Below are 144179 nucleotides of genomic sequence, written 5' to 3' on the forward strand. Positions count from 1 at the left end.
CTTTTGAGTCAAGCCACGGGCCTAGTCACCGACCAGTGCTGTGGCAGGAATGGGGCCACCAGATACAGTCCTGGTGATCCCCTCCTCTCTCCCTCTCCCTCCCCCCCCCCCTCATGCATGCATGCATTCCTAGTACACACCTCGTTGTGTGCAAAGAACTCAAGTCTTTCAGAAACTGTGAGAAGGAAGCCCAAACCCTAAATCTGGGTCAGGACCTGGTGACTCTACCTGCCATTATGGCATTTAGCAAATTAGGAGAAATGCCATTGCGTGAAGACCTCGCCGTGGCTGAAAGCAGAGGTGGGAATGTGTAATGTGATTCAGAAAAGGGTGAAGGGCCCTGAGGTTGTGGCCAGGGATGGTGGAGAGATTGGATTCAGCACACAAACCCATCAAATCTGCACTTTCCAAAGCAAGATGTCCACCGAAACACAGCTAAGCCTTTGACATTTGCGCTGCTCTGAATTTTGTGAGGCAGTTCTCCAACTGAACCACGTATACAAAGATGCATACACTGGGGGGAAGCGTGCATAAAAATGTAAACATTAGTGAAAATAATATACAGAAATGCGTTATGGCAGGGAAGATTGCTTGCAAAGCAAGTCAAAAGTGCATATAAAAATGTGATTATTAGGAATAATTCGTACTAAAACCAATGAATTTTCAAGAGGTATTTTAAAAAAAAGAAAGAAAGAAAATCAGCAAATAGCTGCAAAATGTGGAGAACTGAATTTAAGGCTGGAAAAATGAGAAAGTGAGTGAACTGAAATCCAAGAAGGCAGATCCTTCCATCCCTAGTTTTGGCCTTTAGGTGTTCTGATCGAATTGTTAAGACAAGTGCCGCTGAAGGGCCAAAGAGCAGGAGGACAGCCAAAGGGACTCTCTTTTTCTCAAAATCCAGGAAGACGCAGTGGGAAGGTGCCCGTGCTGGATGACTCAATAGGCCATTCTAGGCTAATAATAATAATTTATTATTTATACCCCGCCCATCTGGCTGGGTTTCCCCAGCTACTCTGGGCGGCTCCCAACAAGAACACCAATGACAATAATAAAAAAGCAACAACATTTTTACTCCTTCCATCCTGTGTAGGTTAGAACAATCCAGCAGGTGCGTGACAAAAATATTATACACCAGATACTGTCCAAAATCATTCCACTCCTTTTAAAAAGTTCATATTTCATTGGCCAGTTCTTCAGTTTCTGCAGATATATCTCCATTAATCTCCATTTAAGCACATGCTTAAAGCACCTTCAATGAAAGAGTGCACACACACAAAATGAGATTTTTTTATATTTAAAAAAATGTGATTTATTATTATTATTTTTAAAAAGAAAAGTCTTGAGCAGTCATCATGGGGAATATCAGAACTTTGTTAGATTTTTTTACACTCCACACTTTCCCCCTGTCTTCCATTCTCTTTTCAATTACTTATCCCCACTTAAACCAGGGGGACATCCTACTAACGCAGATGGAAATAATGCGAGGACATCAGGTCCTGTCATGTGCTACAATTAATCTATGCTTCATTGTTATTTTTAAATTTTTTATTTTATACGGTTAACTATTGTTCTGACTTTGAATTGCACCTGGGGGATCCATCACCTTCTCTGTGCTTAGGGCCTCTAAAGGTCTCCATGCGGCCCTGGTAGGCGCCCATATGAAACTTAACATAGGACTGCAGCAAAGAGTCTTAAACAGAGGGTGAATTGTTTTGCCTTTGGAGGCTCGGCTGAGCATTCATTGACTATAACGAGGGCAGCAAAGTTCTTTTCTAGCCGAGACGGCATTATCCCCTCATGTAAAAACATCAGGGAAAGAAACCTCAGCCAAGCAGATACAATTCAGTTGATGTTGTGTGAGCAGGGGTTTCTGCCTATTATGGGAATGTTTCAGGATAGAGCTTTTGCCATTTCGCCTTTGCCAGTAAGGCCATTTTAGCAAGTGGTTTCTCTGGGAACATCTGCAAACTTGTATCTGTGTTCAGGCTTGAACCTTATACAGTGGTACCTCGGGTTACAGATGCTTCAGGTTACAGACGCTTCAGGTTACAGACTCCTCTAACCCAGAAATAGTACCTCGGGTTAAGAACTTTGCTTCAGGATGAGAACAGATATCGCACAACGGCAGCGGGAGACCCACCTCAGGTTAAGAACAGTTTCAGGTCAAGAACGGACCTCCAGAATGAATTAGGTTCTTAACCCGAGGTACCACTGTATGAGCAACTGGAGGTTTAGCACTCAGCTCAGCTTAAATGAATGTGAAAAATAACTTTAAACATGGCAGATCAGACAAACTTTAGGGGTTATATCCAATTTCGCCCTGCCTACTCAGAGTAGACCCACTGAAACCAATTGTGATGACTGACATTATCTCATACCCTCCAACATTTCTCTGACGAAAATAGGGACGTCCTATGGAAAAGCAGGACATTCTGGAACCAATTCAGAAACTGGGACGGCTTCTGTAAATGTGGGACTCTCCCTGGAAAATAGGGACATTTGAGGGGGTCTGAATTTGCATGTGTCTGCTCTAAGGTCCACAGGTTTCACTTTTGCTGGTCCTTATATCTTGCCTGAGTATACTGAATGTGTGTGTCATTCTAAATTACCAGCTATGACTCACCGCACATGGAGGTGCATCTTAGTGGACGGGTACTCATTTTGCTTGTTTGTTTTAAATATTAAAGGGGCTTTCAGGGCGAGGGAGATGAGATGGTTCTGATTGTGTGCCAATGGTGACCACAAAACAGTGGGGCTGGCATTTGAATAATAGAACATATGTCCCAATTACAGCTCAGGCCATGGCAATTTTGTATCCGTTCTGGCCCAACGACACCAAAACGCCCAAAGTGGATGACGGAAGCTCCCCGGAGATCAAGCTGTCCTTCCCATTCATCTTCTTCGGAGTCCCATATCGAACCATTTTTGTAAGTACAGGGCTGGGGCTGCGGAAGCCGCCGGACCCTATTATTCATTTTCCCCGCCATTAACGTCTGCATTTTAAACACAGCTTCCCTCCAGCATTTCAGGCCAGAGGAAGATTTATGGGATCCCTCCTGACAAGTTCTTAGATTTCATGAACTGATAGGTTTTATGATTAAGAAAGTCAGAGGTATATTTAATGGGCTAATGTTCGTGGGGCAGGGATATAAAAGGCAATAAATTGCCTTTTGCAGGTGATTAAACACCAGAGAGACGCGAGGGCCTTGACACGTCGGACATTATTCCTGTTGCATGACACGCAACAAGCGTATGGAGGGAGCAACTGCAGGAAAATGAAGATTATTTATTTTGTTCCAGCTTCGGGGATTTTAATTTTTTTTTTTTTTGCATCTTTATTTGTTTTGTTTGTTTGTTTAGCAGACGAGCTGTTCGGCTGACTTAATCTCTCATGGTGGTGCTTGAAAAGACTAAAAAAAATTACCTCTTTAGTGCAGGATCAAGGGGTGAGCAAATACATGGGCAAAATGTGCAGAATGAGACCTCAGCTGTCTTACGCTGAGTCAGACCACTGGCCCATCCAACCCAGGATTCTGTACTCTGACCAGCAAGGAACTCTCCAAGGTCTCAGACAAAGGACCTTTTCCACCTTCTGGTTCCTTCTGGCTCCCCATCTCTCTAGTTTCCTAGAGATCCTCAACCCGTAGTTAGATGTGGTGTAGTCCCAAGGAGGCTCCAACAGTGAAGCAGAATTGTGCGGTGAAGCTCTTGATGGATGTTACCACTTGAGAAAGTGATGTGGGCAGAGGTAAATGTCTGGTTCAGGGCCATCTTACCCATAGGTGCTAGGGGTGTGGGGCACCCGGGCCCCGGGCTCTCAGGGGCTCCAGGCCGAGAGTCCGGGGCCGAGATTTGGAGTCCGGGGATTTAGAAGAGCCGACAGCCGCTGCCGAGCGAAGTAGAGCCCATCAGAGCACCACAGTTTTTCTGCTATGGGCGAGCGAGGAGCTGAGGCAGCCAGCCAACTCCACCCTCCTGCGCACCTGGGATTGGTGGGCCGTTGAGAGGCCTGCCCAGCGCACGCTGCTCACACAAGGCACCCGGCTTCTCTCAGCTGCCACCGCCACCGCCTCGGGCTTGACTGTTGTTGTGCTGGGCTCTGCTTGCCCATCCCAGGTGCCCAGCCCCGGCCTTGCTCTGCTGCTGCCGCCGCTGCCTCAAGCTCCTCTGTTGATGCTGAGGCAGCCGGTTAGCCATGTGCACCTCGCTGACCTGCCCTAAACAAAGGTCAACAACTTTGGGGTTCCCCCCCTAAAAAAAGGTTGACAACTCTGGGCAACCTGGGAGGGGGGAGCCGGGCAGATCTTTGCACCCTGGCACCGTGTATGCTTAAGATGGCCCTGGTCTGGTTGTTTCCCCATGGGGAACTAACATCTAACGGAGCAGAAGACTGCAGGAGATGTGCAGGATAGGGCTGACTACGCACCATACATTGGAAGCATACGACTTCCCCAGAAGATAATTCCCACAAATCTCTTTAGACCAGTCTGCTTTGGTAAGTATTCTGTGAAAAGGTGGTCATGATGAGAATGCAGAGTATGGAAATTTCCAGAGGGGTGGGGGGTCACCTCTGGGTTTCATTTTCTGTGGGTTTTTGAACCTCAGTTCTATCCCAGCCTCAGGGTGAGATGAAGGCCACAGAGGAGCCTAGAAATATAGCCCTATTTACAACCCATAATTGCATAGCCCAGCCTCTGCCACCGGCTCAACCTACGCAAGCATAATTTTAAGCTGACATTTCTGCCTCTCGCTGCCAAGCCTTCCACTGGCTTAAATCAAACCATTCCGCTTTCCCTCGCAGGTCAACAACAATGGCGTCGTTTCCTTTAATGTGCTGGTCAGCCAGTTCACGCCAGAGTCTTTTCCCCTGGCTGACGGGCGGGCTTTTATCGCTCCTTTCTGGGCAGACGTCCACAACGGCATCCGAGGGGAAATCTATTACCGGGAGAGCACGGATCCTGATCTTCTCAAGAAGGTCTCCAAAGATATCCGGAAGTATTTCAAGAACCTGCCATCGTTCAACGCTGTGTCCATTTTTGTTGCTACTTGGGAAGAGGTCACCTTCTACGGAGGCAGCAGCACAACCCCGGTAAGGGTGGAACATTGACGGGATGGGATGTACTAAAACCAAGTTTAGAATTATTTCACAGTGGAAGAACTTAAGAAGCTGCTTCATGCTGTGTCATGCTGAGTCATCTCACTCTGTACTGTCTACATTAACTGGTAGGGTTTCTCCAGGGTTTCAGGCAGGAGTCTATCCCAGCCCTTCCCCAGAGATGCCAGGGATTGAACCTGGCACCTTCTGTATGCCTACCACTATTTTGTCCAAGTGCATGTTCTGAGTAGGAGCCAACACTAAACTCCCAAAAGGAAGCCACTTCTGTATAGCAGTAAGTACAAAATCTGCACATACCTGGTTATGTTTACTGATCTTACCTATGGGGAGCAGGAGTTTGTTGCATGATTGTACAGTAGGAATCGTGTGGGGGAGGTAGAGGGGGCCGTGGCCCCAGGCTCACATATTTGAGAGGACACAATCAAGTGCCTCCATGACAGGCACAGAGCCCTGGCAGCTGAGATGCAGCGACAGGCAGGTTGGTCTAGCTGGCAGGTGGATGGAGGCAGCAGGCGATGAGCCTCTTGCAGGTAGGTTCCATTCACCCTCTCTGTGGGCTCTGTTTGTGCCCCCTGGCACACGCCCCTACCTCAGCTGCCTAGTCCAGGGGGGCACAATACTTGTCCCGCCCCAGGCGCTGGCAACCCATGCTACACCACTGGTAGGAATTCACGTTGTCTTCTCAGGACTTGCACATGACGTATATATACTTGGAAAACCTGTATGTGAGAGCATTGGAAGTGATGGAACCATACATGGGTTTCATGTGCTAAACTGTAAAGCAGTAATTGAATGCATAGCTGATAGTAAAGCTACAAGAGCACCCAGTTTGTGGCAAGAATTCTGCAGCAGAGGCAAGCCCCTTCTAGGCCAGAGACAGGGAACCTGTGGTTCTCCAGAGATGGTTGGACTCCAACTCACATCAGCCCCCGTCAACATGGCCAGTGATCTGGGACAATGAGAATCGGTCCAACAACATCTGCAGAACCACTAGTTCTCCCACCTCTGTTTCAGTGCTTGGCATGTGGCGATTAATCTCATCACAATGTGCTGGGCCCTGGAAGTGTTACAAAGTCCAAAGTGGATCCATTTCGGATCTGCCTTGCATCCCGAACATCTGAAATGCATCGATGGTGTGTGCTTAAAATCCATGGTTTAAAAAGATGTCTGTAAGCAGAATTCAGTGGCAATTCCATTTGAAGTCCATTTTGAAAGGTCGCCGAGTGTTTGAAATGTCGATATCTTCCCTTGATTTCTTCCCGGGACGGTGTTGTGTCCACAAGTTACTGGATGAGGCTCAGTGACACCAAGTTGGGGCATGAGTTTACCACGTCTGCTTGCTGTTTCTAGAGCTCTTTAGGCTATTAATTCTGTGCTTTTCCTTCTTCACAAGCCAGTTTCCAGATGCTCTGCTTAAGTTACTGCAACAGTCTGGAGCCCAGCTTCTCAGCTTTGCTCATTTCCAGCCCATTAGCATTTTCACTTAGTGTGTCCCTGCTTTTAACAACTTGATAGTGGGTCTCTCTATTGAAGAGAGGCTTCATCTAAATTGTAGGCTCCAGGGTGGGAAAAGGGTAGGTGCTGTTGTCAGGGGCAGTACCTGAATGAAAATGCTGTTTGACCTTGTAAGCCCAGCCAGTCTCTCGAGTCGCCAACTGGTCCCCAGTGGATATTTAATGGAACCAAGAGAGATCTTCCAGATACAGTATATAAATGAAGGTGTATATATCTATAGATATACATGTGTGTGTATAGCCCACCTTCGGTGTCCCCTCTGCCACAATAAATTAATCTTTGGCTGCCATCCATCATCTTAAAGCTTGCCTTTTGGGAGAAGAAAATAGCCCCCCTCCCCATTAAAAAAAATGTTTTGGCCCAAGCGACTGATCTGATTTCCAGAACTTTATGGCTTTTAAATGTAAGTAAGCACAGATGGAATTTCTCCTCTGTGATGTTAATCGGAGCAGGCGGGGAAGGAGGGCCATTTCAGAAATGAAGGTTGCTTGCTTGTGTGTCCAAAAGAATCTAACCGCCGCACAAAAATCCCAACAGGGTTCTTAAAAGCATAGAAGGGAAAAAATGAAAGAGAGCCATTTGCAACGCTATCACAATAAAAATCAAGCTCCAGTCAAAGAGGGGATTGATCGCAGTTGGCTGCAATGCTCATTCATTGATTGCAGCTAATGCTGATATTATCAGGGGAGGGGGCACTGTTCCCCAGTCGCTAGTGCAGAGACCAGAACTACCCACGCATCTTACAGATGTTGAATATCTAATAAAGGTGGCATCATTGAATGGTGTGTTTATGGGTTGTATCCACTTAGCTTCAACTCAGAGTAGACCCACTGACATTAATAGATGTAAATTAGTCACGTCTATTAATGTCAATGGGTCTACTCTGAATATAACTAGGATTGGATTTGATTTTCTTTCCGCTTTGTGTTTGCTTTTGGTTGGTGTATTTATTTATTTTTGTATTTGACTATTTTAAAGATTCAAATGATGCAGAGGGCATAGTCGATTGGCAGTGTGTGTGTGTGTGTGTGTGTGTGTGTGTGTGTGAGAGAGAGAGAGAGAGAGAGAGAGAGAGAGAGAGAGAGAGAGAGAGATTTGGTTCAGTACTCAAACCTTGATAAAAGTGTCATGGGTGCCAGCACAAAATGGCTGCCATGGGCAACAAAAAAGGGGGGAATGCACTCTGTAACAGTAAGTTCCATCACAAAAAAGCACAAGTGAAAGGAATCTTGTTCTGCTGCCCTTATTGTACAGTGGTACCTCAGGTTACAAACGCTTTGGGTTACAAACTCCACAAACCCGGAAGTAGGTGTCCCGGGCTGCAAACTTTGCCCTGGGATACAAACACAATTCCTCTTCCAGGCCCATGGTAGGCCTATGTAGGGAATGCGTGCCTCGGATTAAGAACGCTTCGGGTTAAGAACGGACTTCTGGAATGAATTAAGTTCGTAACCCAAGGTACCACTGTATCTTATGATGAACAGCATAACAGCAGCTCATTTAGAGATCATATGAATGATTATATCATTTCAGTCTGCTGAATCATTAGTCCATCTCGGTCCAGTATTGGACCATCAACCTATCTAGCCCAGAGGCGGCTGACCTATGTCCCTCTTGATGATATTGGATTTCAACTCCCATCATCTTTGCCTAGTGTCATGCTGACTGGGGATGGTGGGAGTCCAACATTATTTGGAGGGCCACAGATTAGCCATACCTGATCTAGTTCATTTTTGTGCCTTGATGAGGTAATGGGCTGGATGAGGGCCAATAACTTGAAACTCAATCCACACCAGACAGAGGGTAGTTACTTTGAGTGGGCTGCTTACCTGCCCAGGTGAATGGTGTGTCAACCTGTTCTGGAGAAGATTGCATTCACTGTAAAGGTTCTTAGTTTGGAATTCTCAGTGATCCCTCTGTGTCATTAGACACACAAGTGGCCTCTCTAGTTTGGGATGCCTTCTACTAGCTTGGGCTAATACACCAGCTAGGATCCCACCTTGCCTCCAGGATCTGTGCCCTAGTGATCTTCTGTTTAGATCGTCACACTGTGTTGCATCTGGGGCTACCTTTGAAAACAGCCTGGAAAAGTCAGTCAAGGATACGGCTGTCAGATTCCTAAATGGGACATGTTGTGTTGCAAACATATCACACCAGCACGTTGCCATCTTCACTGGCCCACAGTCCAAATCAAAGGACTGGTGTTGACCTTTAAGGGCCTTCATGGCTTGGGACAATATTTGAAGGGTCTCTTCCTCTTCTCCCATGTACCTACAAAGACCTTGAGGTCTTTGTCAGAAAGCCTTGTACAGGTTCCATCACTAGATGGGGAGTTGTGGGTGGCTGGTGCAGAGCATTCTGTTTGATGAAGGTTCCCCAGTTGCAGAAGGCCCTCCTCACAGAGGACCATCTGCTGCTTCCTCTAATGTCCTTTTGGAAGCCACTAAAGACCTTTCAAGGTGGCGCTGTGGGTTAAACCACAGAGCCTAGGACATGCCGATCAGAAGGTCGGCGATTCGAATCCCCGCAACAGTGTGAGCTCCCGTTGCTTGGTCCCTGCTCCTGCCAACCCAGCAGTTTGAAAGCACATCAAAGTGCAAGTAGATAAATAGGTACCGCTCTGGCGGGAAGGTAAACGGCGTTTCTGTGTGCTGCTCTTTTTCGCCAGAAGCGGCTTAGTCATGCTGGCCACATGACCCGGAAGCTGTATGCCGGCTCCCTCGGCCAATAAAGCGAGATGAGCACCGCAACCCCAGAGTCGGCCACAACTGGACCTAATGGTCAGGGGTCCCTTTAAGGACCTTTCAAACCCCCACCCATCTTTCAAATCTTGTGACCTTTTCTATCTGTTCTAGCTCTTATGTTCTATTCTCCACTCTTTGATCCCAATAGTAATTTTGACTCTGATTTTTATGTCGCATTACATTTGATTGCACTACTGTGGGTTTTAAGATATATATATATATATATATATATATATATATATATAGGCATTTATCTCATAAGCCACTTATTTTATGTTGTTGAGTGGAAAACACAAATATAATGCAAATATTGTGTGCTTGCTACTGTGATTAGCAAAGCATCTTTTTTATGAACGTGGCAAAATGTTTTGGCAGCTGATGAAAGTGGGAGGCAAAACATTTTCCCACACTAATAAAAAAAAATACTCTACTTTGTTAATCTCAGTAATTTATATACTATATTAGTGATTAACTGAATACTAAAATAGACCCAGAGCAAGCATGCATGAGGTGCTGTTTGATGCTTCTGTAGCCGCCTATAGTGAATAAATAAATAAATATAGGAGGGATTGAACCTGGGACCATCTACATACATAACAAACATACATATTGTTATTTGTATGCTGCCTTTCCACAGTTAAAACCATGCTCAAGGCAGCTTACAACATGAAAAAAAACACATACAGGCATTCCCCCAGTTATGAACGTTTTATTTGCATGTGACTGCTTTTATGCAGGTTACCATGAAATAAATAAATTGATTGAAATGCTGTGCCTTCCCTTGCTCAGGGCTGCTGCCCAGAAGTTGCTCTTGGTCACTCACTTGTTGTGATGTGAGGGATTGGAGAAGGCTTGGAGGAGCAGCCCCAAGTGAAGGAAGGTCCGCCCTGGTGGCACATGTGTGTCTGAGTCTCTCTCTCTCTCTCTCTCTCTCTCTCTCTCTCTCTCTCTCTCTCTCCCTCCCTCCCTCCCTCCCTCCCTCCCTCCCTGCTCTCCCTATTAAAATGAGGTGCTCCCTGCTTTATGCTATTTCAGTTATGTGCATGGAGCCCAGAACATAAACCCCACCTAAGTGGGAGGATGCCTGTAACTATAACATAACAAAAGTAATTATAAACAATAAATAAAACAAAAAAATACACAACTGAAAGGAACTATTTCCATAGAAATCACAAGTTCTAAAATAAAGATATAAAAAACTAACAGCAACAATGCCCTGCCCCAACAACACCCCCTGTAAACAATACTCCAGCACAAGAGTCTGTTTTGTGAACTCAGCTTTTGTAGCTGGAGTCAGTCCAGGCCCTCCCGTCCCAGGCCAGGTGGGAAAAGGCCTACAAGGCAGGGAGCAGGTCTTCCAGGACTCACTGCCAAGATGGTCTCTGGTCTCTTCAGCAGCCTCAGCTTTTGCATTCAATGCATGTCCTCTACCATTGAGCTCTGGTCAGGTGTTTGACCAAATACACCTTTCAGCCATTTTTCAAACCTGATCAACTTACATGATACCCAAATGAAGCATTATGAGATGCCCCCACTAAGCAGGGCCACGGTTTTGTTTCCCAGGGGGGACAGATGTTGTTGTTTTGTTTGTTTCCCCTGCTGTCTCCACTGGGAAACTGTGGCTGTGCTCTGAAACAACAGACTCAAATCAGCTGCAACCAAAGGGCATGCTCCTTTGTGCTTCTTTGCCTTTCCTGAAACGACCTTTACCAATCTCATTCTCACTCAATTCAAAACGTCTGGAGGAGGCAGCAAGGTTGAGGAAGCATGGATTGTTTTGGGGAGAGGGAATTGCATTTGCAGCGCAGTGCAATTTGTTTTGAACGGCACCATCCTTCACACAAAACGGCTAGGAAAAGACACTGAAGATTTACTTACAGAATATAAAAGAATGTGGGCACTTAAGGCAGGGGAGGAGGGTGACATTCATCCCTTTCAATGGAACTTGTAGCAACATTGCCTTTCCCCCAGTGTCAAATGGTTTTGGTTTGTACCCTTGCAGAATGGTGTTCTGAAAAAAACCTCATAAGCATTCTGGTGACTCTATTGTGCAATAGAATTCACAATCTGTTGCGCAATGAGTTTCCGCTAGTGCAACTGCTGCATTGGATTCTTCTGTTGCTCAACATGAATACTCATGTGCAAGAGCCCTTGTGCTGGCGCGCAGAAAATGCTGGATGCATCCCCTAGTAAGCAAAGTATTCCAACAAAGTCCAACAGTGGGCTAAAGGCTGTTATGTTTCCGGGGCCAGATCATCCTTCCCAGGCTCTGCACTTTCTTTGAGACGTGGAAGATCTTAAAAGGGGCAGGGCATTGGTTTGCAGCCCAGAACTCCACCTCCTCCTCCTTTCTGACAGTTCCCTCTACAATTGTTGTCTGTGTTGACAATGTGGTCTCTGCCACAGGGGAAATTGGTTCCTTGGGCAGGGAAGATGCTGGCCTGGGGTATAGACACTGGAGGTCCCTGTTCAGAAGTCCCTGACTCAAGAGTCACTGAGCTGATGAGAGCCAATGTGGTGTAGTGGTTAAGAGTGGTAGACTCGTAATCTGGTGAACCAGGTTTGATTCCCCGCTCCTCCACATGCAGCTACTGGGTGACCTTGGGCTAGTCACACTTCTCTGAAGTCTCTCAGCCCCACTCACCTCACAGAGTGTTTGTTGTGGGGGAGGAAGGGAAAGGAGAATGTTAGCCGCTTTGAGACTCCTTAGGGTAGTGATAAAGTGGGATATCAAATCCAAACTCTTCTTCTTCTTCTTCTCAAGCTGTGGTTCAGGCCTGGATATGGTGCTGGGGCTTGGGTTGGTTTCTTCCTTCAGTGCTACTGCCTGACAGAGCCAAACGGCCCCTCCCAGCTGGAGCCCAGGCTGCTGAAAATGAGGAAGATCCATTGTCCAGTTGGCTGGCTGGAGTCAGCCCCAGGATCTGAGGGTACCTCACTGCACGATGTTGTACCCTTGATGTTCAGTGACTCACCCCAGCTGCACAGAGATGCAAAGCTTCCCAGTTTGAGCCCTGGCAACGCTTGACAGCTCCAAGCACAAGGTCTGGAGCTAATAAACTGGAAGCAGAGCGCAGCTGAGTTTTCCCTGCGGTGTTCCAGCCTGGGGAACGGAAGGGAATGTTGTGGGTCTGCTGAGTGGAAAAGGTGGGATATATCAATAAATGAGATCAGTAATATAAATTGAACATGATCCAGCTGAAGTTCATTGCAACTAAGCCTGCAATTTCATTGTACACAGGTTGTACATTGACAATAAAGGTATTATTTTTATTTTTATTATTATGATGCATAGTTATTGGGGAATAAGCCCTGCTGGTCACCACATCTTACACCATGCATTGAAAGCACCTTCCATCCCCAAAACCAACTGTAGTTGGTTAAGGGCGCTGGGAAATACAGTTCTGCAAGAGGTAGACTATAGTTCCAAGGATTCTTTGAGAGACATCATGTGCTTTAAATGTATAGTGTCAATGTGACTGTGAAATTGGGCGGGGGGGGGGACTTTGTTCAGCTGCAAACATGTCATCCCTGGTCCAGATCTCACCTTTGTCCCAACACATCTTCTGAAGGACATTGAAGGATGGTGTCTCTTTTTTAAAAAATAAAGGGGGTGGGGGAGGAAAACTCTCTCTTTTTTAGTGCTTACCTTATCATACCGGAAAGTGGTTGGACAAACATCAGTGTATGTATTGATTGGGCTGAAAACATCATCATCATCAACTGATGGGCTGTAAAAGCCAGACACCCAACTCATTCTCCACCTTTCCACCCAAAAATACAAGCCAAGGGAAATGGCTTCATAAGTTAAGAGGAGCATTTGGTTCACTACTGTGGGTTTTAGATTTATTGGGCCAAATTGGTTCTTGGTTTAATCATTCCATTAAAGTCAGGGGAATTAAGGATGCCGGCCGGAGGGAGGAGAGAGCTGGTCCGCTGGGCCCACTTTTATGGTGGTTGAAATAGGAGGTTCTATAAAACACATGTCATGGAGGGGCCATAAAAGGAGAAGTTACACACTGCCAAAATTGCTTTGAAATTGGGCCTCTTCCAGGCACTGGGCAGTATCCCGACCCGATGTAAATTGGAATCTCATGCATTTAATTCTCCGAAGCGGAGCTATTTTAACTCTGGTTGAGCATGCAGCTCTGAGCGGCTGCCGTTTGATGTATCATCTGCTGGACTATTTTAATATTCTGTGATTTCGTATTTTGAACTTCCAATTGCATGAGGAGACTTTAAAGCAGCTTTAACAGGCATTGATTCGTTAGCCTGACCACTCTGCATCCCTGTGAGACAAGTCCCAGGGGGACAGATCCAGACAGCTATGCTTACTGCCACCACCTTTTAACTTGCACATTATGGACAGCCCAGTCTTGTGTTTTTTTAGCATACTACTGGGGCAAACCACATAGACTATCAATGGGCTTATTGCAGTTGAAGCATTTCCGTGCCTATCTAATATAGCAATTGTTGAAACTTCTCAAACTTAAATTGCATACCCTCCAATGAAAATAGGGACGTCCTATTCTATTATTATTATTATTATTATTATTGGCACATTCAGGCCAGACCAGCCTCTCCTGGTTGTGGATTTGAAATCTATTCACTATTAGATTAATTTCCAGGCCCTTTTCTTTTCTTTCCCAAGTAGGAAGGTCTTCTAAACTTAAATAAACAAACAAATCAATGGCCAACATATTCTGTTGCCTAGGTTTTGGTGCAAAATCCTGTTTACTGTTCTACAAAAGCCAGGGTTTGCATTATTATACTATCTGAATAGGGAAGGTAACCAAATAAGATAACGCTTGTATGGATAAAAATGTGATGGTGGGAAGGCTGATACCAGAAGTTCCAGAACAAAGTTTTAGTCGTGTTTTTCAGTGCTTATTCTAACACTGCCATCTATAGGATGTACAAAGTACAAAATGGGTAAATTAAGATATTTTTGTTGGAGCAACATCTGTTGAGGTTGAATCAACAGCGGAACGAAAATTCAGTGTGTGCATTGGGGGGGGGGAGCAGACTAATTCTTTGCTCTGCTCTGTCTTGCTTACAAAATGTCAAGATAATATCCCAATTTAAATGTTTTCAGTACTAAATGTTTTCAGCCAACTAAAGGTGCTGTTGGGCTTTTAGGGACCAGAAAAGAAAATATTGAAATTTGGTGTGCTTAAGAAGTTGCGCCCTAATTTCATAAATTAAAAAGTTGCACTTATTTGTTTTGGTTTTTTTTAATTGTTTGGAGAAATTATTCAAACTCGAAGGAAAAGCTTGGCCAAAGAGAAACATTTATCTCACTGTCTAAAACAAGCATTTGTGCTTCAAACAGGTGAACACCTTCCAGGCTCTCCTGGTCTCAGATGGAACATCCTCATTTGCCATCTTCAACTATGAGGAAATCAACTGGACCACAGGGACTGCAAGTGGAGGAGACCCTCTGACAGGCCTTGGTGGTGTGATGGCTCAGGTAGGAACTTGAGTTTCTCTCCATAGGCTGTCTTCTCCAGTGACCATTTTGGTGCCTGGCATCCATGAGGAAAAAGCAGGCAGCTCTGTGGGTGTAGAGAACAGTATCTAACACACCCCCCCAAAAAAAGGTCCCAAGTTCCAGAAAGGGGTCGTGTTGCCTGTTTCTCCACCTGTAGCATCCGAGTTGAGAAGGGACATGTTCCTGTCCTCCTCCCCTTCAAGGCCCAGAGGCTATGTTCAGCCTGAGGAAACTGGAGGCAGGGTCCATTTTGAAAAGTGGGCCTGTGCCTTGCCCTGAGGCAAAGATCTTAGTGATAGATATGGCACTGTGGAGTTGGGGAGAAGTAAAGGAGTTGGAGGAAGAGCTGAATCCATCCATCTGTCCGTCCGTCCATCCATTCCTCTATGGCTCATCAAACCTGGTGGTCCTGTGGCTAGTAGCAATAGGAATCACAATAGGAATAGAATGGCAGAGTCACTACTCACAGTTCAGAGTGTGGTTCAAATAAACAGACCGAGCCAAACCACTGCTCCATTTAGGTCAATATTGTTCATGCTGGCTGGAAGCAGCTCTCCAGGGCTTCAAGCAGGGGATATTCCCAGCCCTACCTGCAGATGATGGCGATTGAACCTAGGACCTTCTGCACAAAAACAGCTGCTGTTCCATTGAGCCATGGCCTTTTCCTGTAAGTTCAGTGTTTGCTTCAGCACAGAGACAAAAATGCTTCTGAATACCAGTTGTTGGAAGCCACAGAAGAAGAGAGATTCCTGCGTTTGGTTCCTGCTCGAGAGTTTCCCACGGGCATCTGATTGGCTGCTGTGAGAACAGGATGCTAGACTAGATGGACCATTGTTGGCCTGATCCAGTGGGTTCGTCTTATGTTCTTATTCCAGAGGATTGTTGCAGCAAAAACAGAAGTCTTGTAGCACTAAAAGATTAACGAATTTGTTCCACCATAAGCTGTATGATAGATGCTAGAAGATGAAGCCCACTTCATCGAAGGCATATCATGGGCCACCACTTTCATGAATAGTCGCTGTGTTTATTTCCCCACTTAAGCTCTCCTTGAATTGCAAGATACTCTACTTTTATTGCACTTGCCATTTTCCACTGCATTTTGCAATTTCCCCCACTCGGTGCCCAAGTGTGTGTGTATCACACATGCTTATGCATACGCTTGTCAACTGAAGATAACCGCGCAGCTGACAAAGTGTACCTTCACAAAAGGTTGCACCTGCCTTCCCCGCTGCATTGCTTTCTGGGTGTTTTGGATCAGGACTCGTCATCACTACTGATGGGAGTGTTGGGATACTGCTGGGGAGATGGGGGCATCAGGCAGGCCCCCAGCTGGCTCCAGCCACCGGCCGGCAGCCGGACGATCACGATCACCGGTCTCCCTTAGAACAGCATTGGTCAGCAACACGAGCCTCAGATACGTTTAGAGACCCGTGCACGCTCTGTCAGCAGAGTGTGTACCGTATTTTTCGGCCCATAGGACGCACTGGCCCATAGGACGCACCTAGTTTTTTGGGGGGGAAATAAAGGAATTTTCCCCCTTTATTCCCCCCCCAAACCAGGTCAGGGAACAGCGGGATGGTGGCGCTGCGCCTCCCCGCTGTTCCCCGAGCTTGTGGAGCTGCCCGATGTCTGCCCGAAGCGCGGGGCGCTCTGCTTCAGCGCTCCCCACGCTCCGTGCAGCAGGCTGCTATACGCAGCCTAGGGAGCCCTACGGGACCTCCCGCAGGGCTCCCCAGGCTGCGGATAGCTTCCCGAAGTGCGGGGTGTTCTGCTTCAGGGCACCCCGCGCTTCAGCAAGCAGGCTGCTGTCCGCACCCTGGGGAGCCCTGCGGGACCTCCCACAGGGCTCCCCAGGCTAAGGATAGCTTCCCGAAGCGTGGGGCGCTCTGCTTCAGGGCGCCCCGCGCTCCGGGCAGCAGGCTGCTATCCGCAGCTTAGGGAGTCCTGCGGGAACTCCCGCGGGCTCCCCAGGTTTGCTGATAGCTTCCTGAACCCTGGAGAAAGAGAGGGGTCGGTGCGCACCGACCCCTCTCGCTCTCCAAGCTTCAGCGAAAGCCTGCATTCGCCCCATAGGACGCACACAGATTTCCCCTTCATTTTTGGAGGGGGAAAAGTGCGTCCTATAGGGCGAAAAATACGGTAAATCTTCTCACAGCAGAAGAGGCGGACAGAGAAATGTGTAAGCGTAATGTACAGCATTTTATTCAGCACAGTTCAGCAGCAAAGGAAAACATGTCTGCTTCCCTTCGTCTCCAGCAAAACAGCAGTAACACAAAAGATATATACAAACAGAAGTTCCCAGCAGACTGTGCTGGAAATGTAAACAGGCATGTGACACACAATAGTCATGCCTGTCCCTTTTAAAGTGGAACGGAACTATATCCTAACAGGGAGTTCCATCAATCAGTTCATCTATCTCTTGATGACGGCCAGTGACCAATATTCAGAAGGAAACTTTGTGCAGATGTCCAAAATAAGTACAACGCCCCCCCCCCCAGAAAACCACAGCAATAAAATTACTAATAACTGCATCATACAATAGAATGCCGGGCACAGAAAACATAGTTGTAACACTGCTGATATTAACCCTGGTGAGTTTTATGTGCAACACTTAGTTACCCTGGAAAACAGGGGTGTGCTGTGATCTAAAAGGAACAAAATAGCATAAAATGCAGCTGCAGTAGAGGCTGGATCTGCTGCCTGAGGCAACCACCTCACCTTGCCTCATGGGTGGGCCAACCATGGCTGCGGCATTTTACTCATTCCCTGACCCCCTCTCCCCTATGTATTGTAGGCTGGCTTCAACGGTGGAAATAGCACCAACTTTTTCAGCATACCTGGTTCCAGAACCCCAGATATAGCCAACATAGAAGACACAACCAACGTCAATGTGCCGGGCCGCTGGGTGTTCAGAATCGATGGGAGGGAAATTGACCCAGCCAATGGGTGCAGTTTTAGAGGTAAGCAATAATTTTTTGAAAATCCCACTTTGTGTTGTTTCCAACTTTTGATCCAGGCAGCAAAATACGATACGATACAATATCTTTATTGTCATTGTCCCATACAGAACAACGAAATTGAAAAATCTACATAAGACATTCAAAAACCAACAAGCCTGTTATCCCAGCTATCCCAACCTGGTTAGCCCCCTAAAAACCCTGATACCTCATTTTTAAATACAATATACTCCTATAGAGACTCCTTATACTGCGTTTAAAACCAAAATCACATTTGGGTAGAAACTGTTTCTCAGACTAGTCTTAGTCTTTATAAACCTGTATCTTCTTCCAGAAGGCAGAAGCTGAAAGAGACTACACTGTTGACTACACTGACCGTCAGTGTTTTGGGCAGTGTTTTGCAGCAATGAATACCTCCTGTGGCAGGCAGCCTCTGCAACCTGGCAATGTTTGACATATGCGTTCAAAACTCACAATGCATATTAAATATTTGTTTATTATATTTATTTATTTATTCTTTCTTTCTTTTTTGTTCAAATAATGAAAATCAAAGCAACTTACAAAAAAAGGACACAGAACACATTAAAAACCTAGGGTAAAAAAACAACCCCAAATACACAAATCTATAGAAGATAGATAGATAGATAGATAGATAGATGATAGATAGATAGATAGATAGATATCAAGTTCAAGTTTTATTGCGGCAAAAGCCAGTGACACTAAGCACCACAAGATCAAACAAAAAGAAATCAACAACAACATCAGAAAAGGGGGGGGGGGGAGGATTACACAAGGGAACTTCGCAGTGTGCCATTCAACAGAGGAGATTTACGCTTCCTGATTACTAAAGTGCAAAATTTGGCCACCTCATATGATATTGAGCTTGAGGAATCTTCCAGAAAGTATTTTCGTAGAATTTCGGGGGAGGATTCCAGATAATGTTGTAAGGGTATAAATTTTGATAAAAGCGGCAAAATAAGTTGAACTCGTTCTTCACTATAAAATTCGCAAAATAGAAGGATGTGTGTGACAGATTCTACCTTATTAGACATACAGGGGCAGAGACGCGCATGCATTGGTACCCGCGTGAATTTGCCGTACAGCATAGATATAGATAGATGATAGATAGATAGATGATAGATGATAGAGATCCAATGACACTTCACCCTGCTAAGAGAAATTTAAGATCCAATGGAGTTATTGAGTATCAATGTTTCTTCCTAGTGCTCAAAAACTCATCCCTCAGCCAGTAAAGCGAGATGAGCGCTGCAACCCCAGAGTCGGTCACGACTGGACCTAATGGTCAGGGGTCCCTTTACCTTTACCTAACTGGGGTTGTCATCACATTTCATCCTAAACTGAGAAATTTAAAGTAAATTCCTACTCAGGCAGAATACCCACGGAATTACAAGGGGAGCTGAAAGGTTCTGTGAAATTGCTTGGAGGAATTTCTTGCATCCCTGTGGTGACCCTCCTGAAGGAATTATAGGAACTGTAGTTTGAAGGGATGGCAGGGAGAGCAATAAGCTATGAGAGCGTGGTAGTGAATTGTCATAATTTGTTAATATTTGTTCATTCTCGCTGGTAATGTTGATGTTAATTAGCGCAGAGTACCTTACAGTCATTATCTTAACCTGTCTGATAATAAAGGACAAATGCAGTGGAGACCGCTAAGAGCCTCCTACATTAAAAAAATTGATCTCATTTAATGCTAGTAGGTTGCATTGTTCTCTCACTTCCTTTCTTATCTCTGGTAGTAGCAATTAATGGGAAACACGAGCCAGGTCAGTCTTTTTGAAGTGAAAGCAGCAATGAATCCCAGGGCACTTCCCTTTATAGCAGCGGTGGAGAACCTGTAGTCTTCCAGATATGGCTGGGCTCACATCATAGAATCATAGAACTGTAGCGTTGGAAGGGACTACAAGGGTCATTTAGTCCAACCCCCTGCAATCTTTTTTGCCCAACATATTGCTCGAACCCACGACCCTGAGAATAAGAGTCTCTTGTTCGACTGTCTGAGCATCCTTGAGCGTTGGGCAAGCTGGCTGGAGCCAATGGGAGCTGCAGTCTAACAACAGCCAGAGGGCCACAGATGAGCCGTGAACATCAACAGAGGCATCCACAGAGCATCAGTTTTTATATTAGTTTCTGTGGAGGGTTTTATTGTTTAAGAGTTCATTGGATGGGCTTTATGAGCTTGTGTTTCTGTGTTTTATTTTGCTTTTACCATGTAGGTTGGCTCTGTGCTTTGAAGCAGTCTATAAAAATTGTTTTATTAAAAAAAACAAACACGGCTGTCTAGATGTTGTTGGGCTACCACTCCCCAACATCTCGTGACCTTTGGGCATAATGCCTAAGAAAAACGAAAGGACCACAGTTTCCTCATCAGTAGAGGATGGTCGATTTGGGCAAGTGGGCAATCTCTGCTTGGTCTCAGCCAGCTCCCACCCTCCTGGGACAATCCCAGGCTGTCATCTTCCTTCTCCTTAATCTCAGTGTTGCCCTTGTAGAACCCAGCAGGAAGGAGGAGGATGGGGACAAAACTAGAATCAGTTGGCTCTTCCTGATATTGCCTCTGGCTCCACCTACAGGTGGCCTCCTGGCCTTGCACCCTACCAGTCCCAACAAACACCAATCACCACTGTTCCCCATCCATTCTTTATCTGCCCCAGCATGTCCTGAGACACTGAGGCTTTCTCACAATTTGCAGCTAACAGAGAAAATGTGCAGATTGTGCTCACGTAATTTGCAACTAACAGATGAATCAAAACAACAAGAACCACACCACAAGGCCGCCGCCGCTTCATTACTACTTTTCTATTAAGTTATGGTCCTCTTGTGCTAGATTTTTAAAATACCAGCACTGATAGGGATCCTATTAACCTTATCTTTACAAACACAACATGCTAGCTGATAACAAGCGAGCCCTTCCTGCACACTCTGTTGGAAATGCCATCGCCTTGAAAAGATGCTATGGCTGATCAAACATTTCCCCGGCTCCTGAATTATGTATCTCAGATGCGTTAACAGGCCTCCCTGCATAATGTGTGTGTGAGCATCAGTATAAACAGGACGAAAACTCTCTCTGCCACCCCACAGGGACTTGAGTGCAGGGAGATTATAGCATTAGTGGTTTAGGAATTTAAAAGAGCATATATCCTTTCTCTGCCACAGGTTTGAGAATATTCTTTCTCTGCCACCTGTCTGCACACTGCAGGGAACAGAACATGCGTCTGTCCATCTGGCCATGTTGGATCGGGGAGCCCAAGGGCTGACCCACAGACAGGAAGCTGAGCTGGGAAGCCTGTCCAAAGCTCAGGGGCAGGAGTGGGTTGGGATGAGGATGAAGGCAAGCCAACAGATGGGGAAACTGGCAGGCATGGAAGCATGGAGGGAGGGAGATAAAAGAGGAACAGGCAGGTTGATAGGCAGAGATACCTAAAGCAAAGCTAGTGAGCCCTATACCAGAGTCTGGATGGTGCCCAGGCAATGACCCAAGCTCAATATGGTGGAAATGACAAGGGAACTTCAGCTGCAGACACACTTTATTCTAGACTTAATGGAGGCTGAGTACTGGTTTTAGCTATTGCAGACCATACACAACCTACAACTATTGCATATTTCTTTGCCCCTGAAAAGCTGGTTGTGGCATTTGCTCTCCCGAGTGTGTGATATCATGCTGGGTCATAAGGAAAGGGTTAAATGAGTGTGAAGTGATTGGCCAGTAGGAACCCAAGGGGAGGAGTTGGAGTTAGAGTTGGAGTTGTTGGGGAGTCAGTCAGGTGTTAGAGAAGAGAGAGGGAAGATAAGTCTGTGGGTTGGGCTAGTTTGATGTGAGAGAGTGAGAGAATCTGTTAAGAGGAGTCAGATAGACAGTTGGGGTAATCAGTTAGAAGTTATTAGGAAGGTATAGGCCGGTAAAGAAACTAAGATTAAGAAACTGACAAGAAAAATTATCTGATAATGCTTATAAAATAAACTTGTTTATTTGGTTTAATGTTAACAACTGTCTGGACTCTGTGTGTACCCGAGAGAAACGGGTTGGTGGCAGCGGGGAAGCGATCACAGTGGTGGCACAGGGATCAATAGACCGTCAAACGTCCGGGGGCCCTGTGTGATCGCCACACTGATTTCATTCTGAAAATTGATTCAGCATTACCCCACAGTGTGTTCATGTGAAAACAGATGTGGGAAGAGAGTGTATCCACGCCTGCCCAGTGACGTTCAGCAGGGAGGTGGCCTTTCCCAAAATTACAATTGCCACTCTCTTCTTCATTCACCTGGGACATGTGCCAGGAGGAAAAGGCTTGGGTAACCTAATCAAAGGGAGGGTTTTCCAACCCGAATCAAGTAACCTGCGGACAGCAGAATCTAGAATCCCAAGACCACACCCCTCACCAGTTGTGCCTCCTCTTTGGCCTGTCTAGAATTATTTATTTCATTTGATTTCATTTCATTCAGTTTACATCCCAGCCTTCCTCCCAGAGGAACCCAGGGCAGCAACGTGTCTTTGAACTCTGATAGTATTTCTTACTTGTTTGGATGGCAAACAGAGAGGTGTGTGGGTATGTGTGGAAACTGGCCTACTGTGCAAAGGTAAAATTCAACTTCATTGCTCCGCCCACCACTAGCATATCTCCCCCAGAGGTTTGTCTGGAAGTAAATGTAGCCCTCAGGCTGAAAAACATCTCCCACCCCTGATGTAAGGAATTCAAAATTTTGTATTATAGATAAGCACACACACACAGTGGTTTATTTTCTGTAATGCCGTGTCTATCATGAAGTATTGTTGCTTCGAAATTATGCTGCTTGATGTTTAATTACTGCTAATTCATATTGGAGGAAAATGAGCCTAACTAAGCAATTGCAAATTAATGCCCCTTGAGTTGCAAACATAACTCACCCAATTGTTACTAGAATTCAGTTACAGCAGCGCTGGCGTATTTGAGATGTAATTCACGCTGCACGGATGTAGTAATTTGTTGGTGCCAGAAGACTTTGTCGGAGCTTAATTGTGGTCAATGCACTGCGATTTGAACATGTTGAGTTTTCGTCTTCTCGTGCCATGAACGTAGAAGTGTCACCTACTAAATTCAAGCAGCTTTTGCAATTCAGGATTGCTATCATTTGAAGCGTGTGTGTGTGTTTAAAATTGATTTACTCAGAGTAAAACATCGTTGCATCCAGATCTTTGCTACAAAATGGGCTGATTCTTTTTCTTGTTCTTATTCTTATTCTTTTAGGCCAGTTTCTCCGTCAAGGAGAGATATTCTGGGAAAGCGCAAACTGCTCCATCAAATGTCGTTGCCTGGATTTCAACAATGAGATATTTTGCCAGGAGGTGTCTTGCGGCCCCTACGAACTCTGTGAGCCAAAGGATAAGTTCTACCAGTGTGTGCCAGTGGAAAGCAGCACTTGTGTGGTCTTCGGGGACCCTCACTACCACACTTTCGATGGCTTCCTCTTCCATTTCCAGGGTTCTTGCTCCTACCTCCTAGCCAGGCAGTGTTGGCCAGGATCCATCCTCCCTTTCTTTAGCGTGGAAGCCAAGAATGAGAATCGAGGTGGCTCTTCTGTTTCCTGGCTAAAGGACATCTCTGTTGAGGTTTATTCGCACAAGATAGTCATCCCCAAAGGCAGCTTTGGGAAAATTATGGTGAGAGTCAAGTCTTTCATTATGGGGAGAAACTTCAATTAAGGGCCCTTGATTCATTTAAAATTAGGGACCAGCGAATACGTCAATTTTGGTTTCGCTCAATTTCTCACTTTTCCAGTCTTAAGGATCAGCTCTCCACATTTCCACTTCTTTTTGTGATTTATTTGTTTTAAGTCACAAAAATTCATCAGCATTTTAGAGTGAATTTCTCCCAATGCACACTTCTTTGCAAAGCTGCTGCTGCTGCTTCTTTGAATTTATATACTGCCCTATACCCGGAGGTCTCAGGGCAGTTCACAGAAAAGTTTAGCTTAATATAATGCATTTTTACACAATATTTTCACTAATACGTGCTATTTTATGCACACTTTACTCAGTCATATGCATTGTGTGCATATTACTTGGCTGAAGAAATGTTTTGCCAAATTTGGAGATGTGTAAATTTCAAAGGATGGTTGTGTTTCTGTTCACACATTGTTTTGGAAAGAGCAAATTACGCCACTTCATCTTCAAAAGAGAACTGTATTGAATTTCTCCTCCAACCCCATTTAAAACTAGAGCTAGACTGAAAAAATGGGATATTTTCACAAACATTTTTGGCAGCAAAAATCAACCACCACCACCGCCCTTTTGGCAATTTTTCAGGGACTGCAAAGTTAGGATAGTGCTTCCCGAGCTGTTGCGCTCAGCCTCAGAGAAGTTGTCATGTATTCAGCTCTGATTGGCTACATAATGCCATGACACCACTACATTTGACCCTCCGTTGGCTGGGAATTTACCAGGAAGAAGTTTGAGAAGGAAAAATGGCACTGGAATAAGAATGCTGGTGGTGCTGGTTGTAGTGGTGTCAGTCAGCCAGTTGGAGAGGGAGGTGGATGTTTAAATAATATCAGGGTTGTTTGGAGAAATATTTCATTTGTAAAGCAGCAAAACCTGTATAACAATACATAAAATATTAGCTCAGAATCCACTTAACACTGTTCCTTGCAGGCTTCTGTCATTAATACTGGGGTTATCCTTTCTAGGTTTTTATTCTGACGTTAAAACGGCATTTCATGTGGTTTTCAGTTCATCTGGAGAAGTGTGTGTAGCTACTGTCTGAACGCTCCTTTCAGACAGGGGTGGTCAACTGATGGCCTTTGGGCTAGATAAAGCTGAAGGAGCCTTTTTCCTAGCTCCCAGTGGACCTCGCACCCAAAGTTTTTAAAGTTCTTCAGAAATACACTGTTACATCTTCCTTCACACTTCAATGTCACCCCTTTTATACACAAGATGTAAATGGACCTCATCCTATGTACTGCTATGCTTGAGCGTATATGCTGTATTACAGTCTTTCTGGCTGGATGGTACCAACTCAGTTATGAAGCAGAACACCTCCAGGTTATGGTTTGGAGAACAAAGCATTGTCACCACCCCAAGGTCATTCCTGCCTTTAGGATAGCGGGATCCAAAACTGAACTTTCTGATTGAATTCCAGATTGCAGCATTCCCCCCCCTCACATCTGGATAGCGTCTCTGTGCAGTGCTTAATAAATTTGAGGGGCTCTGTGACTCATAATGTTGGATTGCATCAAATGTAGCCCTATGTAAGCTTCCCATGAGTAGCAGGATTTCCCCTTGTGCAATAGGACTTTTCTCGCTCCCCACCCCCCACTGTGTGCCCCCTAAACCTATTTGGGGTTCCCCCAACTCTTCAGAGCGGATCTGAGAAGGGGGTGGGTGGGTGCAGTGGAAGGGGGAGGGGAAATCCTGTTGCACAAGCAGAGATCCTTGTGGTGGCAGGATGGTTCCTTAGCACTGCATTGAATGCAAGCCATTATTATTAAATAATAATGGTCAGGTTAGCAGAAGGTTTGTTATAAAATAGTAAATAAATACTTTTTGGACACTCCTCTCCCCCCCTCCCCGCTCCCTCTCCCTATGTCCCCTCCTCTCTGTTTTTATATATTTCTAATAAAAGAAAACAAACAGTGTTTTGTATTTTGTACCCATCCTGCAGATAGATGACTTGGTTATGTCTCTACCCGTTTTCCTGGAACTGGGGGCCATAAAAATCTACCAGAGTGGTTTGTCGACAGCGGTAGAAACAGACTTTGGCCTCTTAGTGACCTATGATGGAGACCATTATGCTGCTATTTCTGTCCCAGGCTCCTACATCAATGCCACATGTGGCCTCTGCGGGAACTACAACAAGAACCCCGAGGACGATGTGCTGCGCTCGGATGGGAAAATGGCCACATCGGTGCTGGATCTGGGGGAAAGCTGGCGGGTCTATCACCCTGAATGGAAGTGCTCCCCAGGCTGCTTAGACAACTGCAGCCTTTGTGATGCAGCAACCGAGTCCCTCTATTTTGGCCCCGAGCACTGTGGCTTTATCAACAAAACTGGAGGTCCTCTCTGGGAATGTGGCGCCATCGTTGACCCTACGGCTTTTGTCCACAGCTGTGTTTACGACCTGTGTAGCATCCGAGATAACGGCACTGGAGGGCTCTGCCAAGCCATTCAGGCTTATGCCTTGGTTTGCCAAGCCCTTGGCATCCCCATCGGAGAGTGGAGAGCACAGACAGGATGCGGTAAGTGGGCGTACAATGGAGCTTCAGAAAGATGCATACTTCCAAGAGTAAACAAGGTGGGAACAGGGCCCATGCTTGGACTACAACTCCCATCATCTCAAGGAATGGGTAGATTTGTTGATTTCCATTTCTCTCAGTTCCTTGTTTTCCCAGTCTTCAGTTCAGTTCTCCACATCTCGTCAATTTGGGATTTACCGTATTTTTCGTCCCATAGGACGCTCCGTCCCATAGGACGCACCTAGTTTTTTTGGGGGGGAATAAAGGGGGGGAAATTCCTTTATTTCCCCCTCAAAACCAGGTCAGGGAACAGCGGGATGGCGGCGCTGCGCCTCCCCGCTGTCCCCCAAGCTTGTGGGGCTGGCCGATGTCTGCCCGAAGCGCGGGGTGCTCTGCTTCAGCACGCCCCGCGCTCCATGCAGCAGGCTGCTATCCGCAGCCTAGGGAGCCCTGCGGGAACTCCCACGGACTTCCCAGGCTTGCTGATAGCTTCCTGAAGCCTGGAGAGCGAGAGGGGTCGGTGCGCACCGACCCCTCTCACTCTCCAAGCTTCAGCGAAAGCCTGTATTTGCCCCATAGGATGCACACAGATTTCCCGCAGGGCTCCCCAGGCTGCGGATATCTGCCCGGCGCGAGGGGCGCTCTGCTTCAGCACGCCCCGCGCTCCGTGCAGCAGGCTGCTATCCGCAGCCTAGGGAGCCCTGCGGGAACTCCCGCGGACTACCCAGGCTTGTTGATAGCTTCCTGAAGCCTGGAGAGTGAGAGGGGTCGGTACGCACCGACCCCTCTCGCTCTCCAAGCTTCAGCGAAAGCCTGTATTTGCCCCATAGGACGCACACAGATTTCCCCTTCATTTTTGGAGGGGAAAAAGTGCGTCCTATAGGGCGAAAAATACGGTATTTATTTTTGTAAAAAGATGAAGAAGCAGGGCCACTGGTGCAAAACAAGGATTGTCCCCGACTAAGTCCTACTCATCATAGGTAAAGGGACCCCTGACCATTAGGTCCAGTTGTGGCCAACTCTGGGGTTGCGGCGCTCATCTTGCTTTATTGGCCGAGGGAGCCGGCATACAGCTTCCGGGTCATGTGGCCAGCATGACTAAGCTGCTTCTGGCGAACCAGAGCAGCGCATGGAAACGCCGTTTACCCTCCCGCCAGAGTGGTACCTATTTATCTACTTGCACTTTGACGTACTTTCGAACTGCTAGGTTGGCAGGAGCAGGGACCAAACAATGGGAGCTCACCCCATCGCAGGGATTCGAACCGCCAACCTTCTGATCGGCAAGTCCTAGGCTCTGTGGTTTAACCCACAGCACCACCCGCATCCCTTATAGACCCACTGAAATTAATGGACCTAAGCTAGTCATGTCCATTAACTTTGATGAGTCTTCTTAGAGTAGCATTGGGTACAAACCCACATTTAACAACATAAGAACATTGGACAATCCATGCTAGATCAGGCCAATGGTCCACTTATTCTACCTTCTTGTTCTCAAGGTGACCAACCCAGGGTTTCCCAAACTTGGGTCTCCAGCTGTTTTTGGACAACAAGTCCCATCATCCCTGACCACTGGTCCTGCTAGCTAGGGATGATGGGAGTTGTAGTCCAAAACCAGCTGGAAACCCAAGTTTGGGAAACCCTAGACTGACCAGATGCTTGTGGGAAGCCTGCAAGGGGGACATGAGTGAAACAGCACTCTGCCCACCTACGAGCCCAAGTTAATTCAAAGGCAGAAAGCCTCCAACAGTGAAGGCAGACAGCAATAATAATAATAATAATAATAATAATAATAATAATAATAATTTATTTGTACCCCCACTCTGGTTTCCCCAGCCACTCTGGGTGGCTTCCACAAAGACCAAAAATACACTAAGATGTCACACATTAAAAACTTCCCTGAACAGGGCTGCCTTCAGATGTCTTCTGAATGTCAGGTAGTTGTTTATCTCTTTGACATCTGGTGGGAGGGCGTTCCACAGGGCGGGTGCCACTACCGAGAAGGCCCTCTGCCTGGTTCCCTGTAGCTTTGCTTCTCGCAATGAGGGAACCGCCAGAAGCCCCTCGGCGCTGGACCTCAGCATCTGGGCAGAACGATGGGGGTGGAGACGCTCCTTCAGATATACTGGATTGAGGCCGTTTAGGGCTTTAAAGGTCAGAATTAAATTGTGCTTGGAAACATACTAGGAGCCAATGTAGGTCTTTCAAGACCGGTGTTATATGGTTTCGGCGGCCGCCCCCAGTCACCAGTCTAGCTGCCGCATTCTGGATTGGTTGTAGTTTCCGGTTCACCTTCAAAGGTAGTCCCACATAGAGCACATTATTGCTAGCCATCTCCTCCATGAATTTGTCTAACCCTTTTGTAAAGCCCACAAAGGTCGTGGCCATCTCTGCCTCCTGTGGGAGTGAGTTCCACAGATTTCACTCTACCCTTCTTTGTCCCCAATCAGCATCGCTGTGTTTTTGGAGAAACACTGACAGGCTGACAAGAGAATTGGAGTCTTCCACCATTCTCTGTCATGCATGTTAACACCGAACTGATCTAGTGTCCTCGATGCACATTTAGATTTCCTCACTTAAGACATTTCCATATTGCTTCGTTATTCACCCTTCCAAGCAGCACACATTGTAACAATCCGCTGCTCAACAAGGCTCTTAACGGCATACACAGGAAAAGGAGAGGCGAGGACAGAGCAAGTGGCTGTGCCACAGAGCAGTTACTTGTACCCAGGCTTGAGGGCGAGGAATGTAAGGTTAACTTTGGATTCCCTTTCTGAGAAGAGCTGTGGTTTCAGCAGCCTTCAAGAAACGTTGATGGGAGCACTGGGGGGAAAGGGGGGAAAAAGCTTTCCACCCAAACACTGAATGAGCTTAACACAGAAGATCCAAGAGGGGCTGGGATTCAAGTAAGCTTTGTTGCCATGAAAGCTGATTCAGCCCTCTCCCTGCTTACAGTCCAAGGAAAGACAAAGGGACACTTGAAGTAACTAAGGAGCAGCGAGCAAAGGACAAGCAGAAGCGAAACCACTCTAGCTTGTTCTTTGCTCCCTGGGTGGAATTCAATGCTGGGTCGGTGGAAGGAATTTAAGTGCCCGCGTTGAATTCGAGTGAGAGACACGGCGGGATTTACGGCTGACATTTGGGGCTTGGATAAATTGGGGGCATCTGTACTGGCTTGCCTCTCTCCCTCTCTCTCTCGCTTGTCACCTGTATCATTCAGCCGACTTCATCTTGATTTGCACCCGCCCAACTCAGAAAAAGAAAAGGAACTGTGAACATAGGAAGCTGCCTTATACTGAGTCAGACCATTGATGCATCTAGCTAAATATAGCCTGCACTGACTGGCAGCAGCTCTCCAGGGTTTCAGGCAGGGTCTACTCTGAGTTGGACTAGCACTGATACGTGTCTCAGGTATAACCATCTGCTAGCTTAAGAGAGCCTTATTAAAGCTGGTGCCTTCCAGATGTGATGATGATTAATGTCATTTATGAATCGCTTCCCATGAGCCATTCCAAAGTGATCAACAATATAATCAATACACATAGTATGATCATAGAACCATGGAATTGCAGAGTTGGAAGGGACTTCAAAGGTCACCCAGCCCGACCCCCTGCATGAATAACACAGCTTTCACATTTAAGAAAAAACATTTAGAAACAATGATAAAACACGTGCCCTTTTTTCAGCCAGAGCTCACTGGAACTCATTTCCGGCACCTCTCAGCCGGACGCCTTTGCCATTCTAAGAGAATAATAACAATAATAATTTTTATTTATACCCCGCCCTCCCCAGCTAAGGCTGGGCTCAGGGCAGCTAACAAGCAATAATAAAAACAAGTTGAATGAATACAACATAAAAACAAGATTAAAATACAACATTAAAATATTGAAACATTGAAATATTAAAATGCAGCCTCATCACAGGAGGAGAAAGGAAAAAGGAAAAAGAAAGAGGGGGAGGGAATCAACCAACAAGGGAGGCATTCACGGTGCATTCTGGCACCCTTTTTTCTAGAAAAATAGTACTGATTAAAACACAATTAAATATGTAAACACAATTCAAAACAACAGCAGCAATTCATTTTAAATCCCATACAAGTACAAACTGGGGATATAGTTCTCCACTTGGAAGGCTTGCTGAAAGGGGAACTCCTTCACCAGGCAACAGAAAGGCAATAGAGGAGTGCTTGTGTGGCAGGGAGTTCCTAAGGCTGCCACACTGTCAGCCCAATTTTGACATAACACAGAACGAGACTCTTAAGAGGATGCAATGATCGGTTGCGTTATTAGACCATCTGTTTTCAACCACAGCTCCCATCAGCCCCAGACAGCACAACCCCAGAAGCTATCATGGAGGATAAAGCTAGGAATGGCTACCGGCCATAAAGGTTATGTTCCATCTCCACTGTCAGAGGCAGTGAGCCTCTGAATGCCAGTCACTGGGACTCACAAGTGGGGACAGTGGTGTTGTGCTCAGGTTTTGCTTGTGGTCTTTGCATGGGCATCTGGTTGTTGGACTAGATGGGCCATTGGCCTCTGATCCAGCAGGGCTCTTCTTATGTTCTTAAGCTGAATGACAGCCTGTGTGGTGTAGTGGTTAGAGTGTTGGGCTCCAGCCTGGGAAACCAGGGTTCCAATCCCCACTCAGCCATGAAGCTCACCAGGCCAGTCACTCACTCTCAACCTAATCTACCTTGCAGGATTGTTGTGTAGAAGAAGAGGAACCATGCGTGCCACCTGTGAGCTCTTTGGAGAAAAAGGTGGACTATGAATGGCTAAATCAATAAATGTCCCTTATCTGCTTCTTCCAGCTGCTGCTGTGCAGTGTCCAGAGTCCAGCCACTACTCTGTGTGTACCAGCAGCTGCCCGGCCACCTGCTCAGACCTCACTGCCCCCTTGACCTGCACTTCTCCTTGCACCGAGGGCTGTGACTGCAACGAGGGCTACGTCCTCAGCACAGACCTGTGCGTCCCGATCCACCAATGCGGCTGCGATGTGGACGGCCAGTACCACGCCATCGGAGAGTCGTTCTGGGCCTCGGTGGACTGCACGGTGCAGTGTTGGTGCGAGGACGGAGGGGAGGTCACCTGCTTCAACACCTCCTGCCAAGAAGGAGAGGTCTGTGCCGTGGAAAATGGCTACCAGGGCTGCTATCCCAAGAGGGAGACGTTGTGTCTGGTCTCCCAGGATCAGGTGCTGCAGACCTTTGATGGCGTCACGTTCGCTTACCCCCCAGACAACTCCTACACGCTGGTCAAAACCTGCCCGGACAGACCCAGCTTCCTGGAAGTGGACATCAGCAAAAAGAAACCGGAATCAAGTCCAGACTGGCTTCGGAGCCTGATCATCCATATTGCCAGCCAGGAAGTCAAAATTGGAGGCGTAGACAACTCTGAAATCAAGGTACTGGCTTGTATCAATGCTCAGTAAATTCTGCTGGTGGAAGGTCTTCCAGTGAACTTCAGAGCTGAGTGGGGATTTGAACCCTGATCTCCCAGGGTCCTACTCTGAGTCCCCCTGTCCTCCACTTATGTGCCCCCTAAATGCAGTCTGGGGGTTTCCCCACCTCCCATATTTAAGTCCCTGATCTTGGAGACTTAAAGGGGAAACATGGGGAGATGTGGAAAAAACTTTGCTGGTCTCTTCCTGGTTCACTTTTAAGCCTCGGAGTAAGTACAATGGATTTTGACAGGTAGGCAGCTGTGCCCACTTGTCAAACGTGGCCCGCAAGGCTGATCCTGATAATTATAATATAATAATAATAAAATTTTATTTATATCCCCCCCCCCCAGCCAAAGCTGGGGCTCAGAGCGGCTAACAACAGTAAAAATGCCACAGTTTACATAAAATCATAGTCAATTAATTGAAATACATTAATTGAAATACAAAATCAATTCAGAATCAAATTAATGGCAACCATTGGGCTAGAGTTCTATGAGGATTACAGAAAGAGAGAGGGGGCCAGTCTGTGCCTTGGCCAAAGGCCTGGTGGAACAGCTCTGTCTTGCAGGCCCTGCGGAAAGATGTCAAGACCCTCAGGGCCCTAGTCGCTTGTGACAGAGCGTTCCACCAGATTGGGGCCACGGCCAAAAAAGCCCTGGCTCTGGTTGAGGCCAGCCTAACCTCCCTGTGGCCCGGGATCTCCAAGATGTTTTTATTTGAAGACCGTAAGTTTCTCTGTGGGGCATACCAGGAGAGGCGGTCCCGTAGGTACGAGGGTCCTAGGCTGTATAGGGCTTTAAAGGTTAAAACCAGCACCTTAAACCTGACCCTGTACTCCACCAGGAGCCAGTGCAGCTGGTATAGCACCAGGTGAACGTGATCCCGTGGTGAGGACCCCGTAAGGAGTCTCGCCGCAGAACTCTGCACCCACTGGAGCTTCTGGGTCAGTCTCAAGGGCAGCCCCACGTAGAGTGAGTTACAATAATCAAGCCTGGATCGGGCACATGGAGCCCAAAAGTTTCCCTGCTCTTGGCCTGGACAGATCCACAGCCCGACATAGCAGAGCAAAGAGTTCTGGTGGAACTGACTATAACATTCATTGTGTACTGCAAATATGTGATTGTTTGCTAATATCCACTCAGATGCTGAGCCAGTGGTTAAGATGCAGGTCTTCTAAGCCAGCAAAACAATGCTTAGCAATAATAACAAGTGTGTTCATACTGAGCGTGTCATCTGCCCCCCTGTCCTGGCTGCCTGGTGAACACAAGAGTTGGTTCTTTTCTTAATCCTGCCAAGACAGAGGATCATCTGTGATAGGAAATGCAGAGTGTCTCATTAGCTACACCCGCCGCTGACATTCTCCCCCAGATACGCATTTTATCAGGCAGTGTTAACACTAATGACGGAAGACACAAAATGAGTTTACATGAGTGATCAAACAACCTCAGCTTGACGCTGTGCTGCTCACAGTTAAAATAATTGTGTGACTCTTAAAAAGACAGATATAGAGAGAGGGAAGGAGGGAGAGAGATGATGTTATCTGCATGAGCGAAATTTACATGCAGCTTTAAAAATATATAAGTAGCAGAAAGTTTAGGCAACTTTGACTATGGTTAAAATTTGAGTTATATAGATAAACGGTATGAGATGGAGAAGAAAATGTTGTTGGTGGACTCCACGGAGGGGAGGAGGGAGGTCGGAGAATTCAGATAATTCAATATTTAATTTTTGTATTTTATGTTTGAATGTCAAATCATAAATATAAAATATGAAATTTTAGGCAACTTCAGTCAGGACTGTAGGAAGAGAGTGAGGAGCCCCCCCCCCCCCAACTATGGAACTCACTTCCACATGAATATTCACTTCCACATGAAGCAGCGACGGCCACCAACCTGAATGGCTTTGAAAGATTATTGGACAAATTCATGAAGGATAAAGGCTGTCAGTGGCTACTAGCCACAATGGCTACGCTCTGCCACCACGGCTGGAAGCATCAATGCTTCTGAATACCAGTTACTGGAAACTGAAGGAGAAGGGGTAGCCTTATCCTTAGTGAATTTGTCTTTTCCATCCAAGTTTGTAGGCATAACTGCCTCCTGTGTGAGCAAATTCCATAGTTTAACTATGTGCCGTGTGAAGAAGTTCTGAATCTTCTAACACTCAACATCACTAGATGTTCCCAGGTTTTAGTATCCTAAGAGACGGAGACAAACATATCGCCACACAATCCTATTCACCTCTATCATGTCCCTGCCCCAGACTCACCTTTATCCCCCAAACTAAAAAGCCTGAAACTAGTAACTTTTCCTCCTTGGGGAGTTCCTGTATCCCTTTGATCGTTCTGACTGCCCTTTTCTAAACTTTTTCCAGCTCTACAATACCCTTTTCGAGGCGAGCTGATGAGAACTGTATATACAATAACCCAAGTTGCGGTCACACCATAGAGATATTATGAGTTTTATTTTCAACCCCCTCCCTAAATTTTGCAGGCTTCCAGATCCCTGCAGAAACCTGGCAGACTTTCTTGGCTGAGCAAGATGGATTTAACTGTCCCAGGCAGTAGTGCCTCTGCCCCATTGGCTTGAACACTGGGAAACTCCTCTCCACATCCTAGGCTCATGCGCATAGGCAACACTGCCACCTGGTGGAAGGATGTGTGCTTTAGCAAGCGTTCACGCTGGACAATTTATTTAAAGCAGTTTTCAGCACAAACAGCACCTTCGAACCCGCCTCACACGATTAGCTTGCATGTATGAGCACTGCTAATGTGTGATAGGAAGCAGAGGAGAGACATTATAAAAACAAATTCACCTTTTCGTCAATCTGGCGGTGACATTTTGTGATGACATTTTGCTGTAAAAACTGATTTTGCAAACCCGCGCTTAGTAGTCAGACTCCATCCCTGCTTCATTCCACCCCCCACCCCCTGTTCATCCCAACAAATGCATGTTTACATACTGGATGTCTGCATCTGCAGATCAATGTGTCTCACACACACCTCTGTCAGATCAAGCGTCTCTGACCTGCATACTGTGATCATCTCAGATTTGTTTGTTTTAAAATATCAGGGGTGCGAGTGCCTAGAATGGTTTGCTCTGCAACAACCACAGGAGCAAATCACTTCCCAAAAATTAGATACAGGGGTCAGCACACTTTTTCAACAGGGGGCCGGTCCACTGTCCCTCAGACCTTGTGGGGGGCCGGACTATATTTTGGGGGGGAAAATAAAAATGAACGAACTCCTATGCCCCACAAATAACCCAGAGATGCATTTTAAATAAAAGCACACATTCTACTCATGTAAAAACACCAGGCAGGCCCCACAAATAACCCAGAGATGCATTTTAAAGAAAAGCACACATTCTACTCATGTGAAAACATGCTGATTCCCGGACCGCCCGCGAGCCGGATTTAGAAGGCGATTGGGCCAGATCCAGCCCCAGGGCTTTACTTTGCCTACCCATGAATTAGAGAGTTGGACAGATCATTTGCAGAACTCCTTGTGATTTCTTTGCATCAAAGAGTCTTTACAGATCTCCGTATTACTGCACCAATGCCACATCTTTGGGACTAGGCCATTTCAAGGACAGTCCATATAGCTACTAGCCATGATGGCTATAAGAAACCTCCATGTCCAAAGGTAGTCTACCACTCAGCAAAGCCAGTGGTCCATGGGCCAGCATTGTCATTCAGCTACCCACATCCCAAACCTACTGCTGAACCCCTTAGAAGAAGAGAATAGCTTGGGCAGACACAGCCAGCCCTGTTCTTCCTTGCCCAAGGACTTTCCAATGCACATTTCAACAGTTTTGAAGAGAAGAAAGGGAGGGAAAGGCCAGGAATCAATTAAGCCAAGAGGCTTAAATATAGGAGTAGGGATTTTGATGGAACATGGGGACACAAGAAGATACCTTACACTGAGTTAGACCATTGGTTCATCTAGTCCAGTATTGTCTGCTCTGGCTGGCAGCAGCTCTCCAGGGTTTCAGACAGGAGTCCTCTCTCAGACCTACCTGGACATGTCAGGGATTGAACCCGGGTTCCTCTGCATGCAAAGAGGTGCTCTGCTACTGAGCTACAACAGAAAACCCAATTGCCGTTTGCTCCAAATGGGTGCTAAAGAGTGGTTTTCCCCAGAGGAAAGCAGCAGAACAAGAGGAAATGTGGATAAGCCTTTGTTGGCTCCGCTTGTCCTTGGCTCTGGCGCCACCTACTGTTGGCCTCCCTGCTTTTCACCCTCCCATTTCCAATGGACACTAGACACCATTGGCTCATCTCATCAAATTTCCTCTTCATTCATTTATTTGTCCCTGTCCCCCCTTTTTGCAGGTGAATGGATATGAAATGGAGCTTCCATATTTCCATCCTTCTGGCCAACTGGAAATCTACCGCAGCAAAAACGGGACCGTGGTTGAGTCCGAAGGGCTCATACATATCCTGTACTTGGACTCTGGCATGCTGGAGATACGCCTCTCAACTATCTATTTCAACTGCACCGGGGGCCTCTGTGGCTTTTTCAACGGGAACAGCAGCGACGAATTCTGTTTCCCTAACAGGAAGTGCACGGACAACCTGGCGGTTTTTCTGGACAGCTGGACAACCTTCAATGAGATTTGCAACGGGGAGTGCGGCGACCTTCTCAAGGCCTGCAACAACGATTCGGAGCTCCTGAAGGACTACCGGAGCCGGTCGAAATGTGGCATCATCAACGATCCCACCAACAGCTCCTTCCTGGAGTGCCACTCAGTGGTGAATGTCTCTGCTTACTATCGGACCTGCCTCTTCCGCCTGTGCCAGAGTGGGGGGAACCAGTCAGAGCTCTGTGACTCAGTAGCCCGGTATGCCAGCGCCTGCAAGAATGCAGAAGTGGACGTCGGTCCGTGGAGGAGCTTTGACTTTTGCCGTAAGTCAGTGCATGCGCCTTTTTGTCAAAGGTGTGGCCATTTGAGCAGACCTCCACAAGTCCCTTAAAACCTGGGTTCCATTTTTTAAAAAATAAATTACCAGTCCTCCTGGATTATTTATTTTATACAGGTTAAGATCCAGAGAGATCATTATAGGGATCTAAGGAGCTTGCCTTGTGTGCTCAAAAGCTTATATGCAGTCCTTTGAGTCCTGCCGTTCATTGTGTACCTTATATCCGCAAAGGCTCAGTGTATTGTACAGTGGTACCTCGGGTTACAGATGCTTCAGAATACAGACGCTTCAGGTTACAGATGCTTCAGGTTACAGACTCTGCTAACCCAGAAATAGTACCTCAGGTTAAGAACTTTGCTTCAGGATGAGAACAGAAATCACGTGGCGGCAGTGTGGCAGCAGCAGGAGGCCCCATTAGCTAAAGTGGTACCTCAGGTTAAGAACAGTTTCAGGTTAAGAACGGACCTCCAGAACGAATTAAGTTCTTAACCCGAGGTACCACTGTATTGTATTTATTTATTTCTCATCCTTCACCCTAAGGCCCCCAGGGCAGGTTGCAACATTAAAACACAATATTAAAAACAATTTAAAACAACTTACAATAATAAAAAATAAAGCGGGTCCTCAAAGTATACACCTCAAGTGTCAAAAGCTTGGAGCATCATTCTCCAGAAACTGTATAATGAAAGTGCCAGGTGTGCGTTTCTGGGGACAGAGTTCTGCAGCTTAGGGGCCACCACAGAGAAGACCCTCTCCTGGGTCACCACCACCTGAGCTTCTGAGGGCACCAAGAAGGCTCCCTCTGCCAGTTTCAGCACGCAAGAGAGTGTAGAAAAGGAGGGTGGTTTTTCAGATATTTGGGGCCTGAGTCATTTAGGACTTTAAACAACAAATGTGAGTACCTTGAATTGGCCCAGAAATGAATTGGCAACCAGTTTTAAAACAGGGTTTATATGAGATGTAGGTGGAAACCCAGCCAGGAATTTGACTGCTGCATTTTGAGCTAACTGGAATTTCCCAGTCGTCTTCAGGGATAGCTCCACGTAGAGCACATCATAATAATCCAACTTTGAAGGTTCCAGTGCATGGAATATAGTGATCGCTAACAGAAATGGGTCGTAGCTGGAGAACCAGCTGGAGCTTAAAAAAAAAAGGCCCTTCTAGCCACTGAGGCCTCTTGAGCCTCCAGCCATAGTGTTGAATCCAGGAGCACCCCCACAGTGCAAACCTGCTCCTTTCAGGGGAGTCCAACCCCACCCAGGGAAGGCTGCCTCTCCACCTCCCAGACATGAGAACCTGGGACCCATAACAGGATTCAGGTATGTCACACACATACTTGCAAAAGACACCCCCAAATCCCACCCATCCTAATGCATTTCACTCATCTATGTAAAATATAGATTAAAACAGTGTTGCAAAAGCATTACCTTTGTGCCTGGGGTGTTTTCTCTCTCTCTCTCTCTTTCCAGTTGCTTTTTGCCTCTAGATGCACTTTCTTAATTAAGTAATTTTCATAGAATGCGTTCTAGGAGACATCAGGAGTTTTATTGCGCCGTGTTCTTGAATTGCAGTAGGGATCCCGACTTAAGCTGTAACAACAGAGGCTAATTTGAATGAGCGAGACGGTTGTGGGGGGGGGGGAGTTGTTTAGCTATGGTAATATTCTTGCTGACAGTGGTATTATTATCATAATCTAAAGGCAGATGTAGGAAGTTCACACTGCGGAAGCTCAAGAAGGCTTAGGCGAGTTGGTGCAAATGGAAGGACGTGGAATTTGAGATTTGGCAGGCGATGAGCTTTCACACAAACTCGGAAGTCTGTGAATATTTTAAGGGTGCAGTCATACATAATGCTAAACTATGGTTTGTTTTAACTAAGCTTTTTTTTAAAACAACAACAACAGCCCACAAATCATCTTATGAACTTGAAACCAGAGTTAAAAGAAGTCACAGTTCGGGAACTGCTTTGCATTGTGATTTGTTGCCAGGGTCATGGTTTGTTGCCAGAGCTGGGTTTGGACACTCAGACCACACTTTGGCTAAACAAAAAACCAGTTAGCATTTTGTACAAAATAGGCTACTGAGCGGCCCTTTACTGAAGCACAGAGTTCTAACCAATGCTATTCCTGCTCAGAGTAGACTCACTGAAGTGAATGGACAGGACTAAGGACCCTTTTAATCATAGTATGTAAAAGGGGGTTTCAGAAAGCTAGTTTCCTCTCTAGAAATCACCTACATAAGAAGAGTTCTCCTGGATCAGACCAGGTCTCCATCTAGTCCAGCCCTCTCCTTCTCATGGTGGCCAATAGATGCCTCCAGGAAGCCCTAAAGCAGGGCTTAAAGGCAACAGACCTAGTTCATTCCCAACATTTGTGGGTCTGCTGATATTCAGCACCCAAGTGGATAAAGCTGAACCAGTAAGAAGGGCCACAGGTTCCTGATAGTTAAACTATGGAACGCATTCGCAGAAGAGGCAGTGATGGCCATGAACTTGGATGACTTTAAAGGGGGATTTGACAACTTCATGGAGGAGAAGGCTATCAATGACTACTAGTCATCATACCATGCTCTGCCTCCACGGTCAGAAGGAGTAATGCTTCTGAACACCAGCTGCTGGAAACCTCAGAAGGGGAGATAGCATTTAACAGCATGTTGATATGCAGGAAAAAGAGGGGAAGAAATAACAGGGTAAACAGGAAGGAAACTCCATCTAGCCCAAGACTGTGTAATGTAGCACAGTGCTGAAAGGATACTAAACAAGGCAATGCAACACAATGACAATTTGAATGACAATAATTGACAAATGAAACTAATAAAGCAGCTTGAATAAGAATAAAACCATGCAGTAACATTGCAAGGCTTTGCATTGTCTCTTCCCTAATAAAACTCCCTCCGGAGGATTTAGCTGAGAGCATCCTAGGCTATCCCGACTTCCCTCGTGTTTCTCAATTGCTGAACATTACAGCATCAAGTTCAAGAGCAATTCGTAGCTACCAATCTAGTGCAGAGGATGAAGGACCCTTCCTCCTGACACACACAAAGCAGGAAGGAAGAAAGTGAAGAGAATCAGACCTCTTAGAGGTATACTGGCTCTGAACATGGCAGTCCCTGTTTAAGCTAATAACCACTGATGGGCAAATGAATGGAGGAGAAATCTAGCTCCCTTTTAAAGCCTTCTAAACTGGTGGCCACCCCATCATGGGGCAGTGAGTTCCAAAGGTTAAGTATGTCTTGTTTTAAACTAGTGTTTCCTTTTGCCTGTCCTAAATCAGTTTCATTGTATGATCCTGATTATAACCCCCAACCCCACCCAGCCATGGGGGGGAACTGTTCATGGAACCATAGAATTGTAGAGTTCGAAGGGACTCCCTGCAATGCGGGAATCACGCCTAAAGAACGCCTGACAGGTGGCCATCCAGATTGCCATGGAGAGAGGCTTGTGCATGCACCTTTCTTGCTTAGTTTGAAAATGGGAATGTGCATGACACATCCAGGGCATTTATACTACAAAGCACTTTAGCAAACAATTGATCAACCCTGATCGCTAGGACTGTATAGAGGAGGGGCTGGGCAAAACTGAGCCCAGAGCGATTGGCATTAGTTAGACCTGACAGCCCATATCCTTCTGCTCAAAAAAGGAGAGAGGGATGAATAGCCCTGGTCTGGAGCCTGTGATTATGAGCTCCTAGAGAAGCAGAATGGTTTTAAACCTCACCCTGATATCTTTGACAGTGGCAGACCGGAGTGTGCTCAGCTTGTTGAATTTTTAAGCCTGTGGACTTTTTGTTTATGTTTTTCGGGAATTAACCTTGGCTGCATGCATTTCCAGGCTTCTGTTCAAAAGCGTAAGGACTAGAATGTAGCTTTCCCCCTAATTTAAACAGCAATTTGGGATTCTAAAGACATTGACACCTATGCTCAGTACAGGATTTCATTGCAGATAGGTGCAAAACACACAGTCCTGCCTAGACCTGGACTAGACTAAGGGTTTGTCCAAACTTACCTTTCTTCTGCTCTTTCCAGGCTCTGTGTCTGAACATCTATCTTCATTTAATTTCCCCCCCAGAGCTTTCCTTGCAAAAACCTGCTCTTTAAAGTTCAATTGGAGCAAACAAACAAACCTGAATTGATGTTTGCTCCGATTGTGCACTGAGTGGCGGGTTTTCACAGGAAAAGCTCCGGGACGAAAACAGAAATGCTCAGACAAGGAACTTTTAAGCATGGACCTGTGACCAGAAAGAGGGGCAAAAGGTAAGAGTGGGTAAGCCCTTAGGTGTGGAAGCCAGGAAGGTAATTCAGGATCGGAACTAACTCCTATCTCCTGAGTTTTTCATTGCTTTTCTACCCTGAGCCATGCTACAATGTCGAGGCAGATGTCGCAGCCAGATCGCCCTCACATTAAGAGCCACTATTTGAACGATGGTCTTGGTCATTTGATGGTCCTTTTTATCCATTGTTGTTGTTTTTTAATTGTATATATTGCTTGTTTTATGTTGCTATGGCCGTTGGCTAATGCAAATAAAGTTTATCTATCATGTCGAGGCACAGCATGGCAGGACTTCAAGAGAAAGTGGCTGGCTGCCAGCTAAACTTGTGCTTCCCCCTTTTTTGTCTTGCTCCAGCTCTCACCTGCCCGGAGAACAGCCACTTTGAGGAGTGCATGACCTGTTCGGAGTCCTGCGAAAGCTTAGGGATGGGTCCCATCTGCCTGGACACCTGCACGGAGGGCTGTCAATGTGACGATGGTTTTGCCCTCCAAGGCACCCACTGCATTCCCAGGACCGAGTGCGGCTGCAGCTTTGAAGGCCACCAGCTCTCCACCAACCAGTCCTTCTGGATGGACATTGACTGCCAGTATTTCTGCTACTGCAACGGCTCCGACAACAGTGTGCACTGCGAGAACATTCCCTGCAAAGAAGATGAGTACTGCATGGAGGAGAGCGGCCTTTATTACTGCCAGGCTCGCACCGACGCCTCCTGCATCGTCTCCGGCTACGGCCATTACTTGACCTTTGATGGGTTTGCTTTCGATTTTCAGAGCAGCTGCCCCCTGGTCCTCTGCACCACCATCTCCCGGCAGAGGTCAGAGAGGTTGGAAACCTTCCCCGAGTTTACGGTCACTGCCAAGAATGAGGATCGGGACCCTTCCCTGGCCTTGTGGGTGAAGCAGGTGGAAGTGGAGGTCTTCAGTTACAACATCATCATCCACCGGGCCTACAAGCACACCGTGCTGGTGAGTTAACGCAGCGACACTGAATCGATTTATTACAGTCTGTCGACCAGAATTGAGAAAGCATGCAATACATACAAATGTCAGAACAAAACAGATGGAAAAGTAGAACATAGAAACCACAACAATCTCAGGTTAGCCCCTGAAGAGGGCCCTTCCAGTTTTAGGTGGTGAGTTTTTCTCTTGTTCTCACTGCTACTGATACAAATTCAGCCACTGTCAGTGAAACATTTGGGTTTTCACTTCCATTAGATATTGAACTGGGGTCACATTGTACCTGAGAGCCAAGCAGCTCTCCATTTATGATGAGGAGATGACAAATGCTTCAAGGGGTTGAGGACATTGGGCAAGGGAGCAGAAAGAGAATAGGTGGGTGGAGATGCAAATCCATGGCTAATTCTTCTGGGGAGCAAAGGACAGGACTGCCTTTGAGGGACTGGCATCCTCTAGCACAGTGGTTTTCAACCTGTGGGTCGCCAGATGTTGTTGGACTACAACTCCCATCATCCCTGAGCTCTGGCCTTGCTAGCCAAGGGTGATGGGAGTTGTAGTTCAACAACATCTGGGGACCCACAGGTTGAGAAAGGCTGCTCTAGCAACTCCTGAAAGATGACTATCAACTCCTGTCCTCCTGTCTCTGAGGAGCAGTAATGCTTGCCCACCCAGTCCAGCATCCCAGCACTAGCAAACCTACATTTATGGGGCCCTGAAGCTTGAACTGTTATGGGGGCCCCTTCATAACCAGCAACGAGGTCTGGGTAGCCACTGCTATCTTCTTCAATGGATGTCAAAGTAGATAAAGTGAATCAAAATTTCCTATGGCTTATAGTTTGGGGGATGAAAATTAGAGAAATGTTATATACATGCATGATGCATCATAGAATGATGAAATTGGGTCTACAAGACCCAATTTTTTAAGCAATGCAGATTAAAGTCACTTCTGGAGCCCCTCTGGGATTAGTGTCCCTGAAGCTTAAATTTTGTCATTTTCATAGTAAATCTATCATGGATCCCTTCAAATGGCATTCAGAGGCATACTGCCTCCAACAGTGGAGAGAGAACCTTGTTGTTATGCCTAGTAGTCATTGATGGCCTTTATTTTCAGTATATAACTTTGCAGTGACTGCAAACCAGAAAGAGCTAGATATGTTTAAGTGTTGTGGAAACCAATAGGGCTTAAATGCACTGTTAAATATTGTTTCCTTTGCATATTGGGTTGTGAAGGGTAGCTTTGTGTATTTATTTTTTTCCTGCACAGTTGAAGGAGGAAAACACTGTCATGGATGAAACTCTTCTGTCACTGTTTTTACATGTCTGGGCTCAGTCCTCCCGGGAGCAGAATGTTGTTGGCTTGTTCTCTTTTAAATAGCAGAGAATCCACAGAAGTGTTAAACAGGAATCCCAAAGGACTGAAATGAAAATTTGAATTCAACCTCTTTTAGTATCGTGGTCAGGCTGAAGTTGGCTATTCAGTGACTCTCAGTCACAGAGTCAGCTGGAAACAGTTGTTTCATGCCTGAGGCAGGAAATATAAATGTTGCTCTACGTGATGGTAAAAAGATAACAATAAGATAAATATTTGGCAACGTTCTGCCCCCTAACGGCATCCAGAATTTGCTGCCTAAGATGGACTAATTCAGCTTGCCTACCAGTAGGGCTGGCACTGCTCAGTAATGGGACATTACAATGTCTCCATAGAGACAAGTCCCTATCATGGCCTTGGCCTCAGATGATAGATAAGGCTATTTGATTGGTTGAATTTATATCCCACCTTTTCCTCCAAGGAACTCAATGTGGTGTACATGGTTTGCTCCCTTCACATTTAATCCCCCAATAATCCTGGGAGGTAGGCTAGGCTAAGGAGCAGTGATTGGCCCAAGGTTACCCAGAGAGCTTTAGGGCCGAGTGAAGATTTGAACCTTGGTGTCCCAGGTTTTAGTCCAATGATAACCAGTCTGGAGCTGCTATACCACTGGCTTAGGAACACAACCAAGTTGCAGATACCAAACCTGAGGCTGACGGCCACAAACCTGCAAACCTAAACTGGTAACTCCCCCAAGGAGTCAAGGCTGCCCAAAGGACGAGGGAGCAGAATAGGCAAGAAGCCACAGAAGGAAGAAGCAGCCCCCACCCTCTGGTCAAGGGCTTGTCCCTTTAAGGGGTCACACTCCCCAGGCAGGGTGGGTGGACCTTGGGAAGGAGTGAACTAGAGAGAGGCTCTTATAAGGCCTCAATCAATGCCCGACTTTCACTGGAGAAAGTTGTGTGCTTGGAGCTAGCCAAGGTGCTGAAACCCCGGCTGCCAGTCCTCGTGGATTCTTGCTGAGAAGAGGTCAGAACCATCCCACATGAGATGGCTGCCCATAGCTCCCTCTCCATCTGTACATGAACACATGATCTGTTGGGTTTTTGTGAGTCAAAAGTGGGTGGAGGTTACTCAGACCAAATATTTGGCATGTGTACTGTTACAGTTGCAGACTGTAAATATTGGTGCACCATAACCACCCCATTTGTCAGATGACCTGGAGGGTTTATTATGAACCCATAGGCACACTCCACCTTGATTTCAATGGGTTTCAGTGAACCCAACTTTGAGCTGGATTGTGGCCTGTGTGTTTCACTATTATAAACTAGTGTGTGGTGCTTCTCTCCTGCTCAATAGATGTGCCCCTTTTCACACAATTTTTCATGGCACTGGTGTTCTATTCTCTTTCTTCCAAGGAGCTCAGAGCAGAATTTTAACTTGATGACAACCCCATGAGCAAGTTGGACAGAAAAATGGTGACTAGCCCAAAGCTACACAACCATTTCCACAACTTGAGTGAAGACCGGGTTTTCTGCATCAGGCATCTTTCTTTGAAACCCACCTCCCAAAGCTAGTTATTTATTTATTTTGCAAGATTTATATACCACTTGATTGTAGTAAAATCTTAAAGTGGTTTACAAAATGTATTAGGTAATAAAATTACCAGTAAACAAAAACAAGAAAACAGTTTCAAAACAACAATTTAGAATGTTCAAAAAAGAGATTAAAATCAATGATAAGCTAAACATTGGATTAAAACAAGTCAACATTCTATGCATCTAGAGAGGCTAGCCTAAGCAAAAATGTTTTTAGTGGGTGCCAAAAAGGGAAGGGAAGGGAAGGTGCTTGCCTCGTGTCAATAGGCAGGGATTTCCAAAGTGTGGGTGCTGCCACATTAAATGGTTCTTTGCTTACAAATGCAGAATGAGAATGGTGTGACGCCAGTTGCCTTAGTGTCTAGCTAATTTCACTGCATCTCTTTGCAGATCAACAATGAGCGCCTTTACCTGCCCTTGAAGCTTGGACAAGGGAAAGTGAACATCTTTGCCTTTGGTTTCCACATTGTCGTGGAGACCGACTTTGGGTTGAAGGTTGTCTATGACTGGAAAACCTTCCTCTCCGTCACCGTCCCGCGGAGCCTTCAGAACAACACGTACGGCCTCTGTGGGCGATATAACAGCAACCCTGACGACGACCTCCAGACCTCCGGTGGCTTTGCCGTCTCTAGCATCAACGAGTTTGGCCACAGTTGGGCCAAGAGGGACCCCTTTTGCCAGGTTGGCTGTGGCGACAGGTGCCCTGCCTGCCGTAAGGTGGAAGGCTTCTGGAAGCCCCAGCAGCTGTGCAGCCTGATCCCCAGCAAGAGCGGCGTCTTCTCCAGGTGCCACAGCAAAGTCAACCCCACCTTCTTCTACAAGAACTGCCTGTTTGACACCTGCATCGATGGTGGCGCAGTGCAAACTGCTTGCAGCTGGCTGCAGAACTACGCCAGCACCTGCCAGACCCAGGGGATTGCTGTAACCGGCTGGAGAAACTTCACCTTGTGCTGTGAGCTGAGATTGTTTTAATCTCTGTCGTTGTTCATGAAAACTGTCCTTTTGTTCCATCTCCAGTAGCTCCACTGATGTTTAACTGGGATATTTCTGGGTTGCTGTTGTTTTTAAGGGAGTACTTTCTTCTTAAAGTAAATTTGGGGAGGCGATTGTAGCTCAGGGATAGAGCACGCATTTTGCACACAGAAGGTCCCAGTTTATTATCTGTTTCTTGCATTCACACCCCACCTTCCTCTCCAAGGAGCTCAAGCTGGTATACCTGGTTCTGCTCCTCCTCAATTAATCTCACAACAACCCTGTGGGATATTTTAGGTTGAGAGGCAGTGACTGGCTCAAGGTCACTCACTGAGCTTCATGGCTGACTGGGAATTTGCACCCTGGTCTCCTAGGTCCTAGTCTGACACTCTAACCACACTGACTCCAGCTGAAAGGACCAAGTCAGCAGGTGATGGGAATGATTCTCTGTCTGAAGCCCTGGAGACCCAGTGCCTATCAGAGTAGAGCACCCTAGTGTAGGGAGAAACAGTATGACGTGATAATAAGGCAGCTTCTTAAGTTACTATGTCTAAAAGCAACCTGACTAGGACTAGGCCTGGTTCTTAGTAAGCAAGTGTCTAGATTTCGAGTCTCAACACCACACTTAGGTCTAATTTCCTTTCCTGTTCTAACAGCTTCAAAAATAGCTGGCTGTGTGTTGTTAGACATAGCTCCTGCTAATCTATGGCCCTTGAGATGTCCCAACTTACACGGCCAATGGTCAGCAACGAAGAGAGTTGTAGTCCAGCAAAATCTGAAGAGGAAGAGGTTCCTCACTTCATGCTAAAAGGAAGGGGTGGGCCAGTAAAAACAGAGATAGAAATGATTTGTCATTGGGAACAACAGCAGAGAAGAGTCTTGTTGGCCAGGCAAGTCAGAAATCTTGACATGGAAGAGCCAGTGTGGTGTAGTGGCTAAGAGCTGTAGACTCATAATCTGGTGAACCGGGTTCGCTTCCCCACTCCTCCACATGCAGATGCTGGGTGACCTTGGGCTAGTCACACATCTCTGAAGTCTCTCAGCCTCACTCACCTCACAGAGTGTTTGTTGTGGGGGAGGAAGGGAAAGGAGAATGTTGGCCGCTTTGAGACTCCTTCAGGTAGTGATAAAGCGGGATATCAAATCCAAACTCTTCTTCTTCTTATAGGGGGTCAAAATCTAGGCTCTAGTTGGTAGGCTTCCTGGCTAGTCTATCTGACACTCGCCTCCTCACTGGCCAAAGCTTGGTGTTGTACAGGGGCCGAGTCCCCACTTTAAGCAAAGGGAATGATGGATTTGTCAATTTCGGGTTCTTGCTATTACTCATATTTCCCATCTTAATAATAATTATAATAATTTTATTATTTATACCCCACCCATCTGGCTGGGTTGCCCCAGCCACTCTGGGCAGCTTCCAACACATATAAAAACATAAATTCAGTTCCCCACATTTCTACATCCATTTTTGAAAATTCATCCACTTTTCAGTGCACATTTTCCTATTGTTTTCACAAAGCAGTTTCCCCTAGCGCCGTACAATTTTGTCCTCTGTCCTCGCTAAGTTGACCCTCCTAGCTGATGCATGTTTGTGTATATTACTAGGCTGGGGACATGCACGGCAAGGTTCGGATAAATGCAAATGTCAAAGGATGACTGTGCTTTGATTCACATATCGCTCTGCAAAAGCTGAACTGGGCAGGTCTGCCTTTAAATGCGAGCTGAATCAGATATCTCCCCTCATCCCTAATGACACCTCTCAGGCCTCGGATTTCACAAGGGCTGTGAGCTTGAGCATTGGCAGGGGGATTCTTATTTTAAATGCACAAAGCTGGCTGGCGAGGCTTTTGCCCTGGGTGCTGAAGAGTCAGCCGCTTGGCACTGTTCCACAGTTCATCAGTATGGCTGGCCTGTAGCAACCATCCTTCTTCCCAGTTCCAGGTCACTTTGTGGTCCACTTTGCAACAGCAGATTCAGTGTTATTAACTGCTCAGGGAGACATCTGAAATCTCAACAGCTCTGCCTCTGACCTCCCTCTCAGTTTTCTTTGCCTCATTTAATGATTGCTCTTTAAATGGAGAGCATGTTGTTGTTGTGGTTGTTGTTTTTAATCTTTGCGAGACCCTCTGAGGTACGCAGAAGCGGAGCTCGGCTTGTATCAAAGATGGAGAACAGTTTCACGATGCTGAGGTTTGCAGGAAGGAGACAGTGAGTGAATTGCTAGGAAAGGGAAGAAAGAAAGAAAGAGAGAGAGAGAGAGAGAGAGAGAGAGAGAGAGAGAGAGAGAGCGCTTCTCTGTGCCAAGGTTTCCCAGAGAGAGGCAGAGACTCCGATTAGGGCACCTAATGACAAAATGGAAAGTATTGGATAAAAATGACACAGATAAGAGGAGACAGCGGAAAAGAATAGCTCAACAAATGCCTCAACATGAAAGAGATGTGTACCAGAGTCATGGAAGATTATCTCTCATGTCACCGGCTTCATAAAGGAAATGCAGCCACAAGAGGATGAATTATGGGTTGCTCCCTAAATCTGACAGATATTTAAGCACTCAGCACAAAAGCTCACTTTGACTTTGGCAATTCCTTGGATTCATTGCTGCAAACCTGCTGTGGCATCTCCTAGCAGCCTGCCCTTGATCTGGCTGCTGTAAAAGTTGAAGCTGTTGTCCTTGTATTGTCTGGAGTGCCATGTGGGACAAATTTGCCCCAGAAATTAGCTCACCAACAGGGGAGAGCCCATAAGCTGTGCATGCAAAAGGTCCCAGTTTCAGTCTTTAGCACAGGGATGGGAAACCTCAGGCCTTGGAGCCATGTCCAGCCCTCCAAGCCTCTGTCTGGCCCTCAGGGATCTTCCCAGGCCACAGCCTCTCCCCTGTCAGGTATCCTACTGCTTCTGCTTTGCAGAACCTTGAGTATTTTTGCCTGGCTGCAGCGTGTCCTTGAATTCTGATAATACAGTCTGCACCTGTATCACAATTGTTTTTAGATGTTTAACCATTTGTGTGTTTGTTGCCCCTGGGAAGGAAGAGTGGGACATAAATTTAATAAGCAATAGCGACAAATAATAATGAAAATGTGATGATGCTGAAAGTTATAAAATTAGAAGGAAAGCAAGCAAGCAAACAAATAAATAAATGATACTAACATGTGCTTCATTGGATATTCATTGGAGGATAGAGAGGGGTGTATTTAGTAACAGGTCTGCTGTACAAAGGTAAAAAAACAAAAATACGTTAATTGCTCCATTCAGTTTTGCATCTGGCCCTGCAGGGTGAAATGGGTCACTCCTGATTGCACCCCCTCAAAAAAATGCACCTGGGGCAACGCGCGCCCCCCCAGCCCCCCATGCTATGCCACTGGTCAGATGTGTAGCTTCATACACTCACTTTGCTTTTGAAGCACTATCTAAATAATAAATGCATTTGACTCATCCAAAAAAGAACTGGGCCTTTGTGAGTATTCCAATCCAACATTTACAAAGCACTTGCTGTCATTGTGGTCCTTGCTCCAAGGCCTAGAAACTTTACTTGTAGCAGGGAGGAGAAACAGTCTTCTCAGTGTGAGTTGCATGCAGAGTGCCATTGTCTCTGCCAGGGATGCTGGGTCTTGTTTGTGGTCCTTGACAGGAAAAGACATATCCCTGGGATCTGGGAGCACCAAAAACCACCACCTCTGCCGTTCACTGTTCCAAGGTAAGCTTCTGGGGGATCTTGGAACAGAGGGAGACAGATGTGGCTCATTGGACTGAGCCAAGCACAGTCTGACTAATTGTAATGAGAAATGCTAAACTTTTCCAGACATGACCTGCTTGTTTCGAACCTGTTGTGCTACAGAGTAGGCCCACTGAAGTTACTAGACATGACTAATGTAGGATCATTAATTTTGGTGGGTCTGCTCTCAATAGAACTTAGTTGGCTACAACCAACAGTGCAGTAGCAAATTCAAAAGTGCTGGGTCCCTTAGTAATAGTCACAGCCACACTCCTCCTAAGATTACACAACCATCTAAGATTATACAATAATAATAATTTGAGATGCACTGCAATGATCAATGCAGAGATCTCTGTGTTGCCTTTCAGCCAGACGTATTTTCTGTGCACGCACATGGGCAAATGATTTGGAGTGCTCCGCACCATTCTCTTAAAACTGAAGCACCTTGTGTTTTCAGAGTTCCTAAATGCTTTGCTTTGGAGCATCCCGTGGCTAAAAAGCTCTCCTTTCATGTTGACTGTGTTGCTCTAGGATGTTGGAGACAGGGACCCTACGGCAGAAATAGTAATGAATTTTAAACCCACTGCAACCTCATCACTGAATACAAACCTACATAAGGAAGGACAGTCAGCTGCAGCATTCTACCAGATTGTCCCCTGCCAATGTACCCCCTACACCAGGTGTCCCATGCCTTCACCAAGGTGGAAGGGGAGTCAGGTACCCCCACCCTGGTTAGAAGGGAAGAATTGTTAAACAAGCAAAGGTATTTTTCTTGCACATCCAAACCCCGTTCTGGAAAGATGTAGGTTAAATCTCTAGTCCCAGTGGCAGTTGTTCTTCATTTGTCAAATGCAAATGTTATTAGTTTATACATGCGAGTGAAAGAGTACGTATTTGTTCTAAGGAGGCTTGTCTCTGTGGTCAATAGGATTACAATGTACCGTTCAATTACGCTCCTCATAAATGAAGATGCAAAACTCCTCCAGCAGGCAGACCGTTTGGCAAATCAATTGAAAAGTCATTTTCATCACTAATAAGATTTAAAAATTAAATTTGGATCATTTTCTATTCACAAATTGATGGCCTAAATCAGCTCTGCGCCTGAAATTCAAGGACCTGAATGCAGCTGTTAGATGGGGAGAGGAGGAGAAGCAGAGGACTTGTGGATGTTCACCATTCTGCCCTTTCATCTTTTGAATGTTTGTAGTAGCTTGGCTTTTCAGACTCTCATAGGGTGGATACAGTTGTTTTTCAGAGGCACAGAAAGGTGCTCTAGAAGAGCAGGGAGGTCAACAGTAGGTGGCGCCAGAGCCACTGGCAGGCACAACCAACTTATTCTAGTTTCATCCCCATCCTTCTTCTTGCTGAGTTCTTCAAGGAGAACACCAAGGCTAGATCGTTATTCATTTCATTTCATGGGCAAAGCCTGCCGGATTAGGCCAACGGCCCATCTAGTCCAGCATCCTGTTCTCATAGAGGCCACCCAGATGCCACATGGAAACCCTCATGCAGGACTTAGGCACAAGAGCACTTGCTCCTCCTGTGGTTTCCAGCAATTTGCACTCAAAAGCATTACTGCCTCTGAATATGGAGGCAGAGCACAGCCGTCATGGCTAGTAGCCATGTATTGCTTTCTCCTCTGTGAATTTGTCTAATCCTCTTCCAAGCTGGTGGCCATCAATGCCTCCTGTGGAAGCAATTCTCAAGCGGGAGGCAGCTGCCCATCAGCATCAACGCCTGAACTGGATGTAAGTAGGAAATCAGGCAGGTCGGAGCAGGTGGAGGGCAGACTAAAGCTGGTAGGGTAGTGTGCCGTGCACTGTAATGGACCAGCCTCCACTTTGGTTGTATCTGGTGCACACACACACACACACATTTTTAATCCTCCTGTCATTTCTGATCAAAGTTTTGATGCACTACCAAAAAATAACCCCACCCCACTTAGGTCAGAGGCTATAAGGAACTGGTTTTGCTTTTCAACCTGGAGTGGGGGGACAGCCAAGTGTCTAACCTCCCCCCCCCCCCCACGGCCTGCTGTTACCCACCTTTTTGTGTCAGGTTGACAATAGCAGAGGAAGCAAACTGCGCCCTCAAAGGACTTGATCTGGCCTCAAGACTGCCATTTGCTGACTCCTGTGTTGGTCAGTGGAGCTGAAGAAAGGTGTTTGCACAATGTGAGCCTTGGTGTCTCTGTTGTACTGGTTTCCAGTGGCAGAGGAAGGGGTGGGGATGCGGTCCGCCACAGGTGCCATCTCTCAGGGGGGTGACAAGAAGGCACCCCGTGGGGGGCTCACCCCGCCGCCCCCAGGCGCGGCAGCACGAGCCACTGTCATTGTACTGCCACAGCCGCGTGCGGCAGATCCGGAGGATCCCTCTGCCACGAGCGGAGGACCGTGCTGCCGCCTCTGCAGCTGTGAGTGGAGGGTCCCTCCGCTGCCACTGCAGCTGCAAGCATAGGATCCCACCGCCGTCTGTACGGTGCTCGAGCAGCGCTGGCGGTATCGTCGCCGCTGCGTATGCATCGTACATAGCAGCGCCATGCATGCACTGCACATAGCGGTGGCGTGCATGCGCTGTTCGGGCGGTTTGCCCCACCCCTGTGGGCAGTTCGCCCCACCCAACACCCCGCACTGGGTGCTTTTCCTTCGCCCCTACTGGTTTCAGAACTCTGAATAATATACTGTCTCTCTTCAGATCTCCAGATTTTCTTGTGTTCAGAATAGAGCCTTCTTCATTACAGTTCCCATTTAGGTATTAGGTGGCTGCTCCATGTCAGGACTGCCTCTCCTCAGTACAGAAGCTCAGACAAAAAGCCTACCCAGGCCAACTCTCTGTTCTCACAGGGGTCCACCTAATAATAATAATAATAATAATAATAATAATAATAATAATAATAATAATAATAATAGTGGCTTACCTCCAGGCCCCACAGAACCTTTGCTCAACTCATCTGTGCCTGTTATCAGGCTATGCTTGCGTCTCATTCTTGTCGTTTGACCATAAAGTGTCTGGAGCCAACGTGCCACGTAGATCTCCTCCCCTTTTCCTGTCTCTCAATAAGTATTGTCTTCATTTGTTGGAGAGGGGGAAAAGGAAGCACTCCTTTTGGCTTAGTCTTTTCCTTGGTGGCAACTGCAGCACTGAATTTTAGAGGGACCATGAGGAAGATGGTGGCAATTCCCCCCCATATTTCAGGTTCCTTGTTGGGGGCAAGAGTGCTGAGCAAGGGGGGTGGGCCCGCTGCTTCTCCCACTTGGTTTCAAGGACAGAGGCAATGCATCTCTGGGAATTACAAAGAGCCAGTGTGTTGTAGTGGTTAAGAGCGGTAGATTCGTAATCTGGGGAACCGGGTTCGCGTCTCCACTCCTTCACATGCAGCTGCTGGGTGACCTTGGGCTAGTCACACTTCTTTGAAGTCTCTCAGCCTCACTCACCTCACAGAGTGTTTGTTGTGGGGGAGGAAGGGAAAGGAGAATGTTAGCTGCTTTGAGACTCCTTCGGGTAGTGATAAAGCGGGATATCAAATCCAAACTCTTCTTCTTCTTCTCGGGCCCTTGGTCATACTCGGCCTTCTGGTGTGCATGCGCTCCCAAAGACAAGAGGGGAACATTGAAGTTTGACCATCAGGCAGGGGTGTGTTGCCGTGTTAAGAAGCTTTTCCTCTTTTTTCCCAGCGGTCAGCTGCCCTCCCAACAGTCACTATGAGAGTTGTGTGAGTGTGTGCCAGCCCCGCTGCGCTGCCATCCGGCTGAAAAGTGACTGCAACCATTATTGCGTCGAAGGATGCCAGTGTGATGCAGGCTACGTCCTCAACGGCAAGAGCTGCATCCTACCTCACAACTGTGGCTGCTATTCTGACGGCAAATATTACGAGGTAAGGCACCAATTCCAAAATGGCGGCTCCCAGGGCTTCTCAATTGTTTTGTGAGCATCTTCTTAGTCATAAGAATATAAGGAGGCTTCTAGTCACGTTGGTTATGATCTGCCTTCACAGTTGGAAGCACAGGAGCCAACTCTTAGAGGCTGAGGAGTCTACAGCCCCCCAATAAAATATTTGAGGGGGCTGGGGCCCCCAACGCTGATGGACTTTGCCATTGAAATGGGGCCTGTGCATTGTGTCATGTGATCGATTATGCAGGGCAGGGTTTATTTGGGCTCTCCACAATATTTTGTTCAAGTTGGCACCCCTTGCATGTTTCCCACAGGCAGATCTGGTTGGCCCCTATGAGAACAGCATGCTGAACCAGATGGGCCATTGGACTCAACCAGCAGGCTCTTCTTTATGTTCTCAGGTTAAAATTTAGGAATAGTGGCGTGTTTCACAATAACTTTCTTATCCTACAAATATTTTCTTTGAAGTATGTTGTCTTGATTTCGATGGGCTTAAGAGTGCTATTCCCTACCCTAGTTCTGTATCTGATGAAAGCGAGCAATAGGGATCGGCTCTTTTTGAAAATATGGTGGAGAAAAGCACCCTGCAAAGTGTCTTTCCTTCAAATAACCCCAGGGTCAGGATTATCAAATACCCCCAGGGATCTGCCAATGTGGTGGTGGTGGGGATGCTACTTATCTGAATGGGGAGCAAGTTTATCGCTTTCTTTTTACCTTGCCTGGCATCGTCTATGTTTTGGTGGACTCAGATAAGCTCCCTTTTAAAGGCAAAACTCATCTTAGAAGTTCAAACTACTTTTAAATTGAAATTATGAGTGTTTGCTTGCATGGTTGTTGTTTAAAAAAAACAATTAAAAATGAATATATGTATTATATTCTTTCTGTGACTTGGATGAATTTTCCATGAGGATCAGGCTTAAAATATCCAAAGGGGATATCAGAATGAAGCGAGATCCTGCTCAAAAGCTCCTTTGCATTCATCAAGATTCATTTTTAAAACATGTGCCAGCAAATCTGAAGCACAGCTTTCATGGTTCATGTTGCTTTAAGGAGGAATGGGGGGGGGGAGGACCTCTCTGTTTTAACGCGGGCTCTGATGCTTCCATGCTGTCATAAGTGTTGCATAAAAACGAGGGTTTCTTCAAGGAGCTCTCCTCATCTATATTCTTCCAAGCAGCAGCAACAATGACAAAAAAAATAAAAAAAATAAAAACCAGCTGTAGAATTTGAAATCGCACACTGCAAATTATGGTGTTTTTCTACCCTAAGTTGCCTGTGGGATTGGATTGTAAATGGTTTCCAAATGAGAAGAAACCAGAGGATGGAGATGGAATGCTCTCTATCTGCCGTCGTTGCGTCTGACAATGTCTCTGCCTTAATAGCTTGATTTTGGGGGATGTAAACACAATGCCCTTGGGAACTCGCTCGCGCTCCTTCAGAAGGGTGAAATTTCCTCGTAGATAATTTGCGGGTGCTGCAGGCAGCTGTATCTCTCTCTCTGTCTCTCTCTGCTATGCTAGTTTGCATTGCTGTCAGCTTTCGGTCTCCTTCTCCATTACCTTACAGCGTGATCCTGAAATAATGAACAACGGTGGTGCATTTAGTGGCATAGTTCTGTGCGTTATGTAATATTAATCAGTTTAATCCACACAATGGAATGACAAATTCCCTGTAATGAGGCTGAGCTTCCAGACTTGCTTTTGCATGGTGGGGTGCGGGGGAATACGGCAAAATTAAACTTTAATTTGATGACCTCATTTGCATGAACCGAGAGGGAGATCCTTCCCTGTTGCTTATGCCAGTGTGACTACTGAATCCCAAGGATTTACTCCTAGTTTATATCAGTGAAAGATATAAATTCAGGAGAAAAGAAATTTTTATGCTTTGAATTCACTGATCTGAAATAATAAATGGGTGAGACAGGAGCACAGAGACCAGAATGGAGCCTTCTTGTTTTGTTTTGGGGATAATGAATAAATGTGTAGCATTTCAGTGATGCCCATAGTTCCAGCTTGTGACAACCCTCGTTTTTTAATACTAGTCCTGATAAATCACTATCCCTGTTTGTCTCTATTTTTGCTGTGTGCTGATGCCTTGTAAAGATTTTGGCAGTGTGAGTTGCTAGAGTTGTTGCCAGTCTTCAGAGCTGAGCTTCCAACTCAAGTTACATCTCTAGGTCAGAAGCAGGTTCTTCTTGCATCTAGCGCACATGCTTAGAAATGTATGTTCATTGGCAGTCTGTCGTGTGATAAGAGCACATGATTTGTATGAGGACTCAAGCCCTGCCTTGAAGAATTGAAATTCTGGAGAACCACAAAACTTGAAAGATCATGTTGTTGTTGTTGTTGTTGTTTAATCATTCAGTCGTGTCCGACTCTTTGTGACCCCATGGACCAGAGCACGCCAGGCACTTCTGTCTTCCACTGCCTCCCACAGTTTGGTCAAACTCATGCTGGTAGCTTTGAGAACACTGTCCAACCATCTCGTACTCTGTCATCCCCTTCTCCTTGTGCCCTCCATCTTTCCCAACATCAGGGTCTTTTCCAGGGAGTCTTCTCTTCTCATGAGGTGGCCAAAGTATTGGCGCCTCAGCTTCACGATCTCTCCTTCTAGTGAGCACTCAGGGCTGATTTCCTTAAGAATGGAGAGGTTTGATCTTCTTGCAGTCCATGGGACTCTCAAGAGTCTCCTCCAGCACCATAATTCAAAAGCATCAATTCTTCAGCCTTCTTTATGGTCCAGCTCTTACTTCCATATATCACATAGAATCATAGAATTGTAGAGTCATAAAGAAACCCTGGGGGTCATCTCTAGTCTAAGCTCCTGCAATGCAGGAATGTCAACTGAAGCATCTCTGACAGATGGCCACCCAACCTCTACTCAAAAACCTCCAAAGAAGGAGAGATCAGCACCTCTTGTAGGAGTCTGCTCCGCTGTCAAACAGCTCTTACCACCAGAAAGTTCTTGCAGATGTTTCATCAGAATCTCACTTCTTCTAACTTGAATCCATCATCTCGGGTCCAAGTTACAAGAAAAGAGATTCCAACATCAGGATAATTACATTCTGATCCACACATTAGTCTAAGGATGCATTCAGATGTGGGGAATAATATTTTAGTTTTCCTGATTATTATGCTAGCAGTTCTAGCTCATTTTTAATGTTCCTTTCCCACTGCAGTACCTGTTGCTTTATGGAACTGTGGCTTTTTGACCGATATACTGGCAAGCTGTGCTAAATTTCATTCACACCAGTGGGCGAGCTGCAGCAAAACAATGATTGTTATTGAACAACATCACTACTCCCCCAGCCTTTCTGCACATGCCTTCTGCTCCTCCATGATTCCCCCATGAAAAGAGCAAGGAAGAACTGTATGCCTGTATATCACCCCAGATTTCCTCACTCTGCTCCTGTGATTTTCCAGCGCAAAGGGTCTGCAAATTGACTTATTTTCTGAATCAAATAACATGGCAGTGAGTGCTAAACACGTTACGTTCCTTCAGTTTTCCAAAAGTGACTATTATGTCACTTGAAAGCCCATATATAATACAAAAATTAAGAGGCAGGGTAATTCTGGGGGAATGGAATAAATCATTATGTGAATGTAACCTAAAAGGTGCAGATCCAATCAGTTTGTATCCAAATTCCTAGAAACTGAACTACTCAAGCAACCCTATATGTCTCCCGTGAAATGTTGAAGGGTATAGATAATTTGTTATGGAATTATTTTGATGTTCAAAAGCACCCTTTACCTTTTCTTTCAAAGTCATAACTGCAACCCTTTCGCAAGGTCTGTTGTATTGCCGGTTCGGACGGCAGGATGGCTGCCATGAATAATGGCTCGTGTAGCCAGCTTTGCCTCTCCACTTTCTAGCAGTTACTTTCTTTTACAATGTGGCTACCACAGCCCCTTATCAACTGAGAAGCAAGCTCATGCGCTCAATTATTCTATAAATCTAATAACAAGAGGGGTGGAATGTAATGTGTGCTCCTCTGCAAAAGTACACATCGGTGGTCAACAGGATATTTGTTGAGCTCTGTTTGGAATGAGGAGTGAAGCGAGGTTGCTGTGGAAACTGTAACTTTGAATTTCCTTGCTTTTACGAGCGATAAAGGTGTCAGCGAGTAGTATTGGTTTGCAATTTTTCACACCCCTTTTTGGGCGGCCAGAATTAAGCCCTCAAGTCAGGTTGTGTGTAAAAACAGAAGGGGAGGAAGGCAAGCAGCACTGGAAAGCTTGCTGACCTTGCAGTGCTTTGGCCGACTTATAGGGAAGTGATCTAGAGTCTCCTTTCATTCATTTGCCCTTGTCTGTTGGAAGCAGTGCTTTTTTCTGGCACTACTCAATGGTACGTTCCCTGCACTCTCATGGTCCCTTCCAACTCTACAATTCTACTATTCCTTCCCCCATTACCCATGCCCAGTTCCTAAGAAAAAGGCTGATTAGGTGGAAAGGCAACTGTCAATGCTTTTATTCCAGACTGTCACTACAGTGGTACCTCGGGTTACATACACTTCAGGTTACAGACTCCACTAACCCAGAAATAGTACCTTGGGTTAAGAACTTTGCTTCAGGATGAGGACAGAAATCGTGCTCTGGCAGCCCGGCGTCAGCAGGAGGCCCCATTAGCTAAAGTGGTGCTTCAGGTTAAGAACAGTTTCAGGTTAAGAACGGACCTCCAGAATGAATTAAGTACTTATCCCGAGGTACCACTGTATTTTCAGGTGGGATTCAGTCACATGCTGGCAAATTCAAGTTGTCAAACTAAAGCTGATTCTCTTGTGCAACAAACCTGGCTGCTTCCTCCCAAAATTGGACTTTATGAAATAAGGAAAGTGTCGAGAAAATGCACTAGAAAGTGGGGCATAAACAATTTCTTGATACAATGTCATCTAACCTGCCCGCAAATGAATCGGAATGAAAACTCAGTAGATAACCAGTGTTGTCTAACCTACCTGCAAACTTTGGACATACAAATTGGGATGAATGGTGAATAAACAGCAACCTTTTCCCACAGTTAACGATAGTTCAGGAATTGTGTTCGGCAGGCTCACACATGTATGTATGCCACTTGATTATTCAGCCATTGATAGCTCTCAATTGATTGTGAACTATTTCCACCCTACAACTCTTGTTTCACTCAAATGTAACACCATACTATGGTTTGGCATTGTGTGTGCGAACAGAGCCTCATGTTCAGCCATTTCTTTCTTCCATTGCATAACACAACTTCTTCACTTACTGTTGGGTTCTCAGCAAACCATGGCCTGCCCTTAAACCAGGATACAAAACCTTATTTATTTCCTTGATTGGGATCCTGGTTTGAGGGCAAACTGTACTTTGAATAAACCATAGTTTGCTGTGTTCAGACACAATGGCAAAGGTGGAGAAGGAAGCAGGAATGCACAAGCACAAGGCTCTACTCATGCATGTAAGCCCAAACCATAGTTTGGTGTTACAACTGAGCAAATCATCACCCACTGCTATGATCACCAGTTGATGAACATGCATCTGTGAATGAGGCTGACAGATGAATCCAGATGTGCACTTAATATAATGAAAGTCCCAAGTTTTTCTTTTGTATGTATGACTGTTGCTCTTTGCCAAGCCTACTAGTGCACACTTTAAGGATTTTCTGGCCATGTTTAGGAGCACACACAGGCATCACATCACAGATAGGCAGCCATTCTCCAGGAAACGACCCTTTGGGATGCCTGCATGTACTCTGGGGAGAAGCACACAGACAAAATCCACAGGTTTCAGTGTGATAAATGCCTAAAGTCCCTGCCAGTGGGTTTTCAGCCACCCGCAGATCAGTTGACAACATGCAGGTTGTCTGTTTAAATAGGTACTACATGACTGCCCTCTCCTGGTTGCAAGAAACACTCTATATCAATCAGCACAAGAGACTGCAGAGCCCTGTTCTGTTGAAAATGTCTAGAAACCAAACCAAACCAAAGTAAGTTTTAGGGTCAGGCCACGATCTGCTTGAAGAGATGATGATGGTCTTTGTTTCTAAAGAGAAGTATTTATATATTGCCCTCTCCCGGAACACCAAGGTAGTATACAAATGAGTGGCTACTCAAGGGACATTTTTAGGCAACTGCTCAAGTGTACTGGCATAAAAGGGTATTCAGGAGATTCTTGAAAGCCCATAGTAAGGATACCTGCCAAATACAGATTTGGAAGAGTGTTTCGCAGGATGGAAATAGCAACACTAAATGCTCAGCTCCTAGTGGAGGCCAGTGTGGTGTAGTGGTTAAGAGCGGTGGACTCGTAATCTGGTGAACCGGGTTCGCTTCCCTGCTCCTCCACATGCAGCTGCTGGGTGACCTTGGGCTAGTCATGCTTCTCTGAAGTCTCTCAGCCCCACTCACCTCACAGAGTGTTTGTTGTGGGAGAGGAAGGGAAAGGAGATTGCTAGCTGCTTTGAGACTGCTTAGGGTAGTGGTAAAGCGGGATATCAAATCCAAACTCTTCTTCTTCTTCTTCTTCTTGGGCCTCTATAATACAGCAGACAACAGCACTTCTCCAGATTCCCTCAGTGTTCGGGGTGGGATATAGGGCTCTGTGAGTTCTTAAAGTACCCTGGACCTAGTAGTAGTAACAACAACAAAAATACCGTAATTCTTGTTTTGTAGCCAGCATTGCTCAGTATGAATGGGATCCATTTCTCACATTGCTTTTTCTGACCAGGGAGCATCATTTCTTTTTCTCAATCCAGGTATATCACATCAAACAGCTGAAACCTGGTAGGGGTCTTAAGACACACAATTGTCCGAATGTGGAAAAAAAACAATTTCATTTGATTCTTTTTAAAATGTATCTCTCACTTTCTCTTCAAAAGAAATCCAAGCAACTAACAATGTGGGTATAATTAAAACAATCTGGACCATCACAACACTAAACAAAATTGGCGCAACAGCAAACAATAAAGCACTGAAGCAAACCTGCACAACCCCATCAAAGCAGTAAGCAAAGAAATGAAATCAATATGAAGACACAATCTCATCAACAGCAACAAGAAGGACATTCAGAAATGGCAGTCAGCCACCACTAAAAGCCTCCCAGAAGAGCCAGATCGTATCTAGGAGGCTGACAGACAAGGGCTGTGTACACACTATTCATTTAAAGCGCACTCTCTTCCTCAAAGAATCCTGGGAACTGTAGCTTATCCCCCCCCCCCACAGAGCTACAATTCCCAGTACCCTTAACAAACTCTAATCCCCAGAACTCCTTGAGGGAGTGGAAATGTGCTTTAAATGATGGGAGCCAGCATGCTTTCCTGGGTACAGTGTTCTGTAGGGTTGGTAACATGACCAAAATGGTATCACTCCTCAGACCCACCTGTCAGGGAGAGGCAAAAGGGAAAAGATGAAAGGACAGAAACCAGCAGTTATAGAGAGCCTAAAGAGATTATCAGCAGCTTGTCGTCTGACAGTCAGTCTGACGTAGAGGGGGAGGAGGAGGAGCCTGGGACAAGTCATGCTGTACACAGAGGAAGTAAGGGGAGGAGTTTTCGCAGACTTGCATGTTGGGTGCGGAAAAGGAGGAAGTAACATTAGAGGGAGCAACTGCGCACAAGGGGAAGGAGGTTAATGGAAATGCTGGAGATGTACGTTTGAACTTTGTCAAATAGATCAATTGTTTGGAACTGGCTGGGAGCCCGGAGTCTTATCTATGGCCAGCTGGACAGCACTAAGCCTCTGACACCACCCACCCCACTTGTTAGCCAGCAGGCACAGAACAGGACCCAGAACCTCAGGTGTTGAAAAAAGTGCATGTACTTTGGATTCTTGTTTTTGATTTGGGCATTCATTGTGACCACATATATACCCTTTTTGGGGCCTTCACTGTGGGCCTTCATGTTATTGCTTTTCATGTTTCATGTTTCGTTCACGTTATTGCTTCCTTCTCTTTCTTGCTCATTTCCTGCAGCCCAAGCAGCTCTTCTGGAGCAGCGACTGCACCCGCCGCTGCCGCTGTTTCCGCCGCAACCTCATCCAGTGCGACCCGCGGCAGTGCAAGTCGGACGAGGAGTGCGCCCTCCGGAATGGAGTTCGTGGCTGCTTCAGCAAGAAGAGTTCCTACTGCATTGCGGCAGGTGGAGGGGTGTTCCGCACGTTTGATGGTGCCTTCCTCCGCTTCCCTGCCAACTGTGCCTTTGTCCTCTCCACAATCTGCCAGAAACTCCCTGATGTCTCCTTCCAGCTCATCATCAATTTTGATAAGTGGTCGTCCCCAAACCTGACAGTCATCTCACCTGTTTACTTCTATATCAATGAAGAACAGATTCTTATCAGCGATCGTAATACTGTCAAGGTACAATACTGACTCATTTAGAATGCTAGACCGTAAGAGCCTGCTGGGTGAAACCAGTGGCCCATAGACCCAGCATCCTGTTCTCATAGTGGCCAACTAGATGCCCACAAGCTGGACCTGAGCACAAGAGTGCTCTCCCCTTCTGGTGGTTTCCAGCAACTGGTATTCAGATGCATTCTGCATCTAACAGTGGAAGCAGAACAAGAGCCATCAGGGGCAAGCAATTTAATCCATAGGTAGCTGGTGGTCCCCTAGGAACTGTCTAAATCCCAAGACTCCAGTAATGATACACAGCATCATATTCCAGGTAGTAAGCAAACCCATGGGGGCAGGGGGTGTTCAGTCAAGAGTTTATGTACAAATGGGGCTCTTGACACATCCAAGTAGATTCCTGGATGTGTAGAGAAGTTACACACCAGCAAGGATCAGATGGTGCTTCAGTAGCAATTTGGAGTTCAGCAAGGTTCTAAATAAGCTGCACTTCATTCCAGGTGGCTACCTTAACCCCCACCAATGAAAGACCCTGTATTTAAAGGGGCCGTGCTTGATTCAGTAGGCTCTGGCAGTGTTGTGAAGATGGAGGCTCAACTGCAATTTCTGGAGTGGACTGTTTGGGATATGAGAGTGAAGACAACAGGCTCCAGGGAAAGTGGGATGGTTTGAGCTGAGACTGAATCCTTGCTCCAATCTGTCACTTTCTTGAAGTCCATGGTCTCACCCTTTAGGTACAGAAAATCTGATCCTGGTGTTATGACCTACTTAGGCTAATATTAGGTGCTTGTATTGACTGTTAACTAGGACCAGGACCTGAACCTGTAGCCTCTGAAATTGAAAGCCCCTCTAGCACTATCTGAAGAGTTGACTTTCCTTGCTAACAGAAAATCCCAATCTTTTTTCGTGAAAGTTTCTGGTTGGGAATTTGGAACATTGAATTCTGAAATTCAGATTTATTCATTCCAAAATTCAGCTAAACCAATCAGCTTAATTTGATGTCTTCATTGTGTAAGATGACTGGCATCAAGTTCTCACACGCAATTGGAACATAGGAGTTTAAACCTTCCAAAATGAGTCTTACAATTTTTCATATGATCTTGTCCATTTTTATAAGTTAGCCAGAAAAGAGAGAAAGATGCATCAATGTAGCATGAAATATTGCTTGATTTCTTGATCAGGTGAATGGGACACAGGTGAACGTCCCCTTTGTGACTGGTTTGTCAACCAAAATCTACAGCATAGAGGGCTTCCTGGTCATTGATACCAGCCCAGATATCCAGATCCATTACAATGGCTTCAACGTCATCAAAATCGCCATCAGTGAGCGTCTGCAGAATAAAGTATGTGGCCTTTGCGGGAATTTCAACGGGGATCGCACAGATGATTATGTCACCTTACGAGGGAAGCCGGTGGTGAGCAGTGTGTTCCTGGCCCAGAGCTGGAAGACGAATGGCATGCAGAAGAGGTACATGGAGTGATGCAGGGGGGCTGGGGAAAGGGCTGTACATTCCAGCCAGGCAAAAGCAATTGAGGGCAGGGCAAGACAAAAGCAATTGAGAAGGATGTGGAGCAGCACCAATAAAAGACATGGCCTGAGGAGAAGAGGTGTGGTTTAGAGATGGGATGGGATTCGGAGGCAGTGTTTTACAGTGGCTCTGTTCCTTCCTGGAGAGGTGAACCCAGAAGGTGGTGCTGGGGGACTCCTGTTGGCCTGAGGGGGTCCTCAGGGTTCTGATCTGTCCCCCATGCTATTTAACAAAAACCACTAGGAGAGGTTGTTGGGGTTCGGTGCCACCAGTATGCTGATGACACTCAGGACTCAGCTATACAGCTACAAAGAAAACGTTTTAAGTGTGTTATAAAGTGCAATATACAAATGTGACACTAGGTGGCGACAGTGAGCTATGGCAAAGTCAATGTATTATTTTTTTTTAAAAAAACTTTTTTTAAAAAGCATTTTCACAACGTTTTTTCTATGTGTGTAGTTTCCACCTCAGTTCTATTTCTCCTTTCCACCTAGAGCCAAGGAAGCTGTCTCGGTTCTAAACCAGCGTCTGTCATCAGTAATGGACTGGATGAGGGTGAACAAATTGAAGTTTAATCCAGGCAAGATAGAGGTGCTCTTGGTCAGTCGGAAGGCAGAACAGGGAATAGGGATTCAGCCTGTACTGGATGGGGTAACACTTCCCCTGAAGACACAGGTTCACAGTTTAGGCATGGTCCTAGACTCAGCCCTGAACATGAATGGCCAGGAGTGCATTTGCACAGTGAAAGCTAGTGCACCAGCTGCACCCATTCCTTGAGATGTCTGATTTGGCCACAGTGGCACATCCCATGTGGATTGCTGTAACACACACTACGTGCTCAAAAACTTCAACTGCCTCAAAGAGCCAGATTGTTGACCTGACCTGATCATAGGGAGCATAGACTCCCTTGCTAGAGGAACTGCACAGGCTACTGGTGGTCTGTTTCCAGGCACAACTCAAACCGCTAGTTATCACCTATAAATCCCTACATGGCTTAGGTTCGAGCTGTCTGAAAGACTGTATTCCCTCATACAACCCTGCTCAGGTTTTGAGATCTTCAGGGGATTCCCTTCTCTTGGTATCAGCACCCTCACAGGTGTGCTTGGTGGGGATGCAGGGGATCACCTTCTCAGTAGCTGCTCCCAGATTTTGGAGCACCCTCCCTAGAGAAGCTAGACTGGCTCCTTCTTGCTGTCCTTCTGCCAGCAGGCAAATACATTACTGTTCCGACAGGCCTTGGGGAATCGACTGCTTTTAAATGAAGAGCTGGTGCTTATTGTAATTATTGCAGTGTTCTAAACAGATTTTAGATATGTATATAGTTTAGATACTATCAGTGTTTAATTGTTTTTAATGATAGTTTTTTCTATGTTTTTAGCAATTAATTCTTGTTTTTATTTGTAAGCTGTCTTGAGTCCCATCAGGGGAAAAGACAGGGTAACAACAACAACAACAACAATAATAATTTATTATTTATACCCCACCCATCTGGCTGGGCTTCCCCGGCCACTCTGGGAGGCTTCCAAAAACATTTTAAAATACTGTAATACATCAAACATTAAAAGCTTCCCGAAACAGGGCTGCCTTCAGATGTCTTCTAAAAGTCTGGTAGTTGTTGTTCTCTTTGACATCTGGTGGGAGGGCATTCCACAGAGCGGGTGCCACTACCAAGAAGGCCCTCTGCCTGGTTCCCTGTAACTTGGCTTCTCGCAGTGAGGGAACCGCCAGAAAGCCCTTGGTGCTGGACCTCAGTGTCCGGGTAGAACGATGGGGGTGGAGACGCTCCTTCAGATATACTGGACCGAGGCCGTTTAGGGCTTTAAAGGTCAGCACCAACACTTTGAATTGTGCTCGGAAACATACTGGGAGCCAATGTAGGTCTTTTAAGACCGGTGTTATATGGTCTCGGTGGCCGCTCCCAGTCACCAGTCTAGCAGCCGCATTCTGGATGAATTGCAGTTTCCGGGTCACCTTCAAAGGTAGCCCCATGTAGAGCACATTGCAGTAGTCCAAGCGGGAGATAACCAGAGTATGCACCACTCTGGCGAGACAGTCTGTGGGCAGATAGGGTCTCAGGCTGCGTACCAGATGGAACTGGTAAACAGCTGCCCTGGACAGAGATTTGACCTGCGCCTCCATGGACAGCTGTGAGTCCAAAATGACTCCCAGGCTGCGCACCTGGTCCTTCAGGAGCATAGTTACCCCATTCAGGACCAGGGAATCCTCCACACTCGCCCGCCTCCTGTCCCCCAAAAACAGTACTACTACTACTACTATTACTACAATAAAAGATTCCTGGCGGGCTGCATTCAGTCCCCTGGGGCCCTTAGGTTCCCCACTCTCGCTCTAGGTGAAGGAAAGGACAAATACTCATTTCCTGAGCCTGCTGCAAAAGCCGGGACAAGAGTTTGGAGACTGCAGAATCCCAATTTGCACTTGTCTCTTTATATATTATATAAAAACAAGTAGACTTTTAGATATTTCTGGTTGCAGTAAAAATCTTAAAAGGCCTGGACAAAGTCTATTTAATGAAGGATAAGACAGGGTCTCTTTCAGGGGCCAGGAGATGCAGCTTCTGCATGCAACACGCATTCATGTGCCAGAGCTGAGTCATAAGCAAGTGGGAGCTAGGAATCATGCCAGGAGTCAGAGGTGAGGAGGCCAAGTCAGGGAACAAGCCTCAGCCAGCAGAAACTATTACTGCTCAAGCGAAGTCCAAGCCCACGTAGGAAGCCTTTTTATAGTCCCTCCTGTTGAGAAAAGCCAATGGCCAGCCTGGGTGAGTGGAGCCACTCTCTTGCATGAAGACTACTCACTGCCTAGAAATATGTTCCATACTAGTGCCTCACTGCACACAGACATGGTTTCCTGATACAGCTTCCACCACTGTGCTCTTCCCCATGCTTCTTGTACACCTTTCCACATCTTCAGTATTCTGCAGTCTTTTGTGGTTTTTGTGATTCCAGCTGCAATGAGCTTCAATACGCTCAGTACGCTGCCACCTGTGACAACGTGCAGATCCAGGTCCTGCAGAGCGACAGCTACTGCCTCAAGCTTACTGACATGAAAGGCTTCTTTCAGCCTTGTTACGGGCTGCTGGACCCAATGCCCTTCTATGAATCCTGCTTTCTCGACGGCTGCTACAACCAGAAGAAGTACCAGCTCTGTGGCTCTCTGGCAGCCTATGGGGAGGCCTGCCGCTCCTTTGGAATTCTCAGCACAGAATGGATTGAGAAGGAAAATTGCTGTAAGCGAGCTAGGATTAGTTCCATCTTCCTACTGAGAAATTCTCAAACTTTGTCACAGTGGGCTTCCCTAAGTCAATAAAATAGCCATTCAAGGGCACATTTGGCATGTTAGATCCTGCTGTTGACCAGCTACGTTATTGCAGATTTATCGGGAGCACAATAAAGGGCTATCTAGGCAACACTTTCAGCATGTAACAGCCTTGGGGGCTCACTTTTTATTTCAGGGAAACAAGAGGCATTGTAAAAAAAATAAAATTAAAAAATCCCAAACTCATTAGTTCTTAGACTCTGAAATATATGAATTGTAGCCAAATACTTGGAGTGGAACCACTGAAGTTAATAGCATGGCCTACATAGTTTCATTGATTTTAATGGGACTGCTCTGAGTAGAAGTTAGTTGGATGAAGCCCTGCATTACAGCCAGTTGATTCACTGTGTTCCTTGCCATCCAAGCTTAGAGATCCCCTCTGGATAGTATTCTTTGCAATGGTGAATATAAAGACCTACATAATTCCCTTGATTATGACAAATGATTGATTACACCTTAGATTAATTCACATCTCCCCAACAAAGGCTGGTTAACATAGGAAAAAATGCCTAGGTCTTCTCTTGTGTTAGCACTTTGTGTGTAAGTGATAAACAGCAGCTCATGCAACTGGTCTTAAAATAAATTGGTTGTCCTTCTTTGTTTCCCCCTCCTTTTTCCTTTTTAGCAGGAGTGGTTGAAGATCCCTGTGTGGGGGCAGATTGTCCCAACAGAACTTGTGAAGTGGAGAATGGAGGAGAGCTGTGTGGCTGCATAGAACCACCACCCTATGGAAATAGTGAGTTACCAGTGGCCGTGTTGAAGCTGCCAAAGGGTGACTGGGAAAGCATCTCTAACACATCCCTGTTGCAGAGGGAGCATAAATGCATTCATAGGTGATCCAAACAGCAAGCATTCTCTACTTACTGTAGGCTTGCCTAAAACCTGCAGCCCCCAACTCCATGTGTTTTCATAGATTCTCCACTTATGCAGGCAGTATGCCTGTATCATGGACACTATCCAGGTGATGTGAAATATCATTTATTCATTCATTCATTCATTCATTCATTCATTCATTCATTCATTCCCCACCCATCTGGCTGTGTTTCCCCAGCCACTCTGAGGCATTAAAACTTTACTAGACAGTCACAACCAGCATTGAGTCTCTGGCATGATCTTCTGCATGTATCACTGTGTCCTTCACATATATGATCCAGGCACAGTGAATTAACAGTGCATTGTCCCTTTAAGAACAGTCCAGGCTTCTCTCTCCCTCCCATCCCTTAGTTTAGGATGTGGGTAGCCAATGCAGTGCTCTCTAGATGTTGTTGATTTACAACTCCCATCATCCCTCACCATCAGCCATGGTGGCTGGGCTGAAGAGAGCTTAGCATTCGATAGGCATCATATTGGCTACCCCAAGTTTAGAAGAAAGTTTGCTACCGTCCAGCGAGTAACTTGTGATGTCAGTCTTGGTGCTCGTAATTTCAAGGTTTGTTGAGGATGTAGATCTGGTTTTCATGTTGGCTGAGTGTTGTATGCAATGCAGCGTTAAGTTAAAGTCACCTAGCAGTCTATATGTTGCACTGCCAGAAAACTGTTGCGCAAAGAAAAACAAAGTACATTTTCCAAAGATGGTTAAGAAACAGATTGCACACAAAAATCAGCTATTGGTCAACAAGGGTTGGCTCCTTTCACAAACAGCTTCCACAATTGAAGGCGCTGCATTGGATTCCTCTGTTGCTCAACTTTTAAATTCTTGCACTAGTGGACGGAGAACATTCGATGCAGCCTTGAGTTTTTCTCCTCGCAAATAATATCAAGTATGTGTAGTCTTAAGGAATCTTGGTTTCTTCTCTTATATCTTCCATCTTTTCCACCCCTAGTTTAGGAAGTATCAGACATCACTTTTGTAGGTGTGATGACGCTAAATTTTTGTTTCTGGAATACTGTCCCTGCTCTTAGATACAAGGATGTTACAGAATGACCGTAGGACGGGGCAAGGTGGCCCTTGAGTGGCTGCCGAGCTTTTTATGGACTCTTTGCACCAGGGGAGCGGGTGGGTGTCTCTCGCTTGCGGCCACGATCCTCATCCGCAAACGTTGCTCCTGAACTGTTCACTTTAGAGAGGCTGCTTGGGATCGGGGCAGCCCTGTCTTCTGTCAGTGCCATTTGTGGGGTGCCTGCCACCTGCTGCCCCCCACCTTGATTCTTTCTGGCCTAGAATGTGGTTCACCAAGCAGGAGAATTAAAAGATACCTTTGGAAACACTGGACTCTGTGAAATGCAAGGTTGAATTCTCATCCCCCAAAAAGGAGCTGAAGGCGCTGCCAAAGAAGGATAGAAATTTCTTTATGTATGCCACGACAGCAGCAAGAATACTTATCGCAAAGTATTGGAAGACACAAGATCTACCCACCCTGGAAGAATGGCAGATGAAGGTGATGGATTACATGCAACTGGCAGAAATGACCGGCAGAATCCGAGACCAGGGAGAAGAGTCGGTGGAAGAAGATTGGAAGAAATTCAAAGACTACTTACAGAAATATTGTAAAATTAATGAATGTTAAAATGATGTTGGATGAAAAGTTATGTGGTTTTTAGCTATAACGCTATAAGGAGTATGAAAAAAAAATGGACTATTAATAGACAAAACTTAATGTTACATTGAAAGGGACGCGGGTGGCGCTGTGGGTAAAAGCCTCAGCGCCTAGGGCTTGCCGATCGAAAGGTCGGCGGTTCGAATCCCCGCGGCGGGGTGCGCTCCCGTTGTTCGGTCCCAGCGCCTGCCAACCTAGCAGTTCGAAAGCACCCCCGGGTGCAAGTAGATAAATAGGGACCGCTTACTAGCGGGAAGGTAAACGGCGTTCCGTGTGCTGCGCTGGCTCGCCAGATGCAGCTTGTCACGCTGGCCACGTGACCCGGAAGTGTCTTTGGACAGCGCTGGCCCCGGCCTCTTGAGTGAGATGGGCGCACAACCCTAGAGTCTGGCAAGACTGGCCCGTACGGGCAGGGTACCTTTAATGTTACATTATTTTAAGATTAAAGATTAGGATAAACAAAGAGGGGAAGGATTTGCTGAACTAACAAATTGAACTGGAATACAAAAAGGGAGGTGTGATGAGGTCCGGGAGATAAGCAAATGAAAGTGATGGAAAGATGGAATTGTTTTTTACCTATTTTTATGTTGTGTTTTTCTTTTTTCTTTTTTTATTTTGTAAAATTCTAATAAATATCTTTTTTTTAAAAAAAAAAAAAAGAAGAAGAAGCTGAAGGCGCAGGAAAGGTGGTGCCAAAATGTGGGGAGAACCTCAGGCCCAGGGGGCTAAATACAGCCCCCTCCCCCCAAACTCCTTACAGACCCTGCTTTGCCCCCTCCTCTGGTATTTTGCCTGGCTGGAATATGCCTTTGAACTCTTTCCTCCCCCAAATAAATTATTTTTGGGGGGGGGGAGAATGATCGTAGGACTAAGATGACAGAAATTAATAATTTGAATGGAATTTGTTAGGACACGGTGGAAGTTTCATACTGTCACAGAAACTTTGAATTGCTCTTCAGCTAAGATACATTTTGTTCTACTTCAAACAATTGTAGTTTGTGCAATGCCAAGTTACCTTAGTGGTGAGTCAGTCCACGGGAACATAAAAATGGCCCATTATTTCACCACCTTATTTCATCTCATTTTTCTCCCTTGGGTCTCAGCACTGGATTGTTTCCTGTGGCAGAATTTTCCATTGCTTCATCCAGCCTTGTTTTCCACTTGCCCTGAGTCCCGAGGCTTCAACTGATTTCCATACAAATACACAGGGTTTTTTTTATTTAAAAAAATCCTATCACCATTAAAAATCAATTTTGCACAGCTATCTTCCTTGCTGCCTGTGAATGTCAATTGCTTGTAGCCTCAGCTCGCCAGCCCTGGAAAATATCACTTGGAACTGTCCATCAAACCTGAATTGAGGAGGGGAGGGGATTTATTCTGCATCCCCATCAAAGAGTCTGACTTAAGACTTCTGGTCCTGGTAGAATGCCAGGTGTATTTTGGGAGATCACATAAGAACACATGAATGAGGGAAAAAAAAAAAAACTTCCTTGGTGACAAATCAAACACCATCTCCAAATTTAAAAGGATATACAAAACAGCTTTTGTAGTAATCAACATGAGAGATTATTGTATGGCATGACTGCATGGCTAAGATTCAATTAAACAATGATTAAGATTAAATTAAAATGGGTTAAATCTATTTTGAAACTTCTACACCTGAAACTCAAGAAGCAAAACAAGGTGAAGGAGTACCCTTCTAAGCGGGTGTAATTTACCCAGGACAGGACAGACTCCTAGACCTCTCACATCTAGCTTGCAATCCATCAAAATCACCATCTTCTTGAGATTTATTTCCAACTTGTACTCTCTAAGGATTGAGTGCTGCACCAGAAGCTGATGTAAAACTTAAAATAGAGCTGGATGTTATCTGCATACTGCTGACACCACACTGCAGTTTTGTACAACTGCACCTATCACCTGCATATAAATATTAGACTAGCTTTACACTAGATAAGCCATTAATATATGCAAACAGTCATTCCTAGGCACCATGCACTTCCATCTTAATGAATTAATTTTACAATTAATCTGACTTCCTCAGTCTTGCATAAATAATAGGGGAGGAAATCAGCTGGCCATCAGGACTAAGGCTTTGATTGAAATGAATTGTTAATGTTCACGTCCTTTACTTCTATTTTCGACCGTGTTGTGGCCTTTAAATGGTATTTTGACTAGTAAATGTGATAGAAATCCATTTACCAATTGCCTAGCCCTTATCTGCACACAGCTCCCCACTCCTTTTCTTTTTCATTGCAGATACGCAAGACATCCTGGATGCTGAGGTGACCTGCAAAGCTGCCCAGATGGAGGTGTCCATCTCAAAGTGCAAGCTGTTTCAGCTGGGCTTTGAAAGAGAAGGGGTGCGCATCAATGACCGCCACTGTCCTGGCATTGAAGGAGAAGATTTCATCTCCTTTCAGATAAATAACACCAAGGGCAACTGTGGAAACATAGTGCAGGTCAGAATGTTTGAGGAACTCTGGATTTGCTCCTATTCTCATGACACTCTTCTTCAGCTCATTGATTGTTCTGGGCTTGTGTCACTAGAGTCCTGCCGTGAAAGGTTTTGCATCCCTGCCATCAAAACATCATCAAATGCATTCTGAATGTTATATACATACAGCACCACTGGTGTATATGGTACTTTACAGAGTTTCTTAAGCAAAAAAATTAAGCCATGTCAGGAGAGCCAGCAGCAGTACATTACACTGTGCAAGTTGGAGTTAACTCTTTATTAACAAAACACATGATCTGCACATCAGTGTCGGGCCTAATGAACACAGCAACTCATCTCCAGTAGGTGTTGTCCCCATGAAGCAGTTGCTGAGACTGAAGGTCCCCACCCCCCACAGCTGCCTAAGTCTCCTGCTCTCCAGGGTGCTTCCCAAGCAATCTGAGACTGTGTTTGTGTGTCGCCAAACTCTTCTCTGCCCTTTTAATGCCTCTTCTGGTTCTGGGAGGCAAGCAGGTAGGGGAGCTAATCTCCCAGACAAGGAGGTTGAGACCCCCATGACTCTTCAACAGCCTGACCCATCTCTGCTTCTTGGTCCTGTTACTTCCTCAGCTTCTGACATCTCCTCTGATCACTCATCATTGTCCCACCACCATTCCCTGAGCTCTGAGCCTTCCTCCCTTGTTGGTTCCCCAACTGATTCCTCCCACTATTCCTCTGTATCCAAACAGTCCATGACAGGCAGGTCCTGCCCTTAGGAAGCTTATGATATATAATAGACTTTTATCATAATTTTAATTTATTATAAGTAATCCTGAAATTTTATTTAGGGCTATCCACAAATTCAAGAATGTTTTGTCAACTGATCATCTACTTTTTAATTGATTCCTCAACTTGCCAGACTTCCATTCTTCTCAGACTATCCACAGACCACATAAAGAGATTCTTCGCTCAAGGTAGCTTCTTTTGGGTTAGTCTTCTGTTGGATGGTTCCCTCCATTTCACTCAACTTAAGCAAGAAAATTTAGCCTGCAATTCTGTATACACCCAGTTTAGAGTAAGTTCCACTGAACTCAATACAAGTTACTACTGAATAGTCTAAAGCACAGATTATGGCTTTGGATACTATTAAAGAGAATAATACAAGTGTCGAGAGGGCATCTGCACATTTAAGAGGCCTTTAATCCTTCTATGTGTATCTCCCCACCCCCACATTTTTCCCCTCTGCGCAGTCCAACAGCACCCACATCATGTACAAAAACACAGTCTGGATCGAAAGTGCAAACAACACTGGAAACATCATCACTCGGGACCGAACTATCAATGTTGAATTCTCCTGTGCTTATGAGCTTGACATCAAAATTTCTTTGGATTCCGTTGTGAGACCAATGCTCAGGTAATAGAAACACCTGCTTCCTTTGTACACATGGAGAGGTCATTTGGGTGGGAAGAATAAAGGCCCTGCTCTCATTGACTTTATTTGGAAGGGTACAGGATACTCTGAGGTGACACCCACAGGAATATATGGAGTCAATTCACATGTTATATTGGATTTGACTTCCTTCCTTCCTTCCTTCTTTCCTTCCTTCCTTCCTTCTTTCCTTCCTTCCTTCCTTCCTTTAAATGCTGATGTCATTCCTGTGTCTGAGTTCATGAGAGCACTGTCTGAAAATTGGCATAAATGCAATCGTTGAGACAGCTAGAGCGCCGGTGGCAGAAAACTCATTCTGAATCAGACCGGACATGGGCTAGAGCTCAATGTTGAGCCTACCAAGTGGCAATGGTGACAGCGAAGAGGACCACCTTCACCGCCTCTATTGCATCTGCAGAAAACAGCAACAGGAGACTCTTTCAGGTGGTTCGCAATCTGGTCCTGAATGGGGTAACGGTGCCCCTGAAGGACCAGGTGCTCAACCTGGGAGTCATTTTGGACTCACAGCTGTCCATGGAGGCACAGATTAATTCTGTGTCCAGGGCGGCTGTCTACCAGCTCCGTTTGGTATGCAGGCTGAGACCCTACCTGTCCGTGGACTGTCTCGCCAGAGTGGTGCATGCTCTAGTTATCTCCTGCTTGGACTACTGCAATGCACTCCACATGGAGCTACCTTTGAAGGTGACCCGGAAACTACAATTAATCCAGAATGCGGAACCTAGGCTGGTGACTGGGAGTGGCTGCCGGGACCATATAACACCGATCCTGAGAAATCTGCATTGGCTCCCAGTACGTTTCGGAGCACAATTCAAAGTGTTGCTGCTGACCTTTAAAGTCCTAAGCGGCCTCAGTCCTGTATACCTGAAAGAGCATCTCCACCCCCATCGTTCAGCCAGGACACTGAGATCCAGTGCCGAGGGCCTTCTGGCGGTTCCCTCTTTGTGAGAAGTGAGGTTACAGGGAACCAGACAGAGGGCCTTCTCAGTAGTGGTGCCCACCCTGTGGAACGCCCTCCCATCAGATGTCAAGGAAATAAGCAGCTACCCTATTTTTAAAAGACATCTGAAGGCAGCCCTGTTTATGGAAGTTTTTAATATTTAATGCTGCATTGTTTTTAAGACTTGATTGGGAGCCACCCTGAGTGGCTGGGGAGACTCAGCCAGATGGGCGGGATATAAATAAATTATTATTATTATTATTATTATTATTATTATTATTATTATTATTATCCAATTCATGAGCTCCAGGCATACACCCATTATGTGGTTTTTGTGACCGGAGACCCATGGTGTGTCCCCTATGTTTGCAAAAACTTACACTAGCATAGGATGTGAACCAGCCCTGCAACTGCCCAGTTAGTACTGCTCTGATCACTCTTTGATGCTCATATGTTTGTACCTGGGACCGCAAAAGATATTGTCCCTCCTGTAGAGGCCTCTGATGCCTAATGTTTGAAAGTTCTCATGTATGCATAAGCAACACCATAAAATAATTAGGAAAAAGAACAGCGAGTCATAATCCATGCTATTTGTCTGAAGAATGAGGTAGTTGAATTGCTGTTTACAGCTTATTTCAGTGCATTCATCACTTTATGGTGTTTTAGCATTTTATTGTAATCCATCCTGATAATATACTTGAAAGGGCAAAATATAATTAATAAATAAATAGGCACCTGAGGCAGATTTAGACTTGCTTCTCTGACTCAGCAAACTTGCTCCATGGTTTCTCCAGGATATTTTCTCTATTCACTCTTCGTTAAGTTTTATAACTCTCCTTTTCAGTGTGATTAATCTGACAGTGCCTACACAAGAAGGCAGTTTCACAACCAAGATGGCACTGTACAAAAACTCATCCTACAAGCATCCCTACCGGCAAGGTGAAGTGGTGCTGACCACCCGTGACGTGCTGTATGTTGGCGTCTTCGTCCTTGGGGCAGATTCCACCCATCTCATCCTAATGCTGAATAAATGTTATGCAACACCTTCCCGAGACAGCAATGACAAGCTCAGATACTTCATCATTGAAGAAGGGTAAGTGACAACCTTTTTCCTTCCTCGGTTTTGGAAATTCCAGAGATTCCTCACAGCTGTGTTGAGAGCTGGGCCTTTTTTTTTTTTTTTTTTTTTGCATTGTAGGTGCCAGAATATAAAGGACAACACAATTGGGATTGAAGAAAACGGAGTTTCACTGACTTGCCGCTTTCACGTCACTGTCTTCAAGTTCATCGGTGATTACGATGAGGTTCACCTCCACTGTGCCGTTTCACTTTGCGACTCAGAAAGATACTCTTGCAAAATAGTAGGTGGCATGGAGCGTTATATCCTGGCCCGGTAGATTTGCATAGTTTAGACTCTACATAGGGGTCATTGACCATCTTATATAAGCTCACCTCGGTGGTTATGGTCTGCAGGAGAGACTCTACTCAAAGTGCCCTGTGACAAAATCATGGAGTTGGAAATGACCTCAGAAGTCATCTAGTCCAAACCCCCAACTAATGCAGGAAACCCACAGCAATAGCATCTGTGTAGATGGGGAAATGCATGCATTTTGAGGGATGGTGGTGCATTATGGATATCCCAGTAAGGTAAAGGTAAAGGGACCCCTGACCATTAGGTCCAGTCGTGGCTGACTCTGGGGTTGCGGTGCTCATCTTGCTTTATTGGCCGAGGGAGCCTGCATACAGCTTCCGGGTCATGTGGCCACCATGACTAAGCCGCTTCTGGCGAACCAGAGCAGCGCACGGAAACGCCGTTTACCTTCCCGCCAGAGCGGTACCTATTTATCTACTTGCACTTTGACGTGCTTTCAAACTGCTAGGTTGGCAGGAGCAGGGACCGAGCAACGGGAACTCACCCCGTCGCAGGGATTTGAACCGCTGACCTTCTGATCGGCAAGTCCTAGGCTCTGTGATTTAACCCACAGCGCCACCCACGTCCCGGATATCTCAGTAGTCACCCCTAAACTCTGGAATCCCCAGGAAGATTACCTGTGTTCTCCAGATGTTGTTGGACTACCATCATACCTGGATGATGGACATGGAGCCCAACAACATCTGGTGGGCCACACCTGCTCTAAGTCTTTACCGTGATTTCTAGGTGGATTTATAGAGTGCACACACTTATAGCAATCTTCTCTCCTTGTTTGGTCAGAACTGTCCTCAGAACGCCAGGAGGGCCAATGACTATACCAAAGAGCTCAATGAGCAGATCATCTCTGTGGGGCCAATCAGGAGGAAGCGTAAGTCTGGCATTTCTTCAATTTCCTGAAGGATGGTGGGTTCACTTTACTCCATGGCTACAGTGGTGGCATTCAGCATGTTGCAAAGACAGAATCCTGCCTTTGTTAATAAACTCTCTGGTCCCCAAGGCAGCAGGGAAAAAATAGTTTTGAGCATTGAAGATGGAAGGGTTCAGAGCCTGACTAGCCATAAACCAGCATCACTGTGTAAAAATTAGTTTTAATGTGAAGCAGTGGTAACTTCACAGTGTCACTGTGACCCAGACCATTCCTCCTTATTGGAAATATTCCACTTTCATTTTTTACATCTTGTGTTTTAGGTTTAGACTGGTGTGAAGACAATGGAGGCTGTGAACAGATATGTACAAGCCAGATGGATGGGCCTCTATGCAGCTGCGTAACAGGGACCTTGCAGGAAGACGGCAAGAGCTGCCGAGGTGATGTATCCAGGCATTCCACAAGTTATTCTCTTAGGAAGGTTTGGAAGCAAGGCCTCCCTTTAATGCCAGGAACTGCCCACTTACAAAAACTGACATCCCTTTCCTTTGAAATATTTTACAATTCTGGCTGTTGTAACTTTGTCGTGAACATATGAACAGCCTTCATGCTACAGACCATTAGTCCATCTATTCAGTACAGTCTACTTCAGCAGTGGCTCCTCCAGGGCTTTTTTTCGGCCAGAGCTCACCAGAACTCAGTTCCAGCCCTCTCAGGTGGGTGCTATTGCCATTCTAAGACAGCAAGGGAGGCATTCATGGTGTGTTCCAGCACCTTGTTTTCTAGACAAATAGCACTGGGCTCCTCAGTGGTTAAAATGAAAGCCTTCTCCATGAAAAGTATGTGCTCTGTTGCTGACCACTGACCTTCCCTACTTACCCTCCTCCCCCTAAAATTTGTGACATACTTTATGGACCACATGTCACTCCTTCCTATATGAATATGTGTGGAGAGTCAGTCCGGGCCAGCTTAGTTGATTAATCATAGGAGTTTTAGTTGACTGACTGACTGACTGACTGACTGACTGACTGACTGATTGATTGATTGAACAAACTGCACATGGGGAAAGCTGTATTTCTGAAGCACACTGTCTTTGATTTTTAGATAGGCCTGGTATATTGTAGCAGGCATCATCTTAGAGGAAGCATTCTCTCACTGTAAGAGGACAGGGAGAATGCCTCTGAAGGTGCAGTGCTATCTCTAGTTTTTATAAGCCCTCATATTTTTTTAAAAAAAAAAACCTCTTAAAATTGTTCCCTGATTCATTGGGAGGTCCTTGTTTAAAAGTATTTTAAATCAATTAACCTAACTGGTTTAATTTATTATATATTTTCAGCCACAGTATAATTTATTGTACCGTCGAGATCTCACTAGCTATATCCCGGGGCTACTAAGAAAATCAAAACCAGTACAAGAAATGTAGGCTCTGCCTCTTTAACATGTGGCTCATGAGTTCTCTCTCTTCTTCTTCTTCTCTCTATAGCAACCAGCTCATCAAGTGGACCTCAAGCCAGGCTGCTTCCCCTCATTGTTACCCAGCTATCGTTATGGTGTATTCTCTGTAAACCGATTCCAACATAATAATTAATCTTCAGCTTCTACTTAAAGTACTGTAATTTACTTTAACCCTTCTAAGTCCCTGTAGGATACGCGCATGCAACCCTAAACCTGCGACCTGCACTGACAACAGTCATCGCCATCTACGACAACACTTTGTCCGTTGCTGCACTGGAGTTGTTGGCCTGCTTTTAATGGTCTTAATATTAAAGAAAGCTGGAAAAATTTAACAAGGCACTGCACTCTTCTAAACATCAGGGATGTGTCCAACATGATGCGTAGCAAATAGTCAACTGTGTTTCTCCCTCTTTGTCTTCATTTTTAGGACAATCCCCACTCTCTCTTCCTGTTTAAATTTTGGAGGAAAGTATTTTGCCTCTTTGATCACTACTTGATCTTGGAAGAAAAGGAAAATGGGCTGTAGGTAGTCATGGAATTGGTGTCCTGAGATCTATGAATTGCTCCCTGTAGGCTCCTATTATGGAGGCCCTCCATCATTGTCATTTACTTCAGGCTCTAGCCATTTGTTTGTTCATTTTCTTTTTTATGTGGTTGCTGTGAGTCTTGCATGCACAAGAGAAATTAACCATTGCTAATTTCTTCATAGAACATCCAATTGAAGTTCTCCATTCATACAGCAGGGCTAAGAGAATCAATAGATGGGGGCAATCTACAGGTACCTTGAAAATGTCACCATAGAGTGGTTGGCATGTGGGAAGCCATCCCAGTTTTTGTTGCAGCTGCCATCATTGCCACTCACACATCCAGTTTAAATGAGCAAGCTTTTGGTCATATGAAAAAGCATTTCTTCTTTTTTTGAGTTCTGGCCACTCTTCTTTCTCTTGATATATTTGTTCAAATAGCTTTAAGATAAGACAACAGGCAACTTGCTTTTGGAAACCTTGTTTTGAATGTGGGGGTTCTATAGATATGCTGGAGAACATTCAGGTATAACATTTTACCATAGAAACAAATCCATCAAGAGAAATGTCTGTGGTGCAACCTACCACCAAGTTTATCAGAGGTTTCAATACAGTGTGGACAGAAACCTGTGAGTTAATATTTTGTGAGGTGTGTAAGGATCTCTAGGAGAGAATTCTCAACACCTCATCAAACTGCAATTCCCAGGATTCCTGGAGAAGCCATGACATTTAAAGAAGCAAGGATTGATAACAGCTTCTAGTGTTTCAGCCTGAGATCCTATCCCTTTAATTATGCTCACATGTTATCACTGAACTCAGTAAATAGCTCACAAAAGAGCTTTGGACAGCTGGGATGTCTTCCCTCTCCTACCCCCATCCCAATTCAAACTCTGTCCCTTTTTGTTATACATTCAGCCAAATAATTTAAACATGGTTTATTCTTAATAAAACTTTGTGTTCAGATATGCTCATTTCCTGTTTGTTATTGCATTACATGGGGAATCAAGATAAATATAAAATTGTGTTACACTCACATACATTACTCTGAAATGAAACATAAGCATATCAAAAATCCTTACATTATTCAGGTCCTCTTTTCCTCTCTTCTGTTTCTGTTAAATACCCTTTAAATGAAATATATCATACAGAATGAGTTAAGCATGTACCTCAGTCAATTATGTAGCAAGCTCCTCTATGAGAGCAGAATATCATTCTTGTTAAGGGAGAGATATTCTGTTAATAGTGCAAATCCTAGTTTTAATAGGTGCAATGGACTAGATGCAGTAGAACAAAATGCCTCCAGTCATCTGCAGAAGAGGGCATCTGCATTAAACTTGGCATACTTAGTACAGGGCTTTAAAAAAATGAATAGCCCAAAGCTGATGTAAGAACATGAGACCTTCTGGATCAGTCCAATGGTCCATCTAATCTAGCATCCTGTTCTCACAGCCAACTGGATGCCTTTGGGAAGCCCACAAGCACAACCTGAGAACAATGGCATTCCACCCACCTGTGATACCCACCAACTGGTGTTCAGAGGCATACTGCCTCTGAGAGTGGAGGTGGAACACAGCTATTTTGGCTAGCAGGCATTGATAACCCAGAAAGCCACCTCAGACTATGCTCAGGCCTCAAAGGACTATTCAGGCACAGAAAGGAATAACAATTCTAACACTGCCCCGCCGTATGGAGCCCCTGAGTTGGCGGATGGGTCAGGTATAAGGAGTCTTGACTTCTGCCCTTTGCTGGTGCAAGGGAACAATGGTAAGCACACACTTAGAAAATAAGAGTTGAATGTCCTTAAGTCAATCATATTGAGATAATCCAGGCAGCTTCCAATAAGCAGCCCAGGTACTCAGATACCATGGTGGGGAGTGACATTCTGGGGCTTGCAGAGGCAATCCAGCCTCTCTGTGTACTGTGAAGCTTCGTCATCAAGGGTAGTCCTACCTCTCAAATGCCCCAAGTCAATCAGATGTCAGGGGCTGGACTCTTTGGCATGATAAGCTCCTGAAATGAGACTCTGGAAACAGTTGGTATCTACAGTCAAGGGGATTAAACAGCTCCAGGTCTATGACAGACACTTGTACTCCACCCACATATATGAACAGCAAAGAGCAGGACACATAAGTTAATTTTATGAAGCTTCCTGCCACAATTTGTGGTGATGGCCATGAGCTTAGGAGGCTTAAGATGGAATCACATACCTCTATGGGGGATGGGGAAATACATGTAACTAATTAAATGCAAAATCTGCAAAACACCACATGAAGAAAAGTCCTTCACATAATGCAAAATTAACTAGTTACTAATGGAAATAACTAATGGAATTTGCAGCTACTGCCACAAGATGTAGTGATGGGCAGCAAATGATTAGACAAATGTATTTATAAGTCTGTTAATGGGTATTGACCATGATAGCTAAATGGAACCTTTAGGATCAGAGACATTCTACCTTAAAACTGCAATTGCCAGGGGTGGGGGGGGCAAATGGCAAAATAGAGTTGTTGTACTCATGGTCTGCTTATGTTCTTCCCAGAAGAATCTGGCTGGCCACTGAAGAAAATGGATGCTAGACACAATGGACCTATGATCTGATTTAAGAGAATTCTAGTGCTTACATTCTGTTGTTTATGCATTGAGCATTAATATGGATATAGTTGTCTGTCCCCCAAAATGCTTGTAATAAAACTACCCCCCCAGCCCCAGATTCCTTTCTACCTGAGCTTTCTTTTCATATTCCAGCAGATCTTCCATGTCCTCGTCCACCACTTTATTCAGCTCTGTCAAGATAACATCTAAAGCCTGAAATACACAAGAGAGGTGTCCCAAAATTTAGATGAAAAGGAAAAAGTGAGGGCGGGAGCTGATCCAGGGAAAGAAACAAGCTTAACACTTTCTTTAAATTGAGGCCTTTACACAAGTCAGGTTACAGCACAAAGGCTTCATGCTCTGTTTTTTGTTTTTTTTAAATAATATGAAATGAGAGATCTGATTTGATGTGAACCACATTGCTGTTTTCATAATAAAAGAAGTGGCAGCCACATGAGTAATTTGAGACAAAGCAATATCCCATCAGATTAGAGTCAAAAGAATGTGCCAGAGCCTGAAGAAACACAAACCATGTGCCCTGCCAATCTTTCACATTTTAAGATCTATTTTTAAGGCTCCTTGCAGTACAAAGTAGAGTTTAAAACTTGCTGACTCTGCTGCCATCTGCTGGAAAATTTGGTTTACAGATCTCTGGTTTGCAATGATTTCAACATCACAATGTTTTCCCCTCTAATAATGATATACAACCCTTAAGAGTCAGTAGTCCATCTGATCTGCAGAATGTACAAAGGTAAATAACAAAGACTTCTTGAAAAACAGCACTTCCGTCAAATTAGGAGGGCAAAGCGCCTCCAGAGGCAATGGGCATTTGAAAGGTCATTCAAGGACGTATCAGGACAGGCATGCTTCCTGTGGCTATAGGATTTTGCTATTCAGGACTCAAGAATGGTACTTTACGACTTTCATAAGGCTTATAAATAAATCATATACCAGCCTTTGGTCCAGAATAATTGCACCATTCACCTTCTGGTAACTCTACGTTTGATGTGTGACTAAAGGTAAGCAAGAATCTACTGAGGATAATGGAAGTTGTGTTTAATACAGCAAGGAAACAAAGAATAATAATTCAGGGGTGGAAAGCCTGAAAATGTGTGCTCTAACTCCTAGGAACTATCTGATAACAGTTATTCTGTAACCATCTATTCTGTAAAACTATTCTGTAAAAATAAGCTAAACCCAGTTGCTCTCAAATCTTGCGTGCAAGTTTCCCACAGCAGGGGCAGACTTTGGTAATCTTTCATAATATGGTGCCCTGTTCCATCTCCAGTTAAAAATGATCAGGTAGGAAATATTGAGAAAGATCTACATATTCATTTGGAAGTAAATTTCACATACTTAAATGGGATTTCCTCACTTGCCTTGAGGAAGCCTTTTTTAATTATAGTTTTACTTACGATACATACAGTAGCATTCTGTACCAGCCTATGTGTGTGGAAGGCAAAGACCTCGATTTATCCTCCACCTCAGATACTGTGAATGCAAAGCTGCTGTTCTGTGAGTGTAAGGAGCCCACTACCACCATGTACTTAGGGCAGGGGTCTGCAACCTTTAAGACAAAAAGAGCCACTTGGACCCGTTTCCGAAGAAAAAAAAACTGGGAGCCGCAAAACTCGTCATTATAAAAATAACTTTTTTGTCACTTTTTTATTATTTCTTTGTTTGACCCCTCAGAATTACTCCTCCTCATAGAAATAAACGTTAAATTAACAAGTTACCTTTTTGTGTGTGTGTGTTCTTCACTCCCCTTCAAAACAGTGACCAGCGTACATGCCCCCTTTCAATGCAGTGACCAGCGTACATGCCCCTTACAATGTAGCGGGTGGGCGGGCAGGAAGGTGACGTCGGGACGGTGCGTGACTAACGTACGCACCGCCCCATGCGACGTCACAGCCAGTACAGCGCCCGCCACAGTGGGGAGTGTCGGGGCACACAATGCGCCTCCTCCCCTCGCTAGTATCCGCCCCGGAGCCACGGCAAAGGTGTAAAAGAGCCACATGCGGCTCCGGAGCTGCCGGTTGCAGACCCCTGACTTAGGGCAATTGCTGCATTGAGGCACTTAGAACAACTAATGCACTGGAGTATTTGACTTAACTTCAGCACTGTGAAGGTTAAACAGAATATTTAATAGGGAAAGAGATATTAGGAGGAGCAATAATCTATGATTAGCGAAGGAGGGGGAATCCAGCAGCCCATGATGAAGTAGGTCTCGACTAATCTCTTTCTCTCCCTCTCTCTTTCTTTCTCTCTCTCTCTCTCTCTCTCTCTGTGTGTGTGTGTGTGTGTGTGTTACACCCGACCCTTTCCCCTTAATTAGCTCTGAGCCTGCTCTGGTAGAGGTGGAGGCAGGGTGGGTGAAGCTCCTCTGGACACTGCAGTACAGGAAAGATAAAAGGCAGCCAAAACAATCAACATTTTAAAATATGAGCCTACTTACCACCTCGGTAAAAGCTTTCAGATGGAAATCTCCCAGGGGGATGTTTTCAGAGGTAACTCGCTGCTGCTGCTGAATGCTAAATAACTGCTTAAGGAGAATATCGAACATAAAATCTAGAAAGAAAATGGTAGGCAAGGAAGATTGAGGGCCAAACTGGACATGGCATTTGTCATGCGGTTTGCCCTGGTGAGCTTGGAATTCTCTCTTTTTTATATTTATTATTATTTATTAATTAAATATCTATACCGCTCTTCATCCGAGGATCAGAGGGCAGTTTGCAATAGAAAAACACACAAATACACAGCACAGTAACAAAGTTACTAGTAACACACAGTTTAAAAGGCCATAGATTAAAAACAAACAAACCTGAAATAGCAGGGGGCAGAGAGGAGCCAGGCTGGGACTCTGGCATGGGGGGAAAAAACAGCTTTAACTCTTTCTCCTTGCCATCTTCCCAGTTGGAATCCCTCCTCACCTGAGTGCCTGTTTTTGCAATGTGAGGTGCCAATGGGCACTTTCCTCCCAATGCAAAAAACAATTGTGGGGAAGGCAATTCTAATCAGGATTCCAACAAGCCCCTGCCCTGCTGTAACAGGTCCTGATCTAGCTTTCCCCCCACCAAATAGCACTGTATCCTTCCTGCCCCTAGAAAAATCAGCGATAACAGCAATGTGGCTATATCCCCATAAAACTTGTGTGCAAGAATTTTCTTGAGGGATAATTGATACCCACTTGAGAAATGTTGGTAGGACAATACAGCCGTATGGGCAGGGCTTTTTTTTCAACCAGAACTCACCAGAACTCAGTTCTGGCACCTCTTGGGTGGATGCCATTGCCATTATAAGAGAACAAAGGATGTGTTCATGGTGAGTTCCAGCACTTCCTTTTTTAGAAAAATAGCACTGTGTATGAGTGTAGCACTATGGGTAGCTATAGCCGTTCCTGCCAGTTGTCCATGCTCTGATGACTTCCTGTTTGGTCTACTGTGATGCACTATGTAGGGCTGCCCTTGAAGATGGTCCGGAGGCTGCAGCTCATGCAGAATGCAACTGCTTCATTGGTAAGGGGAGCAACCCAAATGTGACTATGTGTTACCACCGGACCTGAAAGCATTGCACTGGCTGCCAGTGAGCTACAACAATTTATGAATGTGTAGAGCCTCTTTGAGAATTTTTACTGGCCTTGCCAAAATGCTGTTTACTGAATATATTGCAGATATTTTAGATATTTTAAAAAATACACACACCCACCCAAAAAATTTTGTTCTAGGAAAAATGTCTGAGCATGCAGGGTCTATTTGACTGTTCAGTTCCGTCTGACTCCCAGATCATGGCCAGTGAGTGGCATGCAGAAGCTGCTGCCTACAGGATTCCACTTTTGCCATGCTACTACTCATTTGTTGTAACATGCAAAGGCTGACTCCTGCACTTTGTGGCAGATGCACCTGACCATCTGAATATTAAGGGTACTTTAAATCTGCAGTGTAGGTATGCCTAGTATCTGTCATATTTAAGCCCGACAAGCATTGTTCATACCACGGTAACCTTCCTTGGAAATGTAATCAAAGCTCACATCTCCGCCAGCCCTTTAGTGTTTGCAAAAGGCTTCTTAGATCCCCCAGTGTTAAATAAATCCAAGATATTATGGCTTTCCCCAAAGTTACAGGCATTCACCTCCCTCCCCAGCCGTTCAATACTCACTATCTAAAATCGCGCTTGAGTGCTCCTTCCCAGAAAACCTTGGGCCCTGCAAACTCATCTTCCCTATCACACGCTCCAGGAGAAATATATCAATAAGTTGTTTAGCGGCAAGCACAGCAACCTGAGAGGGGAGGAGACAGAAACAGACACCCCCATTACATTTCTAAAAGAAAAAGAAAACATTATTCAGCAACTGCTTCGTAAGGTTTCTCATTGTGCTCAAGGAGAAAGAGTTCCAGTGGCTGCCCTTATAGGTGTGCAAACAAAGCAAGCTTAGTCTACCCAGCCTGGTTTCAAGCTTTTTTTTTTTTTTCCCCCTCTTTTTAAAAAGAGCAATAATGAAATACCGGTATGTTTTTATTCTTGCAACAGTTTTATCTTTTTTATACTTGAATATGATATTGTTGTAATCTGCCCTGGGACCTTACAGTGAAATGTGGGCAAGAAATCTTATTAATAAATACACCTGCTTCCTGAGAATTAATGAAAGAACATATATTCCCAAACTCTACATGCAGCATAGCCTGCTTAAGGGGTAAACCAATTCCCCTATGGGAGTGGCAGCAGTGTCTAGCTAAAGTTCAGATAAGAGGTTCAATCCAGCAAAAACTGGATGCCTCTAAATCCAACCAAGATCAGTGGGAATAACTAGTATTTTAGTATTAATGAGACACTGAACTGTGACATGGCATTTAACTGTGATGGTTACACATACTTAACTTGCTGCATTACAACCAATTTCTTCAAGTGAGAGCAAGTGCATGACAGATTTGGAATGATTCGGCTTACCTCTCATGGACAATCTAAAAGTGTATAAATATTCTGACATTTTAAGAGATAATGATCCATGGCAGATCATATAGTGCAGGGTCAAATTGTTAATGTGCTTTAATTCAGCAGCCTCATATTTTATCCATCCCCCAAAGCATTTTTGTCCTCAAGTATGGTGACCTTAGGGTCAGAGAAATATTGTCTCGGGAGGCTGCACTGCTGATTTCCTTAATCAGGATGGTCCCAAGCAGCACTGAACTTGAAAAATGTCACAAAGTGTGATTTCTCTTCTTTCTTTAAAAAAAACACACCAAGTTTTATTAGACCTTCTGGTTTTGTGAAGAAGTTTGAGGTATCTCAAGCAATTTCTGTTGCAGTCTAAGAAGTCAACAAAAAAAACCTGTGTTAAGTTTCAAGAGTCAGGATACCCCCTTCTTCAGTAGTTACTTCCTAATTATTTTATTCCTACCTGTTTATACTGCTGCTGCTGTGTTTCTTGCTTTTACTTGCCCTTATATTTTTGCCACAGCCTTCCTAACATATTCCAAAAGAGCAAAATATTCAGGTGAAGTCAATTGTACTAAATTGTTAACTTGTAATAACACAAGTACAGTCCTCCTGGATCAGATCAAAAGCCTTTCTTATCCAGCACTTTGTTTCCCAGTCTGACCAGCGACATGCCTCTAGGAAACCTCCAAGTAAGGTATGAGGGCAACAACTTTTCCCTGTTATTTGCACCCAAACAAGTACTTCTGAACATGGCTAGTCCATCTAGCTATCATGACTAATATTCATTGGAAGACTTATTATATTTCATCAATTTACCTTAACTCTTTTTTCTTCCAATATTTTTTCTTGGCTATTTGAATAACAGATATAACATCACATAACAGGACCCAACCACCACCACCAAAAGCAAATATCAGGTAATACATAACAAAAGAATAGAATAGAATAGAATAGAATAGAATAGATTCTTTATTGTCATTACACAAGTGCAACATTGCACAAGTGCAACGAAATTGGATGCCATCCCTTAAAAACAACAAAAGCAAAACAACAACAACAACCAAACAAACCACATTCCAGCCACACCCACACCAACACCCATCAAACTCCCAGGTCACACTATCGAGTTACAGCATTCAAAAAGGCCACAGCTCTTGGATAGAAACTGTTTTTCAGTCTATTTGTCCTTGACTTGATGTTTCTATATCTCCTGCCAGAAGGCAGTAGTGCAAACAGACTGTGTCCCGGGTGAGATGAATCCTGCAGGATGTTGTTTGCTTTCCTAAGACAACGGGAACCGTACAGTTCTTCCAAAGATGGGAGAGGATGACCAATAATCCTTTGGGCTGTGGTTATGACCTTCTGGAGCACCTTCCTCTCCCTAGCTGTACAACTGGAGAACCAAGCACAAATACAGTATGTAAGAATGCTCTCTATGGAGCCTCGGTAGAAGGACACCAGCAGTCTCTCACTCAGATTGTTCTTCTTTAAAAGTCTGAGGAAATAAATTCTCTGCTGGGCCTTCTTCACCAGAGCAGTGGTATTTGCGCTCCAAGTCATGCCCTGATCGATAGTTACTCCCAAAAACCTGAATTCCGCCACCCTCTCCACCCGTTCCCCGTTGATATACAAGGGCTGAATGTCCGCCTTTTTTTTCCTGTAATCCACCACCAATTCCTTGGTCTTAGCCGTATTAAGAGCCAGATTGTTCTCTCCACACCAAACACAGAGCCGCTCCACCTCGTCCCGATAGGCGGACTCATCCCCTCCTGAAATGAGCCCTACCACCGTAGTGTCATCAGCAAACTTGATGATTTTGTTGCTGGAATAGATGGCTGTACAGTCATACGTATAGAGAGCATAGAGCAGGGGACTCAACACACAACCCTGTGGTGAGCCGGTGTTAAGGCTAAGGGCTGTGGACATATGTGACCCTACTCTAACCCTCTGAGAACGTTCTGACAAAAAATCCAAAACCCAGAGACAGGTGGAGTTGGAGAGTCCAATCGCCTCTAGCTTGGACACCAGTCTATGGGGGAGGATAGTGTTAAAAGCAGAGCTAAAATCCACAAACAGCAGCCTCACATAACTCCCCGGCTGCTCCAGATGGGACAGAGCAGCATGGAGAGTGGTGGTGATAGCGTCTTCTGTGGATCTATTTGCCCTGTATGCAAACTGGTAGTTGTCAAAAGTTGATGGAAGACAGGAAATAATGTGACGGCGCACCAGTTTCTCAAAACACTTCATGATGATTGGAGTCAGTGCAACTGGTCTGTAGTCATTCAAACTACTGATTGTGGATTTTTTGGGCAGAGGGACAATAGTTGACGACTTCAGGCAGGGTGGGACAATAGACTGGTGTAAGGACTTATTGAAGATCTTAGTAAAGACCCTCGCCAGCTGATCCGCACAGCCCTTCAACACCTTTCCAGTGATGCCATCAGGTCCAGCCGCCTTCCTCGGATTCGCCATCCTCAATACCTGTCTCACCTCATGCTCCTCTACCGTGAATGAGGGGCCCCTATGGGCTGGTGGCTGTAATACCGGCGTCTCAGGTGGCTCCTTCTCGAAGCGAGCAAAGAAGAGGTTAAGCTCCTCCGCCAGCAAAGGGTCACCGTCGACAGCACCAAGGTTAGGTTTGTAGTTGGTAATATGCTGAATCCCCTGCCACATCTGTCTTGTGTTGTTGCTCCTTAAATTATCCTCAATCCTCAGCCTATAATCCAATTTTGCCCGTCGAATACCCCTCTTCAAGTTTGCTCTTGCCACACTGTAAAGCTGCACCTCGCCTGACCTGAAAGCCCTGTTCCTTTCCCGCAACAGGCACTGGACCTCTCTATTCATCCAGGGTTTCTGATTGGGGTAAAACCGGATGGATTTATTTACTGTGACAGTGTCTGTGCAGTGATTGATATAGCACAGAACTGCCGCCGTGTGCTCCTCCAGGTCTGTACGATCGAAAATATCCCAATTGGTTCTCTCAAAACAGTCCTGCAGCTGGTGAATAGCACCTTCAGGCCAGATTTTAACAGATTTTAATATTGTGGGAGCCCGTTTCCTGAGTGGGATATATGCTGGTACCAGGAACAGAGACATATGGTCGGACTGGCCCAAGTGTGGCAGCTGTAAAGCCCTATAGCCGTGATTTACATTCGAATAAACTTTATCCAGTGTCTTGTCCCCTCTTGTGGGACATTTCACATGCTGATAGAGCGTTGGGAAAATCTTGTAAAACTATTCTCAGCTATCCATACAGAGAATCCAAATATACAAAACACAACGTCTCGGGGGCTGCTTATAAATTATTCAGTTCATAAGAAGATCTTGTGTCCAGAGTAGGTATATTCAGTCTGTCCTGCTCATGACATCCAGACCTGCCCTTGAAAGTCTGTTTTTAAGTTCAATTTTGTTAGTGGATGAAATAAATGGCCCCCACACTGCATTGAATTTGTCTGGTTTTCCTTTTATTCCTTTCAAGTTACGTGTTTTCTCAGCAAGGGCTAGACACTAGACATTCTTGTAGCATAAATCTACAGTCCTTGAAATCTTTCCTTGTTTGCATTGTGGATAACTGAACAACCACCGGCGATATGATCACTAAGTCTTTAGATTTCATATCAGTATTCAAGCCCTCGACGATAGTTAGTAAGACACTTGGGGTGAGAAAACCAGCCTGAACTCCTTTTGAACATCACCTAAGCCAAGGGTGGGGGAACTCTGGCCTTCCAAATTTGGTTGAACTGGAATTCTCAAAAATAGTCATGCTGGTAGGGAATGTTGGGAGTTAGAAACCAGCAACCTCTGGAGAGTTCCCCACCCCCAATCTAAGCTATGTGGTAGCAAATTCATTAAGCAGCTCATGAAGAAGTATTTTCTTTTAGGAAACACTATATATAGATTTTATAGATAAGGCTTATCCACACTTACCTTTCCTCCACTCTTTCCAGGTACTGTCCGTGATTTAAAGCTCCATGTCCAATTGCCCTTTATTTTTGCTCTGGAGTTGTCCCCACAAAAACCCGCTCTTTAAAGCTCAATCAAGGCAAACAGCAATCCGTAGAAAACCCAAATTGGTGTTTGCTCCAATTCAGCTTTAAAGAGCCTGTTTTGATGGGGAAAGCACTGGCCTGTGCCTGGAAAGTATGGATAAGCCCTTCGTTAATAATAATGTATTCCAGCACAAAATCAGAGTTTTCCTGATGCCATGTTCATATCTCGAGCAGGGTGGCTATGAAATAAGCCTCACCTTCACACCTCTGCCTGGCCAAAGGATGAGTTTTGATATGCTTCGTGGTTGCTGTTGTTTTTCAAAAGAGGTCTTAAAATGCCACTTTGATGCTGAGAATCAGTAAAAGGAAAAATGCTTTGCTTGGGTACTATAGGATAAGAACTGACAGGCGGCATAAATACTTGTGGCATATGATTTATAGATTACACCCTGTCGTGTTGTAGGGAACTTGGCATGCATTGTAATGGATTTGGTTTCTAATAAGGAAGAGTGCATTGTGATTTTGTGTAGCTCCTTGCTGACGTACATGCAGAGATGCTTGTTTGTGGAGATTACCTTGGCAGAAGAGGGGAGGTTGACGTGCTCCTGCCTGATATGCAAATAAATGAAGACAGGTCTCTGCATTGTGCCTGACAATAACAGCAATCTTTTCTTTCTTTTTTATTTCTTTCTCCAAGTAATTATAATGTGAAGGACAGAGTCCAGACTGAATGATGTGCCTTAATAGTGAGATGAATCTCAAAGAGAAATGGCACTGAACAGACAGTGAAGAGTGGTGGTGAGAGAGGCAAACTCATTTCAGTGCATCAAGTGGAGGGAGCGTGCAACCCTCGCTGCTCTTGTGGGATGATTAGAAGTAATGAAGTTCATTTTATTAATGGCAATTAATATAAAATTAGAAAATGGCAGTGGAAGGAGAAAAAGCTCAATGGCGGGTGAAGGGGACTGTGCATATCCAGAAAACCACCAGGAGTCACTTGCTAAATTTCCCATTTGAATGGCAAGTCTGAGCATCCTGGGCTTTGTCACAGAGACCCAAACTTCTGCCCTCCCCCAATTTACTTTATTTTACCTTCTGATACATTATCTCACCCTTCCTCCAGGGTGCCTAAGGCTGTGTAAACGGATTTCTTCCTCGTCCCCATTTTATTCTCACAATGCTCCTGTGGTGTAGGTTAAACTGAGAGATCGTAACTGGCTCAAGGTTACCAAATGACTTAGATGGCTGAGTAGGGATTTGAACCTGGATCTCATAGGTCCTAGTCTAACCTCGATACCATACTGCAGCCTTCACCAAGCTGGTGCCCTCCAGATATTTTGAACTCCCATGTTACAGCTGTGCTGGCTGGCAATATTGGGAGCTACTATGTTTTTGTCTTTTGAGAGATTATTATTTTAATTGCATAGTATGGTAGTTCTGTTTTCTATTGCAACATAGCTTCTCAAAGTCACTGTTTGCAATATATATACATATTGTTGTTTTGTAAACAGCTTGTCTTAAGTACTAAGTGGTATGCAAATATATAAAATATAATCTAGAATATAGACCCCCAATAGTTCAATAGCATCAAAAAATATAAAAAGTTCCAGTTGTCTATTTCATGGTTTGTCTTAAGCGCAGCTAGCTTAACTGATAGAACAGTTTGACCGTTATGATATAATTGTAATCACTTATGATTAAATTAATGCAGGTCAATAAATGATTATTATCCATGACAGCAAAATGGACAATCCATGTTCCATGCAGTGTAACTTTCGGCTGGAGACAAACTGGAGGGCATCAGTTGTCTTCATATCCTGTTTCTGGCTTCCCAAAGGTAAGAAACAGGATGGTGGAATACACAGACCTTTGCTCTGAGCCGACAAGGTGCTTTTTAAATTCTCAGAGCACAAGTTCTAGGCTTACCTCTCCCTTTTGCAGTTTAAACATTTCAGAATGATATTCATCAAGGACAGTCTGAACTAAGGCATTGGCTTCCTCCTCAACAACACACAAGATGATCCCATCCAGCAGTTCCTCTTGGTCCAATTCTTGTTGTGCCTCTTGGATCTAAGCCAGCAGTAAAAGAGCATATACATTACACAGTACCATCAGAGAAATTCTGCATTTATTTCCTTTTGCACAGGGGGCAGAAAGGAGGAGATGTGGGAGAAAGGTGGCCAGTATATTACTCACTAGTTTTGGCAAAGCTGCATGGGCCACCTCAGTCACTATTTCATCCATGCTATTGAAAATAGCAGCCCTGTTGAGGTACTCATCGGCAAAGTCCTTCACAGCGCTTTTGACTACATCAGTAGACGTATCTCTTGCTGCTTTTGCCAAGAATGGGTCTAATGACAACGAGTGAGTGAAGTTCTCCATGTCTGACAGGGGCTCTTGTCTGGGAACCCTGGGAAAAGACTGGCCTTGATCCAGAGAGCTGTGAAAGACAATAAACTGTTTGTGCCTCTCTGTGCAAAGCTCTTGCACAATTAATGGGCGAGATGAACTAATCAACACAGCCCTGGTCAGCAAGCATTATTAACATCTTCTAAAACGCAAAGCCATAATCTCAGAATTAATTGGATAATTCAGCAGTTGAGCCATACTTGTACATTAGCATTCATTAACTGCTTCAGTTAAAAGTGCAAGGTTTTGTATTTGTAATCTTTACGAATGACAAAGTATCTAGACAGTTACTGCTTATTTTCCAAGATACTTTGGTTTTTATTGATACATTAAAAAAAATTTTTTTTTCTTGTAATATTTGTATGTACCCCAGTGTGCATAGGTTGGCATTCAATTACATTTTACTCACATCAGGCCCACTGAAATTAATAAACATGACTAAATTAGTCCCATTCATTTTAATAGATCTGGTCTGAATAAAATTTGGTTGAATACCATCTATAGCCTCCTGGTTATGGGTGGAATTCAGTGTAGTGCTATTACAAACATTATGTCTCCACAAGCGTATCAGCCTGCCAGATGGAACGATCCCCATTTTTCCTGCAAGCTGTTCTAGGCGTTCTCCACACCCACACCCACTCGAGCCAATTTGGGGCAGTGGGGGAGAAAAGAGGAGAGACATCCCATTGCACAAGTGGAAGCTCTTGCACAGGGGTTCTGCTGCCAGGGTTCATTAGGTGAGTCCTGTGTTTTTATTGGGTGGGGAAATCATCCTTTATTTTCTATTCTCTTATTTATAATGCTAATAGTTTATTTGCTGTTCCACATTATTGCCACCAACAATTATTCACTTAGCAGCCTCACTTAGGCTGTCATACAATAATAAATGTTTGCCTCTGAGTACGTCCCATTGAATTCAGTGAGGCTTAACATCTGTGTAGGGACTGCACTATGGGCATAGCCTGGATTTATGTTGGGGGGGGTAGGCGTTTTGTTTTGGCGGGGAGAACCGAGCTATCCCTGATGCGATTGATCAGATAGTTAAGTATTTTTATTTATTTACTTGATTTAGGGGGGCATTTGCCCCCCCCCCCCGCACACCCCTGGGTACACTCACAGACTGCACCATTTGTGAATCTGGCACATTACAGAAAATTATTTATGCAAAGGGGCGTGGGTGGCGCTGTGGGTTAAACCACAGAGCCTAGGACTTGCTGATCAGAAGGTTGGTGGTTCGAATCCCCGCGACGGAGTGAGCTCCTGTTGCTCAGTCCCTGCTCCTGCCAACCTAGCAGTTCGAAAGCACGTCATAGTGCAAGTAGATAAATAGGTACCGCTCCGGCGGGAAGGTAAACAGCGTTTCCATGTGCTGCTCTGCTTCGCCAGAAGCGGCTTAGTCATGCTGGCCACATGACCCGAAAGCTGTACGCCGGCTCCCTCAGCCGATAAAGCGAGATGAGCGCCGCAACCCCAGAGTCGGCCACGACTGGACCTAATGGTCAGGGGTCCCTTTACCTTTACCTTTATTTATGCAAAACAATTCATTTCAGATGGGGGGAAAGTCATTTTATAAAAAAATCCTAGTCTGATCATATCAAAGCAATGTTCAACATGCGAAAACATTCAGAATTTGTTGTGGGAAAGCAATTCAATAACTTTCAATTCAAAGGAAAAGTATTTTATTACTTACTTGGATTTTTCATGTTCACCTTTTGAAGGTTTTCTATAAGTGAATTTCAAAGGGTGAAGTCTCTGAATCTGTGTGATACAGAGGAACATTGGTCACTTACAGTGCCAGATTTACATATAAGCTAAACAAGCTATAGCTTAGGGCCCCACTCTCTTGGGGGCCACCCAAAAATTATGAGTCTTTGTAAATTGTGTTTCTAAAGGAACTTTTGTTATTGCCAAATGCCAATGTGTTTGCATTATTAAGTTTGTTATGAAGAAAAAATCATTTTAAGTTAGAACTTAGGAATTATTTCACTCTTAATATACTTCTTCTTAATTGTATTTCACTATAATATACTTCCTCTTAATTGTATTTCAGTTCAACAATTACTTTGATAAATAGATCTTTTTTTATGTGCAAATGGCTTTAGATACCTATTAGGTCCATAAATTACCATATAGCATATAGTCAACACAAAAAACAGCAACGATTTGTTGACAAAGGACAGCTAGATATATAAAGGGCCCCATTACATTCAGTAGCTTAGGGCCTCATCAAACCTAAATCCGCCCCTGGTCACTTACCATGAAGGATCCTTCCAGGCAGATATACAGAATGCATCCAGGTGCCAGTGGGTTAACCCTTCCATTGCCAAAAATATCATCATCATCATCATTATAGACCTATCCTCATTCATGAACCTGTATTAACCATTTTACAAGTCCTTCAAAGCCAGTTGTAATTCATCACCGCTTTCCAGTCTCCTGGAGAAAGAAATCATGGGCACAAGCCACTGCAACTGCTTCCTGCAAATGTGCCACAGAAATAAATAAAACTAACTGTATTCTGGGAGAACTCCCCAATGGATTCTGCACATCACCTTTTTGGTGTGTGTGTTAGGTAGGATACAGTGAGAAGACACTAAGAGAGGTGGACTGCTGGCTAGTATTTTGGTGTATTTTCAGCATTTCTAAGATGCCTTTCAGGGCAAATTCCTTTCAGAGCAGTTCACATGCAGGTTTGAAAATATGTAATAATAATAAAAAAAGCACAACAATTGCAAACTAAAGCACCAGTCTTAAAACACTATACCTTGAGAAAAGTTGTGAAGTCTTCCATGAGCATTTCCATGAGGATTAACAGATTAGCACATCTGAAAGCAAACTCATCACCTCCCCAGAAACAGGGAATTGGGGTTCTGGGTTCCTAGAAAGTATCCAGAGAGCAAAACTTGATTTAAGCTCTGAACAGTGAGAAAGGAGGAAGCATAGTTCTCTAAGTATTCTTTTGTATGGGTGAAATGTGCAATGGTGTTTGTACTTACCTGTGTTGCTAGGCTGTGTGTTTTGCAATAGCTACAGCTCAGCACCTCAGAAATCTGTGTCAGACTGTCAAATTACAGCCACAGGATGGAAGCTATTCCTAGCTTTGATATTACTGGGCAGTCCCAACTCCTCTGCTACTCTTTGCCATTTCCTGTCCCTGTAATAATGCACCAGTGTTTTTTAAAAAATGCATTCATAAACAAGTAAGTGAATAGAAGGAACAATTTTGAGGGTTGTTTACATATATTCAGATATACTGTTACCCCTATAGCTCTGGCTAGCAATTATTTTTTAACAGGATCCATATTATGAACTGAGGAAGGGTCAACATGAACAATTCAGGAAACCGATCATGCACCACACATTTGAGCTCTGGGAACCAAGAAGGGGTGACTCATTGGGGATCCATAATTGTGGGTCACAAGCTGCAAAATTTAGTTGATCCTGCTAGCTGGTTACCTTAAAACAACAATTATATAAAACAGAGGCAACTTACAGACTAGACTGGATGTCAATTTACCAGTTATGCAAAACACAATCATTAGAATATCTTGCTCGAAGGTCGTCTCTTAACTAAAATTTACCTAGTTTTGTATCACTGAACCTAAACTAAACTGGAATTGTAATTAGACACATTTGGTGGGTATGTCTTTGAGCAAGCTGCCAGACTAGTATCTAACAACTGTAAACATTTATGATGCAATCCTTTGCAGGTCTGCTTAGAAGTGAATTTAACTGCAAATGCCAATGTGATTGCAGCTTCAGTATGGTTGGGGAAATGGCAGTATCATTAATACAGATCTTAAAACATCAGACCCTCGAAACACCTCTATTTTCCATGGACATCCCTGATTTAGAGAAGCTGTCCTGGTTTCTGATTTGATCCCGGAATGTCCCACTTTTCCTTCGGATGTCTTATTTTCATTGGATAAATGTTGGAGGGTATGGAGTTATCTGACCCCCGAGCCATCTGAAGGCAATCCTGTATAGGGAAGGTTTTTAAAAAAATGTTTAATGTCTTATTATGTTTTTATATATGTTAGAAGTTGCCCAGAGTGGCTGGGGCAACTCAGGAAGATATATGGGGTGTAAATAGTAAAATTATCATTATGGAATGAGATGTCCCTATTTTCATCGGAGGGTACAAAACATTTCCTAAATAAGGTAAGTCAAAGTTATGCACTCGGGCATACTAGTGTGCCACAAGTGAATTGCAAGCACCCTACAGGAAATAAGTAAGTAAAGGTTCTTGAGAGCCCAACATACCCATCCTCAGAGATTAAAAAATAAAAAAAATCTAGCTCTGAAGCTGGCAAACTCTGAGACTTTGCATGAGTCACTGTTCCAGGGTATGCCTCCTTGCATTCAGGAAGCACATGCAGTACAGTGATTTCTTAACTGGGCGATGAATTAATTCTTTTCTTATCTACAATCTAGAAGGCAATTAACACTGTAGATCTATGCAGTTTTACCTGGATGTAAACCCCATTGCAATCACTGGACCTTTCTTCTGAATCAACATGCACAGGCTTGCCTGGCACAATTCAGACCCAACCTCTTATCTAAACAGAGCACGGACCCTGTTTTTGTGCTATTTAGTGATATTGCTTTAGATGTCATGGGGAATAACAGATGGGCAACATTTTGCTGTGTCAACAGCCTCAGCAATTATCGTTATGTCATTTAAGGGGCATTGTGCTTGGCACACTTTGGCTCATTAGCACAAGGAAGTAACATACAGCAGAATTATTCTGGTGCCTCATAAGTGTAGTATAACAGAACTTTTGTAGAATAAAGACAAAGCATTTCCTTTTATACTTAATAAGAAAGGTTTCATTTAGTGTAAATATTGCAACAGACTAGCTTGCTAGTCGAAATTTGCCAAATTGTGAGAATTGCACCAGAATCACTTTCTTCACAAGGAGGCCCAATATCTGTTACATTCATGTTCACAAATAAATGAGAATAAGCAGAGCAAAATGTTGCTATAAATTCCCCAGTGAAGCACTGTTGTTTTTTTCTTTCTTTCATCCTCTTCCTTTTTCTATGTGCCTGCTCACTCTTCAGCAGCTTTCTCTCTTTGCCACATTCTTATTTTATCTGTTTGTTAGGGTTGCCATATGTCCAGGATTTTGCAGACATATCTGAAATACTGCAGTCGGCAGCAGTGTCCAGGCGGAAATCAGAAAAAAAGAAGAAGAAGAAGAAGTCCTGTTTTTGCCGATTTCCCACAAAAATAGCTCAAAAACGGATTATTATTATTATTTTGCAATTTTGCCCAAAAAGATAATCAACTTTGGGCAGAACTAAAAAAAAGTTCAACAACTTTGGCCAAAAAAGACAAACTGAACAACTTTGCCCCCCCAAAAAATATACCCCCGTGTGTGTGTGTGTTTGTTTGTGTGTGTGTGTGTGTGTGTGTGTGTGTTAAATCCTGTGTATCTCCAAAGTATGCAGAAGTAGTAAAAACTGGAAGACCCATTCCCCTCCCGAAAAGGGGGTAAAATGGGGAAGGAGTGTGTCTTCTTCTTCTTCTTTGGCGATCACTCGTAGCCGAGTAAGATTGTCTTCCATAAACATGGTTTTAACAATGAGTCCGTAAGTGACTGTGGAGGCCAATTCTGGATCCACACGTCCTTCCACAGTGGGGACATTGGTTTCCAGGCGGGAGTTGATGACGGTGTGGATTTGCCAAGCCTGCCTTCCTCTTAGCATGTTTCTCCCTTGCGTCCTGAGTTCGAGTGTCTTCAAAGCCCATGACACCTTTGGTAAAGGCTGTTCTCCAACTGGAGCGCTCACAGGCCAGTGTTTCCTAGTTGTCAGTGTTTATACAATGTTTAAGATTTGCCTTGAGACAGTCTTTAAACGTCTTTTGTTGACCACCAGAATTACGCTTTCCATTTTTAAGTTCAGAATAGAGTAGTTGCTTTGGAAGACGATCATCAGGCATCCGCATAACATTGACCAGTCCTACGAAGTTGATGTTGAAGAATCATTGCTTCAACACTGGTGATCTTTGCACACAGACAAGTGCAGTGGTTGCAACAGCCTCAGCCACAACAAAGAATGCCTCACGGCAAGGGTAGCGACTCCAGAAGGAGCAATTAAATGCATATAAGGGCATAGGATTGTATTTTTTTCTTTTTGCATAAATTTATTTAAATAGGCTGCAGCTTCTACAGGGAACCCTCTGAAATAATAATAAAAAAAGGTCCCAGATAAATGCAGCCTCTCTTTCTCCCTTGATCACAATCTATGGGGTTGTTCTACAGCACTGCAGGGAAACTTTGTGCCACTACAGCTCCAATCATTCCTGATCATTAGCTATGCTGGCTGGGTGACTTGGACTTATAGGCATTGTAGTCCAGTAACATCTGAAGGGACAACAGGTTCTCCATTGCTGCTCTACACACCCGCTTTCTCCTGGGCACACCAGCTACTAACTAGGGCAGGGGTCTGCAACCCACGGCTCCGGAGCCGCATGTGGCTCTTTTACACCTTTGCCGCGGCTTCGGGGCGGATACTAGCAAGGGGAGGAGGCGCATTGTGCGCCCCGACACTCCCCACTGTGGCGGGCGCTGTACTGGCTGTGACGTCGCATGGGGGCGGTGCGTACGTTAGTCACGCACCGTCCCGACGTCACCTTCCCGCCCGCCTGCTACATTGTAAGGGCCATGTACGCTGGTCACTGCATTGAAATAATAATAATAATAATTTATTATTTATACCCCGCCCATCTGGCTGAGCTTCCCCAGCCACTCTGGGCGGCTCCCAATCAGTGTTAAAAACAGTACAGCATTACATATTAAAAACTTCCCTGAACAGGGCTGCCTTAAGATGTCTTCTGAATATCAGGTAATTATTTATCTCTTTGACATCTAATGGGAGGGCGTTCCACAGGGCGGGCGCCACTACCGAGAAGGCCCTCTGTCTGGTTCCCTGTAGCCTCACTTCTCGCAATGAGGGAACCGCCAGAAGGCCCTCGGTCATGTACGCTGGTCACTGTTTTGAAGGGGAGTGAAGAACACACACACACACACACACACACACACACAAAGGTAACTTGTTAATTTAACGTTTATTTCTATGAGGAGGAGTAATTCTGAGGGGTCAAACAAAGAAATAATAAAAAGTGACAAAAAAGTTATTTTTATAATGACGAGTTTTGCGGCTCCCAGTTTTTTTCCTTCGGAAACGGGTCCAAGTGGCTCTTTTTGTCTTAAAGGTTGCAGACCCCTGAACTAGGGCAACAGCATCATGCCAAAAGTCTGGAAGGAATCTCTTCCCATTCCTGTGGGGTCAATCTGTGTGTGGCCATGGTTAGGAAAGATTGCAATGCAATGCAATGCAATCCTGAAAAAGTTTTATTCAGAATAGGATAGGATTGACTTCCAGGTGGTGTACATATCATTGAAGTCTTGATCCCTGGACTTGATGGAGTTGCTCTGGAGGCAAAGAGGTCTTCTAGGTTTCTGCCCCATCCTCCTCCCTTGCACAGTAGTAATAATAATAATAATAATATATTTATTTATACCCCACCCATTTGAAATATGAGCAACAGTGTGAATTATTAAGATAAATAGGTTAAATTGAATGTATTGAATAGTATAGGCAAAATACACAGCATTTGAGGCTAAATACAGAAACCATGAAAGGGGAGGATGGGAAGTCAATTGATAAAGTAACTTATGGTTTATGTAAAAAATTTTAACGTTTTTTTTCTTTGTGAAAAAATGACTTTAAAAAAAACAAAAAAACAAATGCATAGTACATACACAGCCAGTCTTATACCATATGTGTGGCTCAAGCAGCAGATCTTTTATCATTATTTATTTTACTGCTCTTTTCATTCTAAACAGAAGACGGAGTTTATTCTGAATTTGTTAAGCATGATACCAGATGGTGATCAAGCGAATATCACATATCTGTTGTTTACCAGTAATTTGGGACAGCTGCGAAATTTGCAGCGGCTGCCCAAAAGCTGAGAAATTTTATTGAGGTAAATGGTGAACTGCAAGTATTTAATGGGATGATTTTAATATATTAGTTTCCTTTAACCATTTGTATGTTAACAATTTTGAGTACTGTTATTATTATTACTTTTGTACATTTTAATACATATATATATGTATATAGGTTCTATATAATTTCCCCCCCTGTGGTTGATATGACCATGAAGATTGAAACAATAAACTATTCCATCATAAAATCTATAGTGAACATGTGAAAGTGGGCAGTCAGAAGTGGATCTCAACCAGCTGAAGACCACTATATAATTATATAGTTTTAGCTTTTTTAAAAAACAAAAACGCTTTTGAGGGTTTTTTTAACCATCACGTGGTGAATAATTTTTATGAAGTGAGATAAATATAGGTGGGTGGGTGTGCGCGCCCTTGATTACTGAACGCTGGTCACGTCAACCTGCTGCTGAGGCTGACACACCTGAGGTAAAAAAAACAACTAGGCCAACTTTCCCCTCAGAGCTCCATCCTCCCCTTGAGAAGCTTCTGACAGGGTACTTTTTTACCTCAGGAACGGGAAAACAAAACCGCGCGACACGCCTAGCCCCGCCCCCTTTCGACGCCCGGCCTGCTCATTCGCTCGCTGCCTCCTGCTTTCCTCCAACTGCCTCGCCCCTCTCTGGAGACCCGTCCAATCCGACGCCGTACCTTGAGCCACGCGCGGGCGTCGTCACACAACAGGCCAGCGTCGCGCGACTCCTGGCCTGGGGCGCTGTCGTCCCATCAGGCTAGCGCTTCCTTCTCTTTGCCCGCCCCCTCTTTCCCTCCTCAGCCATTTGGCCGCTATCCGGAGCGGCCACGCCCACCGCTTACCTGCTCACACGTCACGTCGCTAGAGCGTTGGATTTCGACCTGCGCGGCGCTTTTGGCGGAGTAAGAGGAAGGAGGCGGCGCAGGACCAGGCAGGCAGGGGAAACACCTGTGGACGGCGAGGGGCCTCCTTCGGCTCGAAGGACAAAAGCCGGGCGAGCGAGCGAGCGAGGGGCGCGCGGTTCCCAGAATGCAACGGGGTGTAGCCCCCCACTAGTCCACCTTCTGGTCCTCCTCCTGTGCGCAAGCCCCTTTTGGGTAAGTAGGATGCAGCTACTTGCGGGGCTTAAAATTCAGTCTGCTTCGGCGTCATGGTGGCTTTTTAATTGCAGGAGCTCTTTTTGAAGCAGCAGGAACAAATTGGCAGGTTCTGTAGCTTGTCCTCAAAACTGCCTCTTACTCAGGCCATACATTTAAAACATGCTTTAGTTATTTGTTCCATGTATATCCCACCTTTTTCTCTGAGAAGCTCAAGGTGGCATGTATGTTTCCCCCCATTTTCTCCCCGCAACAGCCCTGTGGGGTTAGGTTAGGCTGAGAGTGTGTGGCTGGCCCAACGTCCCTCCTGATAATAATAATAATAATAATAATAATAATAATAATAATAATAATAATAATAATAATAATTTATTTATTTATTCATACCCCAGCCACTCTGGATGGCTTCCAACAAAAGATTAAAAATACATTAAAACATCAGTCATTAAAAACTTCCCTAAACAGGCCTGCCTTCAGATGTCTCATGGGTGATTTCAGATCCTAGTCTGACGCTAACCACTGCACCACACGGGCATCACAATATAAAGTCACTTCCCAGGTGTCCTCAAATTCAGCCTTCCAGATGTTTTGAGACTAGAGTTCCCATCATCCCTGACAGTGGTCCTGCTAGCTAGGGATCATGGGAGTTGTAGGCCAAAAACATGGAGGGCTGAGTTTGAGGACTCCTGCTTCAAACAGTCATAGCTGTCTTTTCCCCCAAATAATTATGGGAGCTATAATTTATATAGTTTATTTATGGGAGCTATAGTTTATTTAGATCGTGAAGCTGAGGCTCCAGTACTTTGGCCACCTCATGAGAAGAGAGGACTCCCTGGAGAAGACACTGATGCTGGGAAAGATGGAGGGCACAAGGAGAAGGGGGCGACAGAGGACGAGATGGTTGGATAGTGTTTTCGAGGTTACCAGCATGAGTTTGACCAAACTGCGGGAGGTAGTGGAGGACAGAGGTGCCAGGCGTGCTCTGGTCCATGGGGTCACGAAGAGTCGGACACGACTAAACGACTAAACGACTAAACAACAACAAATAGTTTATTAAGAGTGCCGAAAGTTGGTAGGATACCTTCCAGAGTGAAGGCCAAAATGAGGAATTAGTACAGCTTTTCTAGCCTCTTTTTTCCATGTCTCCGTGTGGTTTCCTACTTCCGATGTATCTAAAAACTATGTAAAAGTTTGTCTTACCAATAAGCTCTTCAAATTTTCCCCACTTGTATCACCCATTAACTAATGCTTGTTTTGCCACATTATGTGTTCTTTATTATTTTTATTTGAATAAGACTTTTAAAGTAAAGGTTTTTTGCTTCATTGACTCTGCTCATTAGCCATGCTGGCATTCTGTTAGATTATTTGTATATTATTAGTTCACTAAACATTTGGGAACTCATTTGCACAGCATTGTAGCCTATTTTTAGAACAGCCTACCTGTCAAGGTTACCATTCTTGTGTCTTCACTGAGGTTTGATGTATCCCCTTCCATTAATTCATGGCAATTTTATGCAGGTACAACAATGGATCTTGTCCTGGCATATGCAGATGACTCCGTTTTGACGCCTTATGTTTATCCAGCAGCATGGCCAGAAGATAACCCTTTTCGACAGTTTATTAGCCTTATTGTCATAACAAATGTGGGTGCTCTTGTCCTTTATTTGCTGATTGGCAGTTTCAGCTACTACTTCATATTTGATCACTCTCTAAAGAAACATCCTCAGTATTTGGAGGTGAGTCACTGTGTCACAGCTCTTCCCTTTTCTAAGTTCTTCAGTGGTCTATGGCTAGGCTTCAGAGAGTCTTGTATGTACCTTTCTGGGATGTCTGTACACAGACAGACCTCTGTTGTGTGTGGTGCATAGCTGTCAAGTGTCCCTTATTTGAAGGGACAGTCACTTATTCCAGCGCCATGTCCCGCTGCTGTCCCTTATTGATGGATGTCCCTTAAATTTCAAAGGCTCCAATTGTGTTGCTTTGCTGTGTTGCTCACCTAATAAGAAGTCTAAGAACGACTGGGGGGTGGAGCTTGCATGCCTTGTGTGTGGCTAGTTAATGCAAGCTGAGGGGTTTTTTGAATGCTGGATGCCATTTTGTTGCACGTGCTGCTGCAAACTTTGCAGTGCAAAGCCAGGCCGGGGAGCCATCTTAAGTTGAGACTGCATAGGCCTTGTGGTGCATGTGATTCAGATTCTATTCAGTTGAACTTCTGGTTACAAAGTTGGTTGGACAGTGTTCTCGAAGCTACCAGCATGAGTTTGACCAGACTGCAGGAGGACAGGAAGACTGGAGTGCCTGGAACAGGTGAGGCTGCAGGTCCCTTATTTTGGCTGCTGGTCCCTTATTTTCAAATCTGTAAGTTGACAGCTATGGTGTGGTGCTTTTGTTTGTTTGTTTTCACCCTAGTAAATGCAGTCACGTTTTAACCAATATGGTCATTTTGGAACATCCTTGTAACACTAACATTTTGAAATGCAAACAGTTTAGATTTAAACTATGGGTGTTTTCAGTGTGATTTGCAATTTTAGGCCTAATAATGCTGCTTAAGGTTGTTACTCTCCAACTATTTTGTGGAAATGTTCATTGGGTCCTGGAATGTAGTGAGGTGGCCTTTTCAGTTCATAGAGCTTAAAGAGCTATAAGGGTGACTTTCCCACCTATTCTTTCTGAACCTGCTTGTTTATGATTGCGGTGGTGACTCTAGTGCTTATGCAAACTAATCTGGATTACTGGAGTATGAAGAAATGAAGTACTCGTACTCCAAGTAAGATTATTAGTATATCTAGTACCTAATTTAGGGCTTCACAGATGTCAGATTTCAACACCCAGTCAGCATTCCCAGTGGCCAGCAGCAATTGGAATTCTTGTACAGCAACATCTGGATTATGTAACTCTGATCTAGCCTAACAAGTTTCTATCTGAATGGCAGCAGCTCTCTAAATCTCTTGCAGGTGTCTTTCACTTGCTTTGATATGTGGTATCCTCCTTAATTAAGAGATACTGGGGTTTGAACCTTGGGATTTACCGTATTTTTCGCCCCATAGGGCGCACCTAGTTTTTTTTTGGGGGGGGGAATAAAGAAAAAAAATATTTTTCCCCCCCCAGGCGCGGGGGAAGCCCGAGCTTCTCCCCACCCCAGCCCCCAGAACAGCCTGCTATCCGCAAGCCTAGGGAGCCCGGCAGGAAGTCACGCCGGTCTCCCCAGGCTTGCGCGCCGGGCTCCCTAGGGTTGCGCAGAGCTGCACAAAGCCCGGGACTGCAGGCAGCTCTGCGCAACCCTCGGGAGCCCAGCGCAACTTCGCGCCGGGCTCCCTAGGGTTGCGCAGAGCTGCGCGAAGCCCGGGAATGCAGGAAGCTCTGCGCAACCCTTGGGAGACCGGCGTGAAGTCCTGAAGCCTGCATTCGCCCCATAGGACGCACGCACATTTCCCCTTCATTTTTGGAGGGGAAAAAGTGCGTCCTATAGGGCGAAAAATATGGTAGCTCTTCTAGTAAAGGAAAGCTCTTTGGGTGAGGTTAAAGTAGTTTTGTGGGGGAAAGGAAGCAAGCAGAGCCTCGCAGCTATTTTGCCATAAGTATAGATCTCCAGGGTAGTAACTCTAAAGCAGGCATAGGCAAACTCGGCCCTCCAGATGTTTTGGGACTACAACTCCCATCATCCCTATCTAACAGGACCAGTGGTCGGGGATGATGGGAATTGTAGTCCCAAAGCATCTGGAGGGCCGAGTTTGCCTATGCCTGCTCTAAAGCAGAATGCAGGCAACAGTAAGGGGCGGGGTCCTAGGAATCTCACAGCTAGCTTGGCCACAAGCATTGTTACCTGATTGGGAGTAGGTTTTGCCTTTCCTTACCAGGTCTAGTAAACCTCATCTGTCTGAGATGAGTCCTTTTAACAAGGTTTTTCACAAAGAAACATGACCTGTTTATCTTTCTGCTTTGCGGAAGAATAGATACTTACGTTTTTAAAACATGCATGCTTCTCAAAGCAGCGTACTGTACTGGCAAAAACTAAGCTAGGAAATCTCAGTTTCAAATGTCATTTTGTCATGTGACATTAGACAATCCTCTCTTTGCTTCAGCATCTCACCTGCAGTATGCAGATAACAATACGTCTCTGCCTTAAAAGGACTACTGAGATAATATTTGTGCTAAACTTTCTAAAATGCTGTAAATGTGCAGGATATTATTTTATACAAAGTGTCTTCTCCTGTGTTCAGAATCAAGTGCAGCGTGAAATCAAATACACCCTCAAATCAATGCCATGGATCAGTATCCCCACGGTTGCCATCTTCTTTGCTGAAGTCAGAGGCTACAGCAAACTCTATGATAACATTGAAGACTCTCCTTATGGTAAGGAAACTGCTTGGCATGTCCTCTTTATTGGGTCAAAGTCTCTGTCCTTTCCTTATCTCAAGAGTCCACTTTATGTAACTTATTTCTCATTTCTTCTAACCACCATTTGTTGTACATAGGATGGCCTCTTATTTATTTCTTCTCATGGGACCTTGCTATATATGACATGCATATTAAAGCCCAAGCACTAGAAACAAAGGGAGTCAGATCACTAGTCCATCTAGCTCAGTATTGTATGCACAGACTGGCAGCAGCATTCCAGGGTTTCAGGCAAGTGTCTCTCCCAGCACTACCTAGAGATGCTGGGGCCTTCTGCATGCGCTACCACTGAGCTCTGATATTTCCCCATTGTCCTTGTTTTGGGGAGGGAAGGGGTTGAGTGTGCAAAAGCAGGAAAAGATAGAGTGCAAAACCCCACCTGCTGTTTCTCTCCTTCAAATTCCTTCCACAACTTGAACAGATGCTGGCAAGGACAATAGAATCACAGGAATGTAGAATTCGAAGGGACCCCCAAGGGCCATCTAGTCCAACCCCTGCAACGCAGAAATTGCAGCTGAAGAATATCTGAGAGATGGCCAATCCAGTCCCTGAGCTAGCTTTTTAATTGCACACCCTCCTCAGTCTCAGGCTATACTGCACACCCCTCATTTCAGCCTTGCCTTCACACTGACCACTTCAGCACAGAGAGCAAAAAACACCCTGCTATTTACTTTGATGCAGCAGATGGGCAACTCTCTCCATTGTCTGTCATGGGATGTTTATTCCACTGCTGAATCTTGCTCACCTGCCATGCAGGTAATAAGGGTATAATTATTAGGAGATCTTCTCCAACCAGTGCTGTGAGGTGGGCTGCCGCTGCTTCCTTCCCCAACAGGATTCTTCCAGGATGTGCAGCTTTTGTGGGCTTCCCTTACACTTAAACATGCATGGAAGAAAATGCACCTAACCCTAATTTATGGAGAATAATGAGGGCCATTATCGTGGAGGAACTCATGGGATTTGTAGAGACAGGTGGGTCATCTAGTCCAGCACACCCACCACAATGCAGGAATCACAGCTGAAACATCCTTGACAGATGGCCATCCAACCTCTGCTTAGAAACCTCCAAGGATGGAGAGTCTGCCATATTCTGAGGGATTCTGTTCCACTGTGAAACAGCACTTATCAGAATCCCCACCCCCCACCCCAATGTTTAGTCAGAATCTCCTTTCTTATAAATTGGATCAGTTAGTTTGTGTCCTCCAGTCTGGAACAGAAGAAAATAAGCTTACTCCACGCAAGGGAAGTATTGCTCAGGTTTGTTTCTCAGCTCTGACTCATCCCATCTTCTGGGCACCTGGGCAGATCACTCAGCAACCTCCTTGGGATGGGGAGTTTTTCCACTGCAGCTTTACAACAGCATTTCATCCCACATATTACTCACCCCCATATAAAAGGCAGAGACACACACACAGAGAGAGCGCAAATTGTAGGGAGAAAAGTTGCTTACAAAGTAATGAGGCTTCCAGTGAAATCCCGTACCAGGCACTTCTCATCTGGAGAAAGTGAAGGAGAAAGAAGCTCCCAGAGTGCCCTTAGCAACAGCCTTAACAAGAGGACAGGGCTGGTCATGAGCCAGCCATGTGTGAGTGAGGCAAAGTATTATGTGTGTCTGAGAATATCGATTATGCTCGCCTTTTAGCCATGGAGAGAGCAATCAGCATCCGAAGTTGCTGTGGCAAGGGTGCAACAATTCAGTTGACCACAGATGATTGACAAGTGATGTCAGATGACATCGTCTGATTGACAAGGGGAAGCAGTTTAGCAAAGAAGTGGCCAAGTTGGACCCTCTGGAAGGCAAAGAATGGTCTGCAGGCCAGACGTTCTGAGCTCCTGTTGTAGGTCAGCAATATGTAAAGCAGTGCCATCGGCTTAGTCAATATGTGTTTCTAAAGCACCTTTGTACTTGAGCACCTTGCCATGGTAAACAGACTTTGTTCGGCTGGAGTTGCTCTTCAGGTTTTATCTCTTTAGCCTTCAGATCCTTTCCAATGTATTAATTAGCTCTGCTTGCTTGAGATTCAGCGTTGCCAAAGGCTCAAGTAAGGAAACTTCTTTCAAAATGGATTTCATAAAAACTACTTTTTGTTTTCATAATCCAATATTGTACAAATCCAGAAATATTCTAAACATTCTTAAATGTCTATTTAAAAAAGAAACTCACGCCTTTCTTTTTTTGTCTAGGTTGGTTTGGTGTTATCCTCAGCATGCTCTCTTTCCTCTTCTTTACTGATATGTGTATCTACTGGATTCATCGATTTCTCCATCATAAGCTTTTGTATAAGGTATGGCAAAGTGTTAACTAGTAAGACATGCTTAGAGAACAGTGCACCCAATCTGGAGGATGCATTCCATGTGCAGATGAGGGTGGAGTGAAGGGACTCTCCATGTATCAAGGCAGTATATCCCTCATTACCAGATGCTGGAGACAAAAAGCAGGGAAGGACCATCCGTTTCATGCCTTGCTTCTGACTGGCTGCTGGTGCAAATAGAATGCTAGAGTAGATGTACCTCAGTCTGATCCATGAAGGCTTTTCTAGAGTTCCTACAAGGATCAGCCAGTTTGGAGATAGGAAACACTTGCATCCATTGTGCTCTTCTCTAGCATTGTTTCCTCTGCAGCAAATCAGTTATGTGGTCATATGCAGCAGTAGGGTAAGCCAGGTAGCATGTTGCTGCTTCTTAAGCTTTTCTGAGTTGTGCTGTTTGAGTCTAATTTCTCTGTTCAGTGTCTACATAACTTGCTTTACTGTAAGCCACTAATAATAGGATTCAAGGCAGATGTGTGTGAACCTGTGTGATAAATATATACTTTGAGGTAGGAAACTTATGAATATGCATCTGGCCCTAGAGGCTACTTGCTTAACTTGCAGGAAAAGCCAGAGAACTAAAAGACTAGCACCAGCAGCCACTGTTGATAGGATCAAGTGCAAAAGATGGTACAGCCCCGAGGTTGGTGCATCATGGCAATAAGAAAAGAAAACCAAGGAGTTACCTTTCTCCAACTGCTAAGGGGGTAGAGTTACTGTGGTGCTAGATCTCAAGGCATTGGAGTATACTAGAGCTGGAAAAGTTATCCAAAAGGGTGTCAAAAACGATGAGAGAATGGAACATTTTCTTTAAAAGAAAAGTTTTTTAAAGTGTAATCAAAACATAGGACACAGTGGCTGCAAGGACAGACATAGTACAGATGTATAAATCATGAGCAGCACAGAGAAAGAAATTGATGTAGCCCAACAAAAGGAAGTATTTCAGACACTCAGTAATATATGGATTTCACTCTTTTCACCAAATAACTTGATAGTAGTTGTCTCTCATTCTAAATTAAACTAAAAAGCCTTAGATGCGTTAATTCTTCCTTATGGAAAGCGTGGTCCAATTTGACAGTTACATTTTCCTTTTTTGTATCTCTCTTTCCACCCATCAACTCTCCACACTTTGCTTTTTAAAGACTGTGAACTAGGTTTTAAATGTAGTCGGGCCAGGGGTTCATGTAGCAGAATTGTGATCTTTGCCATCTTATTTTTCAATAAAATAGAAGCCTAGCTTGATTCTCACATACCTGTAGTAGCCACACACACAAATAATCCACCACCTCACTGCCAGGGCATCTCAGAATGGTCTTTCGTTGCCACAGGTGATGCTTTCTGTTGCTGTATTAAAGTGAAAGTGTTCTGGGCTCTTTCTTGTTTCTATTCTAAGGTTCTAATTCCTCTCTTTTCTTCCACAGCGTTTGCACAAGCCCCATCACCTGTGGAAGATCCCAACTCCATTTGCAAGCCATGCTTTTCACCCCATGGATGGCTTCCTTCAAAGCGTCCCTTATCACATCTACCCATTCCTTTTTCCCCTGCACAAGGTGACCTATTTGGGCCTCTATGTCTTCGTCAATATCTGGACAATCTCCATCCATGACGGGGACTATCATGTTCCTGGCATACTGAAGGAAATTATCAATGGTGCCGCCCATCACACTGATCACCATTTGTACTTTGATTACAACTATGGCCAGTATTTTACACTCTGGGATAGAATTGGGGGCTCATACAAAAACCCTTCTTCTTTTGAAGGGAAAGGGCCCCATGATTATTTGAAAAAGCTAAAAGAAAGCAAATTGAGCAGTTTTAAAAATGGCTGTGGGGATGAAGGAGTGCTAGAGGAAGGCAGTTTTAAAAATAAATAAGCTCCTCCCTCTCCAAGGATCGGAAAGCCCTATATGCATTATTTTTAAATAACTGTATATAAACTTCCCTCTCCTGTAACACTACTGGGAGACAGGCACTGTAGACATCACTCAGATATCTTGGTGATGGAATTATATAATTGAGAACTAAGCTGTTCTGTAATGAAGACTACGCTTGATAAGGCAGAAATACATAAGTTGCGAGTTGCAGAGCAACAGCTTTGTTGTATGCAGTAATGGAGAAAATGCCTGTAGCTGATGATGCTAATGGTAAGTTAATTTGGGAACACTCCTTTTTCTTGCACAATACATAGGAGCCGAAACCTGACATGAACTCAGTTGCCATTGGAATGAGTTTAGAAGCCATTTGTTTCTTTGTGCGACCCTTAACACTCTTGAATCCATAGTTTGCAGTTCAATTGTAATTCCAGCAAGATGCTATAAGTCAGTGTGTGGAGTTGACAAACTAGATAGCTGCCTTTGTGACTGCATTTACTAGCTTGAAAATGGGCTTGCAGGATGAATATCAAACATGCAATATTCATGTCACTTTCCAAGTGCCCCAGTTTATCAGATAAGATAAAACGGGTGGTTTTTCATGAAGCATCACATGTCCAGATTGCTTTATAGGTTGTTTTCAAAAGATGCCCCCTAGCTTTTTAGAAAATATGTGTTTAAATGCCCTTTTTTCTTAATTGAACAGCAAGGTTGATGCCTGACTTCTGTTGTGGAGTAGATACTTGTTTGGTATTTCAATGTCCCTCTGTTGAAAGCATCATAATGCAAATGCAGAAAATAAGGCAAAGGAACTATTGCTATGTTTTCAGAATGCCTTTGTTATACTTTCAGGAATCCTTTGGATGATTATCTTATAGGGAATCTCAGTGAAGCATACGGTAACGTTGCCTTTCCATGGAGTGCATTGTATATTAGAAGCAGAGCAATGTGATCCAGCTAAAGACAAAAATGATCAGATTCTCAAGGCTGTAGAGCGCTCTTTGCAATTCTCGAGGGGCCCTATGAGAGTGAAGGGGACAGAGGTTTGGTCAAGTGAAAAAAAGCCGTCTTGGGAAGTTTTTTTAAGAGCTGAATCCTGTTGTGGAGTTGGCTTAGGTTTTGAGCCTTGTCAGTGGGTCCAGTCCACCAGTAAGTTTATTTTAGTGGTGCTTGCATTAGTCAACTTATTAGTAGATTAAACCCAGCACATTTTCTAAGGTGTCTCATTGGCTCTTCTTTTTTGCAATTTGCTGTTACTTTCTTTCCTCTCAGCATGTGTCACTTTGAAGTCTAAATGCCAAAAACATTCAGCAGTGCTATGCTTTACTGCTTTGATATAGACAAATGCATAGAATTTCAGAGACATTGCAAAAAGGAGTTCTCTGTCTGATAATTATATCATATGAAGGATTGTGTTTTCTGGTTAAACCAGGCAGCAGCCTGTGGAAACTGTCTTTTTCTTTTTTAAAAAAAAAAGGTTTTCAAGAGATAAAAGCATGACTGCTATTAAAGTTATGAAGCTTTACAAATTACCTACAAATTAATGGAAGTTGTGAGCTTTCTAGAACTACATAAGGCATATGTCACAAGTAAGTTTGCTTGTGTGTGCCGTTTTGCTTGTATCCTGAACTGGGTAAAGAAGCAAAAAATCTGAAGATTTGAGACCAAAAAATTCAGGCCTTCAGAATAAAGGAAGGCAGGAAGTGCCCCCCGCCCCCCCCCCACACCAAGTGAGACCATACCATATTATAGAGGTGAGTCATTGATGACTGTAGTAAACGACTTGGGGTCCTTTTTTGGGCAGCTCTTCCAATAATTAGGTTAATTGCATCCATTCTTGCTCCTTTTACCTTTGTGTGACACGCATCGCCTCATGCTGGGGAGCAACTTAGTGCTACTTAGTAATATGGTGCATATGTGGTGATAATTGCATTTTGCAAGGATACAGCTTGCATTTTATTTTAAAGCCCCCATGCTTGTGCATGACATTATGTGGGCAGAAATCATCAGGGTCCTGTTGGAGAGGAACTTCCACTGATTAGGCAACAAAGCATATTCATAGTGAATGCCTCACTGTCCTTTCACATAACCCCCAGCACTCATGAAACAAATCCCTTAGTAATTCCTTTGTTCTCTTTCATCCACGTCCTTGCTTGGGTAGGAACAGGGAGAAGCTGAAGAAAGCTGAGTTCAGGTTGTTGTTGTTTTTTAATGTGGAAAGCTACCTCTACTGTTGAGAGAATCATGAATAATTCCATCCTACTGAAGGATCTGAACACCTTGTGTTTTTCCTTCTCTTAAAATACATATATGCATCTGTTCAGCTGAAGATGCAAATTAACATAGGCTGTGTGAGATTCAATCTAGGGGTTCTTGAAAGCTGTCGCTGAAGAAGGAGCTGCTGAAGCCATCTGACATTATTTGAAGATCCATCGTTAACTGTTGCAGTAGAGAGAAGTCAGCTGGTTCTGACTGGCGTGTTCGGGACAATGATCAAGAGGAAGGCAGTGAGAAAATCTTGTTTATATTTTATGTGGCTGTAGGGAACTCTGATTCGTGTGCACAGCTACCTTACCTGTTGGTGTGTGTTTTAATGGCCATGCAAGCTCTTGTCTTGGCTATACCCATCACTGGAATGCAGCTGCTGGAGGGTTAGGCAGGCCAAAAATTGGTTCCTCACCTTTGGTTTGAAGTGCCATGTTTGCAGAAAGGGTTCTGCCCCCTCTCCCAGCCTTGGCATGACCATTAGTTAAGTCAGACATTCTGTCTGTCTAAAGAGGTACAAAACAAATAGGGATAATAGGGCTTTGTATTTTGTTGTCTGTAAATAATAATTAAAAAGTGACTGTGGATTCCAAATGGCTGTCAAATGGAGTTGTTGATCTGCTTGTTGATCACTCATACTAATGTTTCCTGGTGACAAATAATAAAGAATTTTAAAAGGAATTGGGTATAAATGAGTGTGTTTCCATATACACTGGTACCTCGGGTTACAGACGCTTCAGGTTACAGACTCCACTAACCCAGAAATAGTACCTCGGGTTAAGAACTTTGCTTCAGGATGAGAACAGAATTTGTGCAGTGGCAGCGGAAGGCCCCATTAGCTAAAGTGGTGCTTGAGGTTAAGAACTGTTTCAGGTTAAGAACAGACCTCCAGAACAAATTAAGTACTTAACCCGAGGTACCACTGTACCTCTGTGGTTAACATAAGGCATCTGTTCACCAAATGCATACGGACTCCATCCTTCTAGCTGAGCCACATGCTTGACCCTGAATGTCCAAAACCAAAGGTCAGAGCATCAGTCACGTTCATTTTAAAGCTTTCTCTGTTTCTTTCTTTTCTTTTAAACTGTCTGTTTTGTAATTAATGATACCACTTAAAAGTTTTGGACGTTTGCTCATTGTGGGGTCAACTTATATGGGATCCCTTTGGGGAATTACAGTGCATGCTTTCATTCTCTCTACACACATACACACACACACCCTTTTTGCCGCTTACAGATAGGGATGGATAGATCTGTCAATTTCTGTTTCTCCTTTTTCCAGTCTTTAGCCCAGTTGTCCACATCCCTTTAAAGGATTTATGGATTTCTTTAAAGTCCTCATGAAAATTTGTCCACATTTTAGAGTCTGTTTCTCTTACAACATATTTTTGTATGCCTAATGCTCACAATCTTGTGGGGTCAGTTCCCCTTATAGGATTTTTTTGTTTGCTATTTTCACTAATGCTTATACACATTATTTGGCTGGAGAATTACATCAGAACATTTGGGAAAGTCAATTCCAAAAGAAAGCTGTGTTTTGGTTCATGTATTGTTTTAGGAGGTGCAAATTAGGTTGGTTCCCTTCCAGATTCCCAACGTGCAGATTGAATTTCCACCCTGCTCTCCTCTAGAATACTGTCCAATAGCACTGAATATTATTGCTAGCTGATAGTACAATCAGTCACAATTTATTGTTCACAAGCTGCCTAAAGTTCTAAGCAGGGTAACAAAAAATAACACAGACGAAATCTTGCCCAAACTACTAAACATGATGCCAAAGGAAGAAAAAGATGGAAACAAGAGTAAAATGAATTTAGTGTATATATCTTTTTAAATACCTACAAGGTGGAACAGCCACAGCGATTCCAGAAGGGAATAGCCCACTTTTGGCTTGTCCCAGTGAGACTGCTGGAGTTGACCTGGTTGCCGCCTTCTCACTTTTGAGAGCTGCCACATATACTGGCCATTTCAGGTTCAGCTCTGCATCCTATAGTCTGGTTTTCCTAAAATACAAGGACTGTGCCCACACCATACATTTAAAGCACATTCTCCTCACCCCCAACAATCCTGGGAACTGTTGTCTAAGGATGCTGGGAACTGTAGTTCTTTGAGAGGTATACTGCACTTCCTAGGATTCTTTTTTTGTGGGGGGAGTGCTTTAACATGGGTACAGACCAAGACCCTAAAAAGCATAAAGGTTCTAAGAATGCAGGCTGGCCACGAGGGGGAGCCCTTGTAACTAGTCAGAACTTCCTGCTCTTGGAAAATAAATCTGGTAGATGGAAAGAGACCTTCAAGGTGCCAGAGACACCAGCAAGAAAACAAAAATAATAGCCCAGATTATTTTAAAAGGCAGACTGAGAAAGCAAATGCTTGAGTTAAAGATCCCCAGGACGCTCCAGTCAGAGAGAGTTTGGGGTATGCTGAGTATGTTTTGAAATCGCCTGTTAGGACTGCTATGCTGGTTTAAAGGCCGCCACTTTTTATTCTGTATTTATCTTCTTCAGCAGCAGTTTGATAGCACTTTAAGAGCACAGGGTGGGAGAGCTGACAATGCCGCAACTGTAGGTTTCTATGAATTTGCAGTTGTGTGTGCTGCTGAAAATTTTAAAGCAGCAAGTGGCTTGCCTCTTCAGCACATGGTGAAAATCCCCAGCTCATCAGCATTTTCCTCTATTTTCATTGTGTCTTGGGTGGGGGAGAACCTGAAAGTATATTGGGGATAAATTATTTCTCAAAAGTCTCATACCTTCGAAATGTACTGGACTAGAATGTGAGGGATAGCTTCCTATTCATCCATCTAAGGAGTTGGTGTTTACCATATGCTGAAGTAATATGCATTACAATCTAAGTTTATCTAACTGCACCACTGCTCCCACCATCTATGGCTGTTTCCATTAGAGAAGGCGGAAGGTACAATGTGGGGTTGCTGAATGATGTCACAGTGCCCAGCCTCAAGGCAGAAGAGGGATCCTTTAAATGCCTTGCAACAGGAACTCAAGAATGGCTTGTGAAAGCCATGCGGCTAAGCTGGAGCAACCAGCTTAGCTTCTTCACATGCTGAGTTCACCAGGTAGACTGAAGAGGAACAATGGTTTGATTACTTAGTGCCTCCCAAGGTGAGCTAAGCCTGCCAGGATAGCTTACTCTATGGTCTTAATCTTTTCATGCATCAATTAGATTTAAGCATTTTGGTTATATGAGGCTGGTTATCCCACAGGAACAGAACGGGTTCCCAAAATGGAGACTACTATTTAAAAGAACAGTTTTGTAACGAAGAGATCATGTTGCTAGCATGGGATGATTGCAATAGGTGGTCTTTGATGGAGCCTCCAGACCTGTGTAAATATGGGGGAAGATAAGTGCTGAATACTAGATCCAAGCACCTGTGCAGCTGCACAAATGGCCTCTCAAGACCTGCAACACAGCAATCTGTACTGCATAGAGGTCAGAAAAAATAGCTCTCCTCAGTGTGACTGTCAAATGGATGCTTTCCTGAAATTGCCTTTTTAAAATAAATTAATTGCACGTGGTTGTAATTGCTATAACTCTTGAATGCAGGCACAGAAGTGGTCACTCTAATTGCTCCGTAACTGAATTAAAGTGACATTTGCAATATTAGCAGTTAAATTGTGTTAACTTTCTTTCAATCGTAGTTCAATTTATCTTTCAGACAAGTGAGCCAGAGGCTAATCAGTTGCCCCATGTTTATTGGTGGGTCATAAAATGTGTGCTTAAGCTGATACTTCATTAGCTTTGGAGGGGGGTGGAATGCATATTAAGCATTTAATGAACTCCATGTTTAGGGTTTTTTCCCTTAACCCCTCCCCCCCCCCCACACACACAGACACTCCAAACTAAAAAATGGAAATCCGAGTCATAAAAGTCTAGGAAAAGCCCTGTTGTAGAAGACCAACAGCCCATCTAGTAAGATACAAATTCTTTATTATACCGCTATAGACCCAAACAAACTAAAACCAACAACTGTACAAGTAAAATATCAAAGCATAAAAATACATTAAAGTGGGTTGTCATATAAATGGTATAAAATAGCAGGAGTATCTAAAACATGTATAAATATGACATCCAACATGATACCTTAAAATATGGCAGCTAAGAGCATAGGCGCCGACTCCATGGGGCTTGAGGGGGCCCGAGCCCCCTCAAAAATTCGTTTGGGGGGCTCCGCCCAAAATGCACAGGGAGGGGCGGGCTGCATGCCTCCTGCCCTCCCTCCCGAGCAAAAGCTCCACCCAATTTCCTTTGGAGCTGATTAATAGGCGCAGCACGCTCTCCCCTATTCGCTCACGAGGAGGCGGCGCCACTTTATTTGCATATTCATGAGCTTATTTATTATTCATGAGCTTTCCCGGGCCCCCCCAATATTTTTTATAAGTCCGCGTCCCTGGCTAAGAGTGAGCCAATAAATGATATAACCAGATTAAAAAGTGTAGTGTGTGAGAACAGCAAGTAGATGGGATGAGTTTAATTGTGGGAGATTTCCTTTTGTGTTTCTACAGCCAGAAGGAGAAATCTAGCAACAATCTCTGTTAATTATTTGTTTGACTCTGACAAAAGGTAGACCAGATATATTCAAAAATCGCACTTAGAAATCTTGAGAGAATGGGGGTGACCAATCCAATTCGACCACCTTTATAGAAATTACAGGTAAGCAGATATCATTGCCAAAATTGGCACAAAGGCTCCCAAGATGGTTGAAGTTTGGGTGCCGGATGCCATTTTGAATCAAGGTGGCAGACCAAATTGTGACTTGTGTGCAACTCCCCCTAATCTTTGGCATGGCAGGTCCAAATTCACAAATTGCACTATCCATTTAAACATCTCAAAATACCCGAGCAGCAACCACCAGACACTCCCTGCTAGTAAAACAACATGTCCTAAAGATACCAACTGACCTTCGTTTCAAGGAAACTAAATGCTGGGAAAGTGCTGGAGCTTCTCACTGTTCAGAGATTGGGGCTCACTCAATGTGCAAATATTGGCCATGCTGACTGGTGCTGATGGGAGCAGGAATCCTTGGACACTCCTGCCAAACATGGAAATAAACTCATAAAACAGCAGCTGCTGTCATGTTTAAAAGGAACCTCAGCCAGAGAATCACTTGACCTTGAAATAGTTGTTGCTTGCCTTTCCATCTGGTACCCCCAAATCAAGATAAATAATTCAAAGCGCCATCACTTTCAGACAGGACTTTTATATTACTTAGGTTCCAGAACATGCTCTCAGCATATATAGACGGGAGACATCTTGGAATCTTGGTCACAGAACGGAATTGTATATTTGATTGTAATCAGATTGGCGATACTATGCACTATTTGCTGTTCTTTCCATTTGGAGCCCAGAGGAAAAACATTGCCCTCTGTTCTCTTCAGTTGTAGTCGGACCAATCACCTCAGGAAGTGTTAATTGAACTACTATCTGATAAACCATTGCACATTACATATTTGGCAGCTAAATTTTCACTGGCAGCTAAGAAGCTGTGCTCTAGTTATATTAAGAATTGCAATGCATTCTAAATCTTAATTCAACGTTTTGTTGCCCTTGGAGGGTAGAATACATAGCTATTAGTGATTGTTCTGTAATTTTCCATATTGAGTTTTCTTTTAATTTGTGTACCGTGTAGGTGTGTCTACATTTTAGATATTGTAAGGCCCTTGGCTATGCACAATGAAGACTGACTTATGTCAGAAGAATGCCCCTTATGTGTCTCTTTGTGAGTTACTTACCCTGGGTTTGCTGCTCCCAAGCACAGCTAGTTATGTTTTGTACCTGTAGCAACTGATCCTCTCAAACCCAATGTGAGCATGTGCAAACGCTACTGAACCCCACACAGTCAAAGCTGATGAGAACAGAGAGCAAGCAATCATACAGAGATACATTAAGCAGTCTCCCTGTGACAAATGTTTTGGCCTCACAGGAACCCCTTTTAACACAGAATCCTCTAGATATTGGGACGCGGGTGGCGCTGTGGGTTAAACCACAGAGCCTAGGACTTGTCAATCAGAGGCGTGTAATACACACACACACACACACACACACACACACACACACCCCAGTATATAACAGTAACAACAGTAAATAAGTAATCCATATCTTAAAACAGGCACATAGATAGATAGATAGATAGATAGATAGATAGATAGATAGATGATAGACAGATTGTGTGTGTGTGTGTGTGTGTGTGTGTGTGTGTGCGCACACACACACACACACACACACACACACACACACACACACTAAAAGGCAGGATTAAAACAGCCCATCCACTGAAGCAGGCCAAGGATAATGAGAAGACAAAGGAAGGTCTTGTGGAAAAGAAATGCTTTTGCCTATCATCTAAAGATAAGTAATATGGTGGTCAGGCAGGGCATCCCTGGGGCTAGTAGCCCACAAACAGGAAGCTACCACAGAAAAGGTCCACTCTTATGTTGCCACCCTCATGGTAGGGACACATGGAGAAGAGCCTCAGATGATGATCACAGCGTCCAGGTCAGTCCAAATGTGGGGATGTAGTCCTCAAGGTGTTGGAGGGGCGGGTCTGAGCCAAAGGTACTGCTCAGTACCTTTCAGCCCTGAAATGACTCTGCTCACCAGAACTTCCTAGACAGGGATGAATAGAAGAGGGCTTCCTCCTCCAGTCTTGCTGAAGCAACAAGGTCTTCTTGGTCTCTGCCGTGTTGCTGTATCCCTGGTGGTTCATTGGTTTGGGCTCACTATTACTCCGGCCACAGAGACCTTTGCTGTTGCTTCGGCCACAAACAAGTTAAGCCTGAGCCCTACAGTGACAGCAGCATCCTAGCTTTTAGCTCCACCTGCACTGGAAGGTGATTCTTCAGTAAGAGACACCCAACCTGCTCTGGTCATCTCCTACTAGAACTGAGCAGGGGACGTTCTACAGGCAGATGGAGTCCAGGGACAGCAATGCCACACCATCAGGCCGGAGGGATGCTGACCCCATAGGCTCATCAGACAGAAATGCTTCTGAGGGTGGCCCCTCCATCAAAGAAAGGGAAATCTGACTTGAGGGGGAGCTGACAGCAACTTGACTCTGCCTCCTTGTTTGTCCTTTTATCCTAGCCACCGGCTTGTACTGGGGCTTCTGGTTCCTAAACTGCAACCAATAGCCTGGGCCAGATACCAGATACAGGATCCTGTGGCCCCCCTCCCAACTATTGCTGCTGCCTTGATTTAGGTTCATAACCTGTCGAGTGCTGATTGCAGCTGTAAATTTTCATATAACATCTGCCTTCACTTTGAAAGCAGGAGGGAGCGGTAATTGCATTTCATAGGCAAAGCAGAGATCTACGACAGGGCGCATATCATTAAACCCTGTGGCAGAAGAAGAGAAAATGTGGATAATTAATATTTTATTTTATTTTATATTTGGTGCGGCCAAATTACCTATGAAGAAATGATAAGGTATCCAGAAATCATATTTATTCCTCTGCAGAGATGTTCAGAGAAATTATAAATGTGGTTGGATTACCCTTTGATGCATAATACCCGCCATCCCCCAAGTCATTCTAAGATTTTCCTTAAAGGCTATAAAAGCATGAACAATTCACATGTAATGCAGAGGAAAATAAGCTCAGCTAATCACAGCCTAGCTAATCCTCTCTCAAGTGCTAAACAAGCTAAAATTAGACATGTAGGGCCAAACCCACTCTCTGCTGTTTCCTTCAGTTGCCTTACCTACTGGGAAATGGGGTGGAACTCCAGCAATGATGGGGGGGGGGAGCTGTGAGGTACATTCAGACCACACCCATACCACACACTGAAGGCACTATAATACCACTTTAAACATCATTGCTTCCCCTGCAAAATTCTGGGACTTGTAGTTTTGCTAAGGTTACTGAGGGTTTTTAGAAGGTTTCCTTTTCCCTTCCCAAAGCTACAATTCCCAGAGTGGTTTAAAAATCATAGAATCTTAGAGCTGGAAGGGACCCAAGGTTCATTTAGTCCAACCCCCTGCAATGCAGGAATCTCAGCTAAAGCATCCATGACAGATGGCCATCCAACCTTTACTTGAAAACCTCCAAGGCAGAAGAAGAAGAAGAAGACAAGGAGGAGGAGTTTGGATTTGATATCCCGCTTTATCACTACCTGAAGGAGTCTCAAAGCGGCTAACATTCTCCTTTCCCTTCCTCTCCCACAACAAACACTCTGTGAGGTGAGTGGGGCTGAGTGACTTCAGAGAAGTGTGACTAGCCCAAGGTCACCCAGCAGCTGCATGTGGAGGAGTGGAGATGCGAACCCGGTTCACCAGATTACGAGACTACCGCTCTTAACCACTACACCTCACTGGCTCTTGGAAAGTCCACCACCTCCAGAGGGAGACTGTTCCACGGCCAAACAGCTGTTACTGTCAGAAAGTCTCCCCCACCCCCGTATGTTTAGTTGGAATCTCCTTTCTTGTAACTTGAAGCCATTGGTTCGAGTCCTACCCTCTAGAGCAGGAGGTGCGGGTGGTGCGCCACGCCCCCGGGACTCACGCCATGCCCCCGCGGGTGACATGCCATGCCCCCAGGACACACACCATGCCCCACAGGATGGCACACCATGCCCCCAGGATGCACGCCAGCCACGCCCCCACCTGCTCTCCGCCCCCGGTACCAGAGCATGCAGCTTCGCCACTGACTTCAGGTACAATTTTGTGGAAGAGCGGCATACGAATGAACAGATGATGTAGTAGTATGCCTGGCTGCAGGTTGGCTGGAAGGGCTCTGGAATGCCTTATGGAAGGGGATTGTTGGGGACTACAACTCCCACAAGCCGGAGTCAGCAGGGGCGACAATCAGGAATGATGGGATTTGTAGTCCAACACCTGTAGGACCCCACATTGGCTACCCTTGCTTTATAGGTCACCACCTGCTCACACATCTCTGCATGCACAGGGTGAATTATACCTATTCGTCCCTAGAGAAGTGGAGCTGTAAGCGGCTGTACCAAATCGCCCACTGACTGGTGAGCAGCAGCAAAAAGCTGGCAATTTTCAGGCTGGTTCAAAAGAAACGACCTTCGTTGCTATTAGATGCTGGGAGGCGTAAATTAAACGAAGGAGATTAATTGGCCTAAGAAGTACTTGGGAGAGATGAAGGCCGTCCATGAATAACCCGAGAAAGGCCTTAATTTATTCCCTCCAGATTGATTATTTATTCTTGCTCGGCCTTTGACCCCACTATTGATCCTGAGTTAATCTGCAAACAGCCATCCAAGTTCATTCGCGTGCGGCGAGGACGCTGGGAGTCTAACAAAGAGGCGGTGCCCATAAAGACACAAGGTCGCCGGCAGGGCACAGCAAATAAATGGTTGCCGGTCCTTAAGACAGTCTCCTAGGCAGCAAATCACCATCTTGCTGCAATGCAGACTCTCCAGGACGTTATGTTTTGTTTTGTTTTGAAATGGAGAAAATGAGAAACCTGGAAGCGTAATAAATATCCACCACTGTTTTGTTATTAGGCACTCTAGTCGCTGGAAGGGCTTTGGAAACGGTAATGCAAAACCATGCCGGGGAACTGGGGGGCAAGGGGCATCATCAGCCATGCACGTACATTTTGGAAACAAGGCTGCAGACCCGGCTTTGACATCATCTATTTAATGTAACTAATTTCCTTGAAAGGGTCGGGAAATTTTTACGCCGGGAGCGATGTTGTTAGCACGTGTAAAAAGCATCCACGCTCACTTAAAAATGTGGGCACATTTTTTTTAAGGAAACACTTCCATTTGCAATTCTACAATGCTGCCTTTTTGGTCCTGTCCCACACGTAAATACGATTTTTAAAATCTTGTTATTGCAAGCAAAATGGAGTTGGGAAGGCAGGCAGGAAACAGGGTGTTTAAGAAGCAATAAATTGGAATTCACAACAGCAGCTTTGGCCCATTCTAATTAGATATAAAGACAACATTTTATGATAAATTTACTGTTCAGCGTTGCTCAGCAGTTAGGCTCATCGGCGGTTGGGGGCGGGCGTTGGGCAAACCTCTATCCCCTGACGCACTGACCTCACAGGGTTGTTGTTAAGATACACTGCCCTGAGTACTTAGAGGAAGGGCAGGATACAAACTAACACAGTAATGTCTAAAGCAGAAAAAATATTTTACATAATGACAGCAGGTGTGGCCAATGCGCTACTCTCCAGATATTTAGACTTCAACTCCCATCATCTCTGGCTATCAACCATTCTGGTCGAGACTAATGGAAGCTGTAATGCACAATATCTAGAGTAAAAGGTAAAGGGACCCCTGACCATTAGGTCCAGTCGAGGACGACTCTGGGGTTGCGGTGCTAATCTCGCTTTATTGGCCGAGGGAGCCGGCGTACAGCTTCCGAGTCATGTGGCCAGCATCACTAAGCTGCTTCTGGCAAACCAGAGCAGCGCACGGAAACGCCGTTTACCTTCCCGCCAGAGTGGTACCTATTTATCTACTTGCACTTTGACATGCTTTTGAACTGCTAGGTTGGCAGGAGCAGGGACTGAGCAACGGGAGCTCACCCCGTCGTGGGGATTCAAACCGCCAACCTTCTGATCAGCAAGCCCTAGGCTCTGTGGTTTAATCCACAGCGCCACCTGCCACCCCACATTACTTATTTACTGTTGTTAAGTAGCTTTGACTTATTTTTTGTAAAAACAAACCAACCAACAAACCAGAGAGTTTTAATAATAATAATGTTGATTATAAAGATGAGTTGCCACCTGCAGTTCAGTGTCTCATCACATGGGGGCAGCTGCACATGAATCTGTAGGTTCCTGACACTACATTCAATCCTTGAAGCTTCACCTGCAGTGATGAGCCAAGTAGTCACACTTAAGAACTAGTGAACCCAAATCCAGAATGGATGGCAGAATCCTCAGTGGCATCAGAAGACACCAAACTGCTCAACAGGGCTCAGAGATAGATGTGTTGAAATGCAGATGGTGATGAGATTCCAGCCAGCTCCACAGACCCATCCATCCAAATTTCCATTCACGTGAACAAGGGACAAATCCTAAAAATCTCACCCTAAATTTACCCCCCATCCAAAAAAGATAAGCAGCCCAAAGAGGACTGAACATGCTAACGAGGCATGGACAGTTGAAGTATGTGCATTTGTGTAAAACAGAGAGAGAGAGAGAGAGAGAGAGAGAGAGAGAGAGAGAGAGAGAGAGAGAGAAATCTTCAAACAGAAGAATGGAATGGAGTCTCCAGGAAGCCGACGCATCTATTAGGAGGTGAAAATAGAGTTCAACTTTTTGTGGCAGGTCCCACTTGCCTAGTCTGCATCATGTTCAACGGCTGAAACAAAACAGTACAAAAGGTTCAGCTTCAATTGTAAGGCTGGCAACAGGGGCCACCTTTCTCTGTGCATGCATTTATGTATTTAGACAGGTAGCTTTCACAAGAAAATTCATGACATCACTGACCAACAGATGGTGTGTGTGTGTGAGAGAGAGTGACACTGAGTGGTTCTTATCAGACAGCATGTGTGCACATTTATCATCTTATGCGACAGGGGCAAATTTTGCATGCAAGTCGTGCATCTGAGTCATAAAATGAGCTACAGATGTCATTTAAAAAAAGGTATCCAGTACGTGAACAAAGGCACCAAAGATGCTCCTTACCTGTGGTGCCATTTAGTCCAGCACTGGCACTACCAGTTGGCATGGACCAAGACTGGCAAACTTTTTCAGATGTTGATGGGTGGCACCGCCCCTCATCCCTGACCATTGGCCATGCTGGTTGCTGGGACTTGGCGCCTGACATATGGAGGGCCAAACTTCAGAAGTGCAGGCAATATTGCCCTAGATAGATCAGTGGTATGGTTCATTGCGCCTCAAGCAAGGCTCTCTGTTTAAACTCTGGCAGAGCTGAATGGTTGCGCAACAAAGGAATCGAAAGCAAGAGTTGTGCTAACTAAAGTTTATGGAACAACAGCTGATTCTTGTTGGGCAACAGCTGATTCTTGTTGTGCAATCTGCTGCACACCAGTCTTCAGGAATGCGCTCGTCTTTCCCCTTCCACCGGTGCAACAAGTATACCACAAAGTAACATTAACTTAGCGTCACATTGGATACAATCCACGATAAGGAAGCTTCCTATGTTCGGTTTGCTTTGAAGTGCCTGGTCCACCCATCTCTGAAACATGCGAAACAGCTCTGAACAACACTCTCAACCACCCGCAGCTTTCTCCCCCCATCCATTGATGATCCAACTAACAGATCCTAGTCTTTGCAAGTAATTCCTGGCCACCCAAACCTCCTTTTGAAGCGAAGCCTGGGGGATGGTGACGCAAGAGCAGACTTTCTGTGGCAACATTTCGCAAGAGGCTCCGAAAAGGCCACCCATCGATCCAGCCAGGGGTCACTCAGAATGCATGGCCATCTTCCATGCAGGGAAAACAGAGTGTAAAAGGGAATGAATCATAGATCAAGTTAATGAAACCGTTACTGCCGCCAACGAAACTCACCCATCACAAGCAGTGGGAAAGAGTGGATGTCAGATGAGCCAGAGCTGAGACCTGCCAGGGAAATATTTTTTTGACGTGCAACTGGTACCACATACATTCATCTGGTGGGGATGTATATCTGGGTCCTAGCTTCTAGAGAAGATATTCATTCTCAAGGGATGTCAAAGAAACAGCAATCTGTTTATCTATTTATGTAATCACTATTTTAAAAAAAGCCTACTTCTCAAATGGAAACAGGCCAAAGGAAACTGTCTGCAAAAATTCCTTTCCCAGTCTTGGGTTGTGACCCCTGTCTGGCTTCACTGCACACTTGCTTTTTGGTCCTTCTAAACTAGGATCACTGCCTTGGATCTCAGTCCCAGCCTCTCATCCCATTCTTAGAGACATCCTGTTTCCCTCTGACCCTGATCTATCTTCCCTAGATCATGACTGTTCCCCATTTGACTCGCTTAAGGAGCTACCACTTACCAGCAGTTTCTGAAGTTTATGTCTCCCCCCGCCCATGTCCTTTTTATTACGCATTCCTCATGGCCTGTGCTCATGGTATTGGGGCAGTTATATGCCATCCTGTGTACTGCTGGCACCTGCAGATGTTTTGGGGCAGTCATACTGCTTGCATTCTTATCAGAGCATGCCCAGTAAATTCTTACCTAAATCATCATGTACCATGAATGTTCTGGCCAGTGGGAGCCAGTGTGGTGTAGTGGTTAAGAGCAGTAGTCTCATAATCTGGGGAACCGGGTTTGCGTCTCCGCTCCTCCACATGCAGCTGCTGGGTGACCTTGGGCCAGTCACACTTCTATAAGTCTCTCAGCCCCACTCACCTCACAGAGTGTTTGTTGTTGGGGAGGAAGGGAAAGGAAAATGTCAGCTGCTTTGAGACTCCTTCAGGTAGTGATAAAGCGGGATATCAAATCCAAACTCCTCCTCCTCCTCTTTTTCTTCTCTATATTGTTCTGCTTTTGTTGCACTGTAGAACAAGAGTTCCCCTTCCAGGGGCACTAATGCAGTAACAATGGGGAAGCATTGCAGAACAGCTAATAAAGTGGAATTATGTGTGGACAGTCATGTATGAATCCAGCACCAGTTTATTGCACCAGTGATAGGGTACAGAATACACCTGCAATAAAACACCAACCCAGGGGGCCCCTAACATGAAGAGAGTTCCACAACAGCAGGGCCACCACTGGCAAGTTCCTGTGTCATAGGGCCCAATGTCCCTTCAGCCCTCCCCCCTCAATAAAATATTTAAGGAGGCCGGCCCACCCAAAGTTGATGGGCATCGCCATTCAAATGGTGTTTGTGTGTGCCGCATCTTGGGATCGATTATGCTGGGCGGGGCTTACCTCCCTCCCCCCACAATATTTTATCCAAGTTGTGCGCCCCTGCCCTGCCTTGTGTGCTTGCCAAACTAAGCAATTTCACCTGTGGACACATGAGATAAAGCCCTCCTTGAGTATTTTCTCCAGATGATTCAAGGCAGCTAATTGGGTAATAATTACAGGGCTCAGAATGAGCATGGCCCACCTGTCAATCACCGGACATCCTATGACAACATCACACTTCAAAGGGAAAATTCTTCCTTTCCTCATTTCCAGTCCTGGATTTCAACAAAGCAGGAGTTTTATTTTAAGAACTCTGAACTGCCTCGAGTCCACTGGCAGAAAGGTAGCATATAAATGCAATCGGTGAGCAATATAAATGTTGTCTTTATTGGGGGGGGGCACCCATTCGAAGGAGCCTGCTTGGTAAGCCATTTTGCAGTGGGTGACCACAGCTAGAATGCAAGGGCTGTAGCTCAGCAGTAAATCACCTACTTTGCATGCAGGACCCAAGCTCAATATAGGCGGCTTCCTATATTCCTAGAAGGTGAGAAGGAAGGATGAGTTGTTTTGCTTGATTTCTAAGTGCAAGCTCGTGGTTAGCTGAATTATCAACAAGGCTGGCCTTTCCCTTAGAAGGTTGTTTTTTTTTAATCCACAAAAAGTTGGTACTTGCCCATTAATGATATGAAATAGTCTCCCCATCCCTTCTTCTTTGATCTGTCTGCAGCAAAGAGGATGCAGAAGCAAACCTTGAAATATCATCTCGCCACCCCACCTCCTTGCCAGCCTCCTCTTGCCTCCAGCAATGAGTGTCTCTGGCTTGACTTTCCATCCATCTGGGAAATGGCACAAGACAAAATGTGCAGACAGTGGCCAGAGGACATGACTTTGATGGAGCGGCTCTGCTCAAGGAATGCTTAATTCTTCCCAGCCCTATTACCTGAACATCCCTTGGGATCCCCTTAGTCACCAATCAAGAGTACAGAGCAGCTCATTCTGTCCTCTGATGTCTGTAGTTGCAAACACCAGGAAGACAGGCTGCAGGAATTAAAGGGCAAAGATATAATTATTATGATTATTTCCATTTATTAATTGCTTCCTATGAGAAATCTTGAAGCGATTCCAGCATTCCATAAAAACATTAGTTGTAGCCCATGCTAATCCTACTCAGAGTAGACACACTAAATTTAATGGACCTGGCTAACTTACATTTATCAATTTCTGTATATCTAATCTGAGTAAGGGACGCAGGTGGCGCTGTGGTCTAAACTACAGAGCCTAGGGCTTGCTGATCAGAAGGTCGGCAGTTTGAATCCCCGCGACAGGGTGAGCTCCCGTTGCTCAGTCCCTGCACCTGCCAACCTAGCAGTTCAAAAGCACGTCAAGTGCAAGTAGATAAATAGGTACTGCTCTGGCGGGAAGGTAAACGGCGTTCGCCAGAAGCGGCTTAGTCACGCTGGCCACATGACCCGGAAGCTGTCTGCGGACAAACGCCAGCTCCCTCGGCCTATAGAGTTGTCCACGACTGGACCTAATGGTCAGGGGTACTTTTACCTTTAATCCGAGTAGAACTTAGTAGGCTAGAATCCATATAAAATAATAAGATAAATGTTTTAAAAAATAAAATCAAACCGAGAACAGATGCTGACTTGGATAAAGTCTCTGCTTCGCATAATCCTTTCTCCCATCTCAGTCTTGACACGGAGGTACTGTGGACCCCTAAAATTCAGAAGAGGGACTTGTGGTCCTCCAGATGTTGCTGGACTCCCTTTCCCATCAGCCTCTGTCAGCATGGCCAATTGCCAGGGGTAATGGGTGCTGTAGTCCCAACAGAAGTTACAAGAGCAACAAGATCACAGCATTACAGGAGTTGTAATCCGGCAACATCCAACAGGCAACAGGATCCTCACCCCTGCCTTAATATTTTATATATAAAGTCAGAACTTTCTAGATCCAACCAGCACCAGTAGGACTTGAGGTATAATAATCAAATGAAAAAGAACATTGCCTCTACTTTTTTTCTAGCTCTGATAGTGAAACATGTTTTCTTTGTGACATGTGACAGCTCTTAGCTACTGACCACATTTAATGTGGATGCACGGGGTGCATTTCAGAAGCGATAAAATTGCTAAAACATTTGCAAGGCTAAGGAAGGCCTAGTATGGCTTTGAATTCGATGAGGGACCACGTGCTGAGATTCTTGAGAAACTGAAACTGACATATTTACTCATCTCTAGCGATATCCCAAGGACGGAACTCAGAATAAAAGGGCTGTCTTGGAAAAATTGAGCCATCTGGAGCCACTAGACTCCACAAAACCAACCCAGAGAAACCAGTGATCAAAGAGACTGGCTAGGAGAGGGAATCAGTCATGGTGAAGCATCAGACACTCTAGCAGCAATGTTTACAGCCTGATAGACTGAGCTGAATGGATTCGGTAACCTGAGATCCCAGAGGGCATCCTCAGAAGGCTGCCGGTGAGGTCTGTTGTTCACAGTTGGCATTGTCTGTGTACATGTTGGCACTTCGGACTGGGTGGTAGGCTCATTTAATTATTAAATGCTTTCGTGTTCTGGCAAAGGGGAAGCACATCAAAGCGCTGTCCCAGCCCAGGAGGGGAGGAAAAAACGCATGTTTACATTGTTCTTGGCAATGCCACAGAGCCCACGTCACAGCTGCAATTCAGTCGATGGCACGTCAAACCACAGGAATATGCAGATCACACCGAGGAGAATGGTTATTTTGAGGCTGCAATCCTAGGCACCCTTAACTTGGCAGAAAATGCTATTGAACCCAGCACTGGCTGGAGGGACAACAGACTCGCTTATGTATAAATATACTTAAGTTTCAGCTGCATAATGCTTGGCAAGAACCTCATAGGAATTCTTCTGTCATGCAAGCTGGGTTTTCTTTCCACTGTGGGTTACCAATGGTGGCTACTTAGACAGTGGGGTGGGGGAGTGGGGCATCAACAAAAATGAATGGAGATTTGCATAAAATTTACATATGCAGACCCTCCAAGTGTCCCTGTTTTCCAGGAACAGCTCCAGATTTACAGAAGCCTTCCTGGTTTTGGCTTTGAATCATAGAATCATAGAGTTGGAAGAGACCACAAGGGCCATCGAGTCCAACCCCCTGCCAAGCAGGAAACACCATCAGAGCACTCCTGACATATGGTTGTCAAGCCTCTGCTTAAAGACCTCCAAAGATGGAGACTCCACCACACTCCTTGGCAAATTCCACTGTCGAACAGCTCTTACTGTCAGGAAGTTCTTCCTAATGTTTAGGTGGAATCTTCTTTCTTGTAGTTTGGATCCATTGCTCCGTGTCCACTTCTCTGGAGCAGCAGAAAACAACCTTTCTCCCTCCTCTATATGACATCCTTTTATATACTTGAACATGGCTATCATATCACCCCTTAACCTCCTCTTCTCCAGGCTAATCATGCCCAGCTCCCTTAGCCGTTCCTCATAAGGCATCGTTTCCAGGCCTTTGACCATTTTGGTTGCCCTCCTCTGGACACGTTCCAGTTTGTCAGTGTCCTTCTTGAACTGTGGTGCCCACAACTGGACACAGTACTCCAGGTGAGGTCTGACCAGAGCAGAATACATTGGCACTATTACTTCCCTTGATCTAGACGTTCCCTTTGATCCTGGAACGTCCCGCTTTTCCTTAGGACGTCCCTATTTTCATCAGAGAAATATTGGAGGGTATGCATATGCTGATTTCTATGTACAGATGCACACTTAGAAATGTGTACTGCAATTTAAGCAGAAAGACAACCCATCACACCCTAGTGAGAAAGACTCTGGCCAGCCAGGTGACTTCTACGCTCCTGCTGCTCAGTTTTCAGACAACCAGGGTTTGCTAATGGTTGACGAGCAACACCATCGTCTTTGCAGTTCTCCCTTCTTAGGGTTTCTTACCTTTAAACCAGATTTGGGTTCAATAGTGCTGCAATTAGAGGGCTCACCTCTTTAAAGAACCAGTGTGGCTTAGTGGTTAGTGTCAGACTCCCAGGACCCTAGGAAACCAGGGTTGGAATCCCTACTAGGCCATGAAGCTCACTGGGTGACCTTGGACCAGTCACTGCCTCTCAGCCTAACCTACCTCACAGGGCTGTTGTGGGAATTAAATGAGAAGGGGAGAATCATGTATGCCCTATTGAGCTCCTTGGAGGAATTATGGGATATAAATGCAAGAATGAATGAATGAATAACCAAACAAACAAAGTAGGACCTCTGGACATCCTGTCAACATCATGGTACAGGCTGCTCCTGAAAACTGCCTAAATGACTCCTTGCCATGCAGTGATCAGTGTGTTTGCACATGTGTGCCCATGTGCCCATTTACCAGAGACAACACCTTTTCTTTTTGTTCTTGAACCCCGGGAAACCGCTCTCCCTAACTGGACCCTATTCTTTGCCCTTTGAGTGTGCCTTCCTTGTTAGTGTGGGCCAAGGTGGAGCTTTCCCTCATTTCGAGTTCAGCTCCCTCCCCAGGTTCTCTGAGATTTAAATCCCTGAGCCCAAGTATGCAGTCTGAACGCCAAAGCACTGCCATGATGTACACAGCCTGCCGTTTTGCACCTTGCAGCCGCCGTGGTCTGTTTTCGATAACAGATTATGTGCAATTAGGCTTCCCCAGTACATTGCAGCGTAAATAAAAGGCACCTTCTTGGCTTTGGAAATATTATTTTATATTATTTATGTATTTATTTACTGAATTTGTATGTCTCCCTTCACCCGAAGACCACAAGGCAGTCATGACATAAAAATACAAAATGAGAACACAAAATACATCAGAAAACAAAAACAAACGAATAACTACTCTCTTCAAACACATTTAAAAAGCCGCAGAACATTAATCAGCTCAAGGCCTGGTTATAGGGCATGGGAGGCCATTGCAAGGAGGATGAATGCAGGATCCTGCGGGTGAGTAGAACTTCCAGGAATGTATAAGGAGGGGAAGAAATCAGGTGGTGATTCTTGACATGATAATACGGTCATTACAAGTGTGTGTCTGTTTTCACTGCAAAATGTTGCAGGGCATGGTGTGGGTGCTTCAACGTGTGTCTCTGCTGTTCCAAGAGTACAGTCCAGTGGCCTTTTAAGTGCATGTAATTAATTGGATAATTATTTGGGTCTACGCTTGTGTTTACCCTAGGATAAAAAGGCTTGGGGGGATTTTTTTGGCTTTAATTGGCACTGCGTAAGTTGTGACTTGCCAGGGCACTTTACACATTAACGATTAAAATAATGTGTGTGTGCACAGTGTGTGTGTGTGCACAGTGTGTGTGTGTGTGTGTGTGTGTGTGTGTGTGTGTGTGTGTACTAGGTAAAAAGGTAAAGGTACCCCTGCCCATACGGGCCAGTCTTGCCAGACTTTAGGGTTGTGCGCTCATCTCACTCTATAGGCCGGGAGCCAGCGCTGTCCGCAGACACTTCCGGGTCACGTGGCCAGCGTGACATCGCTGCTCTGGCGAGCCAGAGCCGCACACGGAACGCCGTTTACCTTCCCGCTAGTAAGCGGTCCCTATTTATCTACTTGCACCCGGGGGTGCTTTCGAACTGCTAGGTTGGCAGGCGCTGGGACAGAGCAACGGGAGCGCACCCCGCCGCGGGGATTCGAACCGCCGACCTTTCGATCGGCAAGTCCTAGGCGCTGAGGCTTTAACCCACAGCGCCACCTGCGTCCGTGTGTACTAGAAAAAGCTTAAAAACCTCTGCAGCACTAAGTAGATCTAGAATGCAAATTAAAAGGACTAGAGCGCGAATGTTTTCACTGGGCGCATTAAAGATGTAAGAACACAAGCAGAGCCTGCTGGATCAGGCCAATGGCCCATCTAGTCCAGCTTCCTGTTCTCAACAGTTGGCCACCCAGATGCCTATGGGAAACCAGAGAGCAGTAGCTGAGCACAAGAGCCTTGTCCTCCTCCTGTGGTTTCCAGAAACTAGTGTTCAGAAGCATTAGTGCCTCTGACTGTGAAGATAGAAGATCGCCACCAGATTCCGGTAGAAATGCTGGCCTGACAGGTTACTGGTACGCTATGGTTAAGTATGCTAAAGGTATAAATTCAGTATGCATAAAATGCTATGTCTGAATGCTTTGTATGTAAAACGCTATGCAGAGAGGTTTGCATTTAGGCAAGAGAGGTTTGTCTCTAGCTACAGGTGGCAAAGAAAAGGGTGGGTGTTTCCGTTCAGGTCTATTGGTGACTCATCCCAGAAACCCAAGAGGATAATCCCCGCTTGCCTATGAAGCTCACAGGCTGACCTTGGGCCAGTCACTGCCTCTCGGCCCTTCCTACCTCACAGGGTTGTTGTGGAGATTAAGTGAGGAGGGGGAGAACCATGTAGGCCACCTGGAGAAAAGGTAGGAAATAAATGCAAGAAGTATTTAAAAAACTATGGTGCTTAACTGCTATTTTTAAAAAGCAGTGCCCCTTTTCTGCCACATTAAGAAGCATGCTTCTTTTAAGATGGTGATGTTGCATCTCTCTCTCTCTCTCTCTCTCTCTCTCTCTCTCTCACACACACACACACACACACACACACACACACTGCTTTTTCTGTGGGGTACGCATACCCCTAAACATTTTGTGAATCTAAGTTTGGCCTCATTGTGGGGCCGTATTTCAATATGAGTAGGAAAATGAGAGTACCACTGAACATTTTTTTTTAGAAAAAAAAGCACTGAATATATACACGCACCTCTTTATTACCACTGATTTTACTCTTCATATATCAAAATTTAAATTATTAGCCAAGTACAGCTGTGGTCCTAAACACACTTAGTAAAGGCGTAAACTCCATTAACCCCAAAGGGGTTTCCCTCACACAATTGTGAGGAAATTGTTTCAGGATGGCACTTCACAAATTATTTTATCAGGAGACAAGCCTTGATTCATCCTCCTTGTGGTTGACAAGGGAAGTAGGAACCCATACTGTTTTTTTGGGGGGGGAGTCACCTTTAGGGAATAATGCGACAACCACTAAATTGCATGCAAAATCTTATTGCCTCCAGGCTTTCCTTTGCAAAGAACATCACTCTCTGTCCAGTCCAAGTCAAGTTTCCTGCAGAAAGAGGATTTGGAAATATTAGAAAGGTTTTGTAAAAATGGAATGCAAGCTCCCTTGGTCTGAAAAGTAACATTGTTCAAGTCAGCTGCTTGTAGCTGATGACCTGCACAAAGGCCAGAATTTATCCTTTCTGAATTTCCATGCTGAAAAAGACTACAGATATTCTTTGAATGCCTTAGCCAAATGTTCACTGCAGATTTTCCCACACAGACTGTACTAATTTCCAAGCGGTGAGACGTTTCAAGGGTTCCACTGTATACCCTGCGTTGGCTTCCTTTGGAATGAGTTCATAGGAGCATTTTGCAATATGTGCATTTATTTACAGATACGAAAGCTGGTCATAGGGCAGATGTTTGTGGTGGTGATTCCCATCCATTAAGCCCATAGTGGGAGCAACAGGGCCCTTCCAGGGAGCAACTCAGCCACGGCTTCCCCCAACAAATTCTGGGAGCTGTGGTTTGTTAAAGATGCTGAGACCCATATTCCCATCACAGATAATTCCCAGAGTTTCCTGGGGAAAGGGGCTGTGTTAAACCATTCTAGGAATTGTAGCTCTGTGAGGAACTCAAGGGTCCCCTAAGAACTCTTAGCTCCTGTTATGTACTGAAGTTCTCACCTTGGGCCAGTAGGGGGAATACTGTAGATAGTTTTCACTCAGGTCCACATATGCAAATAAGGGATTGAAAGTGACGTTCAGTGATTGGATGGTTACAGAAAATGGTTACTGTTGTGTTCTAGTGGAGCTCTATATAAGCAGGCTGGCTGAAGTTCAGTTCAGTTCTGGCCTGCGAATAAACAAGAGCTGCTTGAAGAATCGCAGTGTCGTCTGATATGTTCACACACAACTTAACAGCTCCCTTAAAGGACTACAGCTCCCATAACTCTTAGAGGGAAGTCATGTCTGTTTAAATGGGCATCACAGCACCTTGAATGGATGGTGGGAATGTGGCTCATTTCTTTCCCAGTTTGAATTTTAAAAAATGTAGGCTAAACTCATTCCCTCCCTCTGGACTAATATAGGTACTATTTTCCGCCTCATTTTTCTGTTTGACCAATTAGCCTGCTCCCCCTTTTGATGTTTTTACTTTGCACAACCATGCGCCCCAGAAAAAGACCCTACAGATGCTGCCCCTCCCCTCCTTCAAGAGGAAAGAACAATTCATCTCATACCTGCATCAGCCTCCAGTCAGGAGAAAACACTGCTCCATTGTTCTCCACTTTCCCAAGAAGGTTTAGAAGTTCCAAGGGCAGCCTGTCCAGGATTTGTTTCCCTTAAGACGAGAGAGTGCTGCAGAATTATGATGTGTGTGCAGTGTCTATGTGGAATCCTATGCAAGTCTACTCAAAAGAAAAGGCCTATTCTGTTCAATGGGACTTACACTCCCAGGAAAGTGCGTATAGATTGCAGCTTGTGTATTTGCAATATTTGCTTGATGTGCAGCTATGCAAGCGGAGCGTAAATAGAGACAGACACCAGGATTATCAAGGAATGGATCAAATGCCCTACATCAGTTCCCCAGACAGAGGGGTCCACAATCCAAAGGGGGGGGGGGGGCTCCCATGTGAGCTAATCCACAGCTCCTTCTCTCCACTTCTTTTTCTGTTTGCTCCAAGCTGCCGGGCTGGGGGGGGGGGAAGCTACATTAAAAAGGCCTCCTGGATCAGACCAATTGCTCACCTGGTCCAGCATCCTCACTGTGGCCACAAAGATGTCTGTGGGAAGCTATCAAGAAGAGCCCTCTTCCCTTCCTGTGTTTTCCAGAAGCATTACTGTCTCTAACCGTGGAGGTAGAGCATAGCCCTTGTGGCTAGTAGCCAATTGTAGCCTTCTCCTCCATGTATTTGTCTGATCCTCTTTTAAAGCCGTCCAAGTTGATGGCCACTGCTACCTCTTCCATACCTTACCTCTGTTCTGTGTGAAGAAGTACTTTCCTTTATCTCCCAACATTCAGCGTCATTGGGTGTCCACTAGGGCTGGGTGACAGCTGACTTTCAACATTGTAATAGATCACCAGCTAAACATCACAATAGACTGATATATGTCTGAAATAAGGATGGAACTATGTAGAGGCGAACAGTAGAGCTGGGCGATATCTTCGTGATACATCACCAGCTAAACATCACAATATACTGATATATCACAACGTCTGACATAAGGATGGCACTATGTAGAGGCATTGGCTGGCTTCACGGTTTTTCCCACATTGTGATTTTTTCCCAATTTATCATGATTTGTGATATATTGCCAGGTCAGAAATTCTGAAACCAATATCATGATATGGACTCGAAACTGGTTTTGGACGATATATTGCCCAGCCCTAATGCTCATCATGACTTACGATATATTGCCCAGCGCTAATGCACATCATGATTTACAATATATTGTCAGGTCAAAAATGATGAAACCCATATCACAATGTGGACTTCAAACTGGTTTGAGACAATATACCGATATATCACCCAGCCCTAGTGCCCACAATTTCTGGTGTTATGACAGAAGGAGAAAAACTTTCCTCTATCCACTTTCTCCACATAGCTTTTTTAAACAACAACAACAACAATGTTCCTGTCACCTCTTACTCTCCTTTTCTCTAAACTAAAGAGTCCCAAATGCTACAACCTTCTCTCATGGGGAGTCTCTCCAGCCCCTTGGTCATCTGCCCTTTTTGGAAGCTTTTCTTTTCTGTTTTTTTTAATAAGATATTTATTCAAGTTTAACGAATACAGAAAAAAGAGATACAGACAATAAAAATTACAATGAAAGAGAAAAAAGAAAACATTTTGAAAACAAAAACATTCAAAAAGAAAAAGAAAAAACCCCTATTTCCATATCCTTATCTTTCATTTGCTTGTTTCCTTGACTTCCTCACACCTCCCTTTTTGTATTCAGGTTCAATTAATTGTTTCAGCAAGTCCTTTCCCTATTTCTCAAAATCAATTCCATAATTCATCTTAACACAATTTAACTTTAAATTTTGGATCTTTACCCATAGTCAGTCCATTCTTACTTAATTCTTAATGACATTTCTACTAAAGCCCTTTAACTTCAATCCAACATCTTTCTAACATTCCTTTTTGGAAGCTTTTCAACTCTGCATTACCCTTTTTCAGGTGAGGTGAGCAGAAGTGGACAGAAGTGTCCAAATGCAAAATACTCATTCCTCACACTCTTCCTCTCATGCATCCACTAGCATCAGGTCCCTTTCCTTAGTCAGGGAGAGGGGAGGGCCACTTTCTCCATCGGACGCCTGTCGCTTTTAAAGTACGTGATTTCCCCAACTGTCTCCTAACAATTACTGTGACATCAGCGACATCAGTGGACCATACTGTGCAGTTTAACAAGTGTTGTCACTAGCAGTTAAATGGTCAGCCAGACCTAACAATTCAGTCTTTGTTTAGTTCTTTAAAAAACCCACACACACTAATTGTCAGGTCATTCCACTCGTACAGTAGCTCATTCACCTCTGGGGGGGGGGGTAGCAGTACTGTGTGTGGTGCCTTTGTGACAGTCCCCTGGGACAGGGCCGGCTCTACCGTTAGGCAGAGCGAGGTTGGCATTTCAGGCTGCAGAAGCTGGGGACTGGCAGCAAGATGTCGTGAGGAGGGGGCCGTGTCCCTCCCAGGGCCTTCTGTTTTCTTATAACAAAAATAAATGGCTAGTCTGGTCAGTTCCTGTGTGCAAACTGAGGAGATACCATCTTGTTCTACATCTCAGGCGGGAAGATGACTCAGCCCCCCACCCCCACCTTGCTGTGGGCTATTAGAAATTGCTACAGTGAGAATATCACTAGACCTTGAGGACAATATCCTGATATCTATAAATAAAACAAACCTTTTAAAAGAAAAAGATTACCACCTTCCCCTGCCAACACCAATAATAACAAATATTTTTATTTCCCAAATAAATAAATATTTTCATTTCCAGGGATTGTGAATTAAATGATCCACATTTGTATGTGTTTGCATGCAATCTTAATTTTAATTCAATTGCATTGTTCCCCACACCTTTATTTCTTTATTTCCATATGCCATTGAAGCATATAATCTTGATTAAGTAAATACAAATACATTTATTTTAAAAAAGAAACCACCACGTGTAAGGTTCTCACACCTGGAGCACATTCTGCCTTCCCAAGGAAAAGACATGGTTTTCCAGAAGTCCCACAGGTCAGAAATGACTGTGCATAGGCCTTTGATTAGGGATGGATGGAGCCGGTGGTTTCAATGTAACCTGCATTGTTTCCGTTCCGCTACAATTCGGCTTCCACTAAAATCTGTGTCTCGTCATCTCACTATCCACCCTGGCTGAAACTAACATGGAGCACAACGCATGGCCAGCTTGCCTTGATTTCACCTGAAACAGCCACAATTGGTGCCAAAGAAGGATAGAAATTTCTTTATGTATGCCACAACAGCAGCAAGAATACTTATCGCAAAGTATTGGAAGACACAAGATCTACCCACCCTGGAAGAATGGCAGATGAAGGTGATGGATTATATGGAACTGGCGGAAATGACCGGCAGAATCCGAGACCAGGGAGAAGAGTCGGTGGAAGAAGATTGGAAGAAATTTAAAGATTATTTACAGAAATATTGTAAAATTAATGAATGTTAGAACGATGTTGGATTGAAGCTAAGTGGTTTTCAGCAGTAATGTTATAAAGATGTGTAAAAATGGACTGTTAATAGGGGATAATTTAAAGTTATAACATATTAAGATTAAAGATTAGGATAAAAATAAAGAGGGAAAGGATTTGCTGAACCAACCAATTGAACTGGATACAAAAAAGGGAGGTGTGAGGAGGTCTGGGGAACAAGCGAATGAAAGATAAGACACGAAAAGATTGAATTGTTTTTAACTGTTTTTATTTTGCATTTTTTCTTTTTCTTTTTTCTTTTTGTAATACTTTGAAAACTTTAATAAAAATCTTTAAAAAATATATATATACAAAACAGCCACATATCAGGCTTACATATGTGGGACGCGCTCTGCCTCTCTGGCCCAGGCATTTCACAATATGGCAGGTGGTTTTTAAATAGGCTTCCTCAACAGGACCTGATTCTGCAAAAAGAAAGAAAAGAAAAAAGCTGGATCAGAGAGGGCTCTGATGTTTTTAAGGGGACCTCCCGGATCTGTCATTTGCTAGGAAGAGTGTGCAGGATGAGGGATCAATATATTGTATCCCCCTTTCCTGGGAAGAGACTGAAGCGGAACGGCTGGCAAGCAGTTGCTATGCAGGGAGCGAGAGGGAGAGTTCTGCCATCATCTCGAAGGGATGTGCCATCCATCTCCCAGGCAGAGAGACTGCAAATCGCCGCGTCTCCTCGAGTCTTTAAATTGCTTCCGTCAGTTCTGCATAAGCAGGCAGCGGGTGATTGCAAAGGACCTTGAGCTCCTGTAGGACGTGCCTTTTTCTGCCCCAAAGTGCATCTGCTACCCAAGAGGTTTAAATGCACCCCAAATGTGTTTGTGTGTTTTAAAAGGCTCGGACCTTTTGAGCGTCATAGTGTAGTGTCGCCTGCCAAGGTCTCTCCCTGACATATGAATGGCTGAGTTTCATGAACCATGGCCAGATCACTCCAGCAGCAGCAGCAGCTGTCTCCGGAGAGGAGCTGCAATAGATGTTACTGCTAAAATATGGAGCCTTGAAATTGCACTATTACAATTTCAATAAGGAGCATGGGAGGAGAATGATGATGCAGGAAATATGCAGTCAGGGGCGCTCCTCTTCTGAGAAGCTGCCATACGGAAACCAGCTCTGGATTAGAAATCCAGCGCCAAGCTAAGAACGGCAACCATTTTTGCTTTCAAGGAAGTATGTTTGCTGTTAGAACCTCATTCTTTGACAAAGTTTCTTTAAGGTTGGACGTGCCCCAAGGTAAAAGTCTTCTGGGAAAGGATTTATAATGAATTGAAAAAAGTGTTGAAACACACATTTATTTAAAAAAAACCAGAAGCCTTTTTACTTGGTATAGTGGGGGGTGAAATCCGCAAAAAAGGGTGTTACTTTTTTTCTGCATTCCACAACAGCTGCGAGAATATTGCTAGCGAAGAATTGGAAGAAACAAGATTTACCAACTATCGAAGAATGGCAGATGAAGATGATGGACTATATGGAACTTGCCGAACTGACTGGGAGACTCCGAGACCAGAGAGAAGAGATGGTGGAAGAAGACTGGAAGAAGTTTAAGGAATATTTGAAAAAAATATGTTAATATTTAAATCTTTGAATAGCTTTGGAAGTGGATATAGTCTGTAGGGTTAGAAGTAGAAGATAGTGTATTTTAAAATAGTATTATCTGTAAGTGATAAAATGTGAAGTTATTTTAAGAGTGATTAAAAAAAAAGATGGTTAGAAACTATGATATATGTAAACTGCTAAAGATGAAGTAGAATGAAAATCAGATAGGTGGGACCTGGGGAAGCCCACTTAACAATGTTTAGAAAAATAAGGATATGACAAGAATTTGTTTGTATTTTTTGTGTTCTTTATTTGTATTATAAAATGAATAAAAAAATTTTGAAGAAAAAAAGAAGAAGAAGAAACTCAGAGGAGGAGTATCAGGACGTGAACATGTCTTGAAACACAGGCAAGAGCATCAGGGACCAGAAACAGCTGAGACTAACTTGGAAGAGTTAGCCCAGCACCTACCGGGGGTGAGGGGAGTTGGCATACACTGAGGGACACCCTGGAACACATATACAGTGGTACCTCGGGTTAAGTACTTAATTCGTTCCGGAGGTCCGTACTTAACTTGAAACTGTTCTTAACCTGAAGCACCACTTTAGCTAATGGGGCCTCCTGCTGCTGCCGTGCCGCCAGAGCACTATTTCTGTTCTCATCCTGAAGCAAAGTTCTTAACCTGAAGCACTATTTCTGGGTTAGTGGAGTCTGTAACCTGAAGCGTATGTAACCTGAAGCATATGTAACCCAAGGTACCACTGTATTCAAAGTCAGAGGACTCGGTGCTCACCAGCTGGGCACAAAGCTCCTAACGCTCCCTCTTCACCCTTAGGATCCCAGGCTAGGATACAGTGACAACCTCAAGCTGATGTTCAGATGAGAAGTTACAGGCAGAGTCATCTCCAGGAACTGCAGGGAGGTCACCTTGGGCAAGGTGCATTCACTGGGCCCCCTCTCTGAGTTTCCCACTTGCTTTTCCTGCAATCCATTTACTTGCCAGATCTGCCGGAAGGCATGGGGGTAGTGGAGCAGGTGGCTTTGTCACCTTGCATGGTGAGAAGGCAATGGGGGAATAGGCATGCAGAGCAAGGAGGAGGAGAGCAGGAGAAGGGGCTTTGAGGAGTTGCAGTGAGTTCTCTGCTGGGCCTAGCACCTACCAGCGGTGAGGGGAGTTGGCATACACTGCGGCTGTCCTGGCACCAGCCCTGTCTGTGGGGCACACCTGGTGGCATGAGTGTCATGGGCCAGGAGTTGACTTCACCTGAAGGAGCAGAAGGCGAAGTGACTCCACCTGCTGCTGATCAGCCTTCTTGCTCCCGATGAGAACCAGCTGGCTCCAGCTTTCTTAAGCAGGTTTCCACCTTCAGCCAGCTGCTGGAAACAACATTTGTCATTCCTGGCCAGATCTTGCTGCTTCTTGTGACCTTGGACCCTTGGTTTTCTTGACCCCTGGATCATCTGACTAGGTGAACTATGTGACTACTCCTGACCTTAGGACTGGACTGAACTTTGTATACAGACTCTGCCTCCAGGCAAGTACCCTCCACCCGTGCAAGGCTCGGCTGGTTGGCTGGCTTCCCTCTCCACTGAGCGCTGATGACAATGCAACACTGAGCTGTTCTTGGAAGGAGGATGCAAGCATTGAGGCATGCTCTGGATAAGATGACCAGAACTCGAACCTGAGCCTCAGTGGGCCTTCCTCTTAAATTAAGGGGCAGCAGGATCCTCGGGTGGCCACTTGCACAAATGGGGACCTTGGGGCATCAGTCCCCACCCTGAGGCACAGTGATGTGCCCAGAAGATACTATGCCCAAAAGGGGATCCAAGGAGGCCCCACTGTCCTTGGTTGTCCCCACATCACATGGAGATCTGTACTGATCATTGCAATGCATCCCTAGAAAGCTGTGTATTTCTAGAAGAGAGCTTGGCTATGAGTGGCCATGGCTGTCATTATATAAAGGTAAAGGTAAAGGGACTCCTGACCATTAGGTCCAGTCATGACTGACTCTGGGGTTGCGGCACTCATCTCGCTTTATTGGCCGAGGGAGCCGGCATTTGTCCTCAGACAGCTTCTGGGTCATGTGGCCAGCATGACCAAGCCGCTTCTAGCGAACCAGAGCAGCACACGGAAACACTGTTTACCTTCCCGCTGGAGCGGTACCTATTTATCTACTTGCACTTTGTGCTTTCGAACTGCTAGGTTGGCAGGAGCTGGGACCGAACAATGAGAGCTCACTCTGTTGCAAGTCCTAGGCTCTGTGGTTTAACCCACAGCGCCACCTGCGTTACTATATAGGCAGTATCTAAACTCTGTAACTCCCTGCTTATTGACATTAGGCAACCACCTTCACGGGACCCTTGACGAATTCTCCTATAAAAAAATGACTTCTTTAGTCAAGACAGCCTGCGCTGACACGCAAAAGCTGCTATGGGTTTGGTTTTGTAATTTTAGCTTAATTGTAATTGTATTTTGATTTTTTTTAAAAAAAACTTGTTTTTAACCTTTAACAGATAATGATAACGTATGTTTCGTGTTCTTTTGTAAATAGCTTAGAAGCTTCATTTACAATTAGGACGTACATAACTTTTGTTCAGTTAAATTAACTGTTGCACATCTGAATCTGCCACCAGCCGATTGGGTCTCATAAATGGAGGTGCGAAATGTTTAATCATGGCAGGATTTCCTCAGGAACTGGGATGCGTGAATTATGCAGCATCGCCTCCCCGCCCCCCACGCCGCAGCCTTCTAGAGCCGCGTCCTTGTGATTCTGATTTAAAGGTTGCTTTGCCCTGGCAGCTGCTCCATCTCTCCCAGACCATAATAAACTTGCTTGTGTTTTTCCCCCCAGAATCCCATTTTCTCTCCCTCCAAATAACCCAGGGCGCTCATGCGCACAGAGCGTTAATTAGTTACAGCAGCCCCTGACTTGAGAATCGAACGGTGCTGAGCTACTAAGGAACTGCAGCGTGTCAGGATGATCTGAGCTGTCCAGGAGGTTAAGTGACTAAATGCCCGCAGGGAGGGATCACAGGTGTGTCTGTTGCCTAAGCAGGCCTGGCTTTGATGCCACTTCTCAGGTGTTGGGCAGAGCTAGCTGGTCTGCAAAGGGGAGCCCTCAAAGGCAGCAGTGCAGGGGGACATTTACTGCAAATGTTTCCTAATGCACATATTTTTGCACTGCATGGGGTTGGAGTCTCAGGAGTCCCTATTTATTGTTGTTAGCCACCATGAGCCCGGCTTCAGCTGGGGAGGGCTGGATATAAATAAAAATTTATTATTATTATCAGCTCTATGATTCTACATTTCTCACGACACTCTGTCCATTATACCACCTCCTTTGCCCTGCATTGGCCACCACTTGTGCCCCACATTTCCTCTTATGTACGCATGTTCACACAGCAGTTTCCCCCTATATAATGCATTTGCATGTTATTTTCACTAATACCTTCGTTTTAATGCACTTCTCTACCCCAGTAGATGCCTTTCAGTATTCATTTCTCTGCTAGAGAACTGCACTGCAAAACTCACAGAAGTGCAAATTTCAGAGGATGATTTCGTTTCCGTTCCTGTATTGCTTTGAAAAGCACAATAGGTTTGCTATTTCACGTGAACTGAATTTAACTTTCCGCATGTGGCAAGTGCATGGAAACCTAATCTGCACTTCGCAAAACAATAAGAGAACTGAAATAAGACAACTGCTAGAATACAGTCATCCTTCAAAATGATTTTTTGTGTGCATTTCTTCAGCCTAGGAACATGTACAAGAATACATATACTGGGGTAAAAGTGCCACCCCCCCAAAAAATGCATCTATTTGTGAAAGCAACATACAGATATGCATTGTATTCAGGAAAACAGCTTGCAGAAACATGGATATGAGGCAAAACTGCATAAAATGGGTGAAGTTCATACATCACGGATTTTCATGAGAGTATTTTTTTAAAAAAATCACAAACTAATGTGGAGAAATGAATTTAAGATTAGAAAATTGAGGAAGCGAAGGAAGCTGAAATTCCCCATCTCCACCTGTACCTTGACCTTAGGTTCTACAAAACATAAAAGGTAAAGGTACCCCTGCCCGTACGGGCCAGTCTTGACAGACTCTAGGGTTGTGCGCTCATCTCACTCTAGAGGCCGGGAGCCAGCGCTGTCCGCAGACACTTCCAGGTCATGTGGCCAGTGTGACATCGCTGCTCTGGCGAGCCTGCACCAGAGCAGCACACGGAACCGCTGTTTACCTTCCCGCTATAAAGCGGTACCTATTTATCTACTTGCACTTAGGGGTGCTTTCGAACTGCTAGGTGGGCAGGAGCTGGGACCGAACGACGGGAGCTCACCCCGCCGCAGGGATTCGAACCGCCGACCATGCGATCGGCAAGCCCTAGGCGCTGAGGTTTTACCCACAGTGCCACCCACGCCCCTCTACAAAACATAGAAACTTGTTTGTTTGTTTTTAAAGGGAAATCTGGGTATCTGGCATTTATGGTTCAATCAGGGGGGTGATCCCCACCCCTCACATGGACACTCGTGGAGAGGAGTGCTCCAGTCATCACTTACTTTGGCATACTTGGATGAAAATATGTGTGTAGATGTGTTTCTAGGGAATGCTAACGTTAGGGTTCATTCAAGAAAACCTGTATATGTGTTCTCTTTGTGGGGGACAACATGCCCCTCTGGGCAGATGTTTTACATTTTAAAGGCAATGTCAGGGATTTGGGGTTTTGTTTTATTGGGAGGGGGCATGTGCATGTTTGGGAGAGCACTGTGCCCCGGAAGCAGAAGCGGAGCAAGGCCAGCGCAGTGAAGATCAGGTAGGAGCTGGGGTCCTGCCTCTGCTCAGGCTGGCAGCTGCTCGGGCTCGGGCTGCTCTGCATGCTGTAGCTGCTGCCAGCCCGAGCTGAGGAAAAAAATGTGTGATGGCAGGCCTCCCCCCCCCCCAACCTGGTGCCTCTTTCCCTAGCTTGGGCTGGCAAAAGCTTGGGCTGCCCTCTTTTTTGCTCTTGACGATATGGCAACCCTAAATAACGTGTCGACATTCTGACCCCCAAAGTGGGTGGTAGCGCCCCCTGGTGAAAAGTGGGGTTACCAGGGGGCAGTAAGAATCAAGGGGGGCGGGCGCTGGAGGCAGGGCTATTTTTCTGGGGAAAGAGGTGTTGGAACTCACTATGAACGCCTCCCTCGTTCTCTTAGAATGGCAACGGCACCCACCAGAGAGGTGCCGGAACTGAGTTCAGGTGAGTTCATGCTTAAAAACTGCTCTGGCTGGAAGTATAAATGACTCTCTGACTTAGGAGCCTAATCCTAGGGGCCAAGGTCCCTCTCCCCGCCCCCATAAAGTATTTGAAGGGG

General features: G+C 44.9%; 3 protein-coding genes across 7 annotated transcripts; 2 read left to right on the top strand and 1 right to left on the bottom strand.

Moving 5' to 3' along the window:
• The first annotated feature begins 2590 nt into the window (after nucleotides 1-2590).
• Nucleotides 2591-78882, top strand: TECTA (tectorin alpha). Its single transcript, XM_028707525.2, has 22 exons — nucleotides 2591-2927; nucleotides 4802-5089; nucleotides 14708-14845; nucleotides 17661-17826; nucleotides 23067-23479; nucleotides 25479-26052; nucleotides 30857-31449; nucleotides 35818-36391; nucleotides 41027-41637; nucleotides 44926-45487; nucleotides 52891-53090; nucleotides 61045-61428; nucleotides 62601-62887; nucleotides 65915-66195; nucleotides 66910-67020; nucleotides 71081-71283; nucleotides 72509-72672; nucleotides 74490-74738; nucleotides 74844-75006; nucleotides 75858-75945; nucleotides 76266-76382; nucleotides 77426-78882. Exons 1-22 carry the CDS (start codon nucleotides 2733-2735, stop codon nucleotides 77521-77523), a joined length of 6459 nt encoding a protein of 2152 aa, XP_028563358.2. The 5' UTR covers nucleotides 2591-2732; the 3' UTR covers nucleotides 77524-78882.
• Nucleotides 78842-100785, bottom strand: LOC114585162 (uncharacterized). Of its 5 annotated transcripts, XM_028707517.2 has the most exons (10): nucleotides 100513-100616; nucleotides 94843-95000; nucleotides 94611-94724; nucleotides 93537-93604; nucleotides 91634-91877; nucleotides 91364-91507; nucleotides 84669-84789; nucleotides 82969-83081; nucleotides 80643-80726; nucleotides 78842-79045 (listed from the first exon to the last, which is right to left on the bottom strand). In XM_028707517.2, the coding sequence occupies exons 3-10, from the start codon at nucleotides 94647-94649 to the stop codon at nucleotides 79037-79039; spliced, it is 822 nt and encodes a 273-aa protein (XP_028563350.2). In that variant the 5' UTR covers nucleotides 94650-94724; nucleotides 94843-95000; nucleotides 100513-100616; the 3' UTR covers nucleotides 78842-79036. The 5 variants fall into 5 exon arrangements, with proteins under 5 accessions (XP_028563350.2, XP_028563357.2, XP_028563353.2 ...); XM_028707524.2 differs by lacking the exons at nucleotides 94843-95000; nucleotides 100513-100616 and adding an exon at nucleotides 94103-94282 and having other exon boundaries at nucleotides 94611-94712; XM_028707520.2 differs by lacking the exons at nucleotides 78842-79045; nucleotides 100513-100616 and adding an exon at nucleotides 100678-100785 and having other exon boundaries at nucleotides 79052-80726.
• On the top strand, nucleotides 100698-112453 carry SC5D (sterol-C5-desaturase). The gene is made up of 5 exons (XM_028707516.2): nucleotides 100698-100932; nucleotides 102451-102668; nucleotides 105153-105285; nucleotides 107512-107612; nucleotides 109058-112453. Exons 2-5 carry the CDS (start codon nucleotides 102459-102461, stop codon nucleotides 109508-109510), a joined length of 897 nt encoding a protein of 298 aa, XP_028563349.1. The 5' UTR covers nucleotides 100698-100932; nucleotides 102451-102458; the 3' UTR covers nucleotides 109511-112453.
• Nucleotides 112454-144179: the final 31726 nt, after the last annotated feature.

Source organism: Podarcis muralis, chromosome 15 (assembly GCF_964188315.1).
Source record: "Podarcis muralis chromosome 15, rPodMur119.hap1.1, whole genome shotgun sequence".
Classification (NCBI taxonomy): Eukaryota; Metazoa; Chordata; class Lepidosauria; order Squamata; family Lacertidae; genus Podarcis; species Podarcis muralis.

Bases quoted from the DNA above. Each gene is read 5' to 3' on its own strand.
- TECTA (XM_028707525.2), top strand. From the start codon at position 2,733: ATGGTGACCACAAAACAGTGGGGCTGGCATTTGAATAATAGAACATAT. The intron at 62,888-65,914 runs GTACATGGAGTG...TTGTGATTCCAG, and splicing joins ACGAATGGCATGCAGAAGAG to CTGCAATGAGCTTCAATACG. The intron at 74,739-74,843 runs GTAAGTGACAAC...TTTGCATTGTAG, and splicing joins TACTTCATCATTGAAGAAGG to GTGCCAGAATATAAAGGACA.
- LOC114585162 (XM_028707520.2), bottom strand. From the start codon at position 94,649: ATGGAAATGCTCATGGAAGACTTCACAACTTTTCTCAAG. The intron at 91,878-93,536 runs GTAAGTAATAAA...TGTCTTTCACAG, and splicing joins GGTGAACATGAAAAATCCAA to CTCTCTGGATCAAGGCCAGT. The intron at 84,790-91,363 runs GTAAGCCTAGAA...CTCCCCTCTCAG, and splicing joins TTAAACTGCAAAAGGGAGAG to GTTGCTGTGCTTGCCGCTAA.
- SC5D (XM_028707516.2), top strand. From the start codon at position 102,459: ATGGATCTTGTCCTGGCATATGCAGATGACTCCGTTTTGACGCCTTAT. The intron at 102,669-105,152 runs GTGAGTCACTGT...TCCTGTGTTCAG, and splicing joins AACATCCTCAGTATTTGGAG to AATCAAGTGCAGCGTGAAAT. The intron at 105,286-107,511 runs GTAAGGAAACTG...TTTTTTGTCTAG, and splicing joins CATTGAAGACTCTCCTTATG to GTTGGTTTGGTGTTATCCTC.